Source organism: Capricornis sumatraensis, chromosome 6, assembly GCF_032405125.1.
Source record: "Capricornis sumatraensis isolate serow.1 chromosome 6, serow.2, whole genome shotgun sequence".
Lineage (NCBI taxonomy): Eukaryota > Metazoa > Chordata > Mammalia > Artiodactyla > Bovidae > Capricornis > Capricornis sumatraensis.
This window is the reverse complement of record NC_091074.1, coordinates 85,362,793-85,506,971: the sequence shown is the minus strand read 5'-3', so window position 1 is coordinate 85,506,971 and position 144,179 is coordinate 85,362,793. Positions and strand designations below refer to the sequence as shown.

General features: G+C 40.1%; 1 protein-coding gene and 1 non-coding gene across 2 annotated transcripts; one reads left to right on the top strand and one right to left on the bottom strand.

The window, feature by feature from the left end:
* Window positions 1-56,752: 56,752 nt before the first annotated feature.
* On the top strand, window positions 56,753-141,083 carry RASEF (RAS and EF-hand domain containing). Its single transcript, XM_068974191.1, has 17 exons — window positions 56,753-57,183; window positions 88,806-88,952; window positions 91,712-91,802; window positions 97,546-97,641; window positions 102,879-102,956; window positions 105,043-105,158; window positions 107,966-108,034; window positions 110,977-111,061; window positions 112,144-112,232; window positions 121,701-121,935; window positions 122,256-122,393; window positions 122,510-122,657; window positions 124,346-124,427; window positions 125,868-125,982; window positions 130,546-130,665; window positions 133,819-133,895; window positions 140,777-141,083. Exons 1-17 carry the CDS (start codon window positions 56,753-56,755, stop codon window positions 140,880-140,882), a joined length of 2,223 nt encoding a protein of 740 aa, XP_068830292.1. The 3' UTR covers window positions 140,883-141,083.
* On the bottom strand, window positions 126,310-126,381 carry TRNAS-GGA (transfer RNA serine (anticodon GGA)). Its single transcript has one exon. It is a non-coding gene; the product is annotated as a tRNA-Ser (tRNA).
* Window positions 141,084-144,179: the final 3,096 nt, after the last annotated feature.

Here is a 144,179-nt window from a genome sequence, read left to right as displayed (position 1 = left end):
TTGAGCTGTTGTTGTTGCTTTTCAGTCACTAAGTCATATCTGATTCTTCGTGACCCACTATAGCCCACCTACTACTATAGCCCACCAGGCTCCTCTGTCCAGGAGGGATTTCTCAGGCAAGAATACTGGAGTGGGTTCCATTTCCTTCTTCAAGGGATCTTCCTGACCCAAGAACTGAACTCACATCTCCTGCATTAGCAGATGGATTCTTTACACCTGAGCTACCTGGGAAGCCCCGAGTATCACTATCAAAAACAGTTTTTGATTATTATATTAGCAATAACTCTTCACATCAAGTGGCCAAAGTATTGGAGCTTCAGCTTCAGCATGAGTTCAAGAGTCGACTCGTTGGAAAAGACCCTGATCCTGAGAAAAAGCAAAAGGAGAAGGGGGTGACAGGGGATGAGATGGTTAGATCGCATCACTGACTCAATGAACAGGAATTTGATCAAACCCTAGGAGATAGTGGAGGACAGAGAAGCCTGGAGTGCTGCAGTCCGTGGTGTCTCATAAAAGTTGGACATGACTTAGTGACTGAACATGTACCAAGTGTTGAACTAGGTATTGTGGGGTAATGGCGCTTGTCTTGAGGAAATTTTCTCATTGGCTGCACAGATGAGAAATACATATAAATGGGAAAGACGGACAATGTCTAGCCAATTGTTGATCAGGGCGAGAGCAATTCAATGTGAATATGAGTCTTTAAGAAGGAACACAGGATGACATAGAGCTTGAGCTAGTCTTTAAAGTAAAGATGGGGTTTGAAAGGTGAAATAAAGGATGGAGAGGAGGGGCCTTGTGGTTAGAAGATTCACCTGGGCAAAGGGCTGCTGCTGCTGCTGCTGCTGCTGCTGCTGCTGCTGCTGCTGCGTCGCTTCAGTCGTGTCCAACTCTGTGCGACCCCAGAGATGGCAGCCCACCAGGCTCTCCAATCCCTGGGATTCTCCAGTCAAGAACACTGGAGTGGGTCGCCATTTCCTTCTCCAGTGCAGGAAAGTGAAAAGTGAAAATGAATTTGCTCAATTGTGTCTGACTCTTAGTGACCCCATGGACTGCAGCCTATCAGGCTCCTCCATCCATGGGATTTTCCAGGCAAGAGTGCTGGAGTGGGGTGCCATTGCCCTCTCCAGGGCGAAGGGCTAGTACTGGGGAAAAAAACAAACAAACCATAAAGCCATGACCTGCTGCATCTCACCGAACAGAGTTAGAACCTCTAACTCTGGAGAGCAAGATGCCCTTCTTGGCCACAGAGAAGAGCATTCCCCCAAGTTGGAACTACCCTCCAATGTCATCCACTGCTGCTTTCCATTTGGTCAGACTCCTCACTGTTCCCTGACAACTTTCTCTACTTTGGAAGGCCTTTTCTCATCCTTTGTCCCTTTCCTGGGCTCCTTCACCTGACCTACACTTTTTTTCCTTTTTCTACCATCCCATACACAGCACAGCTCAGATGCTGCCAAGGACTTTATGAAAACACTCTGGTTCCTCCCTAAACCCTCCATGAGTGACTAGTGAATAGCTTACATTGACAAGGATATCATTCCTTCCCCCACTTACCTGTGTCCAAGTTTTCTGCATGTGTGTTAAGTCGTTTCAGTTGTGTCCAGCTCTTTGCAATTCTGTGGGCTCTAACCTGCCAGGCTTCTGTGTCCATGGGATTCTCCAGACAAGAACACTGAGTGGGTTGCTGTGCCTTCCTCCAGGGGATTCTCCCCACCCAGGGATCAAACCCATGTCTCTTTTGTCTCCTTCATTGGCAGGCAGGTTCTTTACCACTAGCACCACCTGGGAAGCCCATTCAAATTGTACTCATCATCTGTAAATTGCAGTTTTCTCAGCTCTTTACCTACGACAACTCCAGTTCTCAAAGTGTGGTCCAGAAACCAGTAATATCAATCAGCCATATCTGAGAACTTGCTGGAAATGCACATACTCTGCGTACCCCACCCATCTAGACATGAATGGGAATCTCTGGGTTGGAGCCCAGCAATCTGAGACTTCATAGACCTTCGGGCGATTCTGACAAATGGAGGAAAGCTAATTATTGGCAAGTGGCCCCTGAATCTGCCCCAGAGGGCTGCCTCCCCCTGGGTGAAATCCCTGTTCGCTCATTATTAACAGTCTATTTGAAGAGTTGAGATTTTGCGTTTGTTAGAAGATGAACAGTTTTTATTTCCTCAACAGTTTGCTTTAAAAACAAAATGAAGCTGTTTTCTTTGTAAGTTTAACATTTCATTGACTTTATCATGTAGTACAAATGACCACTTTTTTAAATGATTATAATTCAACCATAGATAATGAATGCTTTGGAGTGCTATAACAAATTAGATAATAACAATGATCAGCTAACAGTAGAAAGAAAAACCCTGCCAATTAAATTCATTTTTTAAAAACCATGTTCATTTAAAGTAAATTATTTCCGTATCTAAAATTCTCTAATGCCTTAATTTTTGTCTAGTATTTGTGTACTTTCTCATGGGAAGATTTGAAAAAATAATGAGAAATTCAGTCTAAAACACTGCATTGTTCAATGATTTGCAGTGTATTGCTTATTGTCCAGTGAAATGGTAACTGCTTGACCACCCAGATAGAATAGGTAAGAATGCTTTTTCTACACAGATTTGTACATATATGTTGGGTTAGCCAAAAAGTTTGTTCAGGTTTTTCTGTAACATCTTATGGAAAAACTCAAATGAACTTTTTGGCCAACCCAATACATAATTCAGTGAGCTTTAATGGTTGTACTCCTGAAACCACCATCACAATCAAGATGTAGAACACTTCTGTTACCTTCCAAAATTTCTTTGCGTACTCTTGCATTCTGCCCCACCCTGTACCCCTGGTCTCAGGGAACATGTTGTTTCTATGGATAAATTAACATTCTATAAAAATAGACCCATACAGTTTGCACTCTTTTGTTTCCAGCTTCTTGAACTTGGCATGATAATTTTGCCACTCATCCATATTGTTGCATGTAGTAGTTACTCATTATTTTTCATTGCTGAGTCATATTCCACAGTATAGCTGCTGCTATGTCGCTTCAGTCATGTCCAACTCTGTGCAACTCTGTAGACGGCAGCCCACCAGGCTCCCCCGTCCCTGGGATTCTCCAGGCAAGAACACTGGAGTGGGTTGCCACTTCCTTCTCCAATGCGTGAAAGTGAAAAGTGAAAGTGAAGTCGCTCAGTGGTGTCTGACTCTTAGCAACCCCATGGACTGCAGCCTACCAGGCTCCTCCATCCATGGGATTTTCCAGGCAAGAGTACTGGAATGAGGTTCCATTGCCTTCTCCTCCACAGTATAGAGGTACCATGTTTTGTTGATCCATTTACTTATTGGTGGACATTTTTACTTTTTTAGCTATGGAAAATAATGCCTCAACAAACATTCATGTACAAGCCTTTGTGTGTTTTTATTTATTTTGAGTAAATCCCTGGTGAATGGTAGGTCATATGCTACACATAAAAATGTTAACTTTTTTTTTTTAGAAACTGCCAGATTTCAAAAGAGTTATATGATTTTAAGTTTCTACCATCATATGTAAGACTTCAGTTGTTTTGCACTTAGTGTCATCAATCTTTCTTATTTTTGGTCACTCTGATGTGTGTAGCAGTATCTCATTGTGTATTTAATGTGCATTTCCCTGATGACTAGTAATATTGAACAGTTTTTTACATGCTTATTGGCCTTTTGTCTATCTTCTTTTGTAAATTATTCAAATAGCTTACCCCCTTTTTTTCTTTGAGTTTTTTTTCATTAAATTGTAAGAGTTCTTTATATTCTGGATATAAGTCCTCTAATGAGATACATATATTACAAGTACTTTCTCCCACTTAGTGTCTTGTCTTTTTATTTTCTTAATCATGCCTTTCAAACAGCAAAACTTTTTCATTTTGATAAAGTTCATCTTAATTTTTTTCTGTAATATGTGTTTTTTATATCCTATCTAAAAATTTATTGCCTACCACTAGGTCACAAAACTGTCTATTTTTTAAATAAAATTTTTATAGTTTTAACTTTTACATTTAGGTTATCTATTCATTTTTAGTTAATTTTTGAGTGATGTTCATTTTATTTCCATAATGATATCCATTTGTTGAAAAGACAGTCCTTTTCCCCTGCCCCTCTCCAGTAGCCTCTTTATCTTTATCAAAAGTCAACTAACCACAGAAGTGTACATCTATCTCTATATTCTATTCTGTTTCATTAATCTATATGTTTGTTCTTATGCTGATTCTGTACTATCTTCCAACTCATGAACATGGTCTATTTCTCCATTTATTTCACTTTTTAAAATAGTATTTCTCAGCTATATTCTTGACATTTTATTGTAGAGGTTTGCATTTGTTGTTATTTAGTTGCTAAGTTGTGTCCAACTCTTTTGCAACCCCATGGCCTGTAGTCCACCAGCCTCCTCTGTCCATGAGATTCCCCAGGCAAGAAGACTGGAGTAGGTTGCTATTTCCTCCTCTGGGGGATCTTCCCAACACAGGGATCAAACCCGTGTCTCCAGAGATTTGCATATCTTTTGTTAAATTTATTATGAAATATGTTATCATTTTTGATGCTACTGCAAATGAACTTGGCTTTGTAAATTTTATTTTTCTGACATTTGCTGTTAGTAAAAAAAAGCATACAATTGATTTTTAAATGTGACATTGTGTCTTACTACCTTTTTAAGTTCACTTTTATATATGTATACAATACTTGTTTTTAAATTTCTGAGAATATAAATAATGATGTCACCCGAATATAGGGACAGTTTTACATCTTCCTTTCCAATATTTTTGCCTTTTATCTTTAGTGTATTGGGTAGGACCTTCAGGACAATATTGACTAGAAATGGTGAGAACGTTCATTCTTGCGTTTTTCCCAGTCTTAGCGGGAAATAGCATAATATTTCACCATTGATGTTGATTGTTGGTTTTTAGTAGATGACATTTATCAGCTTGAGGAATTCTTTCATTCCTAGTTCACTAAGGGTTTTATCATAAATTAATATGGCATTTTATCAAAGGCTTTTTATGTATCTAGTGAAATAATACAGTTTTCTCCTTTATTCTGTTAATATGATAAATTACAAGGATTTTAGAGTACTAAACCAATTCTTCATTTGAATATTAAATGTAAGCACATCATGGTACATAATCCTATCCATTGAGTTTGTTTTTAATTTAGATATAATTGACCTAAAAAGCTACGTTAGTTTCAGATGCACTGCATAGTGATTTGCATAGATTATGAACTGATCACCATGATAACTCTAGTAACCGTCTGTCCCTATATAAAGTTATTACAAGATTATTGATCACATTCCTTATGCTGTATATTCCGTCCCTGTGGTTTATTTATTTTTTAACTGGAGATTCTTACTTCTTAATCCCCTCCGCCTATTTCACCCACTCCCCTCACCCTGTCCATTGAGTTCTTAATATTTTTTCTTATCTTTCAGTTCTGGAATTTGTTTCCTTATCAAATCTGCTATATCATCTTTAAAGTTTCCAGATTCATTCTGAGATTTTATTTTCTGATTTTTTTACAAGGTTTTGTTCTTGTTATCTCCTTATAAGCTTTGTTTTCTTTGATCATTCATGAAATATTGTTTATGAAAAGTTATCTGTGGGAAAATTTGAAGCCAGGTACTCTTATCTGATTCTGCTTGACCCCTGAGCTCACTACTAACACAGTATCAACTTTATCCAATTTCAGTGCTTGAGATTTTCTTGGCCACCTAGAAAAGTCCAAGTCCTAGACTTACCCTAAAATTTAGATTCAACCCATGAGAATTTGCCCTGTCCTGATCCTTTCAGGGCTGGGTGCTTTCTTGTGATTCTCTCTATCCCAAGAAACTGAGAAAATCACTGCTTTGCCTCTAAGCTGCCTTTGTTGGATGCCTCAAGGAAGAAGTAGTTTCAAATGCTAGACTCAGCACACTGGGTTACGGCTTTTCCAGGATTTCAGCAGGTAGTTTCTCATCATTTAGTTAGCTTTTTAGCACTTTGGGTGACTTTTTAAAAATGGTTTAAATTAGCTTTTTCAATTGTCTTCAGTGGGAGTTGTGGTTTAAATTACCCAAAATAGATGCCCTGATGTTGCCTCCCTGACCCCTTTGAAAATGCCCCCTAGGTGACAGTCACACTGTGGATTCTGTGTCTGTTCCCTGGGTCATGTGCTTCGACCTGTTCTTTGGAGGAAACGAGTCATTTCCCAAACATAATTATCCAGTTTTCTTCAGCCTGTCTCTCCCTTGTGGGCATCTTTTTATTTGGGGTTGAGTTGAGTCAATACAAATCCATCCTGTTCTACACACTCCAGGATGCACATCCAAGCTCCTTGAGAAATCTTAAATTATTCCTCTCTAGTCTTGAGAGGAGAACTAAGTACATGGTTGTTACCCACAGTACATCAACAACTCTTTCCAAAGAAATTCTCTCAACTCCAACTTCCAGCCTCTTCAACTCCAGCCCTTTGATCCTCTCAAAGTAGATAGATGAGTGGCTAAAGGCTTCAAAACTGGTTTTCAGAAACTCCCCTTAATAAACATTTAGAGTCTGGGTGATTGGCACATATTGCCTTGGTTGCTAAAGGTGAAATAGTTCAACATCCTATTATGTATTTTACAAATGTTTTCCCAGTTCATCATTAGCTTTTTGATTTTTCTATGGTGGTGTTTTGATGTAGTAATGTTAAATTTTAATGTAATGAAATTTTGTATGGTTTCTGACTCTGTTCTTTTTTTAAAACACACACACACATTTTATACTTCTGATGTTATTTAAATATTTACCTATTTTTCTTCTGCTACTCTTATGAATTCCTTTTCTACATTTAAATATTTAATCCACCTGGCATTTGACAAGTTATGGACTATATAATAACTTTTTTTCCAAATGGTAAATCAGCCAAATACTTATATGCATTTTTTTTCTGTGTTTTTGTATTTTGTTCCATCAATCTGTCTGACCATTCTTCTAATGATAATGTAATTGATTAATTGAAACCAAAATATGGATGCATTTGTCTAAGTGTTAACACTAATCCAATGATATCATTCTTTGTTAGACAATTGTTTTTAATTAAATAGCCTTATTCAACGTGTTTCTATGAAATTATACTTAAAAAGTACATCACAGATTCTCTTTGATTTATAGTGTAGTTTTGATTGTCCAGTGACAGTTGGTGATGGTATATGTGTGGGAAACTCCCAGTTTTCATGATCCAGCCAAAGGAAGCTTTAAGCTGTAAACAAAACATGTTGAGATGGTGCCAATGTCCGATGACAAGTTGGAATTTCACCTGCTACTAGTCAAAGAGTCTGGTTTCTGTGATGTTCTCACAGTGAAATTCAAAGCTAATAATTAACTGGCTGTGTTAACAAGACAGAATGACTGGAAGCAGCCGATTCTTGTGGCTCAGACACAGTGCATTCATGTTTTAAGCGTCAGGAACATTGTTGTTAATAGTGAGCAGGACTCCTTGGCTAAGGTCCTGAAAATGAACCTAAATGCTTTGAGCAGTTTCATGCTCAGAGCACCCAAGGGGACTGCGTGGTCATCTTTGAGCTACGTTAGAATCTCCTTCATCTGAAATAGAATTCCACCTGCCATGAATAAGAGTGTAATTCATTTTGGGATATCCTGAACTGGTTATATTTCCCTGTTTGCAGGACTGGATAAATATACAGAAAGGAGTTTGTACAATATTATCATGAATTTTCATTTTTGTTTACTAAATTATATAAGAAGATAGTTTTATAAGTACTTAGAAGCATTTTAATACATTATTTACTTAATCCCTACTTTTTTCCTAAAATGATTTGAGAGATTTATAAAAATGTAAGAAATATGTTTCATTTTGTAAGATAGTAATATCAAAGCAAAAGAACAATAAGGGTCAGATAGAAAAAGTCAAGGGGGAATAAATACAGAGAAATGTACACTCTTTTTATCCTTTCATAATTGTAACGTCACTGCACAACGGACTCTGAATTTTACTGGGCTGAGAGAAAAGAGGTGAATGTGCCATTTCATAAAATTCTCATTGCTCAGAAAAGAAAAACAAACCAGTTACTTAGAGAAACAGCTTTTCATAGGCGTATACTGTTTGTTTGGGAGACACTTCTGCAGTGTTTGTTTGTCTGTTTGTTTTTAGGGCAGTGATGTTACTGTCTATGTTCCTTTTTCTGATGCTGTTTAGGTTTTGTGTTTTATAAACACGTTTTATCTTATATATGATGAATACATCCATCAGTCAATTTCACAGACACGGTTTCTAACATGTATATATTAATCAATTATTTAATAAGTGCCTCTTTGTGCACACTATTGCTTCATACTAAGAGACACAAAGATAAAGACCTTCAGTTATCACATTGCGTTTTGAAATAAATCTGGATAGGCAAATAATGATACTGATGGTGATGATGATGGTGGTGGTCATTATGGTGAAATCACAAAGGTAGTTCTCAAATGACTGAAGTTGGAGAACATGGCTGAAGGTGATAGTGGTACTAATGAAAAGGTTTTGGTAAGGGATTAAATAAACATTTTGTGGTTTAGAAAGATCACTTTGGTTGCCATGTGAAGAACAGATTGGCAGTGAAAAAGATGGAAGATTGGCCAACAATAAAATCTTGAATTAAGGCAAAGACATTATTTGAAAAAAGGCCAGCTCTCAGAACAATTTAATGTGAATTGAGAAGGGAGGAGGCCCTGAGGAAAATTCCCAGATTCCTGGCTTGGGTGAATAGACCCTTGGATATAGCTAACCAGGATATGGAGTAGATAAATAGAGACCAACAGACTTTGGAGAAAAAGAGAAGTTCAGTCTTAGGTGTGTTTATTATTATCATTGAGGTGTCTGTGAGTCATAAAAGTAATGTCCGGTAGGCAGTTGGATTCATGGTGCTGGGGTTCAGTGGGAGCAACTGAGGCATGATATACAGAAAACAAAATACATAAATGAGATATTGATATAAGATATATAGTAAAAAATGTGAATGGATTAAACAATCTAATACAAAGGCAGAAAGGTGTGTCAGAGTGGATAAAATAAATAGATCCAACTGTATGCTATCTATTCGACATACTATAAATTCAAAGACATGGCATAAAGGGATGGAAAAGATGTATCATGCAAACCACAGTCAGAAGAAAGCAGAAGTGGCCTTACTCATATTATACAAAAAGATATTGAAGCTAAAAAATTACTAGAGATGAAAGGGATGTTTTATAACAGTAAAAAGATTAACCCATCAAGAAGATATAACAGTTATAAACACAAACCACAACAGAGCCACAAATCAATAAATCAAAACCCAGCATAATCAAAGTGAGAAATAGACAATTTAGCAGTAAAAGCTGGAGACTTAAAAATTCCACTTTCAATAGTAGAATTACTAGGAAAAATATCAACACATAAATAGAAGAATTGAACAACACTTATACAAACTATAAGTCTTCCCTGGTAATTCAGAGGTTAAAGCGTCTGCCTGCAATGCGGGAGACCCAGGTTCTATCCCTGGGTTGGGAAGATCCCCTGGAGAAGGAAATGGCAACCCACTCCAGTATTCTTGCCTGGAAAATCCCATGGACGGAGGAGCCTGGTGGGCTATAGTCCATGGGGTCGCAAGGAGTCGGACACGACTGAGTGACTTCACTTATACAAACTAGATTTCTATAAAGCAGTCTACTCAACAAGAGCTGAATACACATTCTTCTCAAGTGCACATATAAAATTTTCCAGAATATATCAGATATTAGGCCAATAACCAAGCCTGAGTAAATTTTAAAGAACTGAAATAGTACAAAGCATATTCTTTAACCACACTGAAACTAAGTGAATATAGACACAAAGGTTGCAACAAAGTACTAGAAAACCAAGTCCAATAACATCTAACAAGGATTTTATACCATGACCAAGTAGGATTTGGAAGGAATGATGCTAAAGCTGAAACTCCAGTACTCTGGCCACCTCATGCGAAGAGTTGACTCATTGGAAAAGACTCTGATGCTGGGAGGGATTGAGGGCAGGAGGAGAAGGTGACGACCCAGGATGAGATGGCTGGATGGCATCACTGACTCGATGGACGTGAGTCTGAGTGAACTCCGGGAGTTGGTGATGGACAGGGAGGCCTGGCGTGCTGCGATTCATGGGGTCACAAAGAGTCGGACACGACTGAGTGACTGAACTGAACTGAACTGAAGTAGGATTTACCAGAAATGCAAAGTTGGTTAACATACGAAAGAAAAATCAGTTAATACTATATACCGTATCAATAGAACAAAGACAATAGTCAATGTTCATTTCAATAGGTGCGGAAAAGTGACTGACAAAATCCAGTACCCCTCATGATAAAAAAAAGAAAGAAAAAAAACAAACACTAAAACTAGGAATAGAACTTGCTCAATTTGAAAAAAGTGTGTCTATGAAAAATCTACAGTTAACATAATACTTAGTGATGGAAAACTGAATGGTTTTCTCTATGATAAGGAACAAGCCAAAGATATCTGTTCTCATCACTTCTATTCTAACAACCAGAGCAATGAGGAAATAAAAAGAAAAAATAGGCATCCAGATTGGAAAGGAAAACAAAAAAACTATTCACAGGTGACATGCTTTTGAACCTGGAAAATCTCAAAAAATTCACTTAAAAACTAGTTAATTCTATTAGTAGAACTACTAAATGACTTTACTAATATGATAGGATACAAGATTAATATACAAAATTTTGTTTTATTTCTATAATCCTGCATTGAGTTATCTGAAAGTGAAATTAAGAAAACAATTCCACTTGCAAAAGCATCAAAATAATAAAACACTTGGCGATAAATTGAACAAAAGGAATGCAAAACTTAGAATATTACAATTATAAGACATTGTTGAAAGAAGTTGAAGAGGATCTAAGTCAGTGGAAAGAAATCCCATATTTATGTACCAGAAGACTTAACATTGTTAAAATAGCTGTAATCTCCAAATTGATCTAGAGATTCAGTGTAATCCTTGTTAAAATCCCAGCTAGCTTCCTTTTGCAAAAATTAAGAAACTGATTTTAAAATTCATGTGGAAAATCAAGGAACACAATAGCCCAAACCCTCTTGAAAAGGAACAAAGTTGGAGGACTCACACGTCCTGATTTAAAAACAGGTGTCTGATTGAAAAACAAGATGGTGTGATAATGACATGAGGATTGACTTACAGATCAATGGAATCGATTTGAGAGACCAGAAATAAGCTGTTACATTTATCTCAACTTATATTTGACAAGGGTGTCCAAACAATTCAATGGAGAAAGAATTGCTTTTTCAATCAATGGTACTGTGACAGCTGAATATCCATATGCGAAAGAATGTAGTTGGACTCCTTCACACCATACACAAAAATTAACTCAGAATAGATCAAAGGTGTCACCTAAGAACTGTAACTTAGAAGAAAACATGGGGGCAAATCCTCATGACCTTAGACTAAGCAGTGGTTTCTTAGCTATGTCACCAAAAGCACAAACAAGAAAGAAAAAATAGATTAACTTGATTTCATAAAAATTGAAAATTGTTATGCTTCAAAGAGTACCATCAAGAAAGTGCAAAGACAGACTATCAATTAAGAAAAAAATCTTTTCAAGTCATGTATCTAATACAGGATTTGTGTCTAGAATACTTAAAGAACTCCAATCACAAAGATATAAAGACAAATTACTCAATTAAAAATAGCCAAGGGATTTGCCTATGTAAACAGCCAATGCTCAATTAGCCATTGGGGTACTACAGATCAAAACTAGAGTGAGATAACATTTCACACCCATTAGAATGGCTATAATAATAATAAAAAAAATAACAAGTGCTGACAAGATGTGAGAAATTGAAACTCTTTTTATTGCTGGCTTCCCTGGTGGCTCAGATGGTAAAGAATATGCCTACAATATGGGAGACCTGGGTTCAATCCCTCAGTCAGGAAGGTCCCCTGGAGAAGGGAATGGAAACTTGCTCTAGTATTCTTGCCTGGAGAATCCCATGGACAGAGGAGGCTGGTGGGCTACATTCCATGGGGTCACAAAGAGTCAGACAAGACTGAGCAACTAACACACTTCACTGCTGGTGGCAATGTTGGTACAGGTTCTTTGAAAAATACTTCGGCAGTCCCTCAAAAGGTTAAAAATAGTATTAATCTTACAATTCAGTGAGCCCACTTCTACATATATACTCAAGAGAACTGAAAACATACACCCACACAAAAACATGTACATGAATATTCATAGCAGCATTATTCATAACAGCCAAAAGTAGAAACAACCCAAGTGCTCATCAACTGAGGAGTGAGTAATAAAATGTAGTGTAACTATACCACTGAATAAAATATTCAGTAATATAAAGGACTCCAATATAAAGTATTGATCCAACATGAATGAACCTTGCAAACATTATCCTCCATCGAAGAACCCCATCACAGGGAATTCTCTGGTGGTCCCAAGATTAGGACTCTGCACTTTAACTGCCAAGGCTTGGGTTCAATCCCTGGTTAGGTAACTGAGATCCAGCAAGCCACAGTGCAGCTAAAATATAAAAAACAAAAGAACCCTCTCACAAAAGACCATGCATTGTATGATCCCATTTGCATGACATTTCCAGAATAGTTTAATTTAAAGACAGAAAGTAGATTAGTGGCTGCCTAGCTCTGAGGGAGGTGTGAGAATGGGAAGTGACTGCTAAAGAATACTGGTTTTCTATTTGGGGATGTTAAAAGCATTCTAAAATTGGTTTTGGTGATGAGTGAGTACAACTCTACAAAATTAATAACAGCCTCTGAATTGTACATGTTACATGATTGAGTTGTATGAGAATTATATCAATAGAGAAAAGAATATAGGTAATGTATCCCCAACATTTGTAGAACACTTTTTTTACAAAATGTTGCTGTGTCTAGCATCTCATGAGCTTTCATCACCATCTTAGAAAGAGACTGATTATTGCCAAAGTAACCAAGTTGCAAAAAATAAAGCCTAAAGACTTTCAGTGATTTACCTAAGATATTGGCTGGTTTATGGGGAAGCCAGGAAACACCAGCCCTCATCCCTAAAGCCAAGTCCAGTGTTACTTCCACTGTGCTAGTTTCTCCCTGGGGTTATCTGCTCACACATTTACTTTGCCTCAGTTACCTTATTTCAGTTCAGTTCAGTCACTCAGTCGTATCCAACTCTTTGTGACCCCATGAACCACAGCACACCAGGCCTCCCTGTCCATCACCAACTCCCGGAGTTCACCCAAACCCATGTCCATTGAGTCGGTGATGCCATCCAACCATCTCATCCTCTGTCGTCCCCTTCTCCTCCAGCCCTCAATCTTTCCTAGCATCAGGGTCTTCTCAATGAGTCAGCTCTTCGCATCAGGTGGCCAAAGTATTGGAGTTTCAGCTTCAACATCAGTCCCACCAATGAACACCCAGGACTGATCTCCTTTAGGATGGACTGGTTGGATCTCCTTATAGTTCAAGGGACTCTCAAGAGTCTTCTCCAACACCACAGTTCAAAAGCATCAATTCTTTAGCGCTCAGTTTTCTTTATAGTCCAACTCTCACATCCATACATGACCACTGGAAAAACCATAGCCTTGACTAGATGGACCTTTGCTGACAAAGTAATGTCTCTGCTTTTTAATATGCTGTCTAGGTTGGTCGTAACTTTGCTTCCAAGGAGTAAGCATCTTTTAATTTCATGGCTGCAATCACCATCTGCAGTGATTTTGGAGCCCAGAAAAATAAAGTCTGACACTGTTTCCACTCTTTCCGCATCTATTTGCCATGAAGTGATGGGACTGGATGCCATGATTTTAGCTACCTTATTTAATTACCTTACTTAATTACCTTATTTAGGGAATCATAAATTAGTCTGACTTTGTACCATGTACATTCTAAGTCCTTCCGGTATGTTAACCACAGTTGTCTTCAGGTATCCATAGGAGAATGGTTTCAGAACCCCAAGTATACCAAAATCTATGGACTTTCATGCCCCTTGTATAAAAGGGTGTAATATTTGCATATAAACTTCACACATCCTCCTATTATCTCTAACTTGCTTATAATACTGTAATACAATGTAAATGATATGTAGATAGTAGTAAATACAATGTAAATGCTATGTCAATAGTTGGCATGATAGAGCACTCAGTCAGTCTGTCAGACTCTTTGTGACCCCATGGACTGTAACCTCCCAGACCTACTTCAGGGGATCTTTGCTTCCCAGGGATCGAACCCATGCCTCCTGTGTCTCCTGCATTGGCAGGCGGATACTTTACCACTGAGCCAGCTACTTGGGAAGCCCAAATAGTTGACAATGCACAGCAAATTCAAGGTTTGCTTTTTGGAAAATTCTAGAAATTTTTTCCTGAATATTCTTGGTCCATGGTTAGTTGACTCTGTGGATGCAGAACCCATGGATACAGAGAGCCAAGTATAATTAAATTCTTCCAACAACCCTCTGAAGAAGGCGCTACCTTGACACGACTTGCAGATTAGGAAATGGATGCACAGAGATGAACTATTCCAGGTCACACAGCTGGTCAGTGGTGAAACTAGGATCTGAACCCAGGGAGTCTGGCTCCAGGCTGTATTGCTCTCAAACCTCTACACTCTGCAGAGACCTGCTCTTCCTTGATGGTGTATCTTGGATCTAAACCTCAGTTGTAGAAAGAGATGAAGGGAGCCACTCTCTCTGTGCAGGTGTACAGAGCTCTGACCCTGGTAACCTTACTTGAGGGTGCTTTTGGCACTGGCTTCACCAACACTAGAGTCAAAGGCGGGCGGGATCACAGAATTAATAATTTCCAGGCCCAAAGCCTGGAGCAGTGTTTGCTTTGCAACTAAGCAAATCCTTCATCTGTCAGGTGATCCAGCTACAGTGGGGGTGGGAAGGGCAAGGGAGAGGAGGAGCCGGCAGAGTTGATAAGTGTGTACTCAGTCTTAAGAAAATCCCACCTAGAAACATACCACCACTGAAGAAGAAGCCTGGACAACAGCTATGAGACTCAAATCTCCCTCACTTCACGTATGTGTGTGCCTGCATGTGTAAACACACACACACGCACTTCTTGTGATGGCATCTAACTGCTGACACGGCCACAGACTTGCATATTATTTTACACTCTGGCTCCCAGGATCCTGCGTCAATGGGCAGCCCACAGCTAGTTCCTGGACTTGTCTTTCTGGTTGGTTGTTTAGAAAAGGCTTACGGGTATGATAGTGCTTTTCCTGTGACCTTCATCTCTATTAGCAACTCTTTGTGTCAAATGTAATTATGAATTCTTACCAGGTCACACAGGCTGCACCTGACTGTCAGCGGGGAGGCTTAGCCACTCTTGTGTTTGCCTTGGGGACAAGGGCCAGTTTGCCTCTTTCATGATATGATGGGGCACACAAACAGTTAAATGTGCAGCTCCAGGCTTGGCATGAAGGAATGGGCAGTCTCCTGGCACCAACTTGGGAGAGTAGAGCTGCACTCACCTGCTCTAGAAGCTGTCATACTTGCTGTTCAGGTGGTGATTAAATCCAGGACCGTGCTCTTCATTGTTCAGGGGACAGTGTGTAGCCTCCATGAGGATTAATAATGTGCCTTTAAGAGCATCCTTTTAGAGACAAGACTTTGTTTCTGTATAATCTGGTGTTTCTACAGTTTGTGTGCTTAGTCATTCAGTCATGTCCAACTCTTTGTGACCCCATGGACTGTAGCCTGCCAGGCTCCTCTGTCCATGGGGATTCTCCAGACAAGAATACTGGATTGGGTTGCCATGCCCTCCTCTAGGGGATCTTCCCAACCCAGGGATCAAACCCAGGTCTCCCATATTACAGGCAAATTCTTTACCGTCTGAGCTACCAGGGAAGCCCGAGAATACTGGAGTGGATAGCCTATTCTTTCTCCAGGGGAACTTCTTGACCCGGGAATCGAACTGGAGTCTCCTGCATTGCAGGCAGATTCTTTACTAGCTGAGCTACCTGGGAAGCCCTTTCCCTTTAATATACCTGAGCATATCATCTCCTTGATGTCCTCTTTATTCTTTATTTAATTTTGAAAACAACTTAAATTTGAGCTGTGGTTTTAACAATAAAACGTTTATAAGTGCTTCTGTACTGAAAGTTGAAGAGTAGCTTAGAAATGTTGGTAGAATGAAGGGACCATTTCGTTTTATATTAGTTCTAGTTTATCCTTGTTTCTATTGACTGCAGCTTCCACCACCCTCTGAACTGTTCTCTGCCTTCCATTTAGCTCTTAGTTAGCTAAGAGGAAGAGTGATAAGAGATAAAGTGACAGGTAAATTGAGCCAGTTTGTAAAGGTTTTATGACACCATTATAAGAGTTGTAGCTTTCAATGTGGAAGGAGATAAGAAGACATTGGAGATTATTGAGCAGACAAATAAAAAACATGCTTACAATCCCATAATCATACCCCACAGATAAGTATTAATAGTTATTAATAATTAATAAATTAATTTTAATAAATTAAAATTAATAGTAAGCCATTAATATCATCACGCACCTTACCAATATTCATACTTCTAATGATCCCATGTCATACTTTGAAGTTTTTTTTTAAATCAGTATCCAAATAAGAGACACACCTTGCAGTTGGTTGATATGTCTATTAATCCTTTTGAATCTGTGGGTTTCTCTCTCTCTGTATCTGTCTCTCTCTCATACTCTTTTTATATTCTTGAGCTTTTAGTTTATTTGTGGAAAAAATCCAGACTGCTGTTGCTGGATGTGTATATTCCACATCCTGGACTTGTGATTGTATCTTTTGGTGCACATATCTCTTTTGCCCCCTGTATTTCCTATCAATTGTTAATTAGACCTAGAGGTCTATCAGATTCAGTTTCAATTTTTTTTCAGATTGTTTTTTAAATGGTTGCATTATTCCAGCAGGAAATATATAATGTCTAATGTTTCTTTTGTATGTGTGATGTTTGTAGCTGTTGATATTCATTGCTTAGATTTGTAAGTCCATTAGATGTTGCAAAATGGTAATATTTAAATTCTATTAAACTTATCTTTTTCAAAAAAGGATTTCACTCTGAGTTGAGAGTAGCTTGGGAGAAACAAGAACAGATGGAGGAGAAATGAGAAGTGACGGTGTCTTAGCTTATGGTACTGGCAGTGGGTAGGTGGGAAGTGATTGCATTCTGGATATATTTTACAGGTAGACTCAAAAGGATTTGCCTATGAATTTAGTGTAGGGTGTGTGAGAGAGAAACAGAGATTTAAGATGACTTCTAGGAATTTTATAGTTTGGCATTTTAAATTTCAGTCAGATCCATTCTATGTCCATTTTAAAGAATTGTGTAAGATTGTCTCTAGATTTCATCTCTTTGTATATGGATGTCCAGTTGTTTCAGAACCATGTGTTAAACTAACTGTCTTATTTCCATTGTATTGCCTTTATATACTCTCCCACCATTTTTTCCACGTGTATCATTTTTAAAGTCTTTATTGAGTTTGTTACAGCATCGCTTCTGTTTTATATATTGGTTTTCTGGCTGTGAGAGATGTGGGATCTTAGCTCCCAGACCAGAGATCAACCTATATCCCCTGCATTAGAAGGCAAAGTCTAAACCACTGGACTGCCAGGGAAGTCCCTGCCTTTGTCCCTTTTTTAAAAAAAGATTAGTTGACTATATTTAGGGAAGTCTATTTCTGTACCCTCTGATCTGTTCCATTGATCACTTTGTCTGTTCTTTCACCAAAAACACACTGTTTTGATTAGTGTAGGTTCATAGCAAGACTCGAAGTTGGGTAGTAAGAGCCATCTAACTTTGTTCTTCTTCAACATTGTATATTCTATTCTGGGTCTTTTTTTCTCTCCATATAAACTTTAGAATCAATTCATCAATATCATGAACTAGCTTGCTGGGATTTTGATTTGGACTGCATTGAATCTATAGATCATTGAATCTATAGATCAAGTTGGGAAGAACTGACATCTTGACAATATTGAGTGTTCATATTCATGTACATATCTCTTCATTTGTTTAATTGTTCTTTGATTTTGTCCATCAAAGTTTTGTAGTTTTCCTCATACAGATCTTGTATATATTTTATTATATTTATACCCAAGTATTTCTTTTTGGGAAGGTGCTAGAATAAACTGTGTGTGTGTGTGTATGCTCAATCATGTCTGACTCTTTGCAACTGCATAGACTGTAGTCTGCCAGGCTCCTCTGTCCATGGGATTCTTCAGGCAAGAATACTGGAGTGGGTTGCCATTTCCTTCTCCAGGGGATCTTCCTGACTCAGGGATTGAACCCATGACTCTTATGTCTCCTGCATTGCAGGAGGATTCTTTACCACTGAGCCACCAGGATATTATGTTTTAATTTCCAATTCTACTTTTCACTGGTGCTGTATACAAAAGCAATTGACTTTTAATAGTAACCTGTATCTATATAGTAAGCTGCATCTAAAACCTTACTATAATCACTTGTTAGTTCCAGGAGGGTTGTCAGTTCTTTCAGCCTTTCTACATACACAATCATATCATCTGCAAACACAGATCGTGTAATTTCTTCCTTCCCAATCAGATGTGATGCTGCTGGGGCTATAGCCACAATCCAGGATTGTCCTAAGCAAACCTAAGAAGGCACTAGAGAAAAGGATGTATGATTACACCACTATTAGATAGTCAATTAGAGATAGTCATGTAGGCAATTAGATAAAGAAGCCTGACGTTCCTGGGAGGCATCTGTTCTAGAATACATTTGGGAATCTGTGTGTTTGGGAATCATCAGTATGTAGATCATATTTAAAGCTGTAGATTGAATGGGGTCACCTATGCGAATAAGTGTAATCAGGGAAGAAGAGAGGCCCAAGACTACAAGCTGAGTAGACTCCATCATGGGGAAGGAGATGAGGATGAGGAACCAGCAACAGAGACTGAAACAACTGTAGAACGTCACTTATCAGATTTCAGAGAGTGCCTGAATTTCAGAGAGCCAGAGTATTCACTGAGTGTTTGCTCTCTGCTTGGAGCTTTGCTATCCTTACAGGGTTGCTGGAGAAGAAGCTGAACTCAGCTATACCCTACAGGCCTGGGCAAAGAACACAAACCCCATTGCAGGTCAGTATTAGAGCAGAGGGAGGAATGTGAATGTGCCAGACAGGTAAAAGCAGACTTCTTCTAAAAGAATGTATAAAACACTTTTACTTTTCACAATCTTGAGAATCAAGGAAGTAATGTCTGTGGACCAGATATGGCCCACAGGCCCTAAATTTGTGATACCTGCTACATGTGAAAACTTTTCATAAAGGTATTCCCATGTTTCCACGCAGGGTAAATGCATCCCAGGGCCACATAACTATTAACTGCCAGATCCAGGGTTGGAAACTCAAGTCAGTGGACTGCAAAGTTGGCATTCTTTTCACTGCACTAAACTGCTATCCTGGAATTTCTGCAAACCAAACTTTGCTAGAAATTGACTGATAAATTGAAGCATCGAGTTGGCTCCATCTGTATGTCTGTTGAGATGAATGCAAAAGTGGAGAAAATTGTGTTTTATTTGTTCCAGAATATTTTCATTGATAGCTTTTAAGTATTTCCACTCCTACCCCATCCAAGTAATAGAAAATGGAGACACTTTTTTTAAAATATATTTTTCACTAGAAGTCCCATATTTTTGAAGTCTGAAGAAAAGGTATAGAATGTAGGGCCACAGATGTAAGAAAAGGATTGCAAAAGCATCCAGGAATCTTAAGGGCCATACAGAGTACTAATGACTACCTTTAGATGACTCTGAAGGACTGAATGACCCCAAAATGCTGCCCATTGTTCTTGGAGCCAATGACCTTTTTAAATTTCCTTTCTGCTTTACCTCTGGATTCCAGCTTATCTCTGGATTCTGGCTGTCTATCTATAATAGAAGACCCAAGTGTTCATGTTGGCTATGCCTCATGTTTTCCCTATGGAACCCACTAGGGGGGTGGTTAGCATATTGACTTGGAGTCAGCAGGCTGGTATGTGGGACCAGGCTTGGCCACATACCATCAATATGGCCTTTAGGCAAGTCACCCAGTCTTTCTGGCCCCTATATTTTTTAATTCTAAAATAAGGATAAAAACACTTTCCCCATTATTTCCCTAGGTGGTTTGTGATTTGTCTAAAGAAGAACACTTGATTAACTCTGTGAGCATAAGGATTCTTATTTTAAGAGCAAGGAGGGAAAAGGAGTATGCTGGTGTGGAGAGAGATTTGTGAGCAAGGGAAGAGAGAAAGATGGCCAGCTTTAGATCAAAAACCCACACAGAGTTGACAGAGAGTTAACTCCAAACTTTCTATGCTTTAAAAGTTCTTGAATTTTTAGTGTTTGGAAGGCAACCATGTGTACCCAAGGAGTAAGAACACAATGTCAGGGCAGGGGAAGGGAGGAGATTGGCTTGCTGACTGCCCAGCTGTGAGATTTCTCACTGTGACTCTAAAGCAGAGAGGGAGCCAATGTTCTGGGGTTCTCTGTCCTTCCGAAATAACAGGACTGAAAATGTGACTATGGATGGTAATTTCAGTGCTGTGGGGAAGGGTTCTAGATAGGTTTGAACTTTTAAATGAGATTTCTTTTGTCTTTTTTTTAAATTGAAGCATAGTTGGTTTACAATATTGTGTTAATTTCTGCTGTACAGCAAAGTAATTCAAATTGACTGAATTTATAGTGATTCTGCTGTACAGCAAAGTGACACATTCTTTTTCATATTCTTTTCCATTATGTTTATCACAGTATATTGAATATAGTTCCCTGTGCTATACAGTAGGACCTTGTTGTTTATCCATCCTGTATAATCCCAAACTCCCATTCCATCCTTCCCCTACCCTTGGCAACCACAAGTCTGTTGTTTTTGTCTGTGAGTTTGTTTCTGTTTCATAGATAAGTTCATTTCGGTCAAATTTTAGATTTCACAAAACAGAGTCTTATAGGCAAATGGATAAGGCAAGGAGGCTGTCACTCAAATCAGTTTGCAGAAGACTGTAGCTCATGGGACTGTCCACATCCCATCACTTCTTTCCTTGTAGTAGCAACACTATGCAAACAGGGCAGATATAATTGTTCTTATTTTACAACTAAGGCTGCTGAGACCATATTGACTGAGAGCTGGTAAATGGCAGAATGAAGACAAGAACATGGGTCTGCTATCTTAGCCTACTCTTTATCTACCAAGCCATCTGAGGTCCATATTTGTTGAAGCTTAGAGAAGTTAAGTAACTTTTAAAAGGTCACAGAGCAATAAATAGCAGAGCCAGGACTTTCATGTAGGCATTCAGACTCTGTATCCCATGCACTTTCCACTATCACTCAGGTTCACTAAGAGGCAGTAGAAAGGTTATCTGACAACATCTTGGCACTCAGCAGGTACTCTCATCCCAGCCTTAGTGAGACGGCATTCCATGACAGTGGGTGATACACCTGGGCCTGCAATCCCTGCCTGGAAACATGCCGCACGGCTTTCACCACATGGTTAGGTGCTGCTTTTGAAGTTGTATTGTTTTATGTCCCATCTTAAGGACTCTGCTACTAAGGACTAGAAGAGAATATCAAAAGAAGGTAAATCAAACAGCCTCATGCAATCTGTCTGGTATGAGAACACAGTGGTGTGGAGGTGGAATTCAAGAGTTTTAGACAAACAGCTGAATTGCTGGGTTGGAGGAAAAAGGCCTCTGTGATGCCAGGGCAGTATGGAAGGCAGCTCAGGGTCCCCATGATGAAGAAATGAAGCAAAAGGGGCCCTGGTAACTTGCAGTGGGTACAGACCTCTGAGATTTTGACAGCACAGAAATGGGGACAATTTCACAGTGCCTTGGAAATTTTAAAGTGAATAGTGGATTCCCTTGAATGCACAGGGAACAGTAAGTTTCTTATAAGCAATAACATAGTCAAACAGGAAATGTCTTTATTGGGGTCAAGATCATTTAACAAATGTCATGGGGAGAGCAGTAGGTCTGAAATAGAGAAAAGGGGGATGGGAGGTGGTAAGGGGTTGTCTAGGATATGTCAGGAGAAGTGATGATGTTCACAATAATATCTCACTGTGAGTAAGTGAGTGAGTGAGTGAAAGTCAGTCATGTCCAACTGTTTGCAACTCCATGGACTGTAACCTGCTGAGCTCCTCTGTCCATGAAATTCTCCAGGCAGGAATACTGGAGTGGGTAGCCTTTCCCTTCTCCAGGGTCATCTTCCCAACATAGGGATCGAGCCCAGGTCTCCCACTTTGCAGATGGATTCTTTACCATCTGAGCCACCAGGGAAGCCCAATATCTCACCGTAGGAGAGAACATTGACTGAATTTACAGCAGTTGAGTTAGAATTGCTCAAACTTGTTTTTCATTTCCACTGTATTTTATATTGCAAAACAAGTTTTCTGAAGCTGGTTGTGTGTGTGTGTGTGTGTGTGTGGCAAGATTAAGCAGCACAGAGTCTTGATTAGGCCAGAGTAGAAAACATTGGTCTATTCCATTCTCCAATGGTCTGTTTTATTTTGTTGAGTGAAGTGTCACTAACTGCAGTGGAAGGAGTGTATGTGGCTAGCAAGGTTTAGTCTGGTTAACAGTGCTGAAGTTTTCTTATCTCTTTGTCACAGCTGACACTTTTAATACTGTGCAAGGGATCAGAAAGATTGACGGGAAGTAAATAAGCAGAGTTTCTGAGTGATGCTTCAGTTACAGTTTCCGTTATGTATGTATGTACATACATATTCAGAGAATCAAGTGGCCTTCACTGGTAATTTTTAGTTTGTTATAACATGAATGTGGAATTCCCAGGAATGAACCATAATGACACTTTTAAAATTTTATTTTTAATTGGAGGATGATTGCCTTACTGTATTGTGATGATTTCTGCCATACATCAAAATGAATCAGCCATAGGTGTATATATGTCCCCTCCCTCTTGAATACCCCTTCCACCTCCCACCCCATCCCACCTCTCTAGGTTGTCACAGAGCACAGGTTTGAGCTCCCTGCACAAAATGACAATTTAAACAGAAACTATTGGCAGGGGGAAGCCCTATAAAAACAGTTTCATTTTAGTTCTATACATGAAGAAAGATGGTGAACTTATAAGATGAATAGTGGCCTTGGAAGGAGAAGATGTGGATTCAAATCCTGACATCTTTTCTGAAATAAAGGCTCATTTTCACCCTGGGCTTCCATAGAACAAGGGGAGTAAAGCAAAGAGATGGTGTGTAAGGCCCCTTCAAGTTCTGAATTTTGAATCTGTGATTCATTCTGATGAATGGAGAGCAAAATGCTACTTATCCTGGAACTGTTTATCCTTTCTGTAGAATTTTAGAGCTAAAAGACACTGTTCAGGACAATCTCAGATGAGTTAAATTATTTGATGGAGGCTGCATGTTTGATTTTTTCTAGAGCTGGATCTAAGTCCAGGTAATTGATTCCTAGCCCAGTGTTCCTTCTAGTCCATCTAATTTCCCATCATTTTGCAATTATTGGGCACCTAGCAGCAGCAGCAACCATGTGTGAGACCCTGTGTCTAGGCACTGGGGATATTAGAAAATCCAGTCCTGTTCTCAAGGAGATCCTGCTCTAACTGGAGAGAAAATACATCTGCCTCAGGAGGGAGCCTTGACACATTCACAGGTGGCCTCTGTCTTGTCTTGCTTATAGTAATACCGTGCTCTCCTGGTTTTCTTCTACATCTTCCGGCAGCCTTCCTGGACTTCCTGAAACTGTGCTTAAATTTTTTTGAAAATCTGTTTTTAGAGAAAAGAAGTCTGCCTTGCTGCCTTCATACCACCTGCTCTTTAAGTCTAAATTCCAGCTGTCCCAGAGACCATGACATCTGTAGGCAGTTGTTTCCTGGTGTGGCAGAGTGACAAGCCGTATGTTTCTTTTCAGCATCTCCAAAGGATATTCCTAAAATGCAGTTTGGCTGAGTTACTGGGTGCACATGATGAGCCAAAAATTAACCCTGGGTTTTTTAACTTGCTGTGGGAAAGTGATGGAACCACTATGGTTTTCCAGTTGCAAACTGGAAATAATATTTGGCAATGGATCCTCTTCTAAATATTAGAGTCATCATGATTGAGAACTATTACATGATTGAGAACAAATGCCTCTCCAGGCAATTGCATCCATTCTTATGGCTTCAGTCCCCCTCTACATACCAGTGAGATAGCCATCCCACTGGGTATCCCCTCCAAAACACTAGGGGCTAGAATGCTCTTTTTCCTGCCCTACCTGCATATCCACATAGTCACCAAGCCCTAACACCCAGCACCTACATCTCTCTCAAATTCACCATCCCAGTTAAGTCTCTCTTTTCTCTCCATGGGCTTCTTTCCTGGCGGCCTCCTCCACATCCCTGGCTCTCCTTCAATGCATCTTTCACACCAGTAGTGTCCCGAGCACCGGGGGAAGGGAAGATCTGCCCAGGTGCAGTCAGTTGCTGGATGATCTGACTGTAAAGGGTTGAAAAGCAATAATTATATGTATTAAAAGTCAGCCTGTTGTTTATTACCAGCATGCACAGGAAATTCTAAATAATTTTGGCAATGAAGTACTAATCCCTGAAAAAAATCTTTTTAAGATGTAAGTTCAATTGCTGTGGTAGCTGCTGAATTTTAATAACGATTATATAAGCTTTAGTTAGCCATTTTAATACTTATCCTCTAATAAACATTCCATTCTATTGATACATGGAAATTACTCAAGAAATGTCCTAGTTACATAGTAGTCTCCTGAACATAGCGGATACTTCAGACCAATCTGCATTGATTTGAAAGTTGAGTTCATGACGAATCAGAATCAGAAATTGTGGATTATTTCTAGTTCATGTCTCTAGTCCTTATGTGACTACACATTCAAGCATTTAACCAGTAGATCCAAACTAAACAATAGCATAGGGATTATAAAGATAAGGAAACAGAACTTGAGTTACTTCAGTTCTATTATTCTGTGACCTTATAGAGATTTCATAATTTTAACATTTAAAACAGCAAAACTTTGGTGCATGTACTTTTTTGTTCATACATGAAGTGATTTACTACATTTCAAAAATGTCTTTAAAATGGAAAATACATTTTTAAAGCTATTGGGGCTTCCCAGGTGACGCTAGTGGTAAAGAACCCACCTGCCAATGCAGGAGACATAAGAGACACAGGTTATGCAGGAGACTTAAGAGATGCAGATTCAATCCCTGGGTCGGGGAGATCCCCTGGAGGAGGAAATGGCAACCCACTCCAGTATCCTTGCCTGGAGAATCCCATGGACAGAGGAGCCTGGCAGGATATAGTCCATGAGGCAGCAGAGATTTGGACATGACTGAGTGACTAAGCACAGCACACAGCACAGCCCTAAAGCTAAACCAGTCCAGAAAATAATAATTATTATAGAAAATAATTTTGCCCTATAGAGGAGGAGAGGTTGTTAAAAATGATTTATAAAACCTCCATGAGGTAGGCAGAGTGATATTTTCTTAAATTCAAATCTGATCCTTGCTTAATCCCATTGAGTTCAGCCTTCATCATGCCCTGCAAAGCACACATAGTGTGACCTGACCTATCTTACAGCCTTGTCCTGGGTCACTCCTCATCACTGTCTACATGCTAGTCATGCCAGCCGTTATTATTTTCTCTGTGCCAAGCCCTCTGGCCTCAGAGCCTCTCTCGCCTGCCACCCTCCCCCTTTGACATGTGAATTCTCATCCTCCTCCACTCAGTATAAATATCTCTCCACCCCTCCTCTCAGTGTTAAGTATCTCTTCCTAGGGAAGGCTTCTCTAACTTTCCAATGTCACCTTGTGATATTGTGATTTGTAAGAAATGTATATTTGGTCATTCAGATGGGCAAAAATATGTTTTTTATATATTTTTGTCTTTGTCCATGTTCCTGGCTCACAGCTCCCCAAATCCTTGGAATTTCCTGGGCAATAAGAGCAATGGGAGTATATTTTGTTATTATCTTTGGTCTCTTGTCTTCAGTTCCTGAAAATGCTTCAGAGCCATAAAGGTGGAACAGGTATCTTGTTATTCATAACTTTTCCATCACAACTGGTTTGGTTAATGAGTGACTTTTGGAGACATGTATGGATAGGGGCTGGGTGCAGAGAAACTAACCATAGAACTTGGAACTTCCAACTCGTGACCTCTGGAAAGGGAAGAAGGGCGGGACTCTGAACCAGACACCAATGGCCAGTGATCTAACAAATCATGCCCTTGTAATGAAGCCTCAATAAAAATCCCAAAGGTTTTTTCAGAGAGTTTCCAAGTTGGGGAACTGGAGCTCTTCCAAATACCACCTATTGGGCCTCAAACTGCCTGAGGACAGAGCTCCTTTGTTCAAGACTTTGTCATGCGTATCGCTTCATCTGGCTGTTGATTTGTGTCCTTTGATGTCCTTTGTAATAAACTGGTAATCTAGTGAGTAAAAAGGTTTCCTGAGTTCTGTGAGCCACTCTAGAAACTTAAGTGAGCCCAAGGAGGGGTTCATGGGAACCTCTGATTTATAGCCAGCTGATTAGAAGCAAAGGTAGCCCTTGGCCTTGCAGTTATCATCTGATGTCAGGGGCAGTCTTGTGGGACTGAGCCCTTAGCCTGTGGGATCTGACACTGCTCCAGATAGTGTCGGGACTGAGTTGAATTGTAGGACACCCAGTTGGAGTTGGGGAATTGCTTGGTGATTTGGGAACTCTCCCAAACACACAGTAATTGGGTTTGGAACCCTGACACTTCTAATATAGTCACTCAGCATCTTATACTTTAGCATTTATCAGGGTTGCTCGTTCAGTTTTGCATGTGACCACCTGATGAAGGCCAGCCTCCCCACTAGCCTCTGAGTGGCATGAGGGCCAGCACCATTTCTGTGTGGTTACATGTTTCCTGACACATGTCGGCGCTTGGAACCTTTGTGGCACGAGAAGCCCTTTTCTGTGGTGTTGTTGAAGGGAGGGCTTTAAGGTTTATTTATTATTGTTCTTTAACCCCCCCTCACCGTCCCAGGGAAGCAGGTCCAGATTGAAGACTGCTGTGTCCTGGAGGATCATTGGCTGGTGGCTCTGGTTTGCCGCCAGCCCAGCTCTCTCACCCTGCACTGCTGCTGCCATGCTGGCCAGGCTATGACACACCAGGGCCTGAAGCGACTTTTCCAGCACTTCAGGGGTGTTCTTCAGGTATCACCACGGGCCCCCCTGTAGAACAGTTTTTGCCCTGCAGGGAATTGCATGGATTGGATTCTAATGACTTTCTACCCACTTTCCCACTCCCTCCCCATAAAACAGTATCTCTTTTTCATGGAATTATATAAAAATGTAATACAGTCAACGTGACACTACATTCACTCGGTTTAAAAAATGAACATAGCATGAAAAGGCATCCTTTGAGAAGTGTCACTCTCATTCACATTGTATTAACTTGCTTTTGCTGTGTGTGCTGTGCTAAGTTGCTTCAGTCGTGTCCAGCTCTTTGCGATCGCATGGACTGTAGCCAGCCAGGCTCCTCTGTCCATGGGATTCTCCAGGCAAGAATACTGGAGTGGGTTGCCATGCCCTCCTCCAGGGGATCTTCCCAACCCAGGGGTTCTTTACCACTAGTGCCACCCAGAAGACCATTAATTTGCTTAGAGCTGTCTTAGCAAAGGTCTGTAATCTGAGTGGCTTCAGCCACAGAAATTTATTGTCTTATGGTTCTGGAGGCTGAAAGTCTGAGATCAAGATGTCAGCAGGGATGGTTCCTTCTGAGGCTGTCAGGGAGAATACATTCCAGGCCTCTCTTCTTGGTTCTGGTGGTTGGTTGATAATCTTTGGCGTTCCTTGGCTTGTAAAGCATCACCCCAATCTCTGTCTTCATCTTCACATGGCATTCTCCCTATGTTCACGTCTTCCTGACCCAGGAATTGAACTGGGGTCTCCTGCACTGCAGGAAGATTCTTTACCAACTGAGCTATCATGGAAGCCTTATAGGTATTTCCTCCCAAAACATTATGGGAAAGACACACATGTATAGGTATATTGTTGGGGATGAAGAAATTTTCCTCTACCTTTCTAAGTTCTTCTGGCTGCTCTAAGAATTAAATTGGCATTAGATAGAGTAACAGGAAGACAATCACACAAAATTATAATAACATGTATACATGGGAGAGACCCAGAAAGACTGAGTAACTCACCAAAATGACTAAAACCCTCACCTTAAATACCATCTTCAACTAAAGGTAAAACAGGATGTTGAGGGTAGTGTTTTAGGACTTCAAAGGGGAGGGAGGTAAATTCCATAAAGATGGAAAAGCAGATGTTTATAAACAGATGTTTGCTGGGCCATGAGTCACAGTGGGACACAGAGTGGACTCAGATCTCTAAGAGTCCCCCCACCACACTCAGCCCATATTCATTGCAGATGTCTCTGGTGACAGCTCTATTCCTGTAAGAGATCACAGCCTCTTTCTAAATTCTTCAGGCAGTTAGGTGGAAGGTCAAAGTTTCTTCCTGAGTTTTTTAGGCCTTGATCGTTTTCAACTCAAAATAATCTGCAAGTCAAAGAGAAATTTTAGGTGGCAAATTTTGTTACCCTATAATATATACACCCATACATATATATATATATATACACATATATATATGGTATATGTATGATATGTATATAAAGATATATATTTGTGTTATCTGGGAGGTGCTGAGCATAATAACATTATAAAATGACTTGAAGATTCTATTACCATTTAAAATTCCTTTTTAGATTATTAATTTTTTGCTATTCTCCCTTCATTTATTCTCATCCAATTACTGGGGGCTATGTCTTTTCTGCACAATATTGCCCCAAGTTTTCAACAGCCCAACACATTTTAGTTATGTCTTCAGTTAAGTGTTTTTAATATTGGAAAATATGCTTGGGACTTTGAACATAATGTCCATTTAAAACAATGGGTTCTTAAGTGCCTTGTTTGGCACAAATTAGTTTGAAAACTTGTCTGACAGAAGCTGTTAACAAAGAGTTTTGAATATTCAGTAAGAGTTTCCAGGCTTCATCTAAGTCCAGAGATATACAGTTTAGAAGGACAGAGGGTGTCTGCTCTCTGTTGACTTTCATGGATCATTGGATGTGCAAACACTGGACTCTTTCTGGCTATTCAGTTCAGTTCAGTTCAGTGCAGTTCAGTCGCTCAGTCATGCCATCTGACTCTTTGCGACCCCATGAACCTCAGCACACCAGGCCTCCCTGTCCATCACCAACTCCCGGAGTCCACCCAAACCCATGTCCATTGAGTCGGTGATGCCATCCAACAATCTCATCCTCTGTCGTCCCCTTCTCCTCCTGCCTCAATCTTTCCCAGCATCAGAGTCTTTTCCAATGAGTCAGCTCTTCGCATCAGGTGGCCAAAGTATTGGAGTTTCAGCTTCAACATCAATCTTTCCAATGAACACCCAGGACTGATCTCCTTTAGGATGAACTGGTTGGATCTCCTTGCAGTCCAAGGGACTCTCAAGAGTCATCTCCAACACCACAGTTCAAAAGCATCAATTCTTCAGCGCTCAGCTTTCTTTGTAGCTCAGCTCTCACATCCATACATGACCACTGGAAAAACCAGAGCCTTGACTAGATGGACCTTTGCTGACAAAGTAATGTCTCTGCTTTTTAATATGCTATTTAGGTTGGTCATAACTTTCCTTCCAAGGAGTAAGCGTCTTTTAATTTCATGGCTGCAATCACCATCTGCAGTGATTTTTGGAGCCCAGAAAAATAAAGTCAACCATTGTTTCCACTGTTTCCCCATCTATTTGCCATGAAGTGATGGGACCAAATGCCATGATCTTAGTTTTCTGAATGTTGAGCTTTAAACCAACTTTTTCACTTTCCTCTTTCACTTTCATCAAGAGGCTTTTTAGTTCCTCTTCACTTTGTGCCATAAGGGTGGTGTCATCTGCATATCTGAGGTTATTGATATTTCTCCCGGCAATCTTGATTCCAGCTTGTGCTTCCTCCAGCCCAGCATTTCTCATGATGTACTCTGCATAGAAGTTAAATAAGCAGGGTGGCAATATAATAGGCAAAGAACAGCAAGTCTACTCTTCAGAATAGCAAAATTATAAAATACTCAGAGGGCATGTGTGTCATTGTATGTATTTGTGTGTGTGTGTTTAGAATTCTTTTTATCCAGGAAACAGCACATAGGACACATAGTAGGAGCTCAGTAAGAATTTAGTCAAGAATTACAAACATTTTTTCAGAGCTAGAAAGACATCTCTTAGAGATTATCTAGGTTATTCCATCTCCTTATCAGCTCCCCCCTTTTTGTAAATGATGATCCTGAGGCCCTAAGAGAGTGACTGAGTTGCTGGTGATTGCTCAAATACTTGACCTGTTTTGAGGGATCTTATAAAAAGCAGTCATCTTGCATTTTTGTACAGATGTCTTTAAGGATTCAACTTGTGAGTCACTGTGTGGCTCCCCAAGGAGTAGCACTGTCAAGAATGCTTTCCTTTTTGCTTTTTTAGCACTTTATTTGCCCTCTTCAAATTTCATGGATTATTAAACTTTCAAGGCAAAATATTCTTTATGGCTATGTTACAGATTGTCCTCTTTATAAGGGTCCATGAAATAAATTTATCAAGAAACTCAGACTGAGGAATATTTGTCATTCTTCTGACAACTTGTTTGTGTTTACTTTATGGAAAGTATGATTATGCTTTCTTCTTCAACTTTGCTGTAAGGAAATCCAGACTCAGATTTGTGAAATTAAACATGTTTTTTAATGTAAAAATAAGTATTTATTTTGTGTATATGGTAGTTCTTAGACCCTGAAAGTGAAATCAAACATCTTAATAAGACAGAGCATGTTATGACTTATATTTTGTAAACTACCCTAAAACTTTGTCCTCAGTTTTTTGTGCCTTCTTTTCCTGTTTATTCTTATTTTCTCCCTTCTTGTTTTTATCTTATTGAACTATGGATATTTTGAAGCTGTATGAGATCCTTTTCAATATTATGCTTAACAAGCATCTTCTACTATTTATTGCACATCAAAGTATGTGAGAAACTGATTGTAGAATTTGTGGTGAGACAAACTTAAAAGATGGAGAATCCAATTACACTGTCTTTTTAGTATTGGGAAAAAAATCGGGAGCCCTAATCTGTGTGTCTGCAAAGAGTTGGACATGACTGAGCAACTGAACTGAATAGGTGGGGTCGCAAAGAATTGGACACAACTGGGTAACAGAACAACAACAACAACAATAGGCAGAAAGAACATAAAAAGAATAGAGAGTTCTTTCAACTTCAAAGAGGTGCTAAATGGGAAAATAATTATTGTATTAAACACGTATTTTAAAATATGGTATACCTTACAAATACATAGTTGACTGCTGAACAGTGTGAGAGTGTGGGGATGGAGCAGGAAGCTGGATAGTTTGTAGAATCAGGACTCAAACCCTAGTTCTTTTGATTCCACATATTGTGATCTCTAATCAAACATAGACTTCCCCCCACCGCAGACAGTTAGTTAAAGATCTGTAAAAATGAAAATACAGGTGCAATATTTACTGAAAAAAAAAAATCCTCATGTAAGTGGGCCCATACAGTTAAAACCTGCTTCAAAGGTCATCTGTAATCCATTAAGAGTGAACGTAACCCAGGATTCCCTCAAGTGGTTTAGTAGCCTTGAATGGCAGTTTTAGGCTTAAGTCTGACCTGAAAATTATATTGTGGGATGACTCAACTCCAGAAATGTGGAATGTTTCAGTATCTCTTCTGTAAGTTTTATAGTCCTTGTTAAAGATATAAACGGCTCTGTCTCACCTGTTTTTTGAACAAGATTTCAGTCTTCATTTCAGCTAATCATTCCAGTTGTTAGGGATTTTTAGAAAACTGAAGAAGCAGCCCCAAAAGTTGATTGGAAAAGTAGTTTGGGATGGCTTAAATTGTTTTCTTTATGAGTTAATAGATTTTCATCTTAGAAGTTAAGACTAAAATGTTGATGAGAATCAAGCCCATATTTTGTGTAAAAAATTGGTAGGTATTTGTGCTATTATAAAGTTTAAGAGGATTTGATTTATTAAAATTTTAACAGATGATCTTATGATTCTAACTGAAAATGTATAACTGAATACACGTTTTTATTAACATAAGCTAGGATTTATATCCTCAAGACTCTGAGGCCTCTTTTTTCTCTGCCTCCTTGCAAATCACTGTAAGAAAATAATTAGTGTAACTCAATTACTCACCAGTTTACAGGTTGATGCTTAATTTCTAGGTGCTGTTTCCTCTTGTGTGCCAGCTGTCTTATTTTCCCTGGAGGTACTGTGCACTTTCACACCTATTGTGTTTCTTCAGGCTGTTGGACACTCCCTGTCCTGTTTCTGCTTGGAAAAACTTAACCCATCCTTGAAGGCACAGTGGAAAAGTCTCCTTGACTGACATCTTCCACCTCCTCCTCTTCAAGAAGGATTTTCTACATCCTCTGTGTGTTCTGGTTTCCCTGCCTTGAAATAAGTATATTTGACTGTCAGTGGTGTGCTCATGCATCCATAAAGGCACAATGTCTGGTCTATAATAATCACTTAATACATATTAAATTGAGCTAACCTAGTGAGTTAGATTGGCATAAGTTAAATATGATGACCAGCTAGATAACAGACCATTCATTACTCAGCCAACTTTTATTTAAGATCTCAGAGAATCACGGGGGGCTTTCCTGGTGGCTCAGTGGTAAAGAATCGTCTGCAGGAGATATGAGTTTAATCCCTGGGTCGGGAAGATACCTGGAGAACGAAATGGCAACCTGCTCCAGTATTCTTGCCTGAGAAAGCCCATGGATAGTGGACCCCAATGGGCTACAGTCCATGGGGTTCATGGAGCTGGACACAACTTAGTGAGCACAAGCAAAATCATAGCTATTTGAAAGGTAATCTAGTTGTAGCTCATATTTTGTGTTCTATGGAGAATTTAATTTGAAGGAAGGTTTCTGTAAACATGGAACAACATGAAAGCCACTTATTCTGGACAAACTATTTTCTGATGAATAAATAAGAGTTTTTAACATAAAATCTAGGTAATCTGACTTCTTTTGAAAAATTAAAAGTCCCAGCAACATGGTTTCAGTTTCTCATGCTTAAAAAGTGTCAATCTTCTTGGAACCCCTGCCACAGTCCTCACCACTCCCTGATGCAGAAGTGAACTACCAAGAGCAGTACCAAACCCCCCAAATGCTGACTCTGGCACCATAGAAATACACCTGGCTTCTTCCTTCATGTTATTTGACTATCACTGAAGGCTATTGAACTTGAGGTTCCAGAGATTTGCAGTAGATGGGTTTCTATGAAGTATTGGGGAGGGGGGGATATTGTTCACAAATTAAACTCTTTCTGAAATGCATATACTCTGCTATTTAGAGGAATCAATTGTAACTGTAAACTAACTCTTCATCAGATGAGCACTGCTGCTGCTGCTGCTGCTGCTAAATCACTTCATTGGTGTCTAATTCTTTATGACCTCATGGACTGTAGCCTGCCAGGCTCCTCTATACATGGGATTCTCCAGGCAAGAATCCTGGAGTGGGTTGCCATTTCCTTCTCCAGGGGATCATCCTGACCCAGGGATTGAACCCTCAAATGAGCTTAGTTGATTGCATTTCTGTTACCTTGACAAGAGCTACAGCTCAGTTTGGCAGACAATTCTGAGAGCTCAATTTGTCCTATTAAAATTCTATAATTTTTTTTCCTTTTATTACTTACTTTTGCACAGGGGAAGCTTGAGTTTAGTGTGAGTGTTCTTCCTGTGCAGTAATCTGTTTGTGTAGCTTTCTTTTCCTGCATGGGTAAGGTCATAGTTCTTATACAGTTTTTGGCATGAGAATAAAATGGTTGGCAAGACAAGCTGGAGTCTGAGCAACAATAATTTCTGCCAGGGGCATGGTGAGCTCATTAGAGTTATAAATTCAAGCTTTTTTTTTTCACCATAGGAAGTTTTCCTTTTTATATATGATTTTTAAAAACTTTTATTAGTGTATCAATTTCATATAAAATTTACACATGCTTAGTGGTAAAGAGTTCAGTGATTTTTGGCTTCAGAACATTTTCATCATCCCCAAAATTCCCTTTGTCCTCACTTGCAGTTAATCCCTTCTCCCTCCCACCCACCAAGTCCTAGCAAAGCCTGAGCTAGGAACATACTCGCGCCAGTCCTGACCTCATCACTTCCACCACCAATGCTACTGGACAAGGGTGTTGCCCTCACTCCAAATGGAGCGAACTCCCTTCCCCCGGAGCACAGCCTCCCCCTTGCCTACTAAACTGGATGGGCTCCAGGCAAGAATGCTTCAGACTCCCACTGTTCCTACTTAAAGGTCAGCTCTTTTTCTAAGCACAAATGTTTCACAGATTATTGTTTAATGCTGTTGGGGGAAAAGGGTTTTTTGACCTCCTCACTCAGCCTTTAGCCAGAAGGCTCCCTTTTATATTGTCTTTCTGGATGATATCAATGGCCAGCTGATTGGAAATTTGTAATCTATTGCTGTCTCTTTTTATGTTACTGTCTTCATCTGTTTCCTTTGCTCTGCACCACCTTCAAGATGGGCTGTAGTTAGCTATTGCAACACTAGATTTATTTACATTTATGTCATTTCCTTGCTGTCTACCTTTTTATATCAGCCTGGTATCTCAGTTCTGCTTTTATTGGTTTTTTTTCATAATTATGTGAAGTTACTTTCTTCTGTGTTTTTGAAAATAGATATGCTTTTAAAATTTTTACTTGATTTTATAATATTAATAATTTTCCTCTGTATTTTTACAGCAAGAATATTCTTTGGTTTGCAAATGCCCCATGTTATATAATTTTGCAAAGTACTCAATCTGAACAAAGAAGAATAGGTTCCAGTCTGATATTTGCCTGCTGAGAGGACCCATATTCTATTTGGATTCTCTTGTCATCTACCAATGCACCATCAGAATTCCCTTTTGGGAAATATGCTAGAGGCCAACCAGATGCACACATCCCTAGCATTTAAGTTTTTAATGTCTAGAAGACATTTATCCTGTTCAATATTACTTTTATTGAGGTGTGACTATTTTTGTTCCCATTACCTGGTTTTCTAACTATAGTGTATGTGTTACTGAAAACTTTGAATCAGCATATAGCTCATGCTTTGTTGGAAGCAGAACATCCAGTCTCCCAAGTGGATTCCTTCCTCTTTCTGCCCCCACCTACTCAGGTCTTAACCAGACAGAGTATAATTTTGATGGGCCCTTGAGCTCATGGCCAAGTTCAAATACTAGTTCTTGTTAAGTTTCCCTAGGAATGAAACACTGAAGAATCCTCCAGGAAGAATTCTTTTAGGGAGGAAGATTCTCCTCAGGAACCAGGTCTCTAATACAATGGTTATTTTTTACGTCTGTGTTGCTATCTTTCAGAGACCTTTATATATGAGCTCACCAGCCATCATTTCTCAGTATGACTCATCTACATTATGGTTAGAACTAATTCCTTTTGGTGAGTTAAAAACATCCTTGATATCATTGATTTAGTTTCTACTGCTATTTTATTTTCTTACCACATTGCTACTTTAAAGTTGAAGTGGAAACTTAGCAACCTGCTACCATGTAATAAAAGTTCCCAAATACTGGCTAAACTAATGAAATGTTTTCTTATTCAGGGGAGATTTTTTTCTAGGACCCTTAATATTTTTAGTTTAAGTTCCTTAAAAAATTGCATTTTCTGCCCTACTTTGTATACAAAGAAGTATCTTGGAGGAGTGTGTACTAGAGCAGCAAATCTCCAATTTTAATATACAAGGCATCTAAAACTTTGTGTGCACAGATCCCCTGGGGATGCTGTTAAAAGGCAGACTCTGCAATTCTCACAAGCTCCCTGGTGATGCAGATACTGCTGTTAAGAGCAGTAAGGTGCTGGGAGGGCTGGCCTGATCTTGAGCCAGCCTGGTTTGGGTTACCATTCAGGAAGATACAAGCAGGGAAAATCCTGAAATATCTCCATTTCCAGACTCACTGAGGTCCCCGTGTTCTATAACCTCATGTTCTATGACCTCTCTCCCCAAAGCAGAGACTGTCACCAAGTGATTACTCTGTCAATAATGTGTGCCATTTCACATTCAAATACTCATGGACTTTTTTTTTTAATCTGGGAGGAGATTGTTAGAGGAAGGAGGTAACAGCCACAGATTAGACTTATCATTTCCATGACACCAATCATATGTTATTTATTTATTTAAAAAGTCTAAGAGTTTGAGTTTGTAGTGTAGCAAGTGATGTTATCAAGATTCAGACTGTCCTTTGAGGAGCAAGAGATTATGTAGCTTCACAAAAGGATTTCTGAAAAGAATGTAATCTTCCTAGGAAAATAGCCAAGGTTGTGTCTGGAGCTATGGTTTAGAAAGTTGGCTTTGCTCTAGAAGAACTGAGTTGTGGCTGTTTTAACATTCCATAAAAGTAAATACCTTTTGATCTAGAAGATTTGACAGTCAATAAAAATAAATGCCCTTGTCAATTTGGATGATATGTTATAGAAGTCCCCTCAAAATAGATTCCATTGTAGTGTTCTGTTTGCCAAAGGTCTATCTAGTCAAGGCTATGGTTTTTCCAGTGGTCATGTATGGATGTGAGAGTTGGACTGTGAAGAAAGCAGAGTGCCAAAGAATTGATACTTTTGAACTGTGGTGTTGGAGAAGACTCTTGAGAGTCCCTTGGACTGCAAGGAGATCCAACCAGTCCATTCTAAAGGAGATCAACCCTGGGTGTTCTTTGGAAGGAATGATGCTAAAGCTGAAACTCCAGTACTTTGGCCACCTCATGCAAAGAGTTGACTCATTGGAAAAGACTTTGATGCTGGGAGTGATTGGGGGTAGAAGGAGAAGGGGACAACAGAGGATGAGATGGCTGGATGGCATCACTGACTCGATGGACATGAGTTTGAGTGAACTCCGGGAGTTGGTGATGGACAGGGAGGCCTGGCGTGCTGCAATTCATGGGGTCACAAAGAGTCAGACTCAACTGAGCGGCTGAACTGAACTGATGGTGTCAGAGTTAATCTTCAGAGTAAGACTGCTTTGATCCCCCTGCCTACTTGTCATCCACTATTTCCTAGACCTCTCCTCCAGCACAATTACTTCCTTATTCTAGTATTGTCTTTAGAGAATCTTCTTCATGACTGACAGTTTCAGTGTATGGGTTATATATATATATTTTTTTACCAGTAGGTCCTTTTTGGTTATCTGTTTTAAATATAGCAGAGTGCATTTCAATCCCAAAGCCCAGTTTATGGGTTATGTTGTGGCTGAGAATTACAAGGCTGAGAATTCCATACAAGTTGTATGGAAATGCCTAAAAAGTGGATTTGGCTTCTTTCACTTAGCATCATGTTTTGTTTGTTTGTTTGTTTGTTTTACTTTATTTTACTTTACAATACTGTATGGGTTTTGCCATACATCAACATGAATCCGCCATGGGTGTACACGTGTTCCCAATCCTGAAGCCCCCTCCCACCTCCCTCTCCATACCATCTCTCTGGGTCATCCCAGTGCACCAGCCCCAAGTATCCTGTATCCTGCATCGAACCTAGACTGACAATTCGTTTCTTATATGATATTATACATAGCATCATGTTTTTAAGGTTCATCCACATTGTAGCATGGATCAGTATTTCATTCTTTTTTATGGATAAGTAACTCCTTTGTGAATTGATGATACCACATTTTGTTTATCCATTCATCTGTTGATGGACATTTGTATTGTTCTCACTTTTTGTCCACTATGGACAATGTTGCTATGAGCATTTACTTATGAATTTGTGTGTGGACGTATGTTTGATTTTAGTTTTCTTGGCTAGGTACCTGGTCGTCTAATTGCTGAATCATATGAGAACTCTATATTTGATATTTCTGAGAAACTGCTAGACTCTTTTCCAAAGGAGCTACATCATTTTACTGTCTCATTGCAGTTGGCCTTTCCTTTCTTCTTTCATTTAGTTATTATTCTATAGTGGACATATACTACTTTAATAATTAGGAAACAAGAGGGATTTTTAAAAATTTGTAAACCCCAATCTGTAGGTCCCAGGCCTGTTGCAACGGGCTTTTAATCCACTTGAGTACCAATTTTGTCTTTAAACTGAGCAAAGACCCACTTATGCTGTATATAGAAGCTATTGTGATCAAAAGGAAACAGATTCTTTGTTGGAGGAAAGAATCTGCACCCAATCAATTTATCCAAAATTACAGACCTGTTGCAAAGAGGTGTGAGCTAAATGTTCTTCACAGGATTTCTCTGTGTGAGTTGTTAAGGTCCTATCCTAAGTGTTCTCTGTTACACCTACCTGTGAAAGTACACTAAAACCACCTCTGCTGATCAGAAAACTAAGGATAGGGAAGGGGAGAAGAGGGATGGGAATAACTGTGAGTGGAAAAAATCCATTTCAGTACATTTGGGATAGGTTGCTTTGTCTATACAACCATCTATCTATATACGTCTGTCTGTATACCTGTGTTTATGTCTGTAAGTATATCTGTTGAAGTTGGCTATCAGAATTTGACTCATTCAAAGTCCGGAAGTGATTTGCTTAAATAAATACTATATATAACCTATATGTAAAAGTATGTTTCTGAATAGCATGGGTGAACCTAAACCAATGTAAGCATCAATTTCTTGTCTGTCACAATCATCATGTGTGATAAACTGGTGGAGCTCAATTTATGTAACTTTTAGAGCTCAGTAACAGTTGTGTGCTGTACTGGAGCCTGAGGGTAAAAAGAAAAATCGGTAATATTGATCCTGACTTTGTTGAAGGTTTTGATGTTTTGTTCATCATGGATTTTGTTTGCATTAACTTTGATTTTTAAAAATATTGCACTAAATATTATGTATCTTGATAACTGAGATTTTGGGTATTCTCTTAAATTGTGTGCCCAAGGGGAGTGCCTCATTGGCTTCAGCTTAGTCTCAGCTCTGACACTGACTCTTATTTAGAGTTCCTTAGGTAAAGGAACTAGAAAACTGAGTGGTGATTTATTCATGGAGAAACCAAGACATAGATTAGATTATTTGCTGTAGTCATACAGTGACCTAACTGGGGATCAGAAGAATTTCTCCTCACTCCTAGTCTTGTAGCAAATCATAGGTGACACTCCCTTGTTATATATTTACTGAAGTCTGATCCCTTCACCTCAATTCCAATTTCACATATTCAATTAGAAAAATGAAATATTTCTAACTTTTTCAATATTGCCTCTCCAACTTTTTAATACTCACAAAATCAGTACAAATTTCCCAATCACTAATAATTTAATCCTCATTCCTGACCTTTTAGAATTTCCTGTACAGGAGAAGCACTCTATTTTAAAACCAGGAAGGAAATTAATACTACCCTGGAGTGGAGTTTGGATCTTTTTCTGCATAATTCCTTCATTCCTCTCAGAGAGATTAGGGACCAAAATCTCTGAATCTTTCTTTTTAGTCTACTTTTAAGAGCTTTTCAGTTAAAAGTAAGATAGAAGGGCCAGAGGGTTTTGGAAATTTAGTGCATCGAAATGTTTGTCAAATCCATTGGAAGAACAAACAACACATCCTGGAGCTATTATTGGCACAGCAAATAATGAGTGACATTCAGAGTTTATGCTGTTTGCTCTCTGATACTGCTGGAACGAGTTTACGTCACACACAGGAGTTACCAAGTGGTGACTCTTTCTGGGCTGACCATTAACTATTTGTTCTTCAGTTTATTATCATAATACAATACAATCTTTATTTTTTGTAGTTCAGATCACTGGGGAAGAAAGAAACAGACCCATGAGAAGAGAGCATCATTTTAGCCCAGCATTTTCCAAAGTTATCCCTTGAGGGTAGTTATAAAAATGGTTTCTTGGGGAAAAGAATTGGAAAATACTGCATACTAAGTGCAGTCTTCGAAATGTACATCCTCATTAGCATAGGAAGGCTCTGAGAAATCCTTCAAGGGGAAACAAAAATCTATAGCATTTTGTTTAACCCAATTTTGCCCAATTTTTGTTATAGAAACTTTTTTGTGAAACAAATGCCCCCAAACTTAGTCTCAAAACAATAATCATTTCCTTATTTTTCATAGTTTCTACTTTCATGTAGTCCAGACAGGTGGTGACTGGTGCTAGAACAGCTGGTAGGAGCAGATGGGACTCTCTCTTCATCTCTCATCAGGGTTTCTCTTTGTGGTCTCTCAATTCAGTCTCCACTGGGCTTCCCAACAGCATGGCTCCCTCAGGGCAGTAGGACTGTTCCATGGAAGCTCAGAGTTCCAAAAAAGTATTTCAACTCACAAGGTGAAAGCCACAGTGATATAACCTTGAATATAACCTTAGAAATTATGCAGCATTACTTTCACTGTTTTCTGCTAATTACAGATGAGTTACAAGACCACAAGAACAATTCCACGTCTTTCTGAGAAAGTGGCAAAGTTCCATAAGAACCTGTAGACAGGAGATACTATTGCTACTATATTTGGAAAATACAGAACCCTGTTTTTCCTATGGTATCTATTCAGTGTTGGTTCCATGAAACATACTTTGTGAATTTGCTGTAAGTAGTTATCACCAGAGCTGCTTCTGTGGAAGTAGAAGTAGAAAGACAGATTGACTGGTCAGAAACATCTGTCTTCACAAATTCTGGAGATACCCAAATATGCAAGTCACAGAAGAATTACTTGGCATGACTGTACTAAACAGTACCATTATTTAAAATCCTATATGGATGTACCCACTTAGGTATTTAGATTTCATGACTCAGAAAAGGTTAATACTCTAACCTTCTTCATTGAGGCCAGTGACTGAATCAGGTTATATGGAATCTCTTGGCACTTAGATTCTAGACTGCAGTAGGTTCACAAGTGATCTACTATAATCCATAGATGGCCCTGGAAAATATTCTGCAAGTAAAGCGGGTCTCTAACAAACTGAATGTCTTTGAGAAAAATACCAATAAGCAACTGGTGTTTTAGAGAGACATACCAATAAGCTACTGGTGTTTCCTGAACCTCCTAACCTTTAAATTCTTGTCCCAGGATCTACTTATGGGGCAACCCAAACTATGGCATACCATTGTTAGGAGTGGAAAAGTATTGCTACTTAAATATTTGAAATATTGTGTATGGAATTGCATCAATACCAATAGCACAGAGAAAATCAGTTGAATTTTGCAAACAGAGTGGGGAAAAAGATTATGAAATGCATTGTTAGAGAAATGGAAAGACATTGTTGGATTGAAAAGCAGTAATTTACTCAAGAGAGCTAGCTTGAGAACAGTATCCCCTAGCTGGAGGTGACTCCCAAAACATCAGGTACTAGATTTTCAAAATTTGAAAGTTGGGGGCTTAGATAAAATCTTAGTCATCACACTAAAACCATCTCCTCAGAAATGGAGGGCTTGGTGATATGTCTCTCAAAACTTGGCTACCCTGCCTCATAAATATTTTTTCCCATCTCAGATGTTCTTCATCAGTCAGTTCAGTCACTCAGCCATATCCGACTCTTTGTGACCCCATGAATCACAGTATGCCAGGCCTCCCTGTCTATCACCAACTCCCGGAGTTCACTCAAACTCATGTCCATTGAGTCAGTGATGCCATCCAGCCATCTCATCCTCTGTCGTCCCCTTCTCCTCCTGCCCCCAATCCCTCCCAGCATCAGGGGCTTTTCCAATGAGTCAACTCTTTGCATGAGGTGGCCAAAGTACTGGAGTTTCAGCTTTAGCATCATTCCTTCCAATGAACACCCAGGGTTGATCTCCTTTAGAATGGACTGGTTGGATCTCCTTGAAGTCCAAGGAACTCTCAACATTCTCCAACACCAGAGTTCAAAAGCATCAACTCTTCCATGCTCAGCTTTCTTTATAGTCCAACTCTCACATCCATACATGACTACTGGAAAAACCATAGCTTTGATTAGACAGACCTTTGCTGGCAAATGTCTTTTTAATATGCTGTTTAGGTTGGTCATAACTTTTCTTCCAAGGAGCAAGCATCTTTTAATTTCATGGCTGCAGTCACCATCTACAGTGATTTTGGAGCCCATGAAAAGTCTGTCACTGTTTCCATTGTTTCCTCATCTATTTGCCATGAAGTGATGGGACCAGATGCCAAGATCTTAGTTTTTTGAATGCTGAGGGTTTTTTAATTTTTTTTATTTTTTTACTTTACAATACTGTATTGGTTTTGCCATACATTGACATGAATCCACCACAGGTGTACATGAGTTCCCAACCCTGAAGCCCCCTCCCACCTCCCTCCCCATATCATCCCTCCAGGTCATCCCAGTGCACCAGCCCCAAGAATCCTGTATCCTGTATCGAACCTAGACTAGTGATTCGTTTCTTACATGATAGTATACATGTTTCAATGCCATTCTCCCAAATCATCCCACCCTCTCCCTCTCCCATAGAGTCCAAAAGTCTGTTCTAAACATTTGTGTCTCTTTTGCTGTCTTGCATACAGGGTTATCATTACCATCTTTCTACATTCCATATATATGTGTTAATATACTGTATTGGTGTTTTTCTTTCTGGCTTACTTCACTCTGTATAATTGGCTCCAGTTTCACCCACCTCATTAGAACTGATTCAAATGTATTATTTTTAATGGCTGAGTAATACTCCATTGTGTATATGAACCACAGCTTTCTTATCCATTCATCTGCTGATGGACATCTAGGTTGCTTCCATGTCCTGGCTATTATAAACAGTGCTTCAATGAACATTGGGGTATACGTGTCTTTCAATTCTGGTTTCCTTGGTATGTATGCCCAGCAGTGGGATTGCTGGGTCATAAGGCAGTTCTATTTACAGTTTTTAAAGGAATCTCCACACTGTTCTCCATAGTGGCTGTACTAGTATGCATTCCCACCAACAGTGTAAGAGGGTTCCCTTTTCTCTACACCCTCTCCAGCATTTATTGCTTGTAGACTTTTGGATCACAGCCATTCTGACTGGTGTGAAATGGTACCTCATTGTGGTTTTGATTTGCATTTCTCTGATAATGAGTGATGCTGAGCATCTTTTCATGTGTTTGTTAGCCATCTGTATGTCTTCTTTGGAGAAATGTCTATTTAATTCTTTGGCCCATTATTTGATTGGGTCATTTATTTTTCTGGAATTGAGCTGCATGAGTTGCTTGTATATTTTTGAGATTAGTTGTTTGTCAGTTGCTTCATTTGCTATTATTTTCTCCCATTCCTAAGGCTGTCTTTTCACCTTGCTTATAGTTTCCTTTGTTGGGCAGAAGGTTTTAATTTTAATTAGATCCTCACCATTGCAATGAAAAGAATAAAATACTTGGGAATATATCTACCTAAAGAAACAAAAGACTTATATATAGAAAACTATAAAACACTGATGAAAGAAATCAAAGAGGACACTAATAGATGGAGAAATATACCATGTTCATGGATCGGAAGAATCAATATAGTGAAAATGAGTATACTACCCAAAGCAATCTATAGATTCAATGCAACCCCTATCAAGCTACCAGCAGTATTTTTCACAGAGCTAGAACAAATAATTTCACAATTTGTATGGAAATACAAAAAACCTCGAATAGCCAAAGCAATCTTGAGAAAGAAGAATGGAATTGAAGGAATCAACCTGCCTGACTTCAGGCTCTACTACAAAGCCACAGTCATCAAGACAGTATGGTACTGGCACAAAGACAGAAATATAGATCAATGGAACAAAATAGAAAGCCCAGAGATAAATCCACACACCTATGGACACCTTATCTTTGACAAAGGAGGCAAGAATATACAATGGATTAAAGACAATCTCTTTAACAAGTGGTGCTGGGAAAACTGGTCAACCACTTGTAAAAGAATGAAACTAGATCACTTTCTAACACCACACACAAAAATAAACTCAAAATGGATTAAAGATCTAAATGTAAGACCAGAAACTATAAAACTCCTAGAGGAGAACATAGGCAGAACACTCTCTGACATAAATCACAGCAGGATCCTCTATGATCCACCTCCCAGAATATTGGAAATAAAAGCAAGAATGCTGAGTTTTAAGCCAGCTGTTCCACTCTCCTCTTTCACTTTCATCAAGAAGCTCTTTAGTTCCTCTTCACTTTCTGCCGTAAGTGTGGTGTCATCTGCATATCTGAGGTTATTAGTATTTCTTCTCAAATCTTGATTCCAACTTATGCTTCATCCAGCCCAGCATTTCACATGATGTACTCTGCATATAAATTAAGTAAGCAGGGTGACAATATACAGGCATGACATACTCCTTTCCCAAGTTTGTACCAGTCCATTGTTCCATGTCTGGTTCTAACTGTTGCTTCTTGTCCACATACAAGTTTCACAGGAGGCAGGTAAGGTGGTCTGGTATTCCCATCTCTTTAAGAATTTTCCACAGTTTGGTGTGATCCACACAATCAAAGGCTTTAGCACAGTCAATGAAGCAGAAGCCTGTCTAATAATGTCTAGTAATGAAATAGAAACATAGAAGAGGTGTCCATTTGGAATGTGTGCAGTGTGAAGCGTCTCATGCACATTATTAATTACTGTTTGAAGTTTTGCAGCTTCTTTTTAACAGTGCTTCAGTGATTTCATCTTGTGAAAATGGAGATTTTATATCTGTAAATGATACTAGTTTAGAATAGCTAAATATAGACAATCAACTCCCTATAATTAAAAGAAGTCCATGGACTCCCTGGATTCCAGGTATTATCACCATTACTACTTTTTAGTTTTCAGTGAAGTAGGAGGGCATGGTGGTAGCTGTGAGTTACTGGAGGCAATTTTGCTCTCCTGGAAAGTTAAATGATGTTCTTATACCTATTTGTTGTTAAATTTTTAAAATTCAAATAAAAGACTGCATTGTTGTTGTCTTCTTTGTGGAATCACAAAGCTGAGTATGCTGAAACAGATGCAATAGTACAATTCCTGTCATTTCATTTAACTGATATGTTTTAAATATATAATAAACTCAAAATAATTACGATGAGCTATTTGTAGTGAGGGATAGAAAACAATATCCAAGACAAGTCCTTCCCTCAAGGTACTTGTCATCTAATCTGAGAAAAAAAAAATCACACACACATACAGAAATCTAAATGGCATGCACATCCTTTGAAGAAAAAAAGAGATTGTTAGAGCTTTAGGAGTGGAGGTGGCTTTTTGGGAAAGGGTTTAACCTTGAAGGACTGGTAGGATTTAGGTAGGCAGAAAAAAGGAAAAGAAACTCCAGAAGAGAGATTCTTCTACACTGTGAAATATATATACACACATATAAAAGTGTGTGTGAGTGTATTAGAGTTTACATTTGCCAAAAGCTTCCCTACACATCAGATTCTTGGCACAGTCCTATGAAGTGCATCGGGCAGGTATTAATATTCCCACCTACTGAATAGGACATTTTAAACCAGAAAGCAACTTGAGAGCTTACCAAGTTAGTTACTAATGTGGGGATAGGAATGGAAAATTGTAGTCAGCTGCCTGTTATTTTACATGGCCTACAAGCTAAAAATGGTTTTTACAACTTTAAATGGTTATAATTTAAATGGTTGTATAAAAGTATAAAAACCTCTATTATACCTTTGCTATTTTTCCTCTTAGCCTGTGATCAAGTACAAATTAATTCTCACAAAGCCTAAACTATTTACAATATGGCCTTTTAAGAAAGTGTGTCGACCACTGATTTAGGATTTTCATAATCAAATAAAACATTTTTAGGTTATTGTAATGAAATTAAGATATGGAATTATTACAATATACCTAAGTATGTGTCATGCTGTAAATACAGTTTTGTATCTCTCTCTTTCCATCTGAACTTGTACCATGTTCTTTTTCATTATTTTTTCAAAAAACATTATTTTGATGCTTGCTATTGGACAGAGGAGCCTGGTGGGCTGCAGTCTGTGGGGTCGCTAAGAGTCGGACACGACTGAGCTACTTCACTTTCACTTTTCATTTTCATGCATTGGAGAAGGAAATGGCAACCCACTCCAGTGTTCTTACCTGGAGAATCCCAGGGACGGCAGAGCCTCTTAGGCTGCCATCTATGGGGTCGCACAGAGTTGGACACGACTGAAGCGACTTAGCAGCAGTATTTCATTATAGAAATTTGATATTATTTATTTCAATATTATCCTATTGTTGAACATAGAGAACATACAGATTGCTTCTGATTCACTCATGAAAAATACAGCAGTAAAAAATACCCTTGCATGTTTAAATTTTATTATTTAATTGGTATAAAGCCCTAGAAACAAATTTTCCAGTTCAAAAGTTACAAAATGAACAGCTTAAAGGATTTCAAGTGAATATTACTATGTTGCCCTCAGAAAGGCTACACATTTTATTCTAATAGTGATGTATGAAAGTACTGAGTTTGCCACACCTTTGAACTTCAGTGCTCTCAAATATTTAGCCAACATTATGTCAAGAGTGTCTTATTTTAATTTGTTTTGCTGATGACTCTTGACATTAATTTTTTAATACTGTTACTGGCCCTTTGTATTTCTTGATTTGTTTTTATTTTGTGTGTGTATATGTATGGATTTTTTGGCCCCTTTAACTATTCAAACTTACATCTATTTCATAGATTTGTATTTTTCAAAAAATGTTAGGCAAACTAGTATATATAATAGAGTGGACAAACAATAAGGTGCTACTGAATAGCACAGGGAACTAGATTCAATATCCTGTGATAAACTATTTATGGAAAAGAATATGAAAAAGAATGAGTCACTTTGCTATACACTAGAGATTAACACATTGTAAATCAACTGTACTTCAATAAAAATTTTTTTAATGTTAGGGTATTAATGCTTGGTCTTTAAAATATTTTATAGGCATTTGTCCAAGTATATCATTTATGAAAAGTTTTTCAGTTAATTCTCTTGGGTTTTCTTTATATATTGAGTATATTTTAAGGTAGAATATATGAGGATATATAAAGTATACATGCTTTTAGATATGTCAAACTGATAAAAACATAAAGCTCTTAAATTTGAAAATCTCTAATTAAAGATAATATGTGAGATAATCATTTATCAATTCAAGAGTCACAGACAAAACTCTTACAGAGCTCACCTGCTCTAAGGTGGCATTTAAGTTGTGACCCACTGATATTCCAGAAGAAAGAAAATGACTGTACTTAGTTTCTTCCTGTGGAACTGTGTGTTTAATTAGATATAGGGTCCAGGAATGGATCTGAATGGGGAAAAAAATTGAGCCATATTGGAGAGCATGAAAGCAAACTACTCAGGTATTTCTCACTCATTTACCATAGATGTGTTTACTGCACATGTGTAGCACTGTGCTTGCACATTAGTATGCTCACAATACCCTGTTGGGTTTACAAAATTGGTACGCTGCCCCTGCTGTTTACAGTGCTCATGCTAGTGTTAGTCACTCAGTGGTGTCCAACCCTTTGAGACTTCATGGACTGTAGCCCGCCAGGCTCCTCTGTCCATGGAGTTCTCCAGGCAAGAATACTGGAGTGGGTAGCCATTCCCTTCTCCAGGGGATCTTTCTGAACCAGGGATTGAACCCCAGTCTCCTGCACTGCAGGCAGATTCTTTACTCTCTGAGCCACCAGGGAAGCCCTTCTTTCTAGTTATACTTCGATCCATGGTCTCCATCATTTATGCAGCAGGTGGTAGATGGAGTAAACTTCTGAGTCCTGCAAACTCTTATATGAGAAAAATCAAAGTAAATAGAAAGAAAGATATAATAAATTTACTGTGGTTCTGTGGGTAAAGAATCCATCTGCAATGCAGAAGATGCAGAAGATGTGGGTTCAATTCCTGGGTCGGGAAGATCCCCTGGAGGACAGCATGGCAACTTGCTCCAGTATTCTTGCTTGGAGAATCCCATGGACAGAGGAGCCTGGTGGGCTTTAGTCCATAGGGTCACAAAGAGTTGGACATGACTGAAGTGACTGAGCATGCATGTGCACAGTTATAGCTCTGAAGCCTCATTTTAATTTAGGCCCAACTTGTTATTTATGTTTAAGCCCTATTACAGATGGAAATTCTCTCTCTGCATTTCTTTTTGTCTTTCATGTGTGAATATCTGGATAAAGATTGCAGTTATGATCCCTTTGATGAACTTGTTATACATTCTTGAATTTCACTTATAACTATCTTAGTAACATATAATGAAGAAAAAAGTGACTATGGGGTATGCTGGGGCTAACAATAAACCACTGTTAGATTTTTACTACTGATCTTGTCTCTGGGATAAAGTAGCTTCCTTGGGTGATGGAGAACTAACAAAAGGGTGATTCGGCTAGAACCACAGTTTCCTGGGTTACGGACAGTGCTGAGCTTTGAAGGTCAGGTCAATTCCCTAATTAGGAGATCATCTTCATTTTAGATGGAGGTTGTGTCTCTCATTACACAGCAGAAGCTCCAAAGAGAGCTTCATAAGGATAGAACATTGCCAACAGGCAGAATTGAAGATACTTTTTTTTTCACTGTGGCTTGTGTCCAAAGGCCAAGATCACACTAATTAAAGCACAGAGGAGAGAATAACCCCTGACTTAAGAGCTTATTATTCCGCATTTTCAGTTTCCTTCTGACACTGAGATTTTAGGCAGTGTGTGTTTCCTGGAAACTATGGCAACATCCCCATTTTTGTTGGCTTTCCAGGAACTCTCTCAAAGTGTTTCAGGCCTCCATGTTATCTTGCATTTATATTGGCTTGGACAGAAAGTTCATTCAGGTTTTTCTGTAAGATGCAATGGAAAAATCCAAACGAACTTTCTGGCCAACCCAATATTTTACTCCTATGTCCTAAAACATCCTGTTAATTCAACTGTTCATTCAAAACAAGTACACTGTATTGCTTATTGCACCCAAGCCAGTACTTCAGTAGTTTAATTTACAGAGTGGTGACTGAGTAGATAAATGTATGTCAGGCACTCAGGAACATCAGTGCCTCATTGTTTTACTACAACTCTTGGAGCCTTGATAACTCTTGAGCAGAGCCTGGCTAATTTTATCAGGATTTACTCAATGATGAGAAAAAAGAATGTTTTGTTCTAAAAGTGATGGCAACTTCCAGTGGCCATTAAATAATGTGAGAGAAGTGTTACAGCAGTATAAAACCTGTCCTTTCATTGCATTTCTCACATTAGCAAATTTGTTTTCCTAGAAGCACCAGTCTTGTGCTCATGAAAACACTCAGCAGAAATCTGTCTGCACTCTCTTGGGGCAGTAACGAGGTTTTTATGTTAACATCTAGGTTAGGCCCAGAAATGAATAAGAACAGTTATACAAAAACAGAATCATGTCTATTCATTCACTAATAGACTATCAGGAATGAGGGGCAGATTCAGTTCAGTTCAGTTCAGTTGCTCAGTTCTGTCCAACTCTTTGCAACCCCATGAACCACAGCATGCCAGGCTTCCTTGTCCATCACCAACTCCCAAAGTTTACCCAAATTCATGTCCATTGAGCCGGTGATGCCATCCAACCATCTTATCCTCTGTCGTCCCCTTCTCCCCCTGCCTTCAATCTTTCCCAGCATCACCGTCTTTTCAAATGAGTCAGCTCTTCGCATCAGCTGGCCAAAGTTTTGGAGTTTCAGCTTCAACATCAGTCCTTCCAATGAACACCCAGGACTGATCTCCTTTAGGATGGACTGGTTGGATCTCCTTGCAGTCCAAGGGACTCTCAAGAGCCTTCTCCAACACCACAGTTCAAAATCATCAATTCTTTGGCGCTCAGCTTTCTTTATAGTCCAACTCTCACATCCATACATGACTACTGGAAAAACCATAGCCTGGACTAGATGGACCTTTGTTGGCAAAGTAATGTCTCTGCTTTTTAATATACTATCTAGGTTGGTCATAACTTTTCTTCCAAGGAGTAAGCGTCTTTTAACTTCATGGCAGCAGTCACCAAATGCAGTGATTTTGGAGCCCAGAAAAATAAAGTCTGACACTGTTTCCCCATCTATTTGCCATGAAGTGATGGGACCGGATGCCATGATCTTAGTTTTCTGAATGTTGAGCTTTAAGTCAACTATTTCACTCTCCTCTTTCACTTTCATTAACAGCCTCTTTAGTTCTTCTTCACTTTCTGCCATAAGGGTGGTGTCGTAGCAAATGACAAATCTTTATTTCTAGAAAAAAAAAAACAGAAGGAATATCTTTGCAACTCTGGGTAGACAGAGACCTCCTAGGTGGGTCACAAAAATATAAACCATAAAATAAAACATTAAGTTGGATTTCATCAAAACTAAAACCATGAGCTCTTCAAAAGACACCATTAAGAAAAGGAAAAGGCAAAGCATACAATGGGAGAAAATTTTCAAAGTATATAGATGACAGAAGACCTGTTTCTAGAATATATGAGGAATGCTTACAACTTATTAGGATGGCAGCTCAATAAAAAATAGGCACATAATTAGAACAGACAATCCCTTCAAGAAGATACAAGAATAGGCTAAGCATATGAAAAGTGTACATCAGTAGCCATCAGGGAAATGCAAATTAAGACCCAAGTGGGATATGAGTACACACTTACTCTTTACACTTTGAGTAAATCTGAGTAACTCACTGTGATGTAAACTTGCTGGCACAGCCTTCTTTGTAAACTTTTCAAATTTTCCTTATGACTTCCTTAGGAATAGGAAGCCTTGAGTAGATACTCATGTGAAAACTCAGAAGTTCTTGCAGGGCTGTGTTTGTTTAGGAGAGTTCCTAAACCTACTAATTGGTCCCTCAGTGGTATGCAATTACTTGGATATCTAGTTCCATCTTAATAGGCTTATCAGATCTTTCTGGGGCAGAGTAACTTCAGAGTTAAGTCAAGCTCTGAGGAAGGGTCTTGTACCTGCAAGGAGTCCTTGCGGGTGGATTACAACAGGCTTCCAACAAAAGCCTCTCCCATTTACTGGATGAAAAAGAGGTTAAGGGGTAGTGCTCATTCCCTGTTATAGGAAGTTGGGTCTATTTAGGATGTAGTGGCAAAGGATAATTTCTCATGACTCACTATGCTTGTCATTATCTATCACAAGATTTCCCAAAGTATGTTCCCAAGAGCACTAATTCTGTGGATAGCCCACAGAGATTGAAAAAAAAAAACCCAAACCTAAAAGCTTCCATAGTCAAATACATTTAGGAAATATCCAGGCATTCTTTATCTTAGAAGGGATATGGCAGGATTCTTTTCCAAATGTATTTGTATTTTAGAAATGTATTTCATCACAATAGTATCTTTCACTCTTTTGAGAAACATGCTCTAACAAGATTATCTCTGATTTTTAAAATCCTTGAGCAGCCACAAAGCAAGCTGATCTTTCTAAAAAGTCGTGCTGATAGCTACAAGCAAGCTCTCCTTACCTACCAATTCACTGGCTCTCAAAGGCTGCTCTGTTATCTCCAATTCCTCACTAGCTGTTTCTGGACACTAAAACTGAAAAGAAATGCCTCCTATTTCTTTCTTCTCCTCTCTTTCCCCTAATTCTTCACACACACACAAAAAAAATTAGAGACAGATTATATAACCTTTGCCTTCCCCTGAGTATATTGCTAGAAATACTCAAAAGCATTCCTAAGTACCTTGTGAGGTACTTTAAATACTTGAAAATACAAAAGGCAACTCAATAGGGCTTCTTTAGTAATCTTTTTATAAGCTCAAGATGTGAATGATTTCTCAACAAACAGACTAGAAAGCCTAGAAATAAACTCCAATATGTACAGGAATGTAGTATATGCTAAAGGTGGTATTTAAATCCATGAGTAAGAGACTGTTAAATAAACAGTGTAGAAATAAACTAGGTAGAAAGTCAGAAAACAATAAAGTTGAACCTACAATTCGCACCTGACACAAATTCCAGATGAATCAGTTTTAATATGAAAAATAAAACTGTGAAAAAGACTAAAAAGAAAAGGAAAAAGCATTTCTGTGGCCTGAGCTGACATAATACATGCTCAGCAGTGTCCTTATAAGTGACAGGTCACAATGAAATTGTAGAAACTCTGGTAGGAAAAGCAGGATCCAACCCTTCCCCTGAGGCTGAGATATGGTTTGATCTGGCAGAACAGAAAAAAGACTAAAAGATGTTTGACATTTTCATTTTGTCATGACAATGAGAAGCTATTAAGTTAATCATATGATCAAGTGTGGCATATCTAGGGGACAGTAGGAGCCCTAATGGAGATTAAAGGGAAAGATGTTTGGATATGTAAGGGGCCAGACTGTAGAGGATTTGGGATGCCCAGATGAAGAGATTACCTTGGATTCTCTTTTTATTGGGAGAACCCCCTCTAGGGGTTGATGAGTTAGGGTGCAGGCTTTCTCAACCTCAGGACTACTGGTATTTTTGACCAGATGATTTTTTTGTTATGGGTGGCTGAGCCTGTACATCCTAGGATGTTTAGCAGCATCCCTGGCCCTTACCTACTAGATACTAGCAGGATCTCCCACTTTTTGAATTGTGACAACCAAAAATATCTCCAAATATTGCCAAATGTTTCCTGGAGAACAAAATTATCACTAATTCAGAACCACTGAGCTCCAGAATGACAGAATAACTGGCATTTTAGAAGGACTGTCCAGCTGTGTTTGTATTGGGTTGGCCCAAAAGGTCATTTAGATTTTTCCATAATATCTTACAAAAACCTGAACAAACCTTTCAGTCAACCCAATAGAATGAAGAGAGAGACCAGCAGGACAGGAGCCTGAGAGAATGTACCAGAGGCTGGGCATGGTATACTGTTATAGCAAGGGCCCCCAATAAAGTATATCTCCCTGTACCCATGACCTTGTATAATTTCCTCCTCTACTGACTTAGGGCTTGGCCATGTGACTAGTTTTGATCAATGGAATATCAACAAACATGATACAAGCTGAGGCTTGAAAAATATTTGTGCATTGGGACTTCCTCTTGAGACACTGCCACCATGTGACAAAGCTGGTGCCAGCCTCCTGAAGACATATGTCCAGCTAACAGCCAGCACCAACTTCAGACATATGAATGAGGCACTCTAAGACCATGCAGCCATGATAAACCTACCATGACTACACGATTCTAGGCAGGCCAGCAGAAAAACCACCTACACTGGACCCTGCTCAAGTTGAGGGCAATGAAATTATGAACAAATAAACGGGCTGATATTTTAAATCACTGGATGCTTGTTGTGCTGTCATGTAGTGAGAGATAACTGGAATAGGTAGGTCTGAAACAGATTTGAATCAGTGGAAATGAGATGATGTACACAGACATTTGTAATAATCCATGTTTCTTGGTGACTTTTCAACGAAGGGGTTCACTGGAAGGACAGAGCAGGACAAAGAATACAAGAATTCAGAACGGAGTGCAAAAATCAGAGTGAGTTAAGGAAGGAAACTGCATGAGCAGTCTTTATAAAAAACTTCTGCCTAAGCAGTAAAAAAGATCATTAACTTATCTATTTTAAAAAATACAGATATTTATTAATTGTTAACAGAATAATGATAATATTCAAACACTCAACTTAGGTATATTTATAAAGCTTTATTAAAGGCATTACCAAGCTAGCCATTTCTTAATAGGGAAAAAAATATCAACCTTTAGAATAAGCAAGAAAGCACATAAACTCAAAATCACTAACAATCTATATTGAACTAATAATAAAACTCATTTCAGTGTACTACCATCTACTTATATAGAACTACATTCACTTAGTGATTAGATTGCTAAGGCCAGGGCTTCTAATGGAATGCCTCTCAGGTGGTACTAGTGGTTAAGAATCTGCCTACCAATGCAGGAGACTTAAGAGATGCAGGTTCGATCCCTGGGTTAGAAAGATCCCCTGGAGGAGGGCATGGCCACCCACTCCAGTATTCTTGCCTGGAGAATCCCATGGACAGAGGAGCCTGGCAGGCTACAGTCCATGGGGTCACAAAGAGTTGGACATGACTGAAGCAATGCATGCACACGTAATCTACCAGTTAAATTTACAGATGGCAATTATCAATGGTAATACAGCTTGACAGATGTTGTGAGTTGACTTTATCTATTGTACTATTCAAGAAGAAAGTTCCTCAGATGTTTAGCACTTAGCTTTCTCTTTAAGAACATCTGCTTGAGGAAGTGTGTCAGTCCAATCCTCTATTTTTATTATATTGAAAACAATCAAAGTGATAAGAGTAAAGAGAATCCAGAATGAAAAGAAAAGAAAATGAAAAGGAAGAGGAACCAGAGATCAAATTGCCAACATCTACTAGATCATCGAAAAAGCAAGAGAATCCAGAAAAACATCTACTTCTGCTTTATTGACTAAGCCAAAGCTTTGACTGTGTGGATCACAACAAACTGTGGAAAATTCTTCAAAAGATGGGAATACCAGACCACCCGACCTGCCTCCTGAGAAATCTGTATGCAGGTCAAGAAGCAACAGTTAAAACTGGACATGGAACAACACTGGTTCCAAATCAGCAAAGGAGTACATCAAGGCTGTATATTGTCACCCTGCTTATTTAACTTATATGCAGAGTACATCATGAGAAATGCTGGGCTGGATGAAGCACAAACTGGAATCAAGACTGCCTGGAGAAATATCAATAACCTCAGATATGCAGATAACACCACCCTTATGGCAGAAAGTGAAGAACTAAAGAGCCTCTTGATGAAAGTGAAAGAGGAGAGAAAAAAGTTGTCCTAAAGCTCAACATTCAGAAAACTAAGATCATGGCATCCGGTCCCATCACTTCATGGCAAATAGATGGGGAAACAGTGGAAACAGTGTCAGACTTTATTTTTCTGGGCTCCAAAATCACTGCATTTGGCGACTGCAGCCATGAAATTAAAAGACGCTTACTCCTTGGAAGAAAAGTTATGACCAAACTAGATAGTATATTAAAAAGCAGAGACATTACTTTGCCAACAAAGTTCTGTCTACTCAAAGCTATGGTTTTTCCAGTAGCTCTCACATCCACATATGGATGTAAGAGTTGGACTATAAAGAAAGCTGAGCGCCAAAGAATTGATGATTTTGAACTGTGGTGTTGGAGAAGACTCTTGAGAGTCCCTTGAACTGCAAGGAGATCCAACCAGTCCATCCTAAAGGAAATCAGTCCTGAATATTCATTGGAAGGACTGATGCTGAAGCTGAAACTCCAATATTTTGGCCACCTGATTTGAAGAGCTGACTCATTGGAAAAGACCCTGATGCTGGGAAAGATTGAAGGCAGGAGGAGAAGGGGACGACAGAGGATGAGATGGCTATGGCATCACTGACTCAATGGACATGAGTTTGAGTAAACTCCGGGAATTGGTGATGGACAGGGAAGCCTGGCATGCTGCAGTCCATGGGGTCGCAGAGTTGGACATGACTGAGTGACTGAACTGAACTGAGAATGAAAAGAAATGAAATACAGAATCATAACTAAAAGAAGTGAAAGTAAATAAAAGAAAGTCTTAAGAGTGGAGGGACTTTATATGAATAAAGTAAAAATAATCCACATGCATTTTCACAGGCTGTGAGAATCACCAAAAGACATACACATAAGTCATATTACAAAGTGAGGGTCTCTCAGAAATAAGACAGATTTTTTTAAAGGATAAAAATAGATGAATTTTAAAGATCTGATACCCAGGAAGCAGCCAATATGCCACAATGGCACTGTTGCAATAAATGTTTAAGATCAAAGGATAACATACAAACAACTGCCTAATTTCCATAAGATTTGTTTAAAGAAAAAAAAAAAGCTATTAATACCTCAGTCCTTGTTTAAATATTGCTGCCTGAAAGATTTTGGTTATTAATTTTCTCTCAGGTTGAGGAGACAACGACTGAGAAAAATTACTTGGATTTGAGGATCTGGAAGATCTATTTGATTCCTAATGTGCATTAATTAGTTGTACCTCGACGTCGGACCGACATGCATTAAAGAAAGGCCATGACACTTCCCTGGTGGCCCCGTGGTTGAGAATCCGCCTGCCAAGGCAGGGGACATGGGTTCCATGCCTGGTCCAGGAAGATCCCACATGCCCAGGGCAACTAAGCCCCCATCCTAGAGCCCGTTCTCCTCAAGAAGAGAAGCCAGGGCAATGAGAAATCCCCATCTCCTGGCAAGTATAGAAAGCCAGCGCACAGCAACGAAGACCCAGTGCAGTCAAAAATAATTTTTTTTTTTTTTAAAGAAAGCCCGTAACATCAGAGAACGGGATCTTCTGGTAAATCTCACACTTTGGTTTGGGATATACAGATGTTTACCGATTTTCCAGAATCAGAAAATAATAAGATACACATAACATTAACTAATTTGCAATCCCACCCCTAACCTTCCTTTCCTCTTTCTATCCAGTAGTTAGCTCCTCATACCAGCGCTCGATTTACCCGAGCAAACACTGTTTACGCCAAGGGCCTGGCAACGCTACTGCCTCCCCCCAGTTCCAACCGGGTCCCCCAACTCCAGAAGCCCCAAACCCAGGCTCCAGAGCCCTGCACGCGAAAGCGTGGGAACTGGAGCCGGTCACTCCTCCTCCCTGGCTGGGCGGAGCCGGGCGCCTCCGGGCCAGTGCGTGCGGCCGCGCAAGGCTCTCAGTCGCTGCAGGCACTGCTGAGCGGGCAGAGGGTGGCCAGAGGCGCGCTCGCACGGCTCTGGGACTGGCAGAGCCGGCGCAGGTCGGCGCGCGGAGCCGCGTCGGAGCGCACAGTACCGACCCACTCAGGCGCTTCGCCCCGCCCCGACGTCCGCGCCAGTGGCCTAACCTGCCCGACTCGCCAAACTCGCCTCAGCTTCCAGCGGCAGCAGGTGGCCCCGGACTCCCCACCGTCGCCGCAGCCGAGGTGGGCCACGCTCCCCGGAGCCGTCGCGAGCGGGATGGAGGCGGATGGGGACCTGGAGGAGCTGGCCCGGCTACGCTCCGTCTTCGCCGCCTGCGACGCGAACCGCTCCGGGCGCCTGGAGCGTGAGGAGTTCCGCGCGTTGTGCGCGGAGTTGCGCGTGCGGCCGGCCGACGCCGAGGCAGTGTTCCAGCGGCTTGACGCCGACCGCGACGGCGCCATCACCTTCCAGGAGTTCGCGCGCGGCTTTCGCGGGGCCCGCCGCGGGGGTCCACGCCGGGGCTGGGGGCCGCGAGAGCCCGCGCCCGCCGCGGCCCTGGTGGGGTCCGACCCCGGGTCCGGCGAGGAGGACGAGGGCGACGAGGACGCGGCAGCGGCTCTGGCTGCTCCCTGGGACCCGGCGAGCTCCGGCCAGGCCTGGCAGGACTTCCAGGCGCGACTCGGGGACGAGGTCAAGTTCATCCCCAGGTACGAGTGTGGTTTGGAGGGCGGGAGGTGGTGGTGGTGTTTCCTGTCTTTCCCGGGACCCTGCCGTCTCTCCCCCTTACCTTCGGAGTGTGCAGACCCCGTGGATCCTGTCTCTCCCTTGTCTCCATTTATTGATTCACTTTAACTGTTCCCAGATGAGACCCTTTAAGGAACGAGAATCCGCTCAGCTGCAAAGGGCATTTTGTTTTACACAGGCCAGAGTGAAACCCGCAGCGTCTGGAGATTCTTCCAAGACACTGGTTTAGGAGTGCTCCCCAAACCTCGGAGACTTGATTATATCGGCTCCTACTCCTGGCCTCCAGGCTGCACCCGCAGCGGCAGCCGCGAGCGGTGACCCCGGCCGCTAGCCAATTTGGCATTCTCTATAGTAGTTTTTGGTATTTTCTCCTACGTAGAAAACAAAACCTTGGTGTGCATTTATTTTGCTGCACACATATATTCATCGCTGCTACGTGCTGAACACTTTACAAGTTCTTTCGTTTAATATTCAGAATAACTTTGAGGGTGGACTTTCTTATCTTTGATCGATGGAGCAATTTCGATCTAAAGACTTTAAGGGACTTGTCCAGTTGCTGAAAGAGCAGTATTTGATCCCAGATGTTGTGAACTGAAAAACTCTCACTTTTTATACCACAGAATAAAATTATTAAATCACACAATAAACTACTCTTGTAGCTCTGACAGAAATAGCATAGGATCAAGTTACTTTTCAGGCAAAAGGGGGATCCCTGCAGGTTCAGGACTTGGTGGGAAAGATACTCAGGTTTTACTAAGATTAATTTGCATCTGTCTCTGCTTCGAGTCATTGTATGTCTTGAGCCATTCTCACATCTTCCTTGGGTGCTACAAACATCTTAATACTACAAAATGTTTTTCTGCTCTCTGGATTTTCATTGAAATTATATGGGTCTCTGGCTGTCATTGTTGGGAAGATCTGAAAGGCATCATTTTGGTTGGCAGTTCACATATCTGAGACAGAAGACTGAGGAAAGGAAATAGCTCTGGAAGGCAGCAGTGACCTGGCTCACCCATTCACAGCTTACACCTACAGGGCTAGGAGTTCTCACTTCCTCCACCGCCCAGCTTCTTGTCCCTCCAGTTTGAAAAGTTCAGGGAATACTGGGCATGGAAAGTGACTCACTGCAGTATAAGAGGAATTGTGTAGAGAAAGTGGGTGTGATACCCATCTTTCCTATTACATATAAATGAGTGAAAATGCAGTGTCTCCATCAGGGAAGTTAAAAAAAAAAAACACTTTGAATAGAAAAAAAAATATGTATATACTTTGAGTCAGCTTCCATCTGTAACTTGGCTTGGGTCCAGCTAGGTAAAAAGGTAATAATATTAAGAATAAGAAAAGGTACACCCGTGCCATATTTTATACATACACACACACAAAAAACAATTTTCAAAGTTGTCAAGTCTCAGCAGCAAATATTTGACTCAGCCTCTAAATGATCAAAATTATTTTGTTAAGGTCAGGATACAAGCAGGACTTGATATTATTGGTGGCATTATTCTTATCACAGTCCCTTTCCAATTCTTGAGAACCTATTAAATTTAATGGCACCAGTGTCACCTGGTAGACTTGTGTCCTAAGCCCCACCCCTGCCCTCTGTGAGATTAACAAATACAATATTTGTCTTCCTGTACTTGTTGAAAAACTAAACTGAGTTGCTTCATCTGATTGTTTCTATGGCAGCCATTAACTGTTTCGGTAAATTGGGTTCCTTCTATTCCACTTCCTCATATAGCTGTTCACCTTCTCTTTCTCCCATTCAAACTTGATAAAAATCTGTTGTTATTGACAATGCCATTGTCATTATTTTAGCCAAATTAATTCTGCAAACATTGTTGAGGGCCTCCTTGGTGCCAACCACTGTCTTAGGTACTGTCCTAGGTCCCTGGAGACAAAGAGCAGGAGACCGTGGTTCATGCCCTCAAGTTCATAGTTTGAGTGAAATATTTCTCAAAAATTTCCTTAGAGGGCATGTAAAAGTGGAAAAATTATTTGCAGGAAACTCCACGTACTGTGGGCTTCCCTGGTGGCTCAGTGGTTAAGAATCCATCTGCAGTGTAGGAGTTGCACAAGACTGGGGTTGGATCCCTGGGTCGGGAATATCCCCTGGAGGAGGGCATGGCAACCACTCCAGTATTACTGCCTGGAGAATCCCATGGACAGAGGAGCCTGGCAGGCTACAGTCCAAAGCATCGCAAAGAGTCAGACATGACTGAAGCGACTTAGCACACCGCGAATTGTGGGCATAGCCCAACAGACTGCCAGCAAGCAGGAACTTTCTCTGAAGTTTTGAATTTTTATCTCAAAAAAGAAGTCGTGTATTTGTTCATTTTACTGTATAATATCTTGTGACTTGGTTTAACATAAAATATTATATTTTCTTCCAGAGGAAAAACTGTCTCTCTGGGAAAGTGTGCCATTTCACCTGGTGCCTTAATTTCCCACCTGGCACTCCATCTTCCTCTGGATAGCATCCTGTCCCATGCCTGTCTTTGGGGAGTATTCATGTACAATTTGAGGAGAACAGATATCAGATATAGGAATGTTTGGTTCCTATAGAGGCAAAACTGGGAGTGATTGGTTTGGTTCCTATAGAGGCAAAACTGGTGGTGGTGATTTCCATTTCAAAGATCATTCAAGCTCTTAGATGAAAATGTTAAGCAAATTTGGGTTAAACTCCTCAGTCATTGATAATTGTGATATTAGAGAAAAATAATTTGTATTGTGAAAGAATAAAAATGGTCTCTGGGGTATGTGTTAATACCCTCATAAGTTTGTTTTCCCTTCGAAAACTGAGGGAGTCTTTGCCTTCAAGCCTGGGGAGGGAAGCGTCCCGAGTAGTTGCATGACCTGCTCACCTGAGGTGGACAGGTGCAAATGGTCCAGAGGGTCAGGATGGGCCATTGCCATTTCCTAGTAAGCTGGAACAAGGTCAGCCAGCAGGTGAAACCAGAACAGGCAAGGCAGTGTAGTTATGTAAGAGAATTCCAGAAGGAGGGTTGCATCAGGCCAAGAAAAATTCATGAAGTGGGGAGAGAATGTCTGCGGAGAATCAGAGAGCAGACTTGTAACCACCTCGTGGAGCCAGTTTCTGGGGCCACAGGCATTATGTTGGTGAAAAGAAGGTTTTTACACAGTGGGTACTCAATAAATATTTGTTCAGTGTTCTTTGATTCCTTGCTTCATATCCTGAGAATGCAGTTAGTTCATGCTGTATGCATTCTCTTCATTTCTTTTGTTGGTTCCCTCCCTTTATTTGCAAGTTCCTGATGAGAGCTCGTGTGTCCTGAGATTGGCAAGGAGAGAAGGATACAAGGTGCGTGCGTGCGTGCGTGCGTGCGTGCGTGCATGTGTGTGTGTGTGTGTGTGTGTGTGTGTGTGCATGCATGCATTGACCATTTGACCGAGGAGAGGGCATGGCAGGAATTCATCTCTCTTGTTTAGTCAGAGCCAGAACTTTTCAGAGTGTTCTCAGTTCCATCTGTAGAAATTTTGAGTGTCATTTGTGGACTGATTAATAATTTAGAACCCCACATTCTCATAAACAGAAGCACAAGGGTCCAGCTGGCACCAAAACCACGATGGACTTGTGAATGGGCACGAGTTTTGCCACAGTATTTAGAGCAGACCCAGAGTGGGTGCCTCTGGTGTAATAAGGGTTCGCACAGCTGATGACCTGCCAGTCAGGGTTAGGGCGGGATTTGTTCAGGGACCAAAATTAGACCCACGTGGTCAGTTGTTCCACATGGTCTGTGCCCTTTCTACATGCAGTGTTGAAGAAGTCTTTTGTTGCATGACTTAGAAACAAGAAATTTAATTGAGAAGAACCAAAACTACCCACGTGTGAACTGTCACGTGGATCATCAAAACAGTTTGCTTCAGCAAACTATGAGGATGACAACTAAAATGAAGTGGAAGTACAACGGCTGACAACCAATCCCACTTAACTTGTAGGACGAAGCTACAGTAGGCAGAGGCATAGTTTCCTTTACGTTTCCCTTTCTTGGGGTCCACTTTAGGGCTCTGATCATCTTCTTTTGTAACAGTGCCGTTGCTTCCTAAGCCCACTTCACCACTTCACAATGTGGTGCTTGGCAAGATGGAAAAGGGAGAGGAGAGAGGGATGCATGGAGAGAGGAAAACAGAGGGAGACGGCTGGAGACCCAGGGTGAGGAGGGCAGGGTGAGAGGAGGCAGGAGACCAACAGGCAGATGGAGAGACACTGATGACTGATTCGGTAGTGCCTCAGTTTCCCCTCTCTTCCCACGCAGTGTGGTTCTGGCGCTGAGCCAGCTTGAGGTGCGAGAGTTAAATTAGCTCTTCTCTGCTTGAGCGCAGCTCTTAAATGTATCTTCCATATGTGAGCATCTGGTGCTTTGGATGGTGTTTGTAGTGTTTAAAGATAAACATATTTGTCACTCATGTGACCAATCATGTCCGGTGTTCATCCAGAAATAAAGATTTGCTCTAACCTTGAGGTACCAGAGTGGGTTGGACCTCAGTCCTGGAAGACGTTCAGAGATGTTTTTGACTGTGTGTGATGCTTACCTTTGGCACTAACTATGGGGCCTATCAGTGCTAGCCACAAGCTTTCCAGAGATTTTCTGACTTTTCTTCATTCAGAACTGGGAATGTGTATGTGTGTGTGTGTGTGTGTGTGTGTGTGTGTGTGTGTGTGTGTAGTGTTGTTGCTGTTTAGATGCTAAGTCATATCTGATTCTTTTGAGACCCCATGGTCTGTAGCCCTGCCAGGCTTCTCTGTCCCTCGGGTTTCCCAGGCAAGAATACTGGGTGAGTTTTCACTTCCTTCTCCAGGGATCTTCTCAACTCAGGGATCAAACTAGCATCTCCTGCCTTGGCAGGCAGATTCTTTGCCTCTGAGCCACCTGGGAAGCCCACCTGTGCGTGTGTATAATACATATATTTTATATATTTTTATGTGTCTGTATGTCTCTATATAGATTATATATGTCTTTATTTCTAACTGTTGCTTGTCTGTTGCTTTTTGTTTTTTTCTTTTCACAATTATCTGTGTCATTACCCTACTGCTGAGTGGGAGAAACCTGTCTGTTAATACCACAGCCCTTCCTTGAACCTTCCAAATCTTACTCCTGGGCCCGGCAGGCGTCTCTGTGTGGCTTACGTTTTATGAGCTCTGCTTGCTGGTGGTGGCCCCTTCTGGTTCTGATATTGGAATTTCATCTCAGGGTAGTTTCTTTTTGGCCTCTTGGACCCAGAAAGGTATTCTGGCCTTCCCAGCCTTAGAGGACTGCCAGCTTTGGCCATATGGACAGGGGGCTGCTCTGAACTCAGATCTCACTGACTGTTCAAAGTACTGCTGTCACGTTTTGAGGAGAGATTGTTTGCTCTGCCCTTATGGTGTGGGTACCAAGTAAAATGCCTAAGACGGGATGCCATTGGAAGACTACTCTCCAATAACTACAGACTCCTCTAGCTTGTCTTTTAGCCTGAATTTTTCATTTACTCCTCCCTAAATCGCTGTTGAAATTCAGTCGTGCTACTCCTATCACTTTGAGCATGTAAAACCTGTTTCTGGATTTCTTCCCAGGTTATATGATTTGATTTTATTTGTAAAACAGAAGTAGCCAAATTTGGCTAATCTTCCTGGAATGGCAACGTAGAGGCTGATTGCAGAGCCTTTAGATGATGGTGAGGTTAGGGTGCCAAGGTGATTCAGATGTCTGCATTTTTCTCCTAAGAGAATACACACAAGATACTTTCTTGCTTCCCATATAGCTTGTTAAAGTTTAGTTGTACCTGACTGCAGTCTATTGTTGGAGGGAAGAAATGGGAAGAGACGATTTATCATGGGTATTCGGACTGCTCCTTTCTAACTCTGTTAGTCTCATATCAGGTTATAAAATGGAAAGTAAACACTGTTTCCCAGAGGAAAGTTGTAATGATGGAATGACATGTATGATTTCTTTGATATTAGTTCCTCAAAAAAACCAATTTCATTGCTTCAACTGGTAAATAGGTGGGGTCTTCCAAATTATAGTTGCTTCTGTCAGAGTAATTGTAAAAAGAGAGAGGTGAATTTTAACTCCTGAGGCCTTCGTCTATATGCCTTAGTAAAGCAAGACGTATAGGTGCAGTGGGTCAGGCGTTGTTTCTTTCATTTTTCTCTAATTCCCCCAGTATTCATGTGCCTGCCAGTGTCCCAGGCACTAGAGAGACTCCCTTGCAGACCTGACCCTGACCTTCAAGGAGCTTATTATCACCTTTTTGAATACCTAGGAGTTTTTGACACCCAAAGGAGCTGAGATGCAGTATAATAGATGCATAAAAGTGCCTCTGGGTATATCTCCAAAATGTAGACATTTCATGGCAAGATAGTTTCTCAAATTGGGGGACCTTTGGGTCTTTACATGTGTGCTTGGGAATCTTAGAAGACTAAACAGTTTTGTTTTCATTTTATGTTATCATTAGCTGATAATATAAAACAAATTAATTTGAGCAGATTTGGGATCACCTAGGAAATGGCAACCCATTCCAGTGTTCTTGCCTGGAGAATCCCAGGGACAGGGGAGCCTGGTGGGCTGCCGTCTATGGGGTCACACAGAGTCGGACACGACTGAAGTGACTTAGCAGCAGCAGCAGGTGACTGTGACATGACAGATTTGACTGACTGTTTCAGAACCTGCCTCTGTGGTGTTTAAGGTGGTGTGGCGTCCACAGAACTCTGTTCCTTGTCATGGGCGGTGAGGAAGGCACAGCTGTGGGCCTGGTGTAGATGACGTGTCCATGTAAATTGAAGGTGACCAGCAACAAAGAGTGTTGGGTTGTCTGCGTTCTCAGTCGAAAAGTGATTGGGGAACAGGGTTTTGATCCTGTGAGTGTGGCTGGAGAGTGCAGCACACAGGCTTCCAGGACCATGATGCTATTGGCTTTGGGGCTGTAGTTTCAGCAGCGGAGTGTCCCTTGTCAGATTAAATAAACGTTGCTCATTCTCACTCCCTTGATTCTCCAAACATGTGTTGGTCACATAAGTGCTTGGGAGCTGTAAGGATAAGGAGTTTATATCTGGTTTATGTTTGTTCATAGTTAAGTAACATGATATAAACAATGTTTATGTCACCTCTGGAATCCACAGGAGATATTTTCTTTAGTAAGGACTACATGTTTATCAAGTGGGAGAAATACTGTTTCTTGAGAACTTGAAATCCTCAAGAACTATATAAAATGGAAAACATTAGCTTCCCTGGTTTTCATTGCATATCAGTCTTGTCCGTCATTTAAATTGAAGGCATAAAACAAACCAGCAACCCCACTGCTGGGCATACACACTGAGGAAACCAGAATTGAAAGAGACACATGTACCCTAGTGTTCATCGCAGCACTGTTTACAATAGCCAGGACATGGAAGCAACCTAGATGTCCATCGGCAGACGAATGGATAGGAAAGCTGTGGTACCTATACACAACAGAATATTACTCAGCCATTAGAAAGAATGCATTTGAATCAATTCTAATGAGGTGGATGAAACTGGAACCTATTATATAGAGTGAAATAAGTCAGAAAGAAAAACACCAATACAGTATACTAACGCATATATATGGAATTTAGAAAGATGGTAACTATGACACTATATGCGAGACAGAAAAAGAGACACAGATGTATAGAACAGACTTTTGGACTCTGTGGGAGAAGGTGAAGGTGGGATGATTTGAGAGAATAGCACTGAAATATGTGTATTATCATATGTGAAACAGATCGCCAGGTCAGGTTCAATGCATGAGACAGGGTGCTCAGGGCTGGTGCACTGGGATGACCCTGAGGGATGGGATGGGGAGGGAGATGGGAGAGGGGTTCAGAGTGGGGAACACATGTACACCCATGGCTGATTCATGTCAATGTATGGCAAAACCACTACAGTGTTGTAAAGTAATTAGCCCCCAATTAAAATTAATTAATTAAAAAATAATAAATTGAAGGCCTAATATCAATATTGTGGAAGAAGTTCAACTTAAATTGCTCTCAGTCTTAAGGATCATTTTTGTTATTTGCCCAAAGAAGAAACTCTTCTTGCCTTTTTCCTATGTCATTCATTCACTGTTTCATTTAAAACACTTTTGTAATCCATGTGTGCCTGGGACTGCACTAGAAACTGGGTTCTTTAAAATTGTATCCAGTTGAAAAATCAAAGTTTCTTGGCCATTTGCTCTCTCTCCAGAGGTGATGGCACCAGGGAACGTAATGAAGAGGGAAAATCACAAATTCTGAGTCCAGCTCTCAGTGGGAGTCAGGAAACAAGCAGATGAACTAAATTCAGGGAGTTTATTCTTCTCTTTAGTAGAGCAGTTATCTTGCATGTCAGTGTTACAGTTCCAACAAGAGAGACTCTCGGCTCGGATCAGATTATCTCCTCAGTCCCTCTGGGGGACTGTGACTAATGTAATGGACTGGGAGCTCATAGACACCAAGGCCTCCAGGGTTAGGTAGGTAACATCGACCCGGTGGAATGGAGTTGGGGCCCAGTACCCACCTCTGCATCATCTGCTAGTATAGACACACATGCTGCCATGCAGGAGGTAGGCCTGGTGTTGTCACTGATGCCAACTTACAAAGGATGGTAAGATATCCAGATTTTATGTAGGAATTTCCAATTTTGTGTTCTCTGTGAAGGACAGAGCACAAAAGTGGGAAAGATACTTTTCCCAGTTTGCAGCCCGCTTCCTGCCTGACAACGTGCACTGGTAAGTTCAAGTGTCAGATGTGATCTTTGCTTTGAAGGTCGTGTTGATATGAACATGTGGTTCCATGGCACTCTAGCTTAGAACCTTAACCATGCTGCTTCTTCCCCGTCCAAGTTTGTGGGATAGTATTTTGACTCAAAGGTAGTCTATATTTACTGTCTTTTTTGCTCTTGCATGTTCTTGTACTTTCCCCAGTTACCAAGTTCAAGCTCATCAGATGCTACTGTACAGTATTTTCTATCTCCTGGTTATGCTGCTCTGATAAGTGTGTCCCTGGGGGAAGAGGGCTGAGCTCTGACAGCACTGAGATGTCCAAAACACCTGTTACCCTGATGTCTTTCCTTCTCGTCATTTGAAGCTGAAAGTATTTGTCATAGATTTAAGACATGGAAAAAAATCAATCGGCATGGAATAAAAATAAGGGAATTTAGTGATAAGAGGTTATATTTTCTGGTAACATAGTGGTATATCCTTTCCTTATTGGAATATTTTTTCCTTCAGTCAAAAAAGATTTTAGTGAGGATGAAAAGATGCTCATCACTAATCATCAGAGAAACGCAGATCAAAACTGCAACAGATCATGTTGATGTTTGGTAGAAACCAACACAGTACTGTAAAGCAATTACCCATCAATTAAAAATAAATAAGGTTTTTAATTGCAGTGGAAATTGCCACTTATTGGCTGTTATCAAGAAAACAATTATTAGTGCTAGTGAGAATATACAGAAATCGCAACCCTTGTATATTTGTTGATGGGAATGTAAATTGGTGCAGCCACTATGGAAAATGGTATGAAGGTTCCTCAGAAAAGTACAAATGGAACTGCCATATGATCCAGCAATCTCATTTCTGCATGTATATCCGAAAAAAAAATGAAATCAGGATCTTGAAGAGATATCTGCACTCCTATGATCATTGCAGCACTAGTAACAATAGCCAGCAGGTGCAAACAGCTCACATGCCCATTGACAGATGAATGAATAAAGAAAATATGGTATATATTTAAGTGGAATTTTACTCAGCTGTACAAAAAAGAAGGAATTTCTGCAGTATGTGACACCCCAGATGGACCTGAGGACATTACGCTGAGTGAAGTAAGCCAGTCACAGAAGGACAGATACTGTACAGTTCCACTTATATGAGGTATCTAAAGTAGACAACTTTTAGAAAGTAGAATGGTAATTGCCAGGGGCTGGGGGATTAGGAAATGAAGAGCTGCTGTTCAGTGGGTTACGGAGCTTCAGTCGTTCGACATGGAAAAGGCTCTACAGATCTGCATGAAAATAGGCATGTAAGCAACAACACTGTACGCTTCAAAGTTTGTGAAGAACGTAGATTTGTGTTATATGCTTCTTAACCACAAGAAAAGCAAACGTGTAGAATGTAAAACTTCTTTTTTTACAGAGGTAAACGATCTGGATAGATACAAAGGCTCTATGTCTCATATCTACTTGCATCAGTCCCAAATATAGGCTCCCTCAAGGGTTGCCCCTTAAATGTACTCACACCTATCACGTTTAGGTAACCAAGCAGAAACATCTGTGCTAATGACACATTCTGGGTGCTCCTTCCCACCACACGTACTGAAAACAACCGCTCTCTTCAGTTTTAGTTTTGGGGGACATTTTATGGGAATGTTCAGCCATGATACCCCCTCGTGAGCATTACAATTATGGAGCATGCTCAAGTGGCCATTTTGTGGACAGTTTGTGCCAAGAAGACCCTAGGGAGTGGGCATCATGTCTAGCACCGTGTCCACTTGCAGCCAGCTGCCTTCAGCTGCGGTAATGGGCTTGCATTGGGTGGCTGCTACCTGAGTGCAGAGCTTTGACATGCTGGGAAATGCAACTTCCAGTTCTGCATCATTCACCTACTAATGAAGGGGAAAGCTAATTGATGCTGTAGGAACATGCGCCGTGTCTGAGCAGTCCTAGTCGTGAGTACAAATTCATGGGAGACTAAAGCAAGGCACGAAGCCAAAAATGAGGGTTAGATTGATTCTGTGTGTATGAGTCCAGAGGATTTACATTGGTCTAAAAGGATAATGCATTGCCTGTCTGCCAAAAGATTACAGTGAACAAGCTGTCTTCAGGCGAATAATCAGTCCACAGAAGTCCACAGATCTATTAGATAGGCTGTTAACAATCCTAATGAACCCTGATGAGAATTATTATAAAATTATGTTGTAGGTGAGCATTTGGACCACTAAAAAGTGACCTATTCTGTTGAGTAATATTTAAAATTAAGGTTCTTATTCAACAACTGAGTAATAATTCAGTTCTTATTGAATTTAATTTTGATTCAACTGTTTTAGGCAGTGCTAGCATATATTCACTGTGAAGCTGGTGCATTTGTTTATGTGATTAACCCCAGTGAAAATACAGTGATACAAGCCACTGTGTTAGTAGGCTTCACCAAAGGAATAGAGCCAATAAGACGTAGTGGCTAGGGAACAGTATGGGGAGTGTGGGGGGAGCAAGGGGGGCAGGGTTGGATTTATTTTGAGGAATTGGCTCACACCATTGTGGAGGCTAGCAGGACTATAATCTGCAGGGTAGACCAGCAGACTGGAGACCTAGAGAAGAGGTGATACAACAGTTTGAGCCCCAAGGCACTGGGCTGGCAGAATTACCTCGTCCTTTGGGGTACTCAGTCTTCATTTAAAGGTCTTCAACTCATTAGATGAAGCCTGCCCACATTCTGGAGGGTAATCTGCTGTACCCAAAGTGTTAACTGATTGAAATGTTAATCTCATGTCCAAAACACCTTCATGAAGCGATTATCCTTCAATTTAAAATAAATTTAATTTAAAAAGGACCTTCATAGCAACATCCAGACATATATAACCAAGTGTTTAAGCACTGCAGCCTAGCCAGGTTGCCACATGAAATTAACCATCGTAGCTACTAAAAAAAGTTCTCCAAATACTCTGTTTCTGAGACTCCCTGTTTTATGGGAATCACCTCTGGAGACATCAGAGAGCATTTTTTATTGCTTCCCACTTACAAAATGTGCACTAGAAAATTTTCAAATATTTGTTTAAATCTGAAAAAAAATCCCACATACATTATATTCCCCTTGTACTATTTCCAAATGCCTAAACACTTCCAAATTTCTGGGGCAGCTTTAAAATTTATTAACATTTTTCTATCTGCCAAGGAAAGGCTTTGCCTCCTTGTGTTCATGGCTCCGAGGTGACCCCCTGGAAGAAGAGGGCTTATTCACCCTGGCGTCTCCTCCTCCGTGCTCACCCTCCAATCTCACTCATTAAAATGTCTGTAACCACACTGAGCCCCTCATGGAAGACACATCTTGAATTTAAGCAGCCTCAGTCGTCTGGCAAGTCACACCAGCACTTACCATTGCTACACTTCTCCAGGCAAATGAACTGCCTGCTCGCCTCCTTTATTCCCTCCCCTCCTCCCTCCCTTCTGCATAAGCTGTGGGAAAAGCACTGTGCTCAGAAGTCCAAAGATGATATTTGAATGAGAAACAGTACAAAACTCCATAGAGTAGGAACAGTTCTTACTTTACTGTCCCCAACTACTAGTTCTTGTCCCTGAGTTGGTAGCTTAATAACAGGGGTGCAATCCAAGAGGCATAGGGAAGCCCAGAATGTTCCACCAGACCTAGGTCCTAAAATTCAGCCATTAGAAAGCAATGAGCTCCGTACTCAGATTCCCAGGACCAGACATTATTCTGCTCCCAGGAGCTCAGCAGACACGTCTTTTCTCTGACGCTTGAGGCCTCAGACCAGGGGCACTGGCCACCCCTGGGAACTTCTCTAGCAATGCAGACACTAGGCCCCACCACAGACTTACTGAAGCATCTGTGCTTTAACAAGGTCCCTGGGTGATTTGTATGTCTTAAACTCTGATAAAGAAATGAGAAGTGAGAGTGTGGGATGTGGTCAAGAATTCCTGTTTAAAAGGTAAAGGGGCTTCCCTGGTGGTCCAGTGGCTAAGAATCCACTTTCAATACAGGGGACATCAGTTTGATCCATTGTCTGGGAGGATCCCAGACGGCATGGAGCAACTAAGCCCATGTGCCACAACTGCTGAGCCTGTGCTTCAGTGTCCATTAGATGCAGCTACTGAAACCTGCACGCCCTAGAGCCTGTGCTCCACAACAACAGAAGCCACTATGATGAGAAACCCATGCATCACAATTAGAGAGAAGCACCCACTCTCTGCAACTTGAGAAAGCCTGCATGCAGCTGTGAAGACCCAGCACAACCCCAGAAAAGTAAAAATAATTAAAAAAAAAAAAAACATAGAAAAGCCCCAGAAAGAGAATGTGGAACTGAGGTAGAAAAGATAAACATCACCTGCTTCAAAATTTTTGTCTTGGGTTGCCTCTGAACTTGAAATCTGAATTGTGACATGTTAGTGACTGAATTCCCCATGAGCTTGGTGTACAGCTTGCTGACTCCACATTGACAGAATCCAGATCAAGAAACAGCATGTTGTAACAACAGCGTTAATCAGTCTTATGTATACATACATCCTCTCCCTCCAAAAAATAACACACCGTTGTAGTACAATTATACCCCAATTAAAAATAAATAATAATGTTTAAAAAGAACTTTAAAAAGAAACAGTATGTTACCTAGAAGCCTCTGTGCTCCCTTCCAATCACTACAGTCCCTCCCTGACCTCCAGGCCTGATCTCCTATGTGTTCTTTCCTTATTACGTGGTTTGGCTTCTCGCACTCGTTATGCTTGTCATTCCCACTACTGTAGAGTATTCATTGTGTGAAGATACAACTTATTTATCCACTTCACAGTTCATGGCCATTTGAGTCATTTCTACTTTGTGGCTATTACATACCGTGCGGCGGTGGGCCATCGGTCACACAGCTTTTGGTCAGCATATGGGCTCACACAATGCCTTGCTTTCTTTTCTCCTTTCTTAAAGAGGTGTATTTATTTTTTATTTTTGGCTGTGGGGAGTCTTCACTGCGGCATGCGGGCCTTCTCTAGCTGCAGAGAGTGGGGTCTACTCCCCAGCTGTGGTGAGGTGGCTTCTGTTGTGGAGCACAGGCTCCAGGGCACATGGGCTCTGTAGTTGCAGCTCATGGGCTCTAGAGCAACAGGCTGAGTAGCTGTGGTGCATAAGTTGAGTTGCTCCATGGCATGTCGGATGTTCCCAGACCAGGGATCAAGCCGGTGTCCCTTGCGGATTCTTCACCACTGGATCACCAGGGAAACCCCACCCAATGCCTTGCTTTTAATAACTGTTCACAAAATAACTTCAGCTTTCCTTGCGAACTCAGGGTCATCATTGTGGAGTTGAGTTTCATTCTGGACTATGGTGTAGTATGTCCCCAGCATTTGTGGGGATCGCAGTCCAGCTTGGCTTTTTGAGTTCCTGGGTGCAATTTCTGTTCTTATTGTCAGGCTGCCAGGTTAGTTTACCATTGTCAGTTCCTCCTTCCTTCCGTCCTTCCTGGGCACCTTAGTATGCTGAAGATGCAGAAAAGCAAAATGATCGGATATACTAGAATTGTGTTTTAAAACCTCCTTTTGAATGCAGGTTATTCCTGGGCCAAGACAGGGTGGCTCACAGGCTGCTGTTCGCGGTTTCTTGATTTTCAGTCCTCTTTTGAATTCTTTATGGTGCCAGGTAACTGAGTTTCAGATAGCTGGAATGCTGTCCTTGTTTTAAAATTATTATTATTTGTAGTGTTCTTTTTCCATTTTTATTTATATTTTAACTCCTTGCGCCCTTTTGTTCATTCTGAAAGTACCCCAGGGTAGACACTGCAATTCTAAATTGTCTTTGTAGAAGTTATACCATCTAGAAAAGTAAGCACAAAATGTGCATTTATATTATTATGAATACATGTGAGAGCTGAGATGAATCCACAGGAGTCTGACAAGATGTGAGCTTGCACCTGGATCTTGGGCCCCTAGCCCGAAGGTTGGTTATTCAAATTATTTTTAATGTTCTTTTTTTTTTTTTTTTTTTTGAGTGTTGGGGAAATGCTACAAAAACTGTACATGGGGGTAAACAGATACTACTGCTGTGTGGGTTCCTCTTGGCCACTCGTGGATTATCATAATAACCTTTTTACAGCTCCTTATTTAGTATCACTTGTATTTAAAGCAATCATTCAGCATTTATTTCCACTTTGTTTTGTAGCTATTAGGCCATTTGTACTGCTCAGAAGGGATGTTGCCCACGTAGGTGAGAGAGGGTAGCTCATACCTCAGGAACAAGACCTGGAAAACAGGGAAGGATAAAAGTTTGGGGTGAAAAATATAAACTGAAATAAATGTAAATGCACAGCTGACTGAAATTGCTTTTTCATGATCTAATGAACCAGTGAATTAAGATGATGACTCAGTTAAGACTGGTTTTTCTTTGCATGGCTCTCCTGAGTGGTTGAGGTCAGATTCCATCAGGAGATAGGATTTGTAGATCTGCAGGTCATTTGCTTTTTTCATGGGCTGTGGCTCTAGGAGCACAAAAGTGGACTCTCTTCAGCGCAACCGATCCTGATATAATGTGAGAAAGTCACACTTCAACAGGATTTTTGGCTACCATTTTTTAAAATCACATTTCAGAAAATCACCCTATAGTTCTTCAGAAAACCAAATGAAAAGTAATTAAACTTTCCTGCAGTTTGCTAGGGAAGGAATGAATGGCAAAGTTGATGAGCAGCGGGCTCTAATCTCAGGAAACTTCCACCTTGTGGAGAATACACCCCAGGCATTGTTGAATGAGACCAAGAACCTCTCAAAGGGTTTTAACTGTTGGAATGTTGAAATTGAAGATGTCAGCATTTTATGTTAAGGTTTTTTGATGTGGACAATTTTTAGAGTCTTAAATTTGTTGCATTACTTCTGTTTTATGTTTTGGTTTTTTTGGCTGTGAGGCATGTGAGATCTTAGCTCCCCAACCACAGATTGAACCTATACCCCCTGCATTGAAAGAGGGAGTCTTAACCACTGGACCACCAGGGAAGTCCCAACAACATTTTATTTTAAAGGGGAAGTGTGTTCAAGAAGATTGGTAAGAAAATCTCTACAACTGATTTTGTTTTAGTTTAATATTTCTTGGTCCATCTCTGCACAGAGAGACTGAAAGACCGTTATTGGTTTATCTTTGTGTTTGATGGTTAGGTAGCAAGGTAGGTAGGTAAAGGCAATGATTCTAAAAGTTGATTAAAAATTCTTCTGTGATATTTTTACACAATAACTAAAAAAATACTAAATGTTTACAAATAGTTTTAAGATAGTTCAAAGATGCCACGTTAATAGAAAAGAAATTCTCATTTAATTACATGATTTTCAGAGCAAATTCTTATAACCTGTGAGAAAAACTTTAAAGAAGGCCAGTGTAGGTCGTGCGTAATCTCCAACAGATCTTCTTGCCAGTATGATGTATACTCAAGCTTAAGGTCGAGATTTAACTGTTGAAGAAAATGTGACTATAGCTTATGCACCTAACAGTTCTATAATATCAATAATAATTTAGAGTGAAATGCCAGTCATTCAGTAGTTAGTAGTAGGTATTCAATGTATGTTAAAGTACGAATTCAAGAAATAAATTTACTGCTGAGGTAACAGATAGAATACACTTATATCCCAGAATATGCTAATTTTAGGAGAGAAAATGAGTTCTTTCTTGGAACTCATGATTCTGGAGTATGTTAAGAAGTTTGAGAGATTTTAGAAAGACAAGCAAATCTTTATCTTCTGTAGAAACTGGTGATGAGTTATCTATGTAATACAATATTTTAAGTCCGTGTTGATCTTCATTAAATCATGTGATTTAGTTCATGTTTTTGAAATTCACATATATATGTAATAGTATTTATAAACTTAAGTATAAATATTACTTTGTTTCAGTTCAGTTCAGTCGCTCAGTCGTGTCTGACTTTTTGCGACCCCATGAATCGCAGCACACCAGGCCTCCCTGTCCATCACCAACTCCCGGAGTTCACTCAGACTCATGTCCATTGAGTCAGTGATGCTATTCAGCCATCTCATCCTCTGTCGTCCCTTTCTCCTACTGCCCCCAATCCCTCCCAGCATCAGAGTCTTTTCCAATGAGTCAACTCTTCGCATGAGGTGGCCAAGGTACTGGAGTTTCAGCTTTAGCAGCATTCCTTCCAAAGTAATCCCAGGGCTGATCTCCTTTAGAATGGATTAGTTAGATCTCCTTGCAGTCCAAGGGACTCTCAAGAGTCTTCTCCAACACCACAGTTCAAAAGCATCAATTCTTCGGCACTCAGCCTTCTTCACAGTCCAACTCTCATATCCATACATGACCACAGGAAAAACCATAGCCTTGACTAGGTGGACCTTAGTCGGCAAAGTAATGTCTCTGCTTTTGAATATGCCATCTAAGTTTAAGATGTATACTTAGTTTAATTTCTTGAAATATATTTGGAATTCACAGCATTGTTGTAGCCCACTCAGCTTGGAGTTCTGATTTCAGCATCCTCAGCCCACAAAAACACAAGTCCGAGGTGGAGGAAATTGAAGGGGCCTCTGTATATCAGAAATATTAGAAATCCTCCCAGGACAGTTTCTCCAGTTGACCATTTCTAACTCTTTTTCAGCTTTCTTAGTAAATGTTACATAGCAAATATTGGACACTTCCCCTGCTGGAAACAACGTGAAAACAAAAAGGTGAAAATCAAGTCAAGGCAAAAGGCAGCCAGCAGGTTGCAGAGGAGTGTAGATTTTGAAACCTCTTGCCTGTAGAATTCAGATGCAGTCTGGTGTGTTTTCTAGAATCTCTCTTTTCTCACTGTGTTCAGAAGGGGATTGACCTGTTTCAGCTTGGCAATCAGATTCACCATAGTGTGTCTCCTTCCTGATTCTGTGCCCTGAAGTCCCCTCTGATCCCTCCTCACCACTGTCTTTTTTGCCCTCCGTAAGACAGAGTCCTTCGCCTGCCTCAGATCCAAACAAAGCTCCACCTTCTTCACTTCACCTCCCACTGTGTCCTCCTTCCCCAGACTCCAGCGTCACTCACTCATTCATGCAGGATCTGTTGCTGGTCAGATCTCTGAATGCTTCAAGAGATATGGAAAGATATAAGACATCCACAAAAAAACTCAGTACATAGAGTTTCAGATAAAATGTGGCAGGGGAAGAATCTTCTTGTGGTTGAATCAGTCAGGGCATGCTTCATGGAAGAGGTGACTTTTGGAAGAGCCTTGACTGATAAGCAGGGTTTGGTTTCTAGGTAGGAAATGCAGAAAGTTTGGGGTTTGGTCAGAGAGTAATATTAAAAGATAAAGCTCTTTCCCAACTCTTTTCAGTCTCAAAAATTGAAAGAAAAAAAAAGTTAAGGGATGGAATGATGTGAAATCAACTAAGATAATACATTTGTCTCCTTTGTTGAAAATTTATGTATTGTGTGTTGGGCATAGTGCAAAATACTTGGGACTGTGAGCACCTAAGAGTGTTTAGAAAATGGGAAAGTTGAAGGAGATGAGATAGGCAAGTAGAGTGGCCATAGAGTGAGTTTCCAAACCAGAATTTTCCTATGAATAAAATGAGAAGGACTAATATACTTAAAATTATCTAATATTATCTAAGTATTATATTATTGTCTGAAAAATTATTTTTATTATATATGTTGTCCTTTAAAAGAGTTCTATATAAAAGCTTTTTTAATAAATAAAAAATAAAGTTATTTCTAAAACATAAAAATTTTAGGTGTATTAGCACAAAGAAAATCTTTTGTTAATTCCATGAATATTTTAAAATTACATAAGCAGAATAGTTAGTTTTGGAAAATAGGTAAGTGTTTTAATCAGTTACTTTTTCATGTGTACCTCTAATACTTTTCTGAAGAATATATATATTTTTCAGTGTGACCTTATTATGCTTTTTTCCCCCATCAAATTGCTTGTAATCTTTTTACAGTTATATTTTATGATTATTAAACTTGAAATTGTTGGAATCAGCAATTGACTCTTCTCTGAAGGTCATAATATTTTAATTAAGAAAATTATTCTCTGTACAAGGACTGCAGAGCACTTTAAGAGCAAATTATGAGATAAGCTTAGAGCAAATTCTACAAAATGGAAGATATTCTCAATTCCATTTTTCTTTTGATATTGACATGTATAAATATGGATTTCTATAAATATTTCAGCCCTTGATTGTCACAAATTCTATGTTTTTTGCCTCCCTTCAAAGTACTTTCTTTGACAAATATCTTGACAAGTTTCTTAGCTTTTATGAGACAAGACTTATCAAGTAAGTTGTCTCCATTGAAGACCCATGAATGTTTTCCCATACATAGATGCTTCAAAATTATAGGCCTTTTCAAATTCATTTTATTTTGATACAGATGTAAATTTAAAAGATGTTGATGCTTCTTCATATTTGTGTCTTCTGGTTCATATGGAGAATAAATGTTGACAGACTTTTTTATAAGCTTATTTTTTTCATATTGTATTTATTTAGTTTTGGTTGTGCTGGGTCTTTGTTATTGCACAGGGTTTTCTCTAGTTGAGGCAGGCGAGGGCTACTCTCTAGCTGTGTTGTATAGACTTCTCATTGTGGTGGCTTCTCTTGTAGAGGACAGGCTCTAGGGTGCTCAGGCTTCAGTAGTTGCACTGTGCAGGCTCAGTAGTTATGGCCCACAGGCTTAGTTGCCCTGTGGCATGTGGGATCTTCCCGAATCAGGGATCAAACCTGCGTCTCCTGCATTGGCAAGTGGATTCTTTACCACTGTGCCATCAGGGAAGCCCCTATAAGCTTATTTTTAAGCTTGCTGCTGCTGCTACTGCTAAGTCGCTTCAGTCATGTCCAACTGTGCGACCTCATAGATGGCAGCCCACCAGGCTCCCCATCGCTGGGATTCTCCAGGCAAGAATACTGGAGTGGGTTGCCATTTCCTTCTCCATTTTTTTTAAGCTTATAGAATCTTAAAGACGCTAATAAGAATCTTTTCAGATTTATAGAAAAATTGTGTAGACAGTACAGAGAGTTCGTATATAACCTGTATCCACGTTCCCCCATTATTAACATCTTGCATTGGTGTAGTACATTTGTTAAAGTCATTGAAATGATATTGACACATCATTAGCAAATAAAGTCCCTACTTTATTCAGATTTCCTCAGTTTTTCCCTGGTGTCCTTTTTTAGTTCCATCATTCCATCCAGGGCACCACATTGTATTTAGTTGTCATATCTCCTTAGGCCCCTCTTGGCCATCTTGGACAGTTAAATATTTCAAGCAGATTATACATTTATCAGCATCTTTATTAAGGACAGGAAATTTGGTGCATTAGGCATGCACTTTTGTTATGTGAAGACATTGCTTCTAAAAGGATTTATTTCCCAAATATAAAAAGCATTACCGATACAATTAAGCCATACTAAAAATGGTTAAATCACAGTAGCAAGGACACTCTAGTTACTGTCTATTGCTCTGTAGCAGGGCTCTCCCCCTTCTGTTTTCTATACCCATTCCACATACACTGTGCCTGTGATTTGCTAGTTTCCTGTCAGTTTGGCTGAAAGGCTGCCCTGCAGCACTGTGCATGTGCAGGCAGCAGCACAGCTGGCGGGTTCTCCCGGTGGCCTGCAGGGCAACCCTCTCCATCGTTCTCCATCAGCGTTGAGACCAGTCGCAGTGATCTGTCTCCAGCTTCTCTTGCCTATGCTTAATTTGTTTTATCAGTGAGTATTCCTGTTTCCCCACTCCTGAAAGGAAAATCTTAGTTATATTGTGTCTAGAGAGAGTCAGGAAAGGAGAGATGAGTTATCACTGATTGTCTTCTGATTTAGCTACACGTTAATGAGAATGTTTCCAACTGCACAGATGTCTCACTACCAGCTGAACAAAGGTGAAAAGAGCACATCTACCAACTCATCTTGGCTTATGTTAACACAGCTGTTGATAACTTTAATGCACGGTGTAATAACAGTTACTGTTAATGTAATGTTTTGATTACCGAAAAGGCGAAATGATAAATACTAAAGTGGACTGAATACAGGACAACAGGCTTAAACTGGAATTGTTCCTGGCAAACTTGAGAAGGTGATATGTGTCATCTGAAGGGAAAATTTAGCATAGAAACTGACATGACACTCTTCAGTTTTTCCCAATTCCTCTCTTTCTTGCCAAAATAGACATTTTCAGTGAAAAATAACTATAATACACTAACATTTCACTAACATTACTAAAAGGATTCTAAAAGGATTTACTTCCCAAATATAAAAAGCATTACGATACAATTAAGCCATACTAAAAATGGTTAAATCACAGTAGCAAGGACACTAACATTGCTAGATTGCACTAACATTACTAGATTATGCCTACATTTGACTTGACTTGAGGAAAATTCATAGAAGAGAAATATTGGGAGAGTGGATGTGCATTATAAGTTAAGAATTCTGAAATAAAGAGGTGCATATTCCCACATATACCTGTTTACGGTCTGCATATATAAGCACATTGATAATGTGATGTCCATAAATGAAAAAATTTGTTATGGACCTAGGGGCAAGATGTGAGCAAAGGCTTATTTTCCTGGGCATTGCCCCATCCCCATTCCTGTGCTCAGGGCCTTATGCTAATAGACTATAACAGGAATCAAAGTAAGGCCCATTTGGCCCTTTGCCTGTTAGTATAAATAAAGTTTTATTGGCACACCACCAAGCTCATTCATTGATTGTTGTTTATGGCTGCTTTCATGCTACAATAGCAGAGTTAAGTAGTAACAGTGAAGATGGTAATATTTTATATCTGGTGCTATAAGAAAAGATTTACTGACCCCTGGACTATATACGCTTTGCAGACTGACCTCAAGTGTGACCCAACTCTCATTTGTCAGTTTCCCTTGCACTGGTCCCAGAAGACGACATTTCTGTCCAAGGGGCTCCCACACCACACAACTTTCTTCCTTTCAGCCTTTTTCCAAAACACAATGTATTGATAGAAGCAGACAGGAAATTACCACCTACTTCTGTCTAACTCATTTGAGTAGAAGAGTCAAAAAGAGTAACGGATTGTAACAATGGCTAACGTTTATCAATTACCTACAGCGTGCCTTGTGCTGTTGAGTGTACTTCAGTACAGTTAATCCTCATTTTCGTGATAGGTTCCAGTACTATACCCACATTGTACCTGAGGACACTGGAGCTCAAGAGATTAAGTGTTTTGCCCTGGGTCAAGAAGCCAGGACGTGCTGAGGAAGCATTTGAATTTGGCCAGGCTGTCAGGCATACCCCATGTGCTATTCCTTCCTGACTTCAGAAGCCCTCAGCTGTTGGATGTGAGCCATCTCTAAACCTTCAGCACAGTGCCTCTTGCTGGCTCTGTCTTCCTCCCTCCATTGGCAAACTCCCATTGAAACTAAATTTCAATGATTTTAAATAGAAAGAAATTTTCAATTTGAAATGTTTCTAGACTTTTAATGCATCTCCTTAACATGCGCATCTTCCAGGAAGTTTCCATTTTAAGCCTTTATGAGGAATTGTTAGCCAAATAAGTACTTTTGTGTGCATGCTCAATCGCTTCAGTCACGTCCAACTCTGTGTGACCCCATGGACTCTAGCCCGCAAGGCTCCTCTGTCCATGGGAATCTCTAGGTAAGAATACTGGAGTGGGTTGCCATGCCTTCCTCCAGGGACCTTCCACTTCCTGTAAGTACTTAGGCAAGTAAGATATTTTGAGGGTGGCATGAACCCAGGAGGAATTTTACCTACAGGAGGTGTATTCAGGCTGGGGGAACTGAGGGATTCAACAGTGGTTGAATACCTGGACCAGGTCATCCTCTGACTCTGCAGCATCAAAACAACTGGAAAAAGTCCAGGCCACTGGACTGGATGTCTTTCCCAGTCTCAGGGGAGCAGCACCAAGTTGAATAGACCATTGTTTGTTTTCTCTAGAAGGGAGAACCAATCACAGTTCCATAACTGAGTTAATGAAGATCCAAACCTATTGTGAGAACATAGACTCAAATCACTTCCAGTTACAGGCGGCCAGCGCTAGGCTGTTAGCAGGCAGAGGCATATCCTGTCTGGAAAGCAAGCCTTGAATTAATGCTGGGAACTAATGCTGCCCTGTTCTAGCAGCACTGCTGGAGTTTGGCTGCTGGAATTTATTTTCCACTGAGTTGGGGCTTATTCTGAGAGTATGTGTACTATGTAATAAATTTTAAAATCATTCATTTTCATTAACTTGTATGTCCCCTCAATTGACATAAGACAGTCTGGTTTGTTCAAGGCAATACTCTGCTGGTATTACCTGAATAGGAATATATTTATTATTCTTACTCCCAAAGAGAAATAACGATCAGATTTTTTTCAAGTCTTTATTTTAGAGCAGTTTTAAGTTCACAGCAAAATTAAGAGGAAGGTACAGAGATCTCCCATATACTGCACTGCTCCCACACGTACACAGCCTTGCCCGTTAGCAACAACTCCCACCAGAGTGGTACAGTTGTTATAGTTGATGAACCTACATTTATACGTCATCACCCAGTTCCTTGTTTTAGATTAGGATTCAGTCTCGCTGTTGTACATTCTATGTCTTTGGACAAATGTACAATGATGTGTAGCCTTCTTTATGGTATTATACAGAGTATCTTCAATGCCTTAAAAATCTCTGTGCTTCACCTATTCATCTACCTCCCTGCTCTGCAACCACTGACAACCACTGATACTTTTACGATCTCGAAATGTTCCCTTTTTGATAACGTCATGTAGTTGAACTTTGGCCACCTGATACAAAGAGCTGATTCACTGGAAAAGACCCTGATGCTGGGAAAGATTAAGGGTAGGAAGAGAAGGGAGCGACCAAGGGTGAGATGGTTGGAAGGCATCACTGACTCGATGGACATGAGTTTGAGCAAGCTCCGGAAGATGGTGAAGGACAGGAAAGTTTGGCATGCTGCAGTCCATGGGGTCACAAAGAGTTGGACACAACTTAGCAACTGAACAACAACAATAATTTAGTAATATATATTTAAAGTTCCTCCGTGTCTTTTCATGGCTTGATAGCTTATTTATTTTTAATGCTAAAAAATGTTCCAGTGTCTGGTTGCTGAATAATATTCCATTGTCTGGATATACCACAGTTTATTAATTCATTTACCTACTAAGGGACATCTTGGTCACTTCCAAATTTTGACAGTTATGAATAAATCTGCTGTAAGAATAAATCTGTGTGGACTTATGTTTTCATCTCCTTTGGATAAAAAACAAGGAAATTGATTGCTGGATCATATGGTAAAAGAGTATTTAGTTTTATTTCAATTTGCCTAATTGTCTTCCAAATGGCTATACCATTTTGCATGCCCAGTAGCAGCAAACGAGAGTTCCTGTTGCTCCACATCCTCAGTAACATTTAGTGCCGTCAGGGATCTGGATTTTGGCCATTGTAATATGTATATAGTTATAGTTCATTGTTATCATTTGTATTTCCCTGATAACATATGATGTAGAGTATCTTTTTCATATTCATTAGCCATCTGTATATCTTCTTTGATGAGATATCAATTCAGGTCTTTGATCAATTTTATAATCAGGTCATTTTTCTTGTTATTGAGTTTTAAGAGTTCTTTTTATATATTGGTTAGCAGTCCTTTATCAGATGTTTATTTTACAAATATATTCTCCCAGCTTTTGACTTATCCTCTCATTCTCTTGACATTGTCTTTTGCAGAGCTGTTTATTTTAATGAAGCCTAGGTTATTGATTACGTCTTTCTTGGATGATGCCTTTGGTATTAATCTAAAATGGCATTGCTATATCCAAGCCTATTCTGATTTTCTCCTAGGCTTCTCTTCTAAGAGTATGACAACTTTGCAGTTTACATTCAGATCTGTGATCCACTTTAAGGTAGTTTTTATGAAGATCATAAAATCTGTATCTAGGTTCATGATTTTTCATGTGGATATCCAGTTATACCAGCATGATTTGTTGAAAGACTGTCTTTGCTTCATTGTGTTCTCCTTGCTCCTTTGTCAAAGTTCAGTTGACTGTACTTACGTGGGTCTACTTCTGGGCTGTCTCTTCTGTTCCACTGATGAGTTTGTCTATACAGTCAGATTTTCAGTTCAGTTCAGTTGCTCAGTCATGTCCAACCCTTTGCGACCCCATGAACCGCAGCATGCCAGGCCTCCCTGTCCATCACCAACTCCCAGAGTCCACCCAAACCCATGTCCATTGAGTCGATGATGCCATCCAACCGTCTCATCCTCTGTTGTCTCCTTCTCGTCCTGCCCTCAATCTTTCCCAGCATCGGTATCTTTTTCCAGTGAGTCCGCTCTTCACATCAGGTGGCCAAAGTATTGGAGTTTCAGCTTCAACATTGGTCCTTCCAATGAACATCCAGGACTGATCTCCCTTAGGATGGACTGGTTGGATCTCCTTCCAGTCCCAACGGATTCTCAAGAGTCTTCTCCAACACCACAGTTCAGAAGCATCAATTCTTCGGCGCTCAGTTTTCTTTATAGTCCAACTCTCACATCCAAACATGACTACTGGAAAAACCATAGCCTTGACTAGATGGACCTTAGTCGGCAAAGCTTTTTAATATGCTGTCTAGGTTGGTCATAACTTTCCTTCCAAGGAGTAAGTGTCTTTTAATTTAATGGCTGCAATCATCATCTGCAGTGATTTTGGAGCCCAGAAAAATAAAGTCAGCCACTGTTTCCACTGTTTCCACTGTTTCCCCATCTATCTGCCATGAAGTGATGGGACCGGATGCCATGAACTTAATTTTCTGAATGTTGAGCTTTAAGCCAACTTTTTCAGTCTCCTCTTTCACTTTCATCAAGAGGCTGTTTAGTTCTTCTCCACTTTCTGCCATTTAGTTGTCTATAATTTTACATGTTCTATAATAAAGGAACGGAGAAGGCAATGGCACCCCACTCCAGTACTCTTGCCTGGAAAATCCCATGGATGGAGGAGCCTGGTAGGCTGTAGTCCATGGGGTCGCTAAGGGTCAGACACGACTGAGCGACTTCACTTTCACTTTTCACTTTCATACATTGAAGGAAATGGCAACCCACTCCAGTGTTCTTGCCTGGAGAATCCCAGGGACGAGGGAGCCTGGTGGGCTGACTCTATGGGGTCACATAGAGTCGGACATGACTGAAGTGACTTAGCAGCAGTAGCAGCAGCATAATAAAGGAAAATAGAAGCTCATGAAAATTGCTGAGGCCCCACATTGCTGGATTAAATTACAATAGACTGAGGTTTACCTTTGTATCTGTAAACTTGTTTCACAATCCTTTGCTTAATTCTCTGCTTCAGCCAGAACTTTGTGAAGGTGGGAATAGTTAAGATATAAACTTGATCATGTCATCTCTTCCTTTAAACCTTCCAGTGTCTTACCACCCTCTCAAGATAACTGCTTCCTTGCATGCCTTATCTTTATCATGCTTTCAGGCTCTGTACAGTTACCTTGCTCCTGTTAATACCTCTCCCAACCTAATGCTGCTGGCCCCTCCCCCACTCCAAGCTCCCCAGCCTCTTCCACTTACAGGAGACTTCTGCTGGCCCCTCCCTTGCTTCCAAACCCCTCAGCCTATGGTTATTGGTTCCTGGGAGAGGTTACCCATACCCCGCTTCTGCCTCATTCACATTTAGTCATGTTTCAGGTCATCATCCCCCAAGGCTTGGTCTCGTTCACCTGCTCTGGGCTGTCAGAGCATCTTATACTTAATCTTCATTGTGAGCCCCATAAGGGAAGGTACTCAGTCTGTTACTTAGCATTTTATTTCTAGGATCTAACATAGTGCCCTTTGGATTGTGTGGGTATTTCATTTCGCATGCTCAGATGTTAGGGTCATAGCATCAGTCTTCCAGCCATCCCTAATGTAGAATGATTACAGGGGAGGCCTGATGTGCTGCAGTTCATGGGGTCGCAGAGTCGGACACGACTGAGCAACTAAACTGAATGTAGAATGATACAGACATTGGCATGAATACTCTTTGCTTTTGTCTACAGAAAGTCATTTAAAGTTTTAAATATATATAACTTATAGTTTAAATAAGTAGTTTAGCTCTCTATTTCAGTGCTTAAAACAGCAAGACATGGAATCTAGGGGGCAAATTTTCCTACCCACCTTACTGGTTCACCATGTTCTTTAGCCTGGAGTGTTGTTGCCTGTACTTGACTATAATCCCCAGGATTGTCCTGACACTAAAGGGGCCCAGGCTTTCTAAATACTGGCCTTACTACATTGTGTGTTAGTTGCTCAGTCTTGTCCAACTCTGTGTGACCCCATGGACTATATGTAGCCCACCAGGCTCCTCTGTCCATGGGATTCTCCAGGCAAGAATACTGGAGTGGGTTGCCATGCCCTACTCCAGGGGATCTTCCCAAGCCAGGAATCAAACCCAGGTGTCCTGCATTGCAAGCAGATTCTTCACCATCTGAGGCCCTACTACATTACCAATATATAAACACAGACAAATATGTGCTATGTTAATATGTAATATTAACATATTAAATATGCAAAACATTAATCCTGTGAAAGTGTGTGACCTTTAAATTTTTTTTACCCATCTTAATGATACCTATTTTTTTCTCCTAACTTCAGATAATTTCCCTCTCAGCTTTAATGGAAATATTTACAATTTGCAATGTCTATTTTCCAGGGATAATTTTACATTTTTAAGTTGTGACTTTTTCATCAGCAGTTTGCCTCTAGCACTCTTTTATACAGAGTCTTATAATTTATCAAACAAGAAGATGAAAAGGCTCAGATTTTAGACATCTAAAACCAGTTGGTAATCCAGAGCATGTTTTTCTCACTTCATTTGATCTCTTTCCTTAACATTTAAATTAGATAATTTTTGGTATGAGTAACTCTCTATGAACAGAAGAAAAAACTGTTTTTCGTCTTGGCTGACTAACGCATACAACCCAACCCTGAATTTTTACCCAGTATTTGTCCAGTACACCTGTAAACAGGTCTACACAGTGTTTGTGAATCCAAGCCCAGTTGTCTTATATGATTTAATGAATCATATGATTTAACCCTGGATTTAATGAATTCAGAATGTTCAGAGCCTTGTCACTACTGGGCACCCTTCTTAGCACCCAGAGGTACCACCCTGGGTCAGGGCCAGGAGAAGACAAGAGCTGTGTGTACACTGTCGTGTGGTCTGCTTGTCTAACCTTTGACGTCAGGAGTGAGGACACTGGGAGAGGCTGGTGACTCCTGTCCTCTTGGAAGCAGAACAAAAGCCTGTCTTGGCACCAAGCAGTGGCACCCAGCCTGTTGAGCTGAAGAATCTGTAGGTGTTTAGCTGCCTGTACAGGGTCTTACATAGAGGGACCAGGTATCATCTTTTGTTCAGATAAAGTATTTTTTGTTTTTGTTTTGTTTTTTGCATCAGGTGTGAAAATCTCCAACTGCACTGCATTCCAGTCTCTTGGCATAATCCCAGTGGTTCTCTAGTTTCACAGATATGGACTAGATGAAGCAAGCGGGCAAAAGGAGGGGGAGTTGGAAGTGTGCAGTAGTGCTTTCCCCAAATAGCTTTAGGTAAATAAGAATTGATAAGATTATCTCATCTTAGTCTTAGTCATGCCTTCATTCTTTAAAGGAGTCCCTTTGTAATATAGATGGTCCTTATAGTAGTAATACTTATCTTCCTCTAAAATAATTTTCAAAGCATCTTGGTACGTCAATTTTTTTTTGTTGGAAGTATGCCCTTCGGACCCTTGAACAGCACATTAGTGCTTACTCTAGGCCTAGAGCTAGTTCTTGCCTGAGAGCTAGACTCTGGAGCCAGATGGGGTGAATTGGAATCCTGGCTCTGAGACCAGCACGGTACTTATCTCCTTTCCTCTGTGGTGAATAGCATACCAGTGATAACATCTTCATAGGGTTGTCATGAACGTTAAGTGACTAGTACATGTAAATGCTGAGATCACCCCAGGACTGCATATACTAGGAGCTTAATAAATGTCTGCTTCACTATATATATGCTTCAGAATAGTCTTTTATTCCGTTGAAAGAGAGTAGATGGTGGCAGTAAAGATTTACCTTCGTCATAGAAGTTTTATTGTTTAGTTAATATGAAGCTATCAAGGAAGGAAGGAAGAAGGTACTTTAATCTGGAAGATGATGATTAAAAAAAAAACAAAATAGGAAAGTGTAATGCCAACTTTTTAAGTCCAAGTTGACTTTTACAAAGAACTTCCAAGTCTTAAGCTCTACAAAATACTAACTTCTTTCTCTCATGTTGGGAAGATTGATGTAGTCAGGCAATGTCTTTCAACGTGGTGATCCAAACACATTTCATCACGTGTTTGGCCATGCTGGAGATTTTCACTTCAGCTGCGAGGGTGAGGAAAGGAGGAGAGAGGCAGAGGAGGAGACAGGTAGTGGTGGGGGTGGGGAGGAGAGAGAGCAGGGGTGTGAGAGTGCAAGCGAAATAGATACAAGAAAGAGATAATGAGCATGAATATCAGCTAGCTTCGAGCTAGCATTTTACAAAGGGTTTTAGCAGCCAAGCGCAGAAGTGGCAAACACATCATTTCTGTTCCCATTCCATGGGCCACAACTAGTCACATGGCTCCAGCATACCTGCCTAGGGTGCTGAAGAATCAGTTCTCCCCTATAAAAAGAAGCAGGGTCAACGTTACCATCTTTCTAAATTCCATATCTGTGCATTAATATACTGTATTGGTGTTTTTCTGACTTACTTCACTCTGTATAATAGGCTCCACTTTCATCCACCTCATTAGAACTGAAATAGATCACCAGTCCAGGTTCGATGCATGAGGCAGGGTGCTCAGGGATGGTGCACTGGGATGACCCTGAGGGATGGGATGGGGAGGGAGGGGGGAGGGGGGTTCAGGATGGGGAACACATGTACACCCATGGCTGATTCATGTCAATGTATGGCAAAAGCCACTACAATATTGTAAAGTAATTAGTTTCCAATTAAATTAATCGATTAAAGAAAACAAACAAAAAAAAGCAGGGTAGATCACAGTTAACCATGTAACATATTTCCTGCTAATGGCAGACATTTCCTACAATTAACCTATTTGTACCCTTCACTGTAAACTATTCCTGACATTCTGTATAATAACAGAACCAGCAAAGGACCCAAGAGAATGTACATACATTATGCTTCTTTCTTATTTTAGAAATTTTCAGAAATTCAGGGAATTTTATGAGACATCTACTTCTGAACATTTTATTGCTGTACAGTTAGCCAAGAGATAAGGACTCTTGGTGACTATTTTTTTATTTTATTTTTAACTGGAGAATAATTACAATATTGTGATGGTTTCTGCCATACATCAACATGAATCAGCCATAGGTATACATATGTCCCCTCCCTCTTGAACCTCCTTCCCCATCCCACCCCTCTAGGTTGTTACAGAGCACCATCTTAATGGCCATCTTTCACAGGCAGGTTCCTATTAACAAGAAAGTTTTTATGCTTTGTATACCACTGGTAGTCAGTACACGAAAAAAGGTAAAGAAGTTAGTGATCCATTAAAGTACGGGACAGTCTAAAAGTAGACTTTTTTTTCTTTTTTTTTTTTTGCTGCCCTTTAATGTAAGGCTTACTACTGTGGGCAGTGTTTGTACTCAGCTCTGATAGGAATGAGTACCTCGTATCACCAAATAAATTGACATATTCCTGCAGATTTATTAATAATAATTCACATGAGCCATTCTTTTGGATCATAATTGGCCTTTACATACATCAAGCAGTTTATTTTTAAGAGCAAACCCTTGGAGAGTTTATAACTACATGGACACACCTCAGGGCCATGCTTAACTAAGCTTTGGGTTAATGTATACCTGACACTTTGCAGTGTTTCATAGTTATTGGAATGAGTTTGAATCCCATTTCTTCTGCCAAGTTTCAGATGTTTGACACCACTAGGAAGCAATATAATGTAATGGTTGGCCTTGTGATCTGTAGTATCAAATTGAGTTTGAATCCCAACTCCACCATTCAATCAGTATATGACCTTGGAAACTTTCACTGTTTGCTATGGTTGCCTAGGTATTTCTGATAGCAGATATTTCTGACTGGGTGGCCTAAACAAGAGAGATTTATTTTCGCACAATTCTGAAGGCTGGAAGTTTAAGATCAAGGTATTGGAGGGTTGCAGGTGAGAGCCTCTCCCCTTGGCTTGTCACTGGCCGTCTAACCGTGTCTTCATATGGTCTTGCCTCAGTATCTCTCAGCATGTGAGCTCCCAGACTTGGGTCAAGGACACCACTAGCCTCACTGACTCAGTCCTTTGTTCCCTAGCAGGTCAGCTGCCCAGTCTTGCCAGGTTTTCTTTTGAAATGATCCCAAAATATTTGGCTTTTACAAATAATAACAGGTATGAGGATTCTCACATATAAATAAATGAAATAATTTTTAACTGACTATACAATTATAGGTATATGTACTATTAAGATCATAAAGTCTGAAATACGTCTTATAGGGGTTGGTGGAACATGTTATAAGTAATTAGTTGGTTGCCTAATTTTTTTCTATAAATCTATGTGTAAAAGAAAGGAAATAGCCAGCAGTGACAAAAAATATCCTTCCCTATCAGACCTGTGAAGAAGGCCTCCATCTTCTGATATTAAATCACCACTTTGTACACATTGTACACCTTTTATAATCATATTGTACAACCTAAATATATACAATTTTTGTTTGTCAATCATAATAAAGCCAGGAAAAAATGAAGTTGCTGTTCACTGTTAAAAAATAATAATAATATGTAGAATAATGCATTAGCATCTCTGACTTCTGTTTTCCCTCCATTCTGGTCATTTTGTTGTTACATTTTTCTTCCTTGGTTCTTAAATATCTCTTTTTGAAACATATTCTGAAAATTTGAATTTTTTTACTTGGTTTTATTTAATTTTTAATTTAATTTTTTTGGACAGAAAAGAACAAGTTAGTACCTTGTATCAAAACATCAACCTCGTGGAGCCAAGACTGATTCAACCATATGAACATGTTATAAAGAACTTTATCCGTGAGATCAAACTTCAGAGCACAGAAATGGAAAACCTGGCCATTGCAGTGAAGAGGTATTAAAGTCTTTCCTCTCTCCATGGCAGAAGGGGTCCTTTAACTGGCTCTCTGACCGAGTGGCACAAGATGAAACACATTATCATGTTATGATACGGGGGGACTACCCAAACCTGAGGAATCAGGAGCCTTCTGAACTAAGCCAGCACGAGGGAAGCTGAGTCTGGCAGTACTTTGTAGTGTCAGCCAGCAGTCCATCAGCATGTCCCCATGATCCTGTCATATAAACCTTTCAAGGGCTGTGATCCATATGGAACTGTTCAAAGAGTTTCATTATCTTATATCCAGCCACTTGAAACCTACAGGAAACTTTTCATCCAGAGAGAGGCAGGCAGAGACTCTATTTGAAGCCTGACCTTGTCACTGACAGGGGAGTGACTCTGGGTGGACTACTTCTCTCCCTTAGTCTCAGGTTCTGCAGCTGCAAAGTGAGGCTATAAATTTTCACCTCCTCAGGGTGTGGAGACTTCATGGGTGAGTCATGGGTGATGCCCTTGGCACTGGGCTTACCATGTGGTGAGTGCTCAGCAGTGCTCCTTTCCCTCTCTCTAGCCCTCCTCACCAGCTTAAACTGAAAGTCTGAAAACCTCTAGCCCCTGACTCTCATCAGACAGTTTATGAGAAAGCCACAGCTGGCTCACACAGACTTTTTTTAATGGTTTTAACAGCAATACAGTGCCAAAGAAAAATTTATATTTGCAATATAAATATAATTTATATTTTACAACCCAAACATCAGTGAAAACACACTCACTCCCTGTATATATATGTACCCACACAGATACATGAGACACACATAGATATACACATTCACACAGGTGGCCTGTAAGGATAGTCCTGTGTAAACCCATCGGGAAGAAAGAATGGCGTTCTCTCCCCTCTGTTCTCCTTCCCAGCCAGGCTGCTGTCCACTGTGGAGGGAGTGGAACTCTTGATGCGTCTCTCCCCTCTACTTCTGTGCGTGGGATCCGAAGTCAGGCTCTGGTCTAAACACAAGGCCTCTTAAAGGCCACTTCACTGAGCTGACAGAAACCTCACTGAGGTGTTTAGGTGACTCCTGTAAACATTCTCTTAGCTTCTTGACTAAGGACCATCCGCCCTCATGTGTTTTGGGTTGGGAGAGGGCCTCAGGCTTTTCACTCCACCCTTGCATCTGAAGAAGGGATCCCCAGTGTCCTAGCAGGAGCCCTGGACGAAGGGTAAAGTGCGCGTCCCCAACATGCTGGACACATTACTGGGAGTGAGTCTTACTGCCATGGGGTCACAAAGAGTCGGACACGACTGAGCGACTAAACTGACTGACTGAGTCTTACTGGGGCAAACAGTGTGTCATTATAGATTACCCTGATTTAACCCTCCAAAAAAAAAATGAAAGAAAGAAAAACAGAGTTTTTCAGAAGTGAAGAAGGCAGAGAGGACACATTCGAGAGCAGTCCTGAATGCCCAGATGTTTGGCACTGGGTGTCTAGAAGAAATGGCTGAGGAAAATGAACATATAAAGGGAGAAACAAGCATGTGGCTTAGCTGCTGACAGCCCCAGAGCTGACCAATAAAGCCTGACAGTTTCTGTGGAGATACATGGTGCCTGCTTTTGAAATAGCAAGTGTTTTAAACAGACTGAAACTAGATGACAGTCCAGACTTGGCTAACATAACCTCAGCGGGCTGTAAGGTGAGGAGGAAGGTAACGGGAGCCGAAAACAGGGATAAGTCACCCAGAATTTTACTTTAGGGTCTTCCCTTCACCCATCAATGCTTGTTTGGAACCTTCTGTAGAAATTAAACTAATGAGCAAGTTGTATGAGAGGGAGTAAATGAATTAAAAGCAGGTAGCATGGTGTGGTGGAAGCCATTAGACTGGAAGACAAAGGCCTTCTACTGAATCCTGTTTCTCCTTTTATCAACACCATATCATTGGGGCAAGTAAATTGACTCTAAGTCTCATGGTGGCTGCTTTCAAGTCACAATCTAGTTGAGTAGACAAGACATATGCATGTGGAAATTTAGATAATTGGACATCGAGCTGAGATCGAACAAAAATAAAATTTAGGGCTTAATCTGAAGCCTCAATTATTGTAAAGTGACAGATGTCTTCATACTGGACAATTATTAAATAAAACTATCTGAACATCATCTCAAAGAAATTTTCCTGTTTCTAACTTTCTAGCAGTTCAGTATGCTCTGCCACCATAGAAATAAGATATATTATATTCATAAAAGAAATAGGAATTTTCTAAAGGGCAACAATATCTACATTGCAAAACTTTAGGAAACTGACTAGAAATAATTTTTGAGATCTTTTTTCCCACTTAACTATAGCATATAGCATTGTGTGTTTCATGTAATAAAATTTCAGAATTGTATGTATCCATGGAGGGTTTTTTTTTTTTTTTATCCAGTGTTTTAGCTCAGCAGCAAAAAGATTTTCAGTGTTGTGGCTCAGCAGCAAAAAAAATTTTCAGAATTTACTGAGAGCCTCTCAGTAATCTGGTATCTTTCTCTGTTCTTTGTTACAGTATAGTTTGATACCATTTAATCTATTCTGTTCCATTTATTTAATATCTAGTTTCAATGTCCCTTTACACCCAGCTGGTCAAATTGCCAGTCTAACTGTATTATGTGGAAGGAATGGGGAATATTGTTTTAAATGGTAGGTTTCTCATCTGTAAAATAGCTTGAAGTAGCTGAGGTCAGAATTTTCTCTTCATGCTGCAAGGCCAAGAGTATAATGAAAAGGTGCGTACCCTCTTGAATTTCAGAGCCCAGGACAAGGCAGCCATGCAGCTGAGTGAGCTGGAAGAGGAAATGGATCAGAGGATTCAGGCTGCAGAACACAAGACACGGAAAGATGTGAGTTTGTGGGCCTGGCCTGTTTATGCGATGAATCCTTGGACTACCTTTTATGTACAGGGCACGGGGCATTCTCTGGGTACAGCACATCCAGCTTGCCACAGGCACTCTCAACAAGGGCTTTGTTGGTGCTGATTTTGAGGGGGATAGATGAAGGAAAAAGAGACAGAGAGAAAATAAGCAGTCAAATACAGGGGCTAATTTCAGATGGCAACAAGCTCAGTCAAGAAATATCATGTGTGGTAGACAGGCTGCTTCACACTTGGAGGTCAGGGGCCTCCTTGAACAGGGGACGGGAGAGCTGAGGCCTAAAAGAGAAGGCCGAACCCATCTTCTTAGAGGAGGTTGGCTTCACCCTTAATACCGCTGTCTCTTAGCCCATGGCCACTGCTGCTTTAAATCTAAATTACAAGGACATGGCTGGGGTCCAGTGACTAAGGCTACAAGCTTCCAATATAGAGGGTCCAGGTTTGATCCCTGGGCAGGGAACTAGATTCCACATGCTGCAACTAAGACCTGGGGCAGTCAAATAAATAAATAATATAAAGTAAATAAATCTAGATTACAATGAAGTTAAAACACTCTATTACGGTGGGATATGCTTTTATTTATCAGTACAGGAACTCTCATAGTTGGAAGTTGGGTGTTACCTTTAGTGACTTCCATAGGAGAAATAATTGTCTTTCTTCGTTATAAAGTATATTTGATTATGGGGAGGGAGGTGGGAGGGGGGTTCATGTTTGGGAACACATGTAAGAATTAAAGATTTTAAAATTAAAAAAATAAAAAAAAAATAAAAAAATAAAGTATATTTGAGTGATTAATGTTTACTGAAAACAGAAAAGAGACATATTTCTTTTGAGTAGCTAATGTTAGGTTGAACATTCTCTTTTTTCTGTTTATTTTCCCCATTAACTCTGAGAAGGAAAAAATTGAGTGAGAAAGGCCTGGTTATTGGCCTCTGATAGACCTGCAATAGAGGAGATCTGGGTTCGATTCCTAAGCTGGGAAGATCCCCTGGAGGAATGCATGGCAACCCACTCCAGTATTCTTGCCTGGAGAATCCCATGGACAGAGGAGCCTGGTGGGCTACAGTCCAGGGGTCACAAGAGTCGGACAGGACTTAGCAACTAAACCGCAGGGCTTAGTTTGCCTTCTGGCTCTGCCCCATCTCAGTTAAGTGGCACTGGAAAAATCACCTGACCTCTGAGCCTTTGTTGTTCCAACTTTAGATAGGATAAGCCACCAACCTGCTTTAAGGAGGGTGGAGCCTGATGGTCTATATGCATGCCTAGCCTAGTGCTGAGGCGTGGTAGGGGCACCATGGCTGTTACCATTCTCCTCTTCCCATTGCTCTGCATACCTTATGACCTTTCAGATTCTTCACCTTGCTTTCTTTGCTTTACCACATATATGCCTTCAGGTCTCTTTGTTCTCTTATCTCTTAATAACGTGTTTAATAACTGTTTGGATATCATGTCATGTAAATGGCTCAGAGTCCATGGTCCAGGGTTAATGTAATGGTTATCTCATTCTTTTGTTAGCCCTTTATCTTTCTAGTCTAAAAACAATAACATCCTAATTTTTCTGCCTTTCCCCTCTCCAGCCATTTAATCTGCACTCATTCATTCATTGCACATATCAAGCACATGTTTTGTTCTGCAATAAATCTCTGCCTCATCCAGCTAAGCATTTCCCAAATTGGTTGTTGGTAATGGATACCCAGGCTTCCCAGGTGGCACAGTGGTAAAGAATCCTCCTGCCAGTACAGGAGACAGAAGAGATGCTGGTTTGATCCCTGGGTGGGAAACTCCCCTGGAGTAGGAAATGGCAACCTGCTCCAGTATTCCTGTCTGGAAAATTCTGTGGACAGAGGAGCTTGGTGGGCTACAGTCCACAGAGTTGCAAACAGTCAGACATGACTAAGCACACACTAGCACACAGTGGATACCTGACCACAGACCACCTGTTATAACTTCATGTTTTGTTCATTATAACATCTTCCTCGCTTTCCTTGGCTCTGGTACAGGGGTGGTGCATACGTGGCATCCACAGCAGCATTGCTGTGTCCCACAGAAATGGCATAAGCAGCCAGTGAGTCACTGCACAGACACAGTATCTGAAAACCTCAGCACATGCTGCCAGCAGAGCACATTTGATGGTGGGATGAAACCTATTTGTTAGTCTGTCCCGGTCTCCTAGTCTGTCTGGAATAACATGTCTAGGCTGATTGAAGACTTTCCGTAACTTACCTCTACTAAGCATGTCTCGCCTGGCTCTCCACGGCTCATTACTGTGCTTTCACTCCAGCTGTTTTCTTGGCCTTGATGACTCCTTTCCACTTTCCTAAATTTTGCAAAGCTCAGAGAAAGCCTTCCCTTCTCCCCAGTGCCCTGCCATAGTCCTCCAGCCACATTCACCTCCTCCTGATCTTGACTGCTCTTGCACAGGTAGTGTTTAGCCCATTGTGTCAATTAGAGTTTTTAAAAAATAAATGCTCTAACAGCTTTATGGAGGTGTAATGGGCAGACAATAAACTGTATATACTCAAGGAGTAGAATATGATGAGATTTGTGTATATACTGAGGAACCGCCATCACTGTCAAGATAATGGTTACATTCGCATACTACTGGTTTCCATGCCCCTGTGTCATGCCTGCCTCTCAGCCCCTCCTTGTCAGAGCCGTTTGGTATCTTCTCCAGTGAAGCATCTGTCAGAATCCTTTGTTCATTTTTAAAACTCCGTTTGGTTGCCTTCTTTTTTCTTTCTTTTTTTTTTTTTTTTTTGCCACACCACAGGGCAAAATGTGTGGGTTCTTAAATCCCCAACCAAGGATCAACTCTGTTCCCCTCACAGTGGAAGCATGAAGTGCTAACCCCTGGGAACCAGGGAAGTCCCTGGTTGTTTTCTTATTATTGAGTTTTAGGAGTTGTTTATATATTCTTATCTGTAAATATTTCCTCCCTGACTGTGACTTATCTTTGCATTCTCCTAACAGTGTCTCTAAAAGAGTAGACATTTTTTGGGTTTTTTTCAGTGCAGTTTGTCAGTTTTTTCTTTCATGTATCCTGCTTTTGATATTTAAGAAATCTTTGCCTAACCCAAGGTTGCAATGATTTTTCTCCCATGTTTCTTCTGAGTTTTATTGTTTTAGGTTTCATATTTAGGATCCATTTTGCAAGGCATGGATCAAAGTTTGTATTTTTTTGCATGTGCATGTCTAATTGTTTCAGCCCATTTGTTGAAAATACTGTCTGTTCTTGGTTGAACTGCCTTTGCACTTTGTCCAAAATCATTTTTCTTTATCTGTGTTGAGTTTATTTCTGGGCTTTCCATTCTGTTCCATGGGGTCACAAAGAGTTGGACACGACTCGGCGACTGAACAACAATGGCAACAATGCTGGTATTGCATTGTCTTGATGACTGTTGCTTCATAAATAACTCTTGAAATCAAGTAAAATTAATTCTTCAACTTTGTTCTTTTTTAAAGTTTCTATTTTAGGTCCTCAATTTCCATAGAATCAGGTTGTTGTTTGTTGTTTAGTTGCTAAGTTGTGTCCAACTCTTTGCAACCCCACGGACCGTAGCCTTCCAGGCTCCTCTGTCGATGGAATTCTCCAAGCAAGAATACTGGAATGGGTTGACATTTCCTTCTCCAAGACTCAGGTTGTCAGTTTAAAAAAAAAACAAAACTCTGCTGGGGTTCGGCTGGACTTCATTGCATCTATAGATCAATTGGAGGAGAACTGGCATCTTAATAATAATGAATGATCCACATACTTAATATATTCTCTGTTTATTTAGGTCTTATTACACTCAGTTTTACATTATAAACTTAAAACTTTACTGGAATACAGAACACAGGATATAAAATTCCATAATATGTTAAGAGAAAAAGAAAATTAAGAGCTATTTAGGCTCATGAGAGCTACAGCCCCTGACCTCCAAGGGTGCCCTTTTGCCATTCTCTGTACCAGGGGCAATACATATGAGAAGTACCAGCCTGTAAGCAGCACTTTGCATGGAAATTTGCAGTTGGTGTGATTTGTATTTAGATAAGGGAAACAGTGGAAACAGTGTCAGACTTTATTTTTTGGGGCTCCAAAATCACTGCAGATGGTGACTGCAGCCATAAAATTAAAAGACGCTTACTCCTTGCAAGAAAAGTTATGACCAACTTAGATAGTATATTCAAAAATAGAGACATTACTTTGCCGACTAAGGTCCGTCTAGTCAAGGCTATGGTTTTTCCTGTGGTCATGTATGGATGTGAGAGTTGGACTGTGAAGAAGGCTGAGTGCCGAAGAATTGATGCTTTTGAACTGTGGTGTTGGAGAAGACTCTAGAGAGTCCCTTGGACTGCAAAGAGATCCAACCAGTCCATTCTGAAGGAGATCAACCCTGGGATTTCTTTGGAAGGAATGATGCTAAAGATGAAACTCCAGTACTTTGGTCACCTGATGCAAAGAGTTGACTCATTGGAAAAGACTCTGATGCTGGGAGGGATTGGGGGCAGGAGGAGAAGGGGACGACAGAGGATGAGATGGCTGGATGGCATCACTGACTCGATGGACATGAGTCTGAGTGAACTCTGGGAGTTGGTGATGGACAGGGAGGCCTGGCGTGCTGTGATTCATGGGGTCGCAAAGAGCTGGACACGACTGCACGACTGAACTGAACTGAAGATATAGTAGTAGTGTTAGTCACTCAGCTGTATCCAGCTCTTTTGTGTCCCCCATGAACTGTAGCCCACCAGGCTCCTCTATCCATGAGATTCTCCAGGCAAGAATACTGAAATAGGTAGCCATGCCCTCCTTCAGAGGATCTTCCCAACCCAGGGATTGAACCTGGATCTCCTGCATTGCAGGTGGATTATTTACCATCTGAGCCACCAGGGAAGCCTTGGAAAAACAGTGAACACACCAGGTCTTCGAGTCCTGATAACATGATGGGACTCAGGCAAGTGATGGGGCCTTTGGCTGAGCCAGAGCTTTTCATTAAACATAGCAGTATTTAATTAGCTAGTTAATCGATGTGCTACAGCCCTCTATCACAATCAAGTAGTGGCCTTAGAGGTGTCACCCCAGGTAATGTGTTTATATAGGTTGTAGGATTCTGCAGTTCCTTCACTCTTGTAGGTTTCCATTCTGGAAGTGCTGGGCATCTTAAGTTTGGTTACTTCCCTTATGCCTTCTCACCATGTCTGTGTAGAAGATTTGGGATCAGCCTTCAGTTCAGTTCAGTTCAGTTGCTCAGTTGTGTCTGACTCTTTGCAACCCCATGGACTGCAGCACACCAGGCCTCCCTGTCCGTCACCAATGCCCGGAGTTTACTCAAACTCTTGTCCATTGAGTCGGTGATGCCATACAACCATCTCATCCTCTGTTGTCCCCTTCTCCTCCAGCCTTCAGTCTTTCCCAGCATCAGGGTCTTTTCCAATGAGTCTGCTCTTCGCATCAGGCAGCCAAAGTATTAGAGTTTCAGCTTCAACATCGGTCCTTCCAATGAACATTCAGGACTGATTTCCTTTAGGATGGATTGGCTGGATCTCCTTGCAGTCCAAGGGATTCTCAAGAGTCTTCTCAAACACCACAGTTCAAAAGCATCAATTCTTTGGCACTCAGCTTTCTTTATAGTCCAACTCTCTTGGTTTGACACAAAATGTTTCTCACCTATAGTATTTTGAAGAGCCTATTTAAATCAACAAATTGGTTTTGTTTTGTGTGGGGGTTTTTTTTCCAGGAAAAACGCAAAGCTGAGGAAGCCCTGAGTGACCTCAGGCGTCAATATGAAACAGAAGTGGGAGACCTACAGGTGACGATAAAGAAACTCAAGAAGGTAGGTATAGGGCAGCTCAACTGAGGGATAACTTCAGTATCTCAGTGTGTCTAAATTTTTAGCAACTAAAAACATAGGGAATCATATTGAAGCTGTGGATGGATCAGATATCAGAATCAAATTGGACTCCTTGGCAAGAATTTTTTTAAAGGCCTCATTTCTTTTTCTAAGGGCAGCATATCTTTTGCATAGATCTAATGGAGATTTCTGATCCCTTGAACAGTTGTCCATCAAACCTCAGTTTTCTTTCCATGTCTTTACCAAGTGCCCTTGAGTCTCATGTGTCTGGTGGACTGTCTTCTCATGACAGCAGCAACAGTCTTTCCTGGTCATGTAGTCCTTCACCAGCTTACTACAGGTTACATGTATTCACTGGAAATTTATTAAATGAAATGAATATTTCTCTTCTCTGTAGCAAGTTCCAGATCTAGAGGACCCCTGATCAGAGTGCAGGGTGGGAGAGAACCTGTTGAAGTGAAACTAAAGGTGTGATTGGTTTTGGCCTTTGTTCTATTTGTTTTCTAAAGATTAGGGTCCATTTTACTGTGTGGTGTGCTGGTAGGTGTTTAACAACAGGCTCTGGAGGAATTCCCCTGTGGTCCAGTGGTTAGTACTCTGAGCTTCCCTTGCAGGGGTTGTGGGTTAGATCCCTGATGGGGGTAAGATCCCACATGCCATACCTGGCACAGCCTGAAAAAAAAAAAAAGCAGGCTCTGGAAAGGGGAGGAAAGAAGGAGGATTTCTGATATTTGCCAATTTCTGTAGTATAAATATTTCCACCATTACCAATTTCAAGCCGCCAAGTTGACGTCACTGAATGCAGTTTGGGAAGTCTTGCTTAAAATAAATAGGCTCTCACCTGCTGATATACATTTTCTCCAGCAAAGTATTGGATTCACTTCCTGCATGTGGATTGTCTCCATAACTAATAGAAATATCTTAGCTAAAATGAAAACAGGTACTTAAAAAATAGTCGTCCCTGCAAGTGGCACCGTGAATGTGGCCACATCACTTTGCTTCTCTTATTGGTCATACGATAACCTTTAATGCTCCTTTCAGTGCTCATACTGAATGAGATTAAGTGACAAATGTATTTTGTGGGTTATTGTAATTTAAACCTCTGACATATTAAGAATTCTCCCCAGCATTGTTCTTGGAAAAGTATTATCAATGTCAACCTTATATGTGATTTCCAGAGGTCATTAGACCATAATACAATACTTGTATTACAGAATTTGAATGGACCAATCCTTTGCTTTATGCTAGAGTCATAGATTCTCCTAGTCCCTGTCCTTACTTATTTCCATGTCATCCCAAATCATTATACTAAGATAAAGTTTGCAAGAGGAGACACAGAGGGACTTCACTGGTGGTCCAGTGGTTAAGAATCTGTCTGCCATTGCAGGGGACACGTGTTCAGTCCCTGGTCAGGGAACTAAGATCCCACATGCCATGGGGCAACTAAACATGCAGGCTGCAACTGCTGAGTCCAAGCACTCTGGAGCCTACCCACCACAACAAAGATCCCACATGCACAGCTAAGACCTGACGCATCCAAAAATAAATAAATAAATATTTTAATAAAAAAAGAGGAGACACAAGAATTTCTTGCCCTCATACAACATAATGATAAAGACCAAAAAGGCACTGAACAGTAAGAGTCAGGAGTGATGAGACCTGAGTCTTTATCGAGGCTGTGCCAATTCCTTCCTGTAACACCTAGGACAATTGGCTTCATGATTCTGATGGTTAGCTTCTCATCTGTAAAATGGGATTAATAATAAACTGTCCTGTCTAACCATAATAACTGATGTTTTATTGACTGTGTAGCTTATTAACCTCTTCATTATTTAAGAAAATCGAATTCTCAAACTTTTTCTGAGGAAAGTATAAGTTTCCCACTTTTACCACTGAGGACATTGAGTTCCAGGTTTAATAGCTTGTTCAAAGCCTAACCTCAACTGCCAGTGGAGAAGTAGCCCAGACACCTGCATCCACCACCAGTGAGTGGGGCACTGGGCAAACAGATGCAGGCTGTATCATCAGTGCTTAAATTAAGGACTGAGTCTGAATGCCTGAGGGCAATCTGAAGAAGCTAACGTGAAGTGAGCAACCTGAACTGTGGGATCACCAGAGAGAGAGAAAAAAAAGAGAACTTTCCCGCAAAAGCTCTAATGTTCAGCCTAGCCCACTCACAAAACAATGGATTGAATGAATACCAAAAGAGAGCTAGCTGACTGCACACAAGCCCCTTCGCCCCACCCTCCTGGAGGCAGGCATGTGACAGCCAGAGCCGGAAGGCAAGGGGCTGCTACAATCTCAGCCCCAGAGACAGCATCTTCCACCAAACTGTGAGCATGCTTCTAGTTGCTAACCATGTCTTCATGGGATCCTGGATGGACAGGATTGACATCTGCCAGGAGGGTTGCAGCCTGAGATCAGCTCCCCAGAGGAGACACATGGCACATCTGAGATGGTGCTCTCGCAAAGCACCCTGAGTGTCTGGGACCAGGGAGGTGATTAAGATACACAGTCCCCCAGGACAGTGCTCTCACCAAGCACCTGATCACCTGAATTGCTCGGACCTGGGAAGGGTGCAAAATGCACACCAATCCATGTCTATGCCCTTGCAGAGTACACGAGAACCTGATGGACTTAGACCTGGGAAACGTATGAAATATAGGGCCCACTTCAGACAATGCCCTTGCAGAGCACCCTGGAGCCTGAGCAGTATAGACCTGGGAAGCACATGCTACCTTGAGCTGTGGCAGAGCCAGTGTGGTCCATACACTGCAGGCACTCCCCACACACACCAGCAATATTTGTTTGCAGTGTCCCTCCCTCCCCACAGCACAACTGAACAAGTGAGCCTAAATAAGTGACCCCCTTACCCCCTTGTGTCAGGGCAGAAATTAGACATTGAAGAGACTTGCAAAATAAACAGACAAGAGGGAACTGCTCTGGAAGTGACAGGTGCAACAGATTAAACCCTGTAGTTAACATTGACTGTGCATTGGAGGGGGACTATAGACCTTGAGAACAAGTACAAGCTGGAACAAGGAACTATCTTAAACTGAATTGACCCCACACTGCCCATAATAGATTAAGAGAACAATTCCATTCACCATTGCAATGAAAAGAATAAAATACTTAGAAGTATATCTACCTAAAGGAACAAAAGACTTATATATAGAAAACTATAAAACACTGATGATAGAAATCAAAGAGGACACAAATAGATGGAGAAACATACCATGTTCATGGATTGGAAGAATCAATATAGTGAAAATACGTATACTATCCAAAGCAATCTATATATTCAATGCACTCCCTATCAAGCTACCAATGGTATTTTTCACAGAACTAAAACAAATAATTTCACAATTTGTATTTAAACACAAAAAACCTCGAATAGCCAAAGCAATCTTGAAAAAGAAGAATGGCACTGGAGGAATCAACCTGCCTGACTTCAAAGTTACTACAAAGCTACAGTCATCAAGACAGTATGGTATTGGCACAAAGACAGAAATATAGATCAATGGAACAAAATAGAAAGCCCAGATATAAATCCACAAACCTATGGACACCTTTGTTTTTGCCAAAAGAGGCAAGAATATACAATGGAGAAAAGACAATCTCTTTAACAAGTGTTGCTGAGAAAACTGGTTAACCACTTGTAAAAGAATGAAACTAAAACAGTTTTTAATACCACACACAAAAATAAGCTCAAAATGGATTGAAGATCTAAATGTAAGACCAGAAACTATAAAACTCCTAGAGGAAAATAGGCAGAACACTCTCTGACATAAATCACAGCAGGATCCTCTAGGACCCACCTCCCAGAGTAAATGAAATAAAAGCAAAAATAAACAAATGGGACTTAATTAAACTTAAAAGCTTTTGCACAACAAAGGAAACTATAAGCAAGATGAAATGACAGCCTTCAGAATGGGAGAAAATAATAGCAAATGAAGCAACTGACAGAGAATTAATCTCAAAAATACACAAGCAGCTCATGCAGCTCAATACAAGAAAAATAAACGACCCAATCAAAAAAATGGGCCAAAGAACTAAACAGACATTTCTCCAAAGAAGACATACAGTTAGCTAACAAACACATGAAAAGATGCTCAACATCACTCATTATCAGAGAAATGCAAATCAAAACCACAATGAGGTACCATCTCACGCTGATCAGAATAGCTGCTATCCAAAAGTCTACAAACAATAAATGCTGGAGAGGGTGTGGAGAAAAGGGAACCCTCTTATACTGTTGGTGGGAATGCAAACTAGTACAGCCACTATGGAGAACAGTGTGCAGATTCCTTTAAAAACTGGAAATAGAACTGCCATATGACCCAGCAATCCCACTGCTGGGCATACACACCAAAGAAACCAGAGTTGAAAGAGACACATGTACCCCAGTGTTCATCACAACACTGTTTACAATAGCTAAGACATGGAAGCAACCTAGATGTCTATCAGCAGATGAATGGATAAGACAGTTGTGGTACATATACACAATGACTCAGCTATTAAAAGAACAGATTTGAGTCATTTCTAATGAGGTGGATGAAATTGGAGCCTCTTATACAGAGTAAAGTAAATCAGAAAGAAAAACACCAATACAGTATATTATCGCATATATATGGGATTTAGAAAGATGGTAATGACGACCCTATATGCAAGACAGCAAAAGAGACATAGATATAAAGAACAGAGTTTTGGACTCTGGGAGAAGGCAAGTGTGTGATGATTTGAAAGAATAGCATTGAAACACGTATATTACCAAATGTGAAATAGATGACCAGTCCAAGTTTGATGCATGAAACAGGGCACTCAAAGCCGATGCACTGGGACAACCCAGAGAGATGGGATGGGGAGGGAGGTGGGAGGGGGTTCAGAACAGGGGGACACATGTACACCCATGGCTGATTCATGTCAATGTATGGCAAAAACTACCACAATATTGTAAAGTAATTAGCCTCCAATTAAAATAAATAAAATTTTTAAGTAGGACCTGGCAAAAATAAATAAACCCCCATTTCAAAGATTTTAATTATTTAAAGCAAAATTTCAAATTCTTATGGATTACATTTAATGACTTATATGGTTGTATAATGTTCAAAATTGAAGATGTTTAGAATTCCCATATCTGAATGTGAATATATTCCTAAACTTAATGGAACCAACTAAAAGTGAGTTTGTAAATGCTCAACTTTTACTTGCTTTTTCAGCTAGAAGAACAATCAAAACACATAAGTCAGAAACAAGATGTGGCTGCATTAAAGAAACAAATTTATGACTTATCAATGGTAAGAATTACCTTTTCATTTTCAGTAATGTATTTCCTGTTAGACTACTGTTTCTTAAATAAAATCATGCTATGATTTCAGTGTTCCAGGAATAAAAACTTAAAGAGAAATTAATACTACAGTTAGAGAGTCTTTGAAATACTTCTGACTAAAGGTGTTACAATTTTGGCAGACTTTTCCCTCAATCTATTACCTAATACCTATTGTAAATGCTTTTATTTATTTTTTACTCAGAGCAATGATTATGTGGCCTTTAAACATTTATTAGTTAACCCCTGCATTCATATAACATCAACTCAGATCTGTTTCCCTAGCTTTGTAAGATGAGGTCTTACTGCCCTATCCTTCCTCTTGCTGTCCCTTTCCATCTTCTGCTGACAATATCTCTAGTATTTCTGTTGCCAGAACTGATAATATCTATATCTGTTTCATCATCTTCATTTTCTTTAGTTTCCAGGTTGACTCAAATACTGAAAGCCAATAATGAATATTTCCTTTATTATAAATCTAAATAGTCTCCCCTGCAGAGCCAAGAAGTGAGCATGAATGAGCTAGAATTGTATTTATTTCTCTCCACTTATTATCCCTGTGCCACTCAAAAAGAGAAGGTCCCCCAGGTTTGCAGTTAGGATCCATTTATGCACTACCAGTACCAGATTTTGCTACCCCTTAGTTGGTTTTGTGCTTGAATCATGACTTTAAAGAGTTGCTTACTTCTCTTGGACTCTCTTGGTGGGGTTTTTGGCTACTTATAAAGAGAAACTCTGTCATCTTCATATCCCTGATACCTTGCAACTTCTATCTATTCTTTCCAGTACATGGAATTTGTTTTTTCTTCTCCTGAAAATATTGGAGAAGTTTTGGAGTCCAGGAGATTTCAATTCTTATTGGATTGATTGCTTTTTAAATTTGCTACCCAAATGTCACCTTGGAATTTCTGACCATTTCAGGTAGCCAATGCATGATTCCTGTGCAGCTAGGCAAATATCTCTGTTTACCTCAGGGCCTCTCTTCTGAAAGACAGTCTCCTTGAAGCTCTGTATGTAAAGCTGGCTGTCAGACATGGAACCCCAGTTATCATATGCATGAGGTACGGATATGTACAAAGAGAAGCCTTAGCTTTCCTTTGGGGAATCATTCAGTTATTTTTAAATAACTTGTTGCCTTTGGAATCAGCTCTGGCTTTCTGCTCTTCTTTCCTAGAGTAAGAGCAGGTATGGGCTTGAGAGGCAGCATGACTTAATATACAATTTTACTCTCTGTTTTCAGCCCTCTTCTCATTCTCTGGGCTTCTGTCTGACCAATTAATTGTCTCCGCTCTACAGCAGAACCTTCAACACCTATCATCTGGACCTCATTTTCCCCTTCTTTCTTCCCTTTGTCAGTGCATTGCCATCCAGTTTCCTTTTTCCAGCAATGTTTTTAGATCACTTGACTGTTGACTGGCCCCTCTTCCATTCTTTTATTAGTTTATTGCCTTTGGTATTTCATGTTAATAGGGTCTCAAAAGGGAAAGAAGACTAATTCATGTGCCCAGTCTACCATATTTAACCAGAAACTTCCAGTGATTTTTTTTTGTTCTTTTGTTTTTAAGAAAAATATAGAAATTCCCTAACTGCACAGGCTTATTTTTAAGTGTAAAACTTAACAATGTTAGGTGATAGGATTTATTATGAAAAGTAGCCCGTCTGCCTGGTAATAGATACTGTCAATTCCACACACTATCAGTAATTCCACAGCTCTCATTAAGTAAAGCAGATGTTTAAATGTTTGGTCTCCATTGTTTTACCAATGACATGTTAAAGTATCCTCGTGATACACTCTTACTGTTGTAGTTTTGCACCAAATGCCCAAGTATTTAAAAAGAAGAAGAACAACAACAACTTTGAGGATTTAGTTTTGACATTTTAATACTTTATTAAAATTTAAAATTACCTTGAATTGATAATTAGTTATTTGAACACCAAGGTTTGAAGACTGTGGAGGGGTGAGAGTGACATGTGGGAAAGTTACACTGTACTTGACTTCACGTCTCCCGGTGGAAGAAACTCTGAGTCTAATGACCTGCACTGTTCCTTTCCTCTAGGAAAATCAGAAAGTTAAGAAAGATCTTTTAGAAGCGCAGACAAACATAGCCTTTCTTCAGAGTGAATTAGATTCTTTGAAAAGTGATTATGCTGATCAGAGTCTGAATTCTGAAAGGTATGAAACTTCACATTTCACTTTGTAGTTTGAATGGAATGTTTATTAGGGTAACATCCATGTGAATGAAGCTTAGCTACATAGTAATAAGGGGTTATTTATTAACTTTGCTAATATTTTCTTTGCTTTCTAAAGATTTTATGTTTAGTGTCAGATCTAGTTTTTAATTTTTTAAAAAACAAACTGATTAATTAAATTATTGACTGCTCAGAACAGTGCAGGGCTTAGACATGTTTGAATTAAATGGGAGCAGAAGAATATACCTAAAGTATCAAGAGGCAGTGCTAACTGAGGTGCTTTGAAGGTAGAAATTCCAGCCCTGCAACATAGGCAAGTCATTTTATTTTTACTATGCTTTAGTTTTGCAGTATGGTGTTAATAATACAGGATCTAATACACATATGTACACACAAAGGCATGTAATTATACATAAAGAGGATACACATAGATATTTATATAGGAGTATTATAAATATGAACATGCATCTATATGCATGACTGTATGCATGTATCCCCTAGTACATGTACACTTGCGAAAAATATCTTGTGTTTTGTTTGTTGTTTCCCCAACCTTATTCAGAATTAAGATCCTGTAATGGAAAGCTTCCCCAGGTGGCTCAGTGGTAAAAAAATCCACCTGCCAATGCAGGAGATACGAGTTTGGTCCCTGGGTCCGGAAGATCCCCTGAAGTAGGAAATGGCAACCCACTTCAGTATTCTTGCCTGGGAAATTCCCTGGATAGAGGGGCCTGGTGAGCTACAGTCTGTGAGGTTGCAAAGAATCGGACATGACTGAGCATGCACACACACAGTGAAAAGCAGTCATACATTTATTAAGTGCTTACTGTATACAGGCCCCTGAGCTAGATAAGGAGTTATGAGTGTGGAGTACATTTTAAAAATAGAAAAGATGTGGCCTCTGCTCTTTGAGAACTTCAGATTTAGTTGGGAAGCTTAAAAGCTAAAAGGTTGCAGAGTTAAACAGCATAAGAACTCAACAATGTCAGAAACAGTACCACCAGCAGTGTCACACATTGGGTTTATTGCCATGAGATGGTAGACAAAGTGTTCTTTATAGTTCAGAAAGGTGGAGACTTTATTAAAGAAGAGACGCTTGAGTTAGCTTGTCAACAAGTAACACAGGTCCCACTGACAACTGCCTGACACTGTCTTTAGTACTTCATTAGCATTAACTCGGAGAAGGCAATGGCACCCCACTCCAGTACTCTTGCCTGGAAAGTCCCATGGGCGGAGGAGCCTGGTGGGCTGCAGTCCGTGGGGTTGCTAAGAGTTGGACACGACTGAGCAACTTCACTTTCACTTTTCACTTTCATGCATTGGAGAAGGAAATGGCAACCCACCCCAGTGTTCTTGCCTGGAGAATCCCAGGGACGGGGGAGCCTGGTGGGCTGCCATCTATGGGGTCTCACAGAGTCGGACATGACTGAAGCGACTTAGCAGCAGCAGCAGCAGCATTAACTCAGTCACAGTTTCCTATGCAATAGGAACTTTCCTTATCCCCATTTTACAGATGGAAAGAGAGTCTCAAAGACATTCCATGTATGGCAAAATCCAAAGCAGAGGCAAGGACATAAGGAGGGATATGATTAGTTTGGGGAACAGTGGTCAGGCCAGTGGACAGAAAAGATATTTTGAATAAATAAAATTACAAAGTTTTAAAACTAGTTTAAGGCTGTAATGTAAGGTCCCAGAATCTTTGGCTAAGGAACTTAAACTCCTAGAGACAATTGGGAAACTTGTAGCCTTATCAAGAGTACAAATGGGCAAGTTAGTTATTATGGACAAAATTAGACAGCCTGAGGGTCTGGGGAAGAGAGTGATGGGGGTTGTCAGCTTAGAAATGGGGCTGGGGTGGGATAGGGGCTGGAGGGAAGTGGCTGATGTTCTGAATGGACATTTTAAGGAGACGGCCAGGACCGCTTCGTAATAAAGCAACAGAGGACTTGTTGAGCATGAGTTTATAGTGAACAGAGAAAGCCTGGTTCTGTGGATCTCTCTGTGGCGTAGGGTGGGGAGGGGAGGGCCAGCAGTGCTGGGAGCACAGAGATGAGAAAGGAATATTAATATAGCTGGGACTGGGGTTGCATAAGGCTTGATGGTACCCCACTCCAGTACTCTTACCTGGAAAATCCCATGGACGAAGGAGCCTTGTGCACTGCAGTCCATGGGGTCACGAAGAGTTAGACACAACTGAGCAACTTCACTTTCACTTTTCACTCTCATGCATTGGAGAAGGAAATGGCAACCCACTCCAGTGTTCTTGCCTGGAGAATCCCAGGGACAGAGGAGCCTGGTAGGCTGCCGTCTCTGGGGTCGCACAGAGTCGGACACAGTTGAAGCGACTTAGCAGCAGTAGCAGTAAGGCTTGGAAAAAGCAGAATAAGCAGAGGTGAGAGATTGGGTTGGGCTGAATGGGTAATGTGAGCGCCTATGGAGAACAGGCTTAGTAGAAGGCCAGGGGTTCAGTCCCAGTAAGGAACAGAGCCAGGGCAGTGGGCTGGGGTGGAAGAGCTGTGGATGCTGCAGGGGGGAATGGAGGAAGCAGAGCCTTGCAGGAGGAAGCAGAGCCTTGCAGGAGGAAGCAGAGGTGTGGGTATGCTTGTGGCTCACAGGGGAGAAGAGGCTGCTAATGGGCTGAGAGAATCTGAGCAGGAGCATGGAGAGATAGAAACCATGGTCAAGGACACAGGACTTTGGAAGAGGTGGAAAGGAGTCTGGGAGAGTAGGTATAGGTAAGGCAGGACTGAACACCTAATGCTCATTCAAACATAAAATGTAATTTTACAGGGATCTGGAAATAATCCGAGAATACACAGAAGATCGAAATAGTCTTGAGAGGCAAATTGAAATACTCCAGTAAGTTCTCATATTTCTCATCACACTTGCATTTAACTTATATTTTGTTAGTAAAACACGTGCCACATATAACACAAGTTGCCACATATCAGACGCTGGGTTTAGAGACCCACACATGTTCCTTCTCGATATGGTGACTTTAGCACATTAGTTTAGCTTTCTGATGCTGCTAATCCTACATAAACTCCTCCAATTTAGGAACAAGATTATAATTCTCTAAAGTCCTCTTAAATCAGGTTGGTATGTCCATTGTATCTTTATAATACATTTATTATACTGTAAAGAACAACAGCCCTGAACTCATCAGCTTTCTGTGCAGCTTGGCACACTGAGAGGTTTCAAGCATCCCGCATAGTGCATGTCACATCACTAGGCATACACGATCATTCTCACTCAGTTTATTATGCCTGGTTAGCAGTATATTTTTCTTTTTTTCAAATCTCTTGGAAATATTGCACCTGCTCTGTCAACTCTGCAACTAAGCTGCAGAATCCATTCTCTGAGGACCTCACTGACAACACTTCCCTCTTCCCTGACACCCTTTCTCTCTTTTCTCCCAGGCAATATTTTCTTCTGGTTTTACTTCCCCCAGATAATGTCAGGTCAGGCTTGATGATTTTTTTCACCATTACAAATGCTTATTAAGCTTCACCTGTGGCACTGATAGAGTTGATATGTTGTAAAAATCCTGTTAATTCATCTGTTCATTTATTCAGCAGGTTTTCATTTAGCACCTTTTACGGTTCAGGTATGCCAGGAGCTGACACTCAGAGAGGTACTTAGCCTCTCTCCTTATGGGCTAATCTAGGGGAAGAAGATGGAACCTGATCAGTACTTCTAAATATAACGTGCCAAAGGAGAGAGGGGGGCCGCGGGGAACCATGTATCTCATAAGGGCATTCTTCTATCCAGGAAGGTCCAGAAAGTGTTTTTAGAGGAAGAAACAATTGAATTGAGTTCTGAAGGATGAATAAACCTGAAGCAGGGAAAGAGTAGCTGGTCTCTAAGGCAGAGACTATTTGATTTTAGATGTTGCTGAGGCTCTGGCTGTTTAAATGGCTTCTGTAAGATATATGGAAAGTAAGTGCCTGAGTTGGGGTTTGAACCCTGAGTCAATATTGGAGCTTTTTTTAACTAATTTATTTTTTAATTGAAGGATAATTGCTTTACAGAATTTTGTTGTTTTCTGTCTAACCTCAACATGAATCAGCCATAAGGTATACATATGTCCCTTTCCTCTTGAACCTCCCTCCTACCTCCCTCCCCATCCCACCCCTCTAGGTTGCTACAGAACCCTGTTTGAGTTCCCTGAGACATACAGCAAATTCCCATTGGCTATCTGTTTTGCATATGGTAATGTAAGTTTCCATGTTACTCTCTCCTGCCTTCTCCCCGTGTCCATAAGTCTGTTCTCTATGTCTTTCTCCTTGCTGCCCTGTAGATAAATTCTCCAGTACCACCTTCCTAGATTCCACAAATATGCGTTAGTATACAATATTTAACTTTCTCTTTCTGACTTACTTCACACTGTATAATAGGCTCTAGGTTCATCCACCTCATTAGAACTGTTCAAATGTGTTCTTTTTTATTGCTGAATAATATTCCATTGTGTATATGTACCAAAATTTCTTCATCTGCTGATGGACATCTAGGTTGCTTCTGTGTTCTAGCTATTGTAAATAGTGCTACAATGAACAATGGGACACATGTGTCTTTTTCAGTTTTGGTTTCCTCAGGGTATATACCTAGGAGTGGGCCTGCTGGGTCTTATGGTGGTTTTATTCCTAGTTTTTTCAAGAAATCACCATACCATCTTTCATAGTGGCTTTATCAATTTACATTCCCACCAACAGTGCAAGAGGGTTCCCTTTTTTTCCACAACCTCTCCAGCATTTATTGTTTGTAGACTTTTTGATGATGGCCATTCTGACCAGTGTGAGGTGATATCTCATTGTAGTTTTGATTTGCATTTCTCAAAAAATGAGCAGTACTGAGCATCTTTTCATGTGTTTGTTAGCCATCTGTATGGTTTTTTTTTTTTTTTTGGAGAAATGTCTGTTTAGGTCTTTTTCCCACTTTTTGATTGGGTTGTTTGTTTTTCTGGTATTGAGTTGTATGAGCTGCTTATATATTTTGGAAATTAATCCTTTGTCAGTTGTTTCCTTTGGGAGAAAAAGGGAATTTTCTCCCATTCTGAGGGTTGTCTTTTCACCTTATTTATAGTTTCCTTTGCTGTGCAAAAGCTTTTAAGTTTAATTATGTCCCACTTACTTACTTTTGTTTCATTTCCATTATTCTAGGAAGTGGGTCACAGAGGATCTTGCTTTGATTTATGTCCTCAAGCGTTCTGCCTATGTTTTCCTCTAAGAGTTTTATAGTTTCTGGTCTTACATTTAGGTCTTTAATCCATTTCAAGTTTCTCTTTGTGTATGATGTTAGGAGGTGTTCTAATTTCATTTTTTTTGCATGTAGCTGTAACATTGGAGTTTTTAACTGGTATATAACGTGCCTGGCAGTACAGAACCAGGCCACAAGTAGGAGGAGCCAGGAGAAAGAAGTGTGACAGAACACAGCAGATCTATCCCCCAGCATGGAGGGGAGAGAGAGTAAGTGGGGCGGGCTGGCTTCAGGCCTTTAGGGAACAGAAAGGCCTGCACCAAACCTGTCTTTAACAGTGGAGCTCCCTGAAGGAGAAGCAGTTTCCACAGCATGACTCACTCCTAAAATGCCTGGAGACCTTTAAAGAGAGTTGACACATTGTTAAGTTGCACTTCTAGTAATGAATTAACATCTCAGTTTAGATTTGAAGGGAAGTGGTAGAAAGTTACAAGAGTTGTAATAAGTCCATGCTCTGAACATCACAGCCTGAAAAGAAAGTGGTGACATTGATCCCGCTAATACTTTCCTTATCTGCTTATGTATTGTATGTATTTACTCTGTAGAACAGCTAACAGGAAACTGCATGACAGTAACGACGGCCTAAGGAGTGCCCTTGAAAACAGCTACAGCAAGTTCAGCAGATCCTTGGTATGCCACAGAATTTTATAACGCATTTTCTTCTTTCTTGTGGTAGAGTATTTTGATTAAAAAACTGTGTATTTTCTTAGAACTTATAAGAATGAGAAAACAATTTCATATCATAAAAGGAGGCAACATTTTCCCAAGTTAAAAAATATGCCACTCCTCTGAATAATGTGTAGATGTTTGCCAACGCTTTGTCCAATGTTCCAGAAAACCAGAGAAAGATATAAAAGGTGTGGGCTGGATCCTGGAAAAGTTTCTAGTGTGGTAAGGACTTAATGGGGCTTCCCAGGTAGTGTTAGTGTAAAGAACCCTCCTACCAATGCAGAAGACATAAGAGACATGGGTTCGATCACTAAGTCAGGAAGATCCCATGGAGGAGGAAATGGCAACCCACTCCAGTATTCTTGCCTAGAGTCGGACACAACTGAAGCAACTTTGCACACATGCAGGGAATTAAGATGTGCACAGATACCACTAATATAAAAAGTAAGATGTCTCATGGAGGTAGAAATAACTATTTCCCTGTAGAGACAAGAGGGAGAGTGCTTCTGGCCGAGGAGTTTATGTAGACTCTTTGGTTGTTCTTTGTGATTATGAGATACCAGAGTGGAGACTTTGGGCTTTTAAACCCTCCTACAGAAACAAGCTAAGGCCCATTTAGAATTTTGAGGACCTTTTCCAAACCAGAAAGCCAGAAAGCCTCTTCCCTGACTTTTGGAGGGCAGCTTCAAGGTTGGGGTTCCAGTGCCACAGCTTTGGGTGTGGATGAGTCAGTCACTAAGTCAAATGATGATTTGAGAAGAGACTAATCCAAAGCTGGTACTGCAGGGTCCTGGCAAATCTGGGAGCCAGGATGCCCCTTGAGGGCCTATATGGCAGGATTTGGACTTCAGACATAATGAAGAGACAGAGTCCTTTGGGCATTTGTTGCACTTTTTCCCTTGGTATCTGTGCTTACATTTTCTCATGTAGGATACCAGACTCTCAATTACATTAGTAAATTAGTGTACTACAGGTTTTTAAAATGTATATAGAATGTTTAAATGGAATGACAAAATATTACTTCTGTATTTTATGTATTACAGCGCATAAATAATATCTCACCAGGGAATACAATTTCTAGAAGCAGTCCTAAATTTAATCTTCATTCTCCTCAACCTCTGGGCTATGACAGGTATGTTAACACCTTTTTAACTTTTTGTTTGAATTCTGGATCAAAGTTAAAAGGAAAGTACATTTCCTTAGAGGTGAATGAAAAGAATATATTTGGGGCACTAATTTATATTTTCTACTCTCTGTAAATTTCTGAAACATGAAACACATAACGATTAAAGTATTTTAAAATGTTTCAGAGAGGGCAAAGTGATTTCTGTAAGATGTTATTATGACTTGGTTTTATGTATGCTCACCCTTACTTCATCCCTATTATGTCTTATTTCTTAGAAGTGCCCTTTGTAAGAGGTGTTTCAGGGAAGCCAGTGGAACTACCATTACGTGATGTTGTGGTGTATGATGTTAAGATTCTTGGAACAATCTGTAAATGTTTAGCAGCTCAGTATGTATTATGCAAGCTACGTTTAAGGAAAGGGAAACTTTCGAAACAAACAGAAATGTAGAGAGTAGATGTTTATGAGTTAATGTACTAAAGGAGTCACAGAGGCTTTCCAGAAGTGAGAATTTAGCTCTGTTTTTAATCAAATGAAGTGAAATATTGGCCCTGCTATAACTTGAGATCTAGCAATGAAAACTGAAAGATTATATTTGTGTATACATGTGTGTACATATACAATAAATCTCCTATATACAAATGAGTTCCATTCCAAGAGCACATTCACAGAGTTCATAAGTCTGACAAAGTTTGCCTAGGTACCCAACTAATACAACCTGCTCTGTAATACTATATTGTAATAGGCTTATAATATTTTCACATAAATAATACGTAAAAAGCAAACTCAAAAAATAAAGCAAACATTTTTAGTCTTACAGTCCAGTACCTTGGAAAGTACAGTAGTAAGTACAGCAGCTGGCATACAGGGGCTGGCAGTGAGTGAACAGGTAAGAAGAGTTACTGAATGGAGATAGGAGAGGAGGTGGGAGATGGTAGAGCTGAAGGATTGTCAGCAATAGGAGATGGAGGGCAATTTCACTCATGCCTGACATTGATGAAATGCATGTTCACATCTTTGAAAGTTCACAACTTGAAGGTTCATATGTAGGAGATTTACCATACGTGTCCAGTGTTGCTACTTAGAAGGCTCATTTTGTAGTGTATCAAAGTTTGATGGTAGAAGTGAGTGCATAAACTGTAGATCTCTGGCCTTCCATTTCTGATGCCACTTTCGTATTTTATGTTCCTTCCCTTTTCATTTGAGAACTTTTGCGCTGAAGAATAATGCGCTTAATATCTTGGCAACAGCAAAATGGCCAGATAGCTTTTCCAGAAGGTCTATTTTCAAGGTTATTGGTGATCACTTTTAATAAAATTTTATCCAAATATCAGAATTTTTCGCTGATTTGTGAAATAAAAAATTTTAATGGTATCTCTAGGCATCTGGCTTTTCTGTTTTTGAGAAGTAGATATTACTTTTTAAAATATATGGGTGTGATGCTATTTTTCTTTACTGATGCTTAAGGTCAGTTCTAAGCAAATAAGGGAAAAGCTAGATTACTGAAAATTATTTCAGAAATTTCACCATGATTCATTTTTGGAAATAGTGGACACCATGAATAAGGCTGGTAGTACTAAACAAAGAGCTCCTTAGCAATATGACTAAGGGAGAAAGTCATCACATCCCATTGCCTCAAAGTGACAGGAATGTAGCCCTTCTGTGCTCATAACCTTGAACAGTCACTAGAGGGCCACCATGATCCAGACTGATGTTCCCTTAGGGGGTAGTTACAGTTTGATATAGGAAGTTAATATTTTGTTTTCTTTTTAATGCTAATGTAAAACTTATTAGTCATCAGATCACAAGAGAAAAGAACAAAAGAAGAAGAAAGGGAAAAAATACCTGCAAAACAAGACCAAAATAATATTTTAAATGACAATAAGATTGTTTTTGTTTGTTTGTTTAGTTACTAAGTCATGTCCAGCTCTTTTGCAACCCCATGCTCTGTACCCTGCCAGGCTCCATCATCCATGGGATTTCTGAGGCAAGAATACTGGAATGGCTTGCCATTTCCTTCTCCAGGGGATCTTTCTGACCCAGGAATCGAACCTGTGTCTCCTGCTTGGCAGGAAGATTCTTCACATTGATAATTACTTTAATACATTATTGACCAGAGACATATTTATATGTCTTTTGTTACCCAAGCATTACTGACAAGAGACATTTCAACGTTCACTTATATAACAAATCCCCAGCCACAGACATTAGTTTCTGCTAAAATCACCCTGTCAACAATGTAAATGGACTAAATACTTCAACCAAAAGACATAGAGTGACTGAATGGGTATAAAAACAAGGCCTATATATGTGTAGCCTACAAGAGACTCACTTCAGATCTAGAGACACACATAGATTGAATGAGAAGGGATGGGAAAAGGATTTCCATACATAGGAAAATCCAAAGAAATCTGGAATAGCAGTACTTATATCAAACAAAACAGACTTTAAAATAAAGACTGTTACAAGACAAAAAAGGATACTACATAATGATCAAGGGATGAATCCAAGAAGATATAACAATTGTAAATATATCTAAACCCAACATAGAAGCACCTAAATATATAAGCAAAAATTAATGGACAAAAAAGGAAAAATCAACAGTAACGCAATAGTAGTGGGGGGGACTTTAACTTGCATCAATGGACAGATGATCTGATAGAAAATCAATAGGGAAACATAGGCCTTAAATGACATTAGACCAGATGGACTTAATTGATATAGAGAGAACATTCCATCCAAAAGTAGCAGAATACACATTCTTTCAAGTGTACATGGCACATTTGCCAGGATAGATTACATGATAGGCCATAAAAACAAGCCTCAGTAAATTTAAGAAAACTGAAATCATATCAAGCATCTTTCTAACCACAACACAATGAAATGAAATCAACTACAAGAAAAAACTGTAAAGAAACACAAACACTTGGGAGACTAAGCAATATGCTATGAAAGAACCAACAGCTCACTGAGAAAGTCAAAGAGGAAATTAAAAAAATACCAAGAGGTAAATGAAAACTAAACAATAATGATCTAAACCTGTGGGGCACAGCAAAAGCAGTTCTAAGAGGAAAGTTTATACGATATAAGCTTACCTCAGGAAACAAAAATCACAAATAAACAACCTACCCTTACACCTAAAGCAATGAGAAAGAACAAACAAAACCCAAAGTTAGTAGAAGGAAAGAAATCATAAAGATCAGAAATAAATGAAATAGAAACTAAAAGATATAGAAAAGATCAATGATACAAAAAGCTGATTCTTTGAAAAGATAAAATTGATTAACCTTTAGCCAGATTCATCAAAAAAGAGAGAGGGTCCAAATCAATAGTCAGAAATGAAAAAAGAAAAGACATAGCCAACACTACAGAAATACAAAGGATTATGAGACTACTACAAACAACTATATGCCAATAATGTGAACAACCTAAAAGAAATGGACAAATTCTTAGAAAGGTACAGTCTCTCAAGAATGAACTAGGAAGAAGTAGAAAGTTTGAACAGAACAATTACCAGTAATGAAATTGAATTAGTAGTTTTAAAACTCCCAACAAACAAAAGTCCAGGACCAGATAGCTTCAGAGGTGAATTCTGCCAAACATTTAGTGAAGAATTAGCAATTATCTTTCTCAAATTAGTCCAAAAAATTGCAAAGGAGGGAATACTTCCAAACTCATCCTCTGAGACCCCCATCACCCTGATACCAAAACCAGACAAAGGTATCACTAAAAAAAGAAAATTATAGGCTAATATCACTGAAAAACATAGATGCAAAAAAATCCTCAACAAAATATTAGTAAACCAAATCCAACAATACATCATGGTCATACATCATGATCAAGTGGAATTTATCCTAGGGATGCAAGGATTTTTCCGTTTCAATGTGATATACCACATTAACAAGTTGAAGAATGAAAATGTCATCTCAATAGATGAAGAAAAAGCCTTTGACAAAATTCAGCAGCCATTTATGATTTGAAAAACTTTCCAAAAAGTGGGCATAGAGAAACACACCTCAAAATAATAAAGGCCATATATGATGGACCCACAGCTAATACCATACTCAACATGAAAAACTGAAAGCATTCCTCTAAAATCAGGAACAAGGCAAGGATGCCCCCTCTTGCCACTTTTATTCAGCATGATTTTGGAAGTCCTATCCATAGCACTCAGAGAAGAGAAAGAAACAAAATGAATTCAAATTGAAAAGGAAGAAGTGAAATTCACTGTTCTCAGATGACATGAAACTATACATAGAAAATCCTGAAGATGCTACCAGAAAACTTTTAGGTTCATCAATGAATTTGGTAAAATTCCAGGATACAAAATTAATTTGTATATTAATTTAATTAATGTAATTTATATATTACAAATTTGTAATATAATATTATATACAAATTTGTATATTTGTAATTTATGTATTAATTTTGTATCAATTTAATAGAAATCTGTTGTATTTTTATACACTAACAATGAACTATCAGAAATTGAGATATTTTCATTTATCATCTCATCAAAAAGAACAAGAATACCTGGGAATAAACCTACATAAGGAAGTAAAAGACTTGTCTAGGAAAACTATAAGACAGGGATCCCCAACCCCAGTCTGTAGCCTGTTAGGAACCTGGCTGCACAAAAGGAGGTGAGTGGCAGAGGAGCAAGTGAAGCCTAATCTGTATTTATAGCCACTCCTCATCGCTCACATTACTGCCTGAGCTCTGCCTCCTATCAAATCAGCAGCGGCATTAGATTCTCATAGGAGTGTGAACCCTGACCCTAAAGTCAAGGCAAAATATCCTGCGGTTGCCACAAAATAGAAATAAAGTGCACAATAAATGTAATGTGCTTGAATCATCCTTAAACCATATCTCCCACCCTGGTCCATGAAAAAATTCCCTTCCAATGAAACCAGTCCCTGATACCAAAAGGCTGGGGACTACTGCTATAAGACACCAATGAAGGAAACTGAGGATGACACAAATAGATGGAAACATATACTGTGTTCTTGGATTGGAAGAATGAATTTTGTTAAAATGACCAGTGCAATCTACAGCCAATGCAATCCCTAACAGTGTAATACTTAACAAAATACCAAAGGCACTTTTCACAGAACTAGAAAAAATAATTTTAAAATTTGTGTGGAAAGACAGGGCACCCTGAATAGCCAACATCATCTTGAAAAAGAATATCAGAGCTGGAGGAATCATACTCACAGACTTCAGACTATGCTACAAAGCTACAGTCATCAAAACAGACACATATATAGATCAGTGGAATAAGATAGAGAATCCAAAAATAAATCCATGCACTTACAGTCAATAAATCTATTACAAGGAGGCAAGAATATACAATGAAGAAAACACAGTATCTTCAGTAGCTGTCCTGGGAAAACCAGATAGCTTTGTGTAAAAGAATGAAATTAGAACATTTTCTAACACTATATACAAAAATAAACTCAAAATGGATTAAAGACCTAAGTATAAGATTAGTACAGTTCACTTCAGTCTCTCAGTTGTGTCCAACTCTTTGCGACCCCATGAATAGCAGCACTCCAGGCCTCCCTGTCCATCACCAACTCCCGGAGTTCACGCACACTCACGTCCATGGAGTCAGTGATGCCATCCAGCCATCTCATCCTCTGTCGTCCCCTTCTCCTCCTGCCCCCAATCCCTCCCAGCATCAGAGTCTTTTCCAATGAGTCAACTCTTTGCATGACGTGACCAAAGTACTGGAGTTTCAGCTTTAACATCATTCCTTCCAAAGAAATCCCAGGGTTGATCTCCTTCAGAATGGACTGGTTGGATCTCCTTGCAGTCCAAGGGACTCTCAAGAGTCTTCTCCAACACCACAGTTCAGAAGCATCAATTCTTCAGCACTCAGCCTTCTTCACAGTCCAACTCTCACATCCACACATGACCACAGGAAAAACCATAGCCTTGACTAGATGGACCTTAGTCGGCAAAGTAATGTCTCTGCTTTTGAATATGCTATCTAGGTTGGTCATAACTTTTCTTCCAAGGAGTAAACGTCTTTTAATTTCATGGCTGCAACCATCTTCAGTGATTTTGGAGCCCAAAAAAATAAAGTCTGACACTGTTTCCACTGTTTCCCCATCTATTTGCCATGAAGTGATGGGACCAGATGCCATGATCTTAGTTTTCTGAATGTTGAGCTTTAAGCCAACTTTTTCACTCTCCACTTTTACTTTCATCAAGAAGCTTTTTAGTTGCTCTTCACTTTCTGCCATAAGGGTGGTGTCATCTGCATATCTGAGGTTATTGATATTTCTCCCAACAATCTTGATCCAGTTTGTGTTTCTTCCAGTCCAATGTTTCTCATGATGTACTCTGCATATAAGTTAAATAAGCAGGGTGACAATATACAGCCTTGACATACTCCTTTTCCTATTTGAAACCAGTGTAAGATCAGGTACCATAAAACTCATAGAGGAAAATGTAAGCAGAACATTCTGATATAAACCATAGAATCGTTTTTGGGTCTGTCTCCTAAAATAAAGGAAATAAAAGCAAAAACAAACAAATGGGACCTAATTAAGCTTACAAGCTATTACACAGCAAAGGAAACTATCAGAAAATCAAAGACAACCCACTCAATGGCAGAAAATATTTGGAAATCATATAACCGATAAGGAGTTAATATCCAACATACATAATATCCAACTCATACAACTTAACATCAAAAAAGCAAACAGCCAAATTTAAAAATTGGCAGAAGAACTGAATAGACATTTTTCTAAAGAGTATGCTAGTGGCCAATAGGCATATGAGAAGATGCTCAACATCACTAATTATCAGGTAAATTCAAATCAAAACCACAATAAGATATCACCTCACACCTGTCAGAATGGGTATCATCAAAAAGAACACAAATAACAAATGATATGACCCAGCAATTCCACGTCTGAGTATGTATCTGGGGAAAAAAAAAAACATTCTAAAAGATACATGCAGCCCAGTGTTCATAGTAGCATTACAGTAGCCACAATATGTAAGCAACCTAAGTGTCCATCAGCAGATGAATGGATTAAAAGGATGTAGTGTGTATATATACAGTGAAATACAACTCATGCATTAAAAAAAAGGAATGAAATTTTTGCCATTTGCAGCAACATGGATAGACTTGGAGGACATTATGCTAAGTGAAATAAATCATAAGAGAAAGACAAATACTGTATGATTTCTCTTATATGTGGAATCTAAAAAAATGCAACAAACTAGTGAATATAACAAAAAAGAAGCAGGCTTACAGATATAGAGAACCAATTAATAGCTACTAGTGGGGAGAGGAGAAAGGAGCAATATAGGGGTAGGGTAGTAAAAGGTACAAACTGTTAGGCATAAAAAAGCCATAAGGATATATTATACAACACAGGGGATATAACCAATATGTTATAAAAACTATAAATGGAGTATATAACCTGTAGAAATTGTGAATCACTATATTCTGTGCCTATAATTTATATAATAGTATACATCAATTATACTTCAATTAAAATGTTTTAATCAAAAGCATCTTGTAAATTTATTTTCATTTATTGCTTTTGTGTCCTTATTGGATTTTAAGTTGTATATTTGTTTTAGTTTTGTGTTTTTTCTAAGAACTCTAAAATATATAACTTGTGTTATATTTTTACATATTTAATCGTAATGAAAATATTCTTCAGGCAAAAAGACTAGTTTACTTTTGAAAGGGTATGTATATAAGTTGAGTTTGAGAAAGTCTGCTGCTGCTAAGTCACTTCAGTTGTGTCCAACTCTATGTGACCCCATAGACGGCAGCCCACCAGGCCCCCCTGGTCCCTGGGATTCTCCAGGCAAGAATACTGGAGTGGGTTGCCATTTCCTTCTCCAAGGCATGAAAGTGAAAAGTGATAGTGAAGTCACTCAGTCATGTCCGACTCGTAGCAACCCCATAGACTGCAGCCTACCAGGCTCCTCCGTCCATGGGATTTTCCAAGCAAAAGTACTGGAGTGGGTTGCCATTGCCTTCTCTGGAGAAAGTCTGATCTATACCTATATTTTTAATTTAGATTCTGTATAAAGGTGTCTTTTCAATCAGGATTTTTTTCTCTGTCATTCCTAATCAGAAATACAAATAGGTTAAAAAAAATGTTCTGACTGATCATAACGTGGAGCTGATTTTTATATATTTTTATATATTTCATTATATTATAATGAAACGGTTTCTTTAGGTTTCTTACAGCTTGACCTAAAATCAGTGTCAGAAGGAGAGTTTCATAAAAGATGACACAAATTTTAAAAATGTACACACATTTAGCTAAGCAGATTGAGATATGGTGAGAAATTCCTGTCCCAGGAGAAAGACTTTATAATTGAGCAACATATTTACAGAAAGTTAGGTGATTAAATTACCTTTTTTAGTTAATTTTAAACATTTGCTAATAATACCAAAATATTTTTGACTTCTCAGGTTTACATGGCATATATTTCTATAAAGATTACCCTTTCTTGTCTAAGAATATTCATTGAGAATATTTCTCATATCTGGAGATCTATGTTTCCTTCCCATTTCCTCTTTCTGATGATATCATATCTAGTGGCTAGTATGGTTTCTGATGTGTAGTAGGGACTAAATAAGTTGTTACTCTTGTTTTCTTTCAATATAAACTTAGATACTTAAGGGAATCAAATGGAAAAGCAAAATAAAATGAGAAAATGAACATTTTTAAAATATTGGAGTTTCCCAAGTGGAAAGATCCATAGAAATCAGGATTTCTAGTTTTTCTATGGTGCACCTTCTTAGGAAACCCCTCCCATCAAGAGTCTTTCCAGACATGTCAATACTTAGTGGCAGAAAACTCATCTCATATGCAAACCATTCTAGGGTCATACATTTCTAACTGCCTGTCATTTTTCACCATGTTGATTAGAGATGTGACTCCCGGAAAAGTTTATCAGTTGGCCCTTAGTGTTAACCCTTCCAAGTATTTGAGGAGAGAAGAAACAATTACAACTTAAGCCAAGTGCACTGAATCATTTCTCAGACTGGAGGGTTTTAAGTCTCAAGTCACAATAGAGATATTATCCAGAAATGAACACACTGTTCAGAATATGGTCCGATCACATTAGAATAAAAATGTTCCCATGTTCTGTATACGTTTTTTGTTAACACAACTTGAGATTGCATTTACATCCTGGACATTCTGATTCTTTTTGTATAAGGATGGTGATTTTTTTAAATGACTTCCTTTATTAAATGTTTGACTTGATTTAAATGTCTTTATCTTAATCAATTGTTGCATAGAATGAACTGTTTCTTTGAGTTTTTTATTTCCACTGATGCTTAATCATGGAATACATTACGCTCTTGGTAAGAACAAAAATATTGGTCTTGATTGCATTGCTGTCTGATTCCATTGCTGTCTGATTCCATTGCTGTGTCATCTTGAGAATCACTAGCCCTCAGGTACAGCAGTCCTCTCCTTTATTACCAGATCATCCCGCTGTTCCTACATGGATGAGGACTGTGACTCGCTGGCCCTCTGTGATCCCATGCAGAGGATGAATTGTGATGTTGACAGCCTGCCTGAGAGCTGCTTCGACAGTGGCTTGTCTACCCTGCGAGATTCCAATGAGTATGACTCGGAGGTGGAGTACAAGCACCAGAGGGGATTCCAGAAGTCGCACGGCATACAAGAGAGCTTTGGGGGTGATGCTTCGGACACAGACGTAAGCCCTGAAGTCACTGCTTCAAGTCCTAGGCCTGCTCTCCTTTCTTCCATAGAAATACATATCCCACCCTGTTTGAGCTTTTATCTGTCAGAGGCATTGTTTTAAAGGTTGTACATGTGAAACATAGTTGGGAGAACATTTTTCTCTACCAAGTTAGGGAAAAAGGAAAATAGATTTCCTTTTGTGGCCGCTCTGTTCCCTAACAGCATTGACTGTTGATTCAGCAGCATATTTTTCTTCTTTTTATTTCACAATGTACATGTGTAATGAAAGACTTTCTTTGTTTTTTAATGACCGACTTAAAAAAAAAAAAACAGGTTCCTGATATAAGGGATGAAGAGACATATGGCTCAGAAGGCGTGGCTTCCGTCCTGAACTGGAAGCCCCCAGAATCTGCTAATGAAGGCAGTATCGTTAGCTCCTCAAGAAAGCCCATCTCTGCGCTTTCACCACAGGTACGTGGTTTCAGAGACACTTCTCTTCATGAACACTCTTCATGTTCATGTCATATAACTTACTAGGAAGAAAGCGGGCACTGCCTTTGTCACCCACTGTGGCTTCCTTCCCCTAGACAGACATGGTGGATGAAAGCCATAAATCTTCCAGCTCGCAGAAGGCTTACAAGATTGTGCTGGCCGGGGACGCTGCAGTGGGGAAGTCAAGTTTCCTCATGAGACTTTGCAAGAATGAATTTCGAGGAAACACAAGTGCTACCCTGGGTATAGTTCTTTTTCAGAGAATAATGGGAAAATGACCTTCTTTAGGTTGATTCTATTTTCTTTAGGTATTATATTCACAGACCCAGAGATCTCTCTCTTTTCCCTCTGTATAATACATATGTACATATGTGTGTCAGTGCTCACATGTCCTTCCCTATAGAATAGTCCTCTGCTTTGGCCAAGGCCTAAATTTCGGAAAGGAAGACTAACAAGGGACTGAGGTATCCGTTAACAAGGGACTAAGGTATCTGCTTACCCAGTGAGATCAACCAAACCAATTTTAACGCCAGAGATGATGGAGTCATTTATTCAACAAGCACTTCTGGAGTCCTACTGTGAGCCACGTACTGTTATAGGCACTGCTTAGTCGCTCAACTGTATCCAACTCTTTGAGACTCCATGGACTGCAGCTGCCAGGCTCCTCTGTTCATGGGGATTCTCCAGGCAAGAGAATCCTGGAGTGGGTTGCCATGCCCTCCTCCAGGGGATCTTCCCAACCCCTGTCTCCTGCATTGCAGCCAGATTCTTCACCGACTGAGCCGCCAGTGAAGGCCTACAGGCACCACAGATACACAGTAAACAAAGCCAGCTAGATCCCAGCCCACCAAGAGGGAAATGGATGAGGAACACATTTTAAAAACAAGGTTTGGGAGAAGTGCCCTTTGGCATAGGATGCCCAGGGAAAGCCTTTCTGATCAGGAGTCACTTGATGTTGATGAAGTGATCTTACTGATGGCCAGTTTGTCATCATGGTCAGAATTATAGCCGAGTGTATGTTCCCTCCCCTCCCTCACAATGGAACACATGAATAATACCTCTCAGAACAAGGAAAAGTAGTCTCCTCATTTCCACATTTGTATAATAGTAAAAAGAAGTTGAAGATATGCAAATTATCATATATTATTATTCTTTATCTGGGCTTCCCTGGTGGCTCAGACGGTAAAGCATCTGTCTGCAATGCAGGAGACCCAAGTTCAGTCCCTAGCTTGGGAAGATCCCCTGGAGAAGGAAATGGCAGCCCACTCCAGTATTCTTGCCTGGAAAATCCCATGGACAGTGGGGACTGGTAGGCTACCGTCCATGGGGTCGCAAAGAACTCTTATTTTGATAACCAGAAACCCTAAAACAGATTGGTTACCCTCTTCACAATGGATGTCATTGTAACTTTATGGTACTGTTAAAACCCTTCAAGATGACAAAGCTGAAAGTTCACTTCAATTTGAGTCATAAAAAGCCTAAAATATTTGGTTCAGTTGCTAGAGCACCTGGCATATATACACACCATATACATGTATGTATATACATATGCATACACACATGGATATACCTGCATATATAATACATATATATGTATATGTATATATAATACATATATATACACATAGGCATATTTGTGTGCATGCACACACATAAAACCGAGTCCATCTAATTACGTGAACACAGAACATAGATTTTCCTTTTGTCCACAGAATAAATCCTTCCCCAAGCCAGCCAACCTGTGATATGCACATGTGGTCTGGCTTATAATTACTATGTGAAGGTCACTCTCATTGAAAGCCAGGTTCTTTCCTCTCTCTCACTGAACTTCACCCTACTGGCTTTTGTCTCATCTAAAGAGGGCTTGAAAAGTAAAATCCAATGGAACTATTTACATCATGTTCTCCATGTTCTCTTACCTTCTTTTTCAGGAGTTGATTTTCAAATGAAAATGCTGATCGTAGATGGAGAACGGACAGTACTGCAGCTGTGGGATACAGCTGGCCAGGAGAGGCAAGTACTTTCCCCAGAGCTTTGAATTCTGCTGGGGTTTGCACAGACAAGCCTTGTAGGACGTTCGGTATCTTTTGTGCTCATGATAATATAGTTCTGATATAGTGTTAGAATTTTAAGAATGCTCACTTTTTTCCACATCCTTTCTTTCTTCACTCTTCCATCATCAGTCATGTGAGTCCCTCTAAGCTCCCTTTGAACTGGTGACACACTGGGGAAAAGAGAGTGCCCTTTCCTAATGAGAGAATGTCAGTGAGGCAGCACTCCTGAAAGTGGCAACAGTGTGAGCAGCTGGGGAGCTGGGGCACCAGAGAAGATGGAGAAGACAACCTGTCAGCTCCTCTGTTCAAGGGAAGAGACGCAAACTAAACAGTAGAGCTGCGTATGGCGACACCCTCTCTGTCTTTCATTGTTGATGGACAGAAGTGTGAAGCATAGGTCTTAATCTTATCTCTTTGGCAACAGACTGAATCTGTTTGTGCAGCAAAAAAGTTTGGGGGTACCTGCCAGCCTCTGTAACAGAGCACCACTCAGAGTATTCAGATTCAACAGTAAACAGACACACACAAATACCTGCCCACACAGACCTCATATTTTCTAGCAGCATTTAAAAAACGTGTGGTTGACAGGGCCCTATTTAAGACCTTGCAAAATATTATACTTGGTTGAGTTAGGACATATAGATTGAGGTGTGCTCTTCCCTTGGGAAGCCCCCCACACCCCATGTGTGTACCCTGTGGTGTTCCACATGGTTGGGTCTTCTTCCAGCCACCCACAGTAAATACTCCCTACCCACCACCCAAAAAGTAGTTTTGCTTGGATGTGCCTCTCCTTCCATGTTTCTCTGTGTTGGGTTCCAGTAGCTTGTTGCTGGGGCTGACAGTTTTAGAAGTTATGCTCTCAACTTTGTCCTGACTATGCACTGGGCTTTGTAGACTTTCTTGAGATTGTTTGGTGGAGGAAATGATTGACTTTTCTAAATCACTAGCGCAGATTCTTCTGTTACCTTTCACTAGGTCATTCTAGGCCTCTGGGATGACCATTTCACAGAATTACGTTGCCTGTAGATTCTTCTCAATTGGGCTTGGTTTTTCTTTTTAATATTTTTATTTATTTATTTATTTGCTGCATCTGGTTTTAGTTGTCATGCAGGATCTTTCATTGCAGCACACAGACACTCTAGTTGTGGCACAAGGGGTTAGCAGTTTTGCTTAGGCTCAGTTACTCTGAGGCATGTGGGATCTTAGTTCCCTGACTAGGGACCGAACCTGCGCCCCCTACATTGCAAAGCAGATTCTTAACCACTGGACCAGCAGGGAAGTCCCAAGGCTTACTTTAAAGATGAGGGGTGGGGGGAAAGTGAGCATAAAAGAGATGAAGAATGAGGCAACACCAAACTGACTAACTGATTAGAACTGTTACCCTCATGCTTTTCTCCAGATTCAGAAGCATTGCCAAGTCTTACTTCAGAAGAGCAGATGGTGTTTTGCTGTTGTATGATGTTACGTGTGAGAAAAGCTTTCTTAATGTACGAGAATGGGTAGATATGATTGAGGTAAGAAATCAAAACACACAACAAAAAAATTACATGGGAGAGTTATAGGCTTGATCTCTGGAAATGCTGTTTCTCCTTTGTAAAAATGAACTCAGAAACCATTGATCTAGGCTCTCAGAAAGAACTGGATGTGGGAGGCAGGGTTCCTAATAGTACTTAGCAGCACTGGTATCCTCCTTGGTAGCGGGCCAGTTCCCATAGAACCAAAGTGAAGTCGCTCAGTCATGTCCTACTCTTTGCGACCCCATCGACTGTAGGCTCCTCCCTCCATGGGATTCTCCAGGCAAGAGTACTGGAGTGGATTGCCATTTCCTTCTCCAGGGGATCTTCCCGACCCAGGGATCGAACCCGGGTCTCCTGCATTCCAGGCAGATGCTTTAACCTCTGAGCTACCAGGGAAACCAAGGACACTAATAAAGTGAGCTTCTGAGTGGTGGTGGGAGAGGGGGAAGTCCTGGGTTTTAATATGATCAGAACCTGATTGGCAGCAAGTGAAAATCCAGACAACCCAAGGAAAAGTTCTCACAAACAAGAGGGTGATGGAGCTGGGTGTGTAGTGTGACTGGAGGTGTAATAGGGGCTTCCACGTGTGCTAGATGTATAGGTGAAAGCACACCAACACGTGTGCTAGAAGTATAAGTGAAATACCATCACCACCTGGCACCACCCAGTCCAAATTCTATAGGAGCCGTGTTCTCAGCCTTCTTCTGATAGAGATTTGGGTCTTTACATACCCAACGTACTACTAACATACTAGTTGGTATTTTAAACATGTGTGGTTACTATCTATGCTTTGTTTTGCTCAAATGAGATGGTGTCTTTCATCTGAGAAGCTTTCATATCCTTTGTTTCATGGTCAATAATTTTTTAAAGTAGGAAACTATTTTGACCACAGTTAATGTTCTGCCAACATTATTAATCACCATTAATCACCAAAAAACCTACAGTTCAAGCCATGATTCAGTGTAGTCTCTTGGGAAAAAAAAAAACCTAGTAGCTAATACAATTTTTCAAGTATGTCTGTGATCTATCATTTTTAACAGGCATTAAGTGCAGTGGTGGCTGAACAGAGAACTGATTGTTGTCTGATCTCAAGTCAGCCTCTAGATTCTTTAGTTGGGCCTGTTTCATACCCTGTAAAATATGTTCTCTTTCTAACTAAAATATATGTTCTCTTTCTAACTAAAGATGTAAGAAATGACTGGCTGAAAAATGGCAATAAGACTCAATGATAAATATGCATTTTGCTCAACTGAAAAATCATGACTGAAAAATTATATATACATCAAAAGCATGTTGACATTTATGTAGTATTTTTATTTCACAAAATTTTCTACATGTTATATTCACCTCTGTAACATATCTGAGAAAGGAAGTAAATGTCTTGTTGTCCTCACTTTTTATGAGAAACCCGAGGCATAGAAAGTGCATGACTGGCTTGTCATTTGGAGGCTGGAGTGGAAGGGAGAATTCGACCTCCTGATTCAACACTGGTTGTTCTTTTGATGAAGCTCCAGAATGAGCAGCAGGCTAAGAAAAACTCCTCCAATATCAAGAAAGGATCTCCAAGGTAGTTAGTGCCTAGAGGAGAGGCATCTACTCAAGGGGACAGAGGAAGCTCTGGGGAGACCAATAAGAGAAGAATGGATAATCCCAACTAACTCAGGCACAGATATTTAAGGTCTATAGCAAAACTGTTTATTGTTGAAACTTTTGGACTTGATCTCCCTTTTAAGACTTTGGATTATACTCAAGACAAGGAGGCACAGAAGGCAGGGTCAGCCATAGGGTTGAAAAAGCCCTATGTGACGTTACGGCCTATGCCAGGTGCCCTACTGCCATAATTTGCTAGGTAAGTAAGCACCTACTTGCCTTAAGTGATTCATTTAGCTATTGGTGTTACCTTTCATAGGTTCGGAAAAGAGAGAAAATTGTATTCAAGATGAAATATTGAATTTGTTACTGGAGAAAAAATGAGATGCCACTTGGCATTTGACTTTGACTTATCTCAGTGAGTCTTCACCATGGCTCACCTTTTCTCATTTGGGGAAATTCTGTTGGGACAGTTTATATGGCCACTATAATATGGGTCAAAACTAACAGTGAGATAGTTCAGATGCGTGAAAGGATTGGGAAGCAGTGGAGTGTCAGTGGTGAATGGATCCTCTGAATTAATAATTAATATATTTCACCTGAAAACCACTAGGTTAGAAAATCTTAAAATTATGGCCATTTACCTGTTATTAATAATTTGTTGATTGGATATTTGGGTAAAAGTTGAATGGAGACACTTAAGACATGAAATCTCTTTCCAACTTCTACACATTCAAAAATATTTTGGGCATCCCTGTTTTGTGCATGTATTGGCAGTATATCCATTAAAAAGGCCCTGCCCTTTGGAGCTTGTATTCTAGTTCATTTCAGTTCAATTCAGTCACTTAGTCGTGTCCGACTCTTTGCAACCCCATGAATCGCAGCACGCCAGGCCTCCCTGTCTATCACCAACTCCCGGAGTTCACTCAAACTCATGTCCATTGAGTCAGTGATGCCATCCAGCCATCTCATCCTCTGTCGTCCCCTTCTCCTCCTGCCCTCAATCCCTCCCAGCATCAAAGTCTTTTCCAATGAGTCAACTCTTTGCATGAAGTGGCCAAAGTACTGGAGTTTTAGCTTTAGCATCATTCCTTCCAAAGAAATCCCAGGGCTGATCTCCTTCAGAATGGATTGGTTGGATCTACTTGCAGTCCAAGGGACTCTCAAGAGCCTTCTCCAACACCACAGTTCAAAAGCATCAATTCTTCGGCGCTCAGCCTTCTTCACAGTCCAACTCTCATATCCATACACGACCACAGGAAAAACCATAGCCTTGACTAGATGGACCTTAGTCGGCAAAGTAATGTCTCTGCTTTTGAATATACTATCTAGGTTGGTCATAACTTTTCTTCCAAGGAATAAGCATCTTTTAATTTCATGGCTGCAGTCACCATCTTCAGTGATTTTGGAGCCCAAAAAAATAAACTCTGACACTGTTTCCACTGTTTCCCCATCTATTTCCCATGAAGTGATGGGACCGGATGCCATGATCTTAGTTTTCTGAATGTTGAGCTTTAAGCCAACTTTTTCACTCTCTTCTTTCACTTTCATCAAGAGGCTTTTTAGTTGCTCTTCACTTTCTGCCATAAGGGTGGTGTCATCTGCATATCTGAGGTTATTGAAAAGGCAACCGACATAAATAAATAAAATGAATGATAGGAAGTGCTAGATGTAGAAGCAAAACAAGGCCAGGATAACTGGCCTTATGGTGAGGCAGAGTGCTGCAGGTGGTGCAGTCAGGCGGGTCAGACTAGGAGGTCATATTTGAGTCAAGACTTGAAGGAGGTGCCGTTACTTACCCATGTGGCTTTGAGAAGTCTTGGCTGACTTAAGTGAATATTTGACTAATGGCTTCCATACGAACCTGAGCAGTTCCCCACAGAATACAATTACTTAACACATTAATGGGTGGGGTGTCTAGTCTGGGGGAGGGCTTTTCATTTCCTTCTCCCCTTTGCTTTTGCTTCACTCTGATGCATTCTGTTGGAGGAAAATGGTCAGAAGAGAAAGGAAGTATAGTTTCAGGGCTCATTTTTGATGCTACATCAGGTGTGGCACCAAAGTGGGTGAGCAGCCGGCTGTGTTTAGGCGCTGCAAAGAATCATTTCCCCACGTGTCAGTCACCACTGCTGCTTCACTTGTTTAGGAGCCAAAAGGCTGTTTCTCTAGTCACGTAGTCTTCAGTTCTCATCATAGCCTGCTGAGGGGGCCTTACTGACCCCTTCATTTCAGACAGGGAAATGGAGTCAGAAACAGGAAGAGACTTGCTGGACTTCACGCAGTCACAGCCGGTGAGCAGCCAGGTGGTGGGAGGGGTGGAGTCTCAGACTTACTTCTGCCTCTCACATCTTCCAGTCAGCCAGCCAGCTCCTCTGTGAAGGCCACGACATGTGCACATGCTAATTGGGGAGCATTATCCTGAGAAACTGGTGCTTTGAATGATTGCTCATCAACTCCTCACAAGAAATATGTTGATCTTTAGGGCCTTTGTATTTTGCTTTTGTCGTAAGCCAGATAGCAGTGAGTGTGGAGCTTTCAGACTCCTTTTTTGTCCCCTCATAGCTGAGGGAATATTTGTGTGTTTTGTACCTGGGGTAATGAAGCCGGCTTGTTATCACCTCTGTTTGGAGTGAAAATTATAGCAAATTATGTGAGCACTACAGCTAAATGTAACTCTAGGTGATGCGTCTTGAGTTTGTATTGGTTTCTGTAGTGGCAAGGATGATGGAGTCATTTGGACCTCGGCCCTCACCCTTACGACATCTTATTTAACCTCTCTGAATTTCAGTGTTCTGGTCTGGAAATGGGGAAAAGTCTGTCTCCTTTTAGGGATATTTTGGAGTTTAAAGATACTGTCTGTACACCATGTGGCATACAAGGGGCACCCAGAAAGGTAGCTGTTGCTGTCATCATCCTCATAACTTGTCCAGTGTTTCATGTATGCACCGTTTTTTCTTTTCTTCATGATAGGATGCAGCCCATGAGAGCATTCCTATCATGTTGGTGGGAAACAAGGCTGATCTTCGTGATGCTGCTGAAGCAGAGGGACAAAAATGTGTCCCAGGGTACTTTGGAGAAAAACTGGCCATGGTAAGAGTAAGAGCGGGTCCAAACTAGAAGGGGTCTTTCACTTTTCTCTATGTGTGCTGAAAGGGGTGTTTGACAAAGCTCCACTCTGTCTGATGGGTCTTCTGTCCTTACACAGACAGAATTCCCAGTGCCCCCTATCTACCCCATGAACGTAAATAATTAACAACAAAAATTAAATCCCCTGTGGGGGTAAAACAATCATGTGATCATTTTCCCCACTGAGTATCAGTGACAAAGAGGAGGCAAAATTCTCCTGTCTTCTTCCTCACTCTTCCCCAGTTCCTGGAATCCTCCTCTAGTCCTGGGATCCAGGTGAAGGAATAAGAATGGGTGTCCTGTTTGGAAAAGTTGACTTTGGTTCCACAGGGTCACTGTGCCAAGGAGCAGCAGATGATGCAGTGTGTCACCTGGGTGACAGGGTGAAGAGAATTGGTAGACATGTTCTTTTTTCCAAGATTTGTACTCAGTTGGAATAGTATAAAATTATTCTTGGTTATGCATTTGTACAAGGAATGGGCCTCATTTCTGTTCAGATTACTGTTGTGGGCAGTGCTTATTCTCTTATCACTGTCATTGTGTCAGAATGCTTCGTGGCCCTCTTATGACTTGTTTTACCCAAACAAGGAATCAGATGGCCCTTGGGTCACATAAGTTCTTACCATAACAGTCTCATTTGGCATAGCTATCATTATTGTCTGTCATCATCAGTGAAAAGACTGCTCTATAATATAAACAAGTGATATTTTAAAAGAAGTTTCAATTTCCCTATTTTAAGTTTGAATTGTTTCTTATTTTAAATGGTATAACTGTGAGCCAAATATGATAAACATTAAAACTAGGCAATGAAATACAGACAAGATCCATTCAACACATATTTAATTGTATTTACCAAGTGAAAAGTACTTTATTGTGAGCTGAGCAAAGGGTAGAGAACAAAAGAGACCATCCTTGCCCTCACATAGTTTACTGTCTAGGGGAGACAGACATTAAACCTATGTAATCCACTCGTCCCCCTAGACAGCCATCACTCCTGGCCGCATGCCAACTTTATTCCTTCTCCAAAATTTCTTATTGATGCTCCAAGGTTTGCTTACTTATTATGCATCTCATGTCCGCCACCCTCCTGCATCCTCAAAGGCCATCTCTATTTCACCCGATAACATCCTGACTATGAAATTCAGCAGCAGCACTACCCATTTCTACTAGAAATAAGATTCATTTGGGGAATTATTCTAGCATTTCTGTGGATTGAGGGGGTCATGAGTAAAAGTTTCACAGTAATCTTTCCCCATTGTTTGGTCGTTCCTTTCTCCCTGCTCCAGAGTATCTATCACATCCTCTCCCAGTGCCACACAGGAACCAGGTAAACCACACCTGGCCCCACAGCACACACAGTCCTCCTTTCCGAAAGTTGTTTCCAGCTTGCTAGACAAAAACACACTTCATCAATTACAATTGTGGCAAGTGCCGTGCTGGAAAAATACATGTCAAGAGGTTTTGTAATAGGAATTCCTAATGCTGACTTTTTCAGAGTTAGGAAACACTTAATCTCAACTTCAAGGAAGGATTACCTAAAAATCGAAAAGGTAGGTAAAAGTAAGCCTGGTGAAGGGGGTTACTAAGGATATAGGATAACCTAGGTAGTGGTAACAACAGGTGCAAAGGTCCTGAAAATGAACACTCAGTTGTGTCCGACTCTTTGCGACCCCATGGACTGTACAGTCCATGGAATTCTCCAGACCAGAATACTGGAGTGGGTAGCCTTCCCTTCTCCAGGGGATCTTCCCGACCCAGGTAGCAAACCCAGGTGTCCCACATTGCAGTCAGATTCTTTACCCACTGAGCCACAAGGGAAGCCTGCAAAGGTCCTAAGGTGGGAGAAAATTTGGAGCACTGGAGAAATAGAGGGATGGCCAGGGTAACTTGAGCGTTGTGAGGGAGAGTGGCCACTGGTAGAACTGAGAGGTTGGCTGGGGCCCCATACAAGCATACCTAGGCCTTGTCAGCCAGGTAAGCATTTCAATATTGCTTGTAAGGGATGGGGAACATCAGAAGGTCTGAAGCAGAAGAGTGATAACAGCCAATGACTGTATGTATAACCACTGGGAGGTTAAATAATAGAGGACTAGAAAATGTCCTTTGGTTTTAGCAACACAAAGGCTACTGAATCTCAATAGAAAAGGACGATAGGATGAAGAGGGGTGTGTTAGCTGCTGGCCTAAAGGAGACATACTTCTGATGGACATTTAATTCCTATGTGGTTAGCTTAAGCTATCATTTTTATCTCTCTCAAGTTATTTGATAGAGAACATTTGGTGGCATGTGTGACTCTTGGATATAAGAACCTTAAACTATGAAATTTTGTATAGTGGGATGGGTTTTTTTTGGGGGGATGCAAAATAAAAATTCTTTGATTGGGTGGAATATTATTCAGCCATTAAAAAGAATGAAATAATACCATTTGCCGCAACATGGATGGACCAAGAGAGCATCATACTGAGTGAAGTAAGTCAGACAGAGGAGAAAAATTATATGATATCCCTTATATGTGGAATCTAAAAAGAAATTATACAAATGAACTTACTTAAAAATCATAAACAGACTCACAAACTTTGAGAAGGAACCTATGGTTGCCATGGGGAAGGTTGGGGGAAAGGGATAGTTAGGGAGTTTGGGATGGACATGTACACACTGCTATATTTAAAAGGGATAACCAGCAAGAACCTACTGTATAGCACATGAAACTCTGCTCAGTGTTATGTGGCAGCCTGGATGAGACAGGGATTTGAGGGAGAGTGGATACATGTATATGTATGGCTGAGTCCCTTTGTTATTCATTTGAAACTATCACAACATTATTTGTTAACTGGATATACCCTAATAAAAAATAAAAAGTTTTTTTAAAAAATTCTTTCGACTAGGAACAGTTACTGGAATAACTAGGCTCATATGTGTTTTTTTTTTTAAAGTCTTAAAACTTTGAATCCAATTACTTAACTTATTTTTAGCATACTCAACAGGGGAATATTTTTATTTTATTGATTTTAAAAGTGAACATTCCAGGAAACCTAATCAAAGCCTTCATCTAATTGTATATGCATATATATATATATATATATTTATTTATTTATTTATTATTTTTTTTTTTTACAGACCTATGGGGCATTATTTTGTGAAACAAGCGCCAAAGATGGTTCAAATATAGTGGAAGCTGTTCTCCATCTTGCTCGGTAAAGTTTTGTCTTATATTTGGAAAACTGAATGTAGGATTGAATTTTCACTTAGCTGCTGTATGTGTCAAATATATTGATCATAAAGTGAATCTGTATTGGGGAACACTGTCTTGTCTTTCAGTAGTGGTTGGAGAAACAGTTTTTGAAAAAAACTGGTAATGCTGCTTGTTCCCTGTGAACATTGGGAAAATACTTCTACTGCCAAACAAAAGCAGGTGCACCTGAGATGTCACTGACATTTCTGCAAAATGTCACCACAAAGCTAACAGTTGACATGTATGAATCATTTCCAGGAACCAGATTTTAAACACAAGAGACCATTATGAATATAACTATTATGACATTTTCCAAGGTAAAGGAAAAAAATTTCACAAAGCAAATTGTATATCATGCCAGTTGGAAACATTTTGTTTACATTCTTACCCAGGTAATTTTTAAGCTTAGACAATGGTGTTAATAATAAATAACATTCTGGGATGTGGATTAGAATGAAAACTGCATCATTGAGGAACTCGGATTTAACTGTATTTCAATCTTTGCAGTATTCTTAGGAAATAACAACGTTTTCTGTTAGACTTATTTCTTCTGCTAGTTTTCTGCCACAAGTGAAAAAGATGATTCTTTACTGCTCTAACAGTTTAAATATTAAAAAAAAGGAAAAAAAAATATAAAAACATGCATTATCAAAATCCAGCCAATGAACTTTAATTGTTGACAAAGCAAAACGACTTTAGGCATGTAGTTCTTTTTCTGATCATTTGTGAGATTCTGGTTTTTATAAGAATCTTAACTTCAGTAGAATAAAGGGCTCAGCACTACCTTCACGTCAGGTAGGAGGTGCTACATTGCTGCCCCAGCTGAGCAGGAAAGGAACCTGCAGCTAAGGCGCTCTGCGTGGCTGAGGGCTTCTGCCCAGCACGCTGGAGGAGTGTAGTGTCAGGAGGCTCAAAGTCCAATCTTAAATCTGCCCCGAACAGCTGTGGAGTCTTGACTAAGTCCGACATTTCTAATCTGTAAAATGAGGGAAGGGGCTAAAGAAAATGATCCATAAGGCTTTCCAGTCCTGACAGCCTATGAGTCCATAGATAAGTGTGTTGAGTCAGCCTAGCAGCCACCCTGTTTACAGTGTAGCTTTACTTTAAACAGCTATGTGCAGAAGCATTTTGATAACAAGGTCACTTCTTGTGAATCACTCATCAGAGAGCTTTTTAAATTGTTGTTGAGACCTCTAGGTTACTTATGTTAACAATATGTTAAATAGGAAAATTATAAATAAAGCAAATCTGTAGAGCCTTTAATTTGCTTTATACCGTGTCATCTGATTGTTGGTCAAAGTACCAAGTCTTAAATGAAAATGGTTTCGTTTCCACCAGTAAGATTACTTTAAAAAGTTTTACAGCCTTCAAAATATTGTATATAATGCAAAACATTAATTCTTGACTTGATCTCATAAGATAGTTCCCATAATTCCATTCCATACCATGTCATGTCTTAAAACCTGAACTAGAAAAGTTTATGGATTTGCACTGTCTGAAACAGTGTTTATTTTTAAAGGGAGGCCATAAGTGTTTGGTTAACAACCTGAATTCCTTTGCCTTTTCTTGAAAAACCTCTCAATCCCAGGAAAGGTCGTTCCTAGAAATTCAGTTTCCCTGTAGGGCTGACAGGACGTTCATTCTATCTACTGTCCATCAGTACGTCAGTCTGCCACCACTAGAGCCACAGGCTTTAAACATTTTGCAATAGATTCAAGTACAACAGGCATCAAATTGGTCAGTGGCCTGAAATTTGAGAAAAACATAAAAAGCTCAGGCTGATATATTAGTTCAGCACTGTTGCTGAACCCACTGGGTGTAAATCTGTCCATAAGACTGATTCATTTAAAATGCTGTTAAGCATATGGCAGTTTGGGGTGAAGTGATTTAGTTTTCCCAACCTTAAACCTGTTTTAGATGTTTGGAATTATATTTTCCTGATTCCCTTAAAGTGGGAGTGCCTGCATTTTGAGTAGATTTAAGGAAACTGAAGGCCAAGTGAAAAATACAGCCTGTTTTTCTCCCTTAATATTTGCTTTCAAGGTTCAGTAATGTCTGCATTATTATGAGTGCTCAGCATAAAGGCCTTGTAGAGATATCAGGATATGTAAGATAGGCTGTGCAATTTAAAATTAGAGAAAAAAAAGAAAAATATGACCAGACAGCCATATGATACATAGCTGATAGGGGCCTGTTGGACCTCCCAGAAGAGAGAGATGTGAGTTGTCTTGTGAAGATACTGTGTTTACTGTACCCATTGTACAGATAAGAAAACTGAGGATTAGAAAGTTTTATCTGCTTGCTCAAAGTGACACAGCTACTAAGTGGCAAAATTAGGACTTTGTACTACTTTGAATCTCTGATTTGCCTTTTAAATGCTGGCAATTTCAGGATTCTATTTTGCACTCTCTTGTTCTTACTTTCTCTGCCTAATGTCTTCCATCCCCATGGTTCCTAAAACTGTGTCTAGACAGTGACTTCCAATTTCTATATTTTTAACTCCCATCTTTTTTAAAATTCCATGTTCCCACCCACCAACAAATGGAAATTCCATAGGTCTGACTGACCCAACATAGCTAAATCCTAATGTGTTTTCTATAAAATTGTTCTTCACTCTATACTCCCCTTTTCAGGAAACTATTAACATTATAATAATTAAAAAACAAATAGTAACCTAGAGTCAATCTTGACTCCTTCCTCTTTCTTCATCATCTGCCTCTAGTGGGTTCTGAGGCCCTAATGATTCAGTGACCTCTCTGCACTTTTTCTTCAATCTGTCCATATTCTTTCTCTAATCAGGGTGATCTTTGTAAATAAAAATCCAATTAATATACTTTCCTGCTTGCACCCCACATTGGTGTCCAACCTACAGCAAAGAACCCAGTCTCTTTTAGCAAGTGGCTAACAGTCCCCCAGAGCCAGATCTCAGCTACCTTTCTGTTTGCATCTCTTCTTGCTTCCCAAATGAATGATAATCTCTAGACACAGCAAACTTTGCCTCCAGTCATGGCCAGGTTCTTTTATTCCTCTTTGTCTCTTTGTAAGCTGTTCCCCGAACCTGGAACCCCCCTTCCTCTTTAAATGAATTCCTATCCTGCCAGTAGGTCGGCTCCGCTGTGCTTGTGTGTTAGCAGCTTTCAGGACCTGGTAACGATTTTTTTAGAAGATACCTGGCTCTCTCTCAGAGCTCACTAGTTGAGGATCCCAGAGCCTGGCATAAGTCGGAGACTTGTTGAATGACCCAGTGGTCAAGCTTTTGCATTTGGAAGCTGTGTTAGTTTTCTGTTGTCACTGTAACAAATTCCTACTAACCTAGTGGCTTAAGCAATACAAATATAGTTCAGGAGGTCATAAATCTGAACCAGGTCTTACAGGGTGTTACGGGTTGAACTGTGTATCCTCCTTCTTTTCCTGAGTCTTTGTTTCCTCATCTGTGAAGACAGTGATGCTCACCTGTCATATCACAGTGTGTGTGTTGTAATAAGGACTTAAGTGAAAATGTGTGGCATAGCATTTATTAACTGGTCTTCAGCAAGAACTAGTTTCCCTTTTCTTTCCTACTCAGGTGCAGTGGTTTTCAAAGGTTAGCACATCAGCTCCTTCTGGGGCTGTGCTGACCAGTTTAGTGGCCACTATCCACTGGAAGTGTGGTTATCCAAGCCGAGATGTGCTAGGTGTATTAAATAAATACTGAGTTTTGAAGTCAGTATAAAAACTGTAAAATACCTCATGACTATTTTTATTGGTAACATGCTGAAGTGATAGTATTGTTGTAATACCAAGTTGATTAAAATATATTAATGAAATTAATTTCACCTATTTCTCTTTACACTTTTTACTGTGGCTGCTAAAAACTTTTAAATTACATATATGAATTACATTCTATTAAATAGCACTGCTGTGCTGGGAACATGCCAGTTCCAGGATCTGGGAACAAAGCACACAAAATGTAGTACCCCGGGAACAATACCAACTTTTATTTTCTGAAATTACCAGGAGAGACTGGATCTCACTGGAGGGGCCTTGGCTGCTCTCCCTCAGATGTTTCATGCATTTACGGTCATGGCAGGGTTTGCTGTGTGTTGCCAAGGTGCTCCTTCCTGTGGCATCTCAGCCCCCAGGACCTCTCTGCTATTCTCTATCCAGTGAGGAGCCCTCGGCCTCTTACATGGCAGCTCAAAATGATCAGGCCTTATTAATGCCTCATGTGGAAGTGCCAGCACACCATTCCCTCGCCATTCCATTGGACTGAGCAGTTACAGAGCTGGTCCTGACCACGGGGGAGCCGCACAAGCTTCATTCACCACTAGTGGGGGAATGGCAGACACTGACAGGCAAGGTGGAATTCTCTGTGGCCATCCTGGGGACAAGCTGTCACACACTCCACACCACATGACATTTTAATTCAGCTTGTCTAAGGTGGAACTTCAGAATGTGTGTATTACACAAGCATCCCCAGGGGTAGGAGACTTTCTTAAGGGGGCATGGAGACTTCACAGGATCATGGAGATCTTTGGTGCAGTGTTGCTTCAGTTCAGTTCAGTTCAGTTCAGTTGCTCAGTTGTGTCTGACTCTTTGCGACCCCATGAATTGCAGCACGCCCAGGCCTCCCTGTCCATCACCAACTCCCGGAGTTCACTCAAACTCATGTCCATCGAGTTGGTGATACCATCCAGCCCTCTCATCCTCTGGCGTCCCCTTCTTCTCCTGCCCCCAATCCCTCCCAACATCAAAGTCTTTTCCAATGAGTCAACTCTTCGCATGAGGTGGCCAAAGTATTGGAGTTTCAGTTTTAGCATCAATCCTTCCAATGAACACCCAGGACTGATCTCCTTCAGAATGGACTGCTTGGATCTCCTTGCAGTCCAAGGGACTCTCAAGAGTCTTCTCCAACACCACAGTTCAAAAGCCATCAATTCTTCGGCGCTCAGCTTTCTTCACAGTCCAACTCTCACATCCATACATAACTACTGGAAAAACCATAGCCTTGACTAGATGGACCTGTGTTGGCAAAGTAATGTCTCTGCTTTTGAATATGCTATCTAGGTTGGTCATAACTTTCCTTCCAAGGAGTAAGCGTGTTTTAATTTCATGGCTGCAGTCACCATCTGCAGTGATTTTGGAGCCCCGAAAAATAAAGTCTGACACTGTTTCCACTGTTTCCCCATCTGTTTGCCATGAAGTGATAAGACCAGATGCCATGATCTTCGTTTCCTGAATGTTGAGCTTTAAACCAACTTTTTCACTCTCCTCTTTCACTTTCATCAAGAGGCTTTTTAGTTCCTCTTCACTTTCTGCCATAAGAGTGGTGTCATCTGCATATCTGAGGTTATTGATATTTCTCCTGGCAGTCTTGATTCCAGCTTGTGTTTCTTCCAGCCCAGCGTTTCTCATGATGTACTCTGCATATAAGTTAAATAAGCAGGGTGACAATATACAGCCTTGACGGACTCTTTCCTATTTGGAACCAGTCTGTTGTTCCATATCCAGTTCTAACTGCTGCTTCCTGACCTGCATACAGATTTCTCAAGAGGCAGGTCAGGTGGTCTGGTATTCCCATCTCTTTCAGAATTTTCCATAGTTTATTGTGATCCACATAGTCAAAGGCTTCGGCATAGTCAATAAAACAGAAATAGATGTTTTTCTGGAACTGTCTTGCTTTTTTGATGATCCAGAAGATGTTGGCAATTTGATCTCTGGTTCCTCTGCCTTTTCTAAAAGCAGCTTGAACATCTGGAAGTTCACGGTTCACGTATTGGCTGAAGCCTGGCTTGGAGAATTTTGAGCATTACTTTACTAGCGTGTGAGATAAGTGCAATTGTGTGGTAGTTTGAGCCTTCTTTGGCATTGCCTTTCTTTGGGATTGGAATGAAAACTGACCTTTTCCAGTCCTGTGGCCACTGCAGAGTTTTCCAAATTTGCTGGTATATTGCGTCCAGCACTTTCACAGCATCATCTTTCAGGATTTGAAACAGCTCAACTGAAATTCCATCACCTCCACTAGCTTTGTTCATAGTGATGCTTTCTAAGACCCACTTGACTTCACATTCTAGGATGTCTGGCTCTAGGTGAGTGATCACACCATCGTGATTATCTTGGTCATGAAGATCTTTTTTGTACAGTTCTTCTGTGTGTTCTTGCCACCTCTTCTTAATATCTTCTGCTTCTGTTGGGTCCATACCATTTCTGTCCTTTATCGAGCCCATCTTTGCATGAAGTGTTCCTCTGTTAATTCTAAAAGTGCCTCTGTTAATTCTAAAAAAAATTTAGGAAGAGACAAAAGGATTTTTTGGATTTTAACCATCTGCTGTTATCTCCATGATCAAGTATTATTTCAAAATGGTTATAAAGCCATCATTGTTTTTGTTAATGTTAAGCATTAGCTGGGAGTGGAAACTAGGTTCCAGAGCTGTGTGTGTGGCAGACTATACACCATGCATAACCACAGGAGCGAGCAACAGTAGTCTGTATGCATGTGTGTGTGCACCTGGGTATGTGTTTCTGTGTACATGCATGAGTGTGTAGCCTACTGTTCAGAATGCAGATGGCTGGAGCTCACCTGCATGGTTGCAATCCAAGTTCTGCCACTTCTTCAGCTATGTGACCTAAGGGAAATTTCTTAACGTTTTTTGTTTGCCTTCATTTTCTCACATATAAAATGGGACACAGTAAAATCATACCTGTGAGGATTAAATGTCAACACCTACAAAGCATTTAGCACCCTGTCTGGATGGCACACAGCAAGTGCTTAGCAGTGCAATTTTATTTCTACCGAGTTGTTTATGGTTCTATTTAGTACCTCAGTAATCTTCTCTGTCTGTATGTCTCTCTTTCTCTCTCCAGGGAAGTGAAAAAAAGAACTGATGAGGATGACAGCAAATCCATTACCAATCTGAGTGGCACTAGTTCCAAAAAGTCAACCCAGATGAAGAACTGTTGCAATGGTTAACTCCAAACCCTCCTCGGCCCATGAAGCCTTCATTCCCAGAGTACTGAGTGTACATGACTTATTTGCTTCTTCCATGAAGTGGTACATCCTACAGACACTTGCGTGGAAAGTTACAGTGTGGGGAATCTGAACTGTGTTCTCGGTCCCTCCAGAACCTCGGCTCTTTTTTGCTGTTTCAATGAGTGATTTGGGCCCCCTGGTTAAATATGCCTGCCTTATCTTTAGAAAGTCTTTTAATGCTCAGATCAAAGCTATAAAAGAAATTCACTGACATAATTAGATTCATGTGGTAGATGACATTTACTTCTAATATTCAGTACTATTGGGTTGGCCACAAATTTCGTTCAGGTTTTTCTCCATTTTATAGGAAACCCCAAACAAACTTTTTGGTCACCCCAATAGAAAACTAGTAAAAGGGGGTTACCTTCCTACCTTTGCTGTAAACTAGCCTTCTGGTCTTGAACCTGTCACCAGCCCACATTAGATCCATTTCCTCATCTGTAAACAAGCAGCTTGGCCTTTCAGGCCTCAGCTCTCTCAGCTCTGAAGCTCTTTAAGGAGTGAGGAGGAGAGTGTGATGGCCCACGGTTTATAAGGACTCTGGTCGTTCATCTTTTTAAATATTTAAGTATCAGTTTTTCTCACTTCTTGTACAAGAACAGAATTTAATTGAGAAAAAAGAAAGGTAATGTTTTATGCTCCAGTGGAGACAGAAAAATCTATTGTCTTATATATAAAGAAAACATTTGGGGGACAAAAATAGTTTGTATATTAAAGAGGGTATTTTATAATCTCAAAATACTTATAAAGACCATGGTTTGAATTCACTGCTAAAATTCTAATGAAAAATATAAAGCCACATGCTACTGAAAATACAATGCCCAGGAAAGTTGTCCTACTTCACTTTAAAAAAAATAAAAAAACCCAGCAAGAGACTGCAGGTGCTGGTGAAAGGGAGCAATTGAGAGTGACTACTAATGGGTATATTTCTTTGGGGATGAAGAGAATGTTCTGGAATTATATTGTGCTAATGTTGCACAACTTTGTGAATATACTAAAATCCACTAAATTGTATACTTTAAATGGTGAATGTTATGGTATGTGAACTATATAGGTGTATATATATAGTTTTTAAAATATACTAGTTTATCATTTTGCCAAATGAAAATATGCAAATTCAAACCTCCCCATGGCTTAAGAGCATAATCTCTTTTCTATAACAGATACACTAACACCTTGGCTGCCAGCATTCACATCCTTAAATAATGAACAGTGAAAGAAATGTTATGTGTAGTTTTGAAAAATCATCTCTTTTGGAGGGGAATTGTGGTTAGGGTACAGGTGAGTCAGTCCTTTGTCTGAGGTGACTCGGGACTCATCCTCACCAACAGCCTCAGGGGTCTTGCTCTCCTTAAAAGCTGTGCTGCCTCCCAGACTTCCCCACTGAAATGTCTCCAAAAGCCAAAGGAGTCAATACCTGACCCCAGGGTGGGTCAGCGAGGTGTGGTCTTTGGTTTCAATTTTCAGTGGCCAGAACCAACTAAGTTATTCCCAACCAGAGACTTGAACTTAACGTGATTCATAGGTCCAGGCCCCAAGCAGCCTGCTGAAAAAAATAATAGGTCTTATTTATTGTACTATGTGAGCTAAAAACATCCCTCTTAAAAAATTAAAACAACTCTACTTATAATTTTTATGATCAGACCTTAAATTCTCCAAGGTTTTTGGTTTTTTTTTTTAATGAAAATTGGGTAGTATGTTAACACAGCTTATAAATAGCCACAACATCCATTTAGCTTTTCAAAGTGTGCCTTCTCTCTACTGGTGAGATCTAGTTCAGTTTTGTTCTTTTTCACTGGGAAGTTGGTTCTGTCTTCAACAGCTCTACCATGGATTCCTGTTTCCTGTTTTTTGGTCCCAGAGGGGGAAAAAAAAGTTTACATTTTTTACTAAAAAGAAATACCTTGCTGGTGGGGAACTGTCAAACTGATTCAGGGAGGGATGGTTATTTTTGTGCCATGGTGCGATGAAAATTTTACCACTGCTGTTTGCCTTGGTGGCATCTGTGGAGCCCAGGTTAGAACAGACCTAACAGACCTGTGTGTTGATATATGGTATTCAAGTTTAGGAGTTTGGTGCAGTTGCACAAAACTGTGTTAGTATACATGTTACTGTGTTGTCTTTATTTATTTTCCCCCCAGTGTCTATATTTGTCTTACAATATGTATATAATAGTATATACCTTTGATACAGAAGTATTATCTTGGTCTTTGCTTCTGGACTATATGGGCAGTAACCCAAACTGATTAGATTACATAGGTGCCTATGATAAATGAAGCAAACATCTTTAACTATCTTAACATGGATAAATATTTTTGCAACAAAATTCAAATTAGACTTACAACTTTCAGCTTAGACTTACAGCTCTGGTTAGCTATCCTATTCAAAGAAAAGCTACTGCTAGCTCTTTCACTGCCCTGCTAGGAAACTATGTTTATTACCAAATTTGATTTTATGAAGCTGTTCCCAAATTTAGAGGGGTTTTTTTGGTAATAACAAAAACAGCTAGTGTTTTTAACTTGAACTTAATTTGTTACTCTACTCATCTTGTCTCAATTACTCCTTGTAGAGATTTTAAAATCACAATTACACTACACTCTTTTTTATGTATCCTGACACACTGGGTATTATTTTAGTTTTGACATGAAAAGAACACTGGCTATAGAGACATTTTTCCCTGTTAACTTTTAGCCTCGTGCATTTTCATAATTTATTTTTTTCTACTTGCTGCTTTATATGACATATGTGACATCTCATTATTTAATACTAAATGTGATTTGCATAAGGCCCAAACCACACAACCCTCTTGCTGAAGATAAAATTGAGCTTAAAGATTTATTTTCATATTTGTACAGTGATTAGCTTCAGAGTCATGGTTTTTGTGGGCTTTTATTATATGTATGTGTAAGAAATTTCATACATATATATTAAGACCTCTAAGTAATGAAATAATTATTTTATTATTTTGATTTACATGGTTTACATTTTCATAATATTGGCTGTATTTCATTTATACTGTTTCTCTTCAAACCACTAATAATTATCCTATAATGTGTAATTTATGGTAGTACAAATGTCTAAAGAATACATTATGTTTTCTGCATCATAAATTCAGTTAAAAAAAAAACACTTGCTTTGGTCTTCTTGTATTTCCTCCAGCTTTGCTTCAGGCATTGCTGAAATAATTTTAGTTCTAGGATGTGCCTACATGAAACTGCGCCTCTAAAACCCTGGCCC

Bases quoted from the DNA above. Each gene is read 5' to 3' on its own strand.
- RASEF (XM_068974191.1), top strand. From the start codon at position 56,753: ATGGAGGCGGATGGGGACCTGGAGGAGCTGGCCCGGCTACGCTCCGTC. The intron at 122,658-124,345 runs GTATAGTTCTTT...CTTCTTTTTCAG, and splicing joins AAACACAAGTGCTACCCTGG to GAGTTGATTTTCAAATGAAA. The intron at 124,428-125,867 runs GCAAGTACTTTC...GCTTTTCTCCAG, and splicing joins GATACAGCTGGCCAGGAGAG to ATTCAGAAGCATTGCCAAGT.